Source organism: Salvia splendens, chromosome 9, assembly GCF_004379255.2.
Source record: "Salvia splendens isolate huo1 chromosome 9, SspV2, whole genome shotgun sequence".
NCBI classification, from domain to species: domain Eukaryota; kingdom Viridiplantae; phylum Streptophyta; class Magnoliopsida; order Lamiales; family Lamiaceae; genus Salvia; species Salvia splendens.
Genome location: NC_056040.1, coordinates 23,780,628 through 23,924,806, shown reverse-complemented (window position 1 = coordinate 23,924,806; position 144,179 = coordinate 23,780,628). Strand labels below are relative to the sequence as shown.

Below are 144,179 nucleotides of genomic sequence, written 5' to 3'. Positions count from 1 at the left end.
TTGATCTTATGTCAGTGGTGTTGCGCAGCTTTGCATCTTTGGTGAGTCACTGGTGGTCAACTTGGTTTAGTAGTCGTGGCATGTTGTGTAATAGTTTAATCTTTAATCTTCCGTTGGATAAATGTTAAGTTTTTAATTGTGCTTTTAAGCTAAAAAGAAAAAAGGAAAATTTCAGCACGGGTTTTCGATACTGAAACGTGACATCACTTATTCGGTGGGTTTACCTACCGGTTAAGGGGTGTTACATTTACTACTTACTCTCTCTCTCTACATCCCAAATTCTCTCTAGGTTTTCTTTTCTAACCCTAATCAAAGAAGTTTCCGCCCAAGTCTTTGTCAAAAATTTTTGCAGAATTCTCCATGGATAACAAGCAAAGTGCAGGGAACACCTCAGGATCCGCCGATTCAAGTGCGGCGGCGTTTATGGCAGACATGCTACAGAAATTTGGGGGACCAGAAAAGGCGATGGAGGCATTTGCCATGTTCGCGGCTGTAATGGGGAGATCCGTACCAACCGCCTCAACATCCTCCGCACCACCACCAGAGACCGTTCAAGAAACCACCGCTGAGCCGGAGGCCGTCGCAGAACCCACTACCGCCGTTTCAGAACCAACCGCTGCAGAAACTCGCGAAGACGAAGCAGATTTGGCGGCGGGGTTGGAGTTGTTGGCCGTGAGTGCACCCAGGTTAGGATCTGCCACTGAGGGGGAAACCCCTGTTTTAGAGGATAGAGTGGTTGGTGTTTCTGAGGAGGAAACCCTTGTTACTGATAGCCGTGTTGAGGGGGAAACCCCTGTTTTGGAGGAGTTTGTTGAGGGGGAAACCCCTGTTGATGGAGATAAAATTCCAGAGGGCAATGAAGCCCTAGATGCTGAAAGAAATGTGGAGGGGGAAACCCCAGAAGTGGTTGGGGGCGACGAAGCCCTAATTACTGAGGAAGATGTCAGAGAGGGGGAAACCCCTGAGAAGTCTGCGGGTACAGAAACCCACGTTGGAGAAGGTTCGGAGGGGATAGAGACCCCTGTTTATTTTGCAGGGGCAACCCCATTGTTGAACGAGGAAGGAGAAGCCCTCGGTGGTGAGAATGTCCAAGAACCCGTCGATGTCGGGTTGGAGTTGATAGTGGATCTGACTGATGTCCACGAAGGGACCGATTCATCGGTTAACGCAAGGGAAGCGCGGAGACAGGCTCGTCGGAGCCTGCTTGATGAGATAGATGAAACCGTCCGGCAGACGGAGGAAGAAATGCTGGGTCCAGAGGCCACAGCACCTGAACCGGCAGAATCTCCCAGACCGAGCAGAGGGGAGAGTGATGCAGAGGAACGCCGCTACGCGGCCGAGAAGAAAAGGAAGGGGAAACAAATTGTTCCTTCCAAGACCAAGAAGGCGAAAGGGAAATCCACGGAATCCCCACTTCCTCGACCTGCCAAGGTATCATACGCAGCAGAACCCGAGGATTCTGCTGGGTCTAGTGAGTCTAAAGAAGAACAAGAAGATGAGCTCAACTTTGAGCCAACTGAGATCTGGATTACAAGCAAGCTCCTGGACGAGATGAGAAAGTTTGATGACCCGAAACGCGCAACCATCCACAAGGAGAAGAGTGCCCAGGGCAAGTACGCTAAGTCTGGAAAAATGTACAGCTCATCGGAGCTCAAGCAGATCGCTTGCAATGATGAATTCCGAACTTATATCGACGCAATCGGCTTTGATTGGTTGTTCAAGCATAGCACCGCCGAAGTTCCAATCGACCTGGCAAGGGAATTCTTCTCCACCTTCCGATTTAAGTCCACCACCGATCTGGATGCTGACTCCATCAAATTCCGGCTCTTCAATGAAGAGCATGTAATGAGCACCCGTGAATGGACTCTACGGATGGGACTGCTTACGCGCACGGAGGATGATGAGGGTTTGTGGAGCGAGAGAATGATTGGTCCGCCGAAGCTGACGCCGGGATTCAAGACGCAGAACGCATGGGAGTTTGTGGCTCACCCTAGGGTAGGTCAGTTCAAAACCAGCTGGTCGAAAGCCCACCATATTGCGAACAGGGTCCTGTGATTCGCCCAGACCTTCATTAGCTACAACCTGATGGGCACAGCTAACAACGCTCTGACGACCCCCGACTTGTACTTTACTTGGTGCATGGCCAAGGGAGTACGTGTTCACTTGGGCTATTGGTTAGCCCAAGCCTGCCATCAAGTGACAGCCAACCCTTCCCGACATCTTTACACATGCCACCTTCTAGGGGCTTACCTGCAACGCAACGTTATTATGAAAATCCACTAGTCCTGCAGAGAAGTGAAGATGTGTCTACCCCCGGAGGTGTTCAACGTGGACTATTTTTTCCATAAGGGGCTGCTCATTACACAGGGAAGGGACGTGTGCTTTTATGAGGTTGGTCAGTCGGAGGCGCAGACGAAGCAGGAGCCTGAGAAGGTGGAGGCGAAGGATACTGCTGACAAGGAAGCCGGAGCCAGGATAGAAGTAGAAGAAGTAAGGAAAGAGGTTGGATGGATGAGGTCAGAGAGGAAAATGGTTTTGGAGGGGATTGTGGCCCTACGGGGTAAAGGAAGGGACCGTGCTGAGGATGCAGAAGTCAGAAAGTTAGTCGAGGAAGTGAGAAGCGACGTAGAGAATGTGAGGACGGAGGTAATCGGTGTACGAAAAGAAGTGACGGAGATACGGAGGGAAATGGGGAGAAGTAGAGAGGAGGTCGTAGCCCTGAAGGGGCCTATCACCGACTTAGTGGCAGAATCGTCAAGGCGTTCCGACAGGATGGCGGAGGCCGTCGCACTGATGATGAAGATGACGAAGTGGCTTCAAGCGAAGTTCCCCGATACACCGATGGGACTTCCTGAACCTAGCGGCGGTTCCAAGATGCCGGGTCAAGGGAGTCTAGCTGTGCAGAAGCCGCCACAAGCCCAGAGGCCTCAGACCACCCCGTCTTCCTCCAGGCCTGTACTTTTGAGGAAAACCGTACCCCGACCCACAGAAGATCAGAAGGAGATGCCGGAGTCACCGGCAAGAAAGAAAGCTAAAGTGACCCCACAGACAGTGCCACCCAAGTCTGGCTCCCGCGGGGGCCAGAACCCGAAGTGAATTTCCCCCAGAACCAAGTAACTTTTACTTTTCTGTCTTTTACTTTTCGTTTTTTTTTCGTTCGCTTGTGTTTTTATGTGCCAGCATGCATCGTTCTGTATATATGTGTTATACCGTCCTACACTTAGCCCAATTTTTGGTCTAAGTGTGAGAAGGGGTTGCTTGTTTTGGTTTTGTATGTTGCGCTTTCTCCCACTTAGCCCGACGTTCGGTCTAAGTGTGAGAAGTTTTGTTTTGTTTCTGTGCTTTGTTTGCGTTTGTGTCTGTTGTCTGCTGTTCTTACTTCCTTTTCCCCCCTTCACTAGGATAGCTTGGGGACAAGCTTGAGTGAAGTGGGAGGGGGGGAGTAAGTATGGTGTTCGTGTTCTTTCTGTCTTTAGGATGTGTGTTTCGCATGAGCTAGTGAGATAATATGGCGGGTTTCCCTTAGTGAGAACGATTGAAGAGAGAATGCATGTCAACTTTGACACCTTCTTCCTTAATAAACCAAAGGCGGTCTGAATGAAGTTGGGATGATGGAAAAAGCCCTAGATAACCCAGCTGTGCAGCCCTACTATAAGAGCGAGTTATAAGCCTAAACACTTTTTTGTGCTAACATGTAAATTGGGCTGCCACTTGATGCTTAGGGAGTAGAGTATGAAGAAAAAGGTGGTTTTGGAGGTATAAGCTGGACGAAGTCCAGGAAATGGAGGTATAAGCTGGACGAAGTCCAGGAGATGGAGGTATAAGCTGGACGAAGTCCAGGGGGAGAAATAATTTGAAATTGGAGGCATAAGCTGGACGAAGTCCAGGGGAAAAATATATATAGAAGGGGAAAGAAAAAAGAAAAAAAAAAGAAGAAAAATAATTTCTAAGGGTAGGAAGCAATAGTAACCTGACCCAGGAATTAAAAGGAAAAGAGAAGTAAGAAGGGTAAAACTCTCATAACCCAACGCATCAGTGGCATAACTTTAACTGGGGAGCGTTTTGATCCTAACATACCTGGTGAGGAATGAGTGATCGAGCGAACCTAACAGCTGAGGTGTCAATAGGCTATCTTGACGAACTGACGGACCGTTTAGGTAGAAGAGGGAAGGGGGAAGATTTGAAGACTGTAGACGATCGGATTGAACTTAAGCTTGTGGGGACGGTTGCCTAAAAGTCAAACCTAGTTCATGCTTGTTTGTGTTTTGATTCTTTGTGTTGTTTTCTTTTATAAGTCTGTTTTTTTATTTTGCCAGTTGTCTAGGTCCAGGAGTCTGTTCTTGTTTTTGTTTGTAGAGTCGTTCTTGGGGACCGTGCATTAAAATTCACCTTATTTCTTTCTCTTGTCTTTCATACTTGAGGACAAGCATGGTTTAAGTGTGAGCAGTTTGATAAGGCTAATTTCATGCATCGGTCTAGGGGTTTTATTTCGTGAAATTACTGGGTCTAACGCATGTTTTAAGCCAAGTGTGTGAAGGTTTTCGCTAGATCCAGGAAAAGAAGAGGACGCTTGCATAGTCCTAGGAAACTGGCAAAAGAGCGGACATTATGAAAGAAATTGCTTGACGGAGGAAGCCTCGGAGTTGAAGGGTAGAATAGGGATTTCTACGAAGACTCTAGAAGGCTATGTCCGCATCTATAAAAAGAAGAAGCTTGCAAGCTGGAGGGACCTTCTCGGTGGAGGCCTCACGAACAGCCTGTTGCTAAGTTCGCTTTTCACATACTTGGTTCTAATTCGCGCTGGGGTTCATATTTAGCATTCCGATAGTGTTGTGGGTTGTAACACCGTCCTTCTCTGGGGCGAAGAAACAATTTATTTCTGTTTTCTTTTCGTTTCTGCTGAATTCGCCGAGCTTCACTGTTCGAAGCTCGGTCCTCTTTTGTTTCTGGATATTTCTCTACTTTTATGCAAGTTTCATTTTCGCTTACGTAGATCGTGATGACTTTTGATGATTGATTGTGTTTACTTGAATTCTGGAGTCGGATTGTTGGAGTTGGTTGTTTTCGTAGTTATTTTCTGGATTATTGCAGGTTAATGGTGAGATCTGGAAGAATGGAGTTTGTTTGTGGATGAATCGGGGTTTTGTTTTGCTGATGTTGTGGAGTTGTTTGTGATTGTGGAATCTGGAGTTGATCGGAGCAGATCTGTGAGAATCGGAGTTATGGAGTTGATTTTGTTGGTTGTTGAGTTCAGATGGCTTGGATCCGGAGTGGATTGAGCGTCTGAAGTAATTCTGAGCAGGAGTGTTTTAATTTTATGCCTAGCTTACGTGTTTTCATTTCATTTCGCCTAGTTTACGTAGATCTGATGTATTTCCGATTCATAGCAAGTTTCCGGAGTCCAAATCTTTATATTCTGTTTGAATTTAGGAGTGTGCTCTGTTTTCTTCATCTGCGAGTTTAATTTAGTTGCGAAGGTGCATGTCGTAGTTAGCTGGAGCATGGGTTGGTTATCTGCAGCTTTTTACCGTACTTGCTATTTTTGGAAAGATGGTCCCCACTGTTAGTTGCTTACTGTTTAGCTAGATTAGGTAGTCGTTTACTCAGTCTAGGGGGTAATTGGGTCTGTCGGTATTGATGTTTGACTCCAGTAAGTTTTCTGTGTCCTAGGTCTAGCGTTTACATTTCTTGCCTAGATCTAGTGGTAGTTTAAATCTCAACCCCTTTGTGTGGCAGCAGCCGTTTGTTCCCATAGTCTCGTAGCACTAATTTGCGAATCCATCTCTGTGGGATCGACCCCACTTCCCTATACTAATTCATAGTATTCGGGTTGAGGGATTTATTTTTTGAAGAGGAGTCGAGTGTGTCCAACGACAAAAACATTGTAGTTCTCTAGAGTTCCTGGACCCAGTGATCCAGCGGATTTAAGGAGCGTTGTGTCTGGACCGAGCTTTGCATTAATTCTCATATGTGCTTACTCGCTTACTCCTGAGTCTAGTCATTCGACATTAGAGTCGAGTGATTACATTCTCTTAACTTCAAGGCTCAAGATGAAGGCGATCTTGATGCAACAAGGCCTTTGGGAAATCTTGAGCGATGGTGGCAACGAAGAGAAGAAACCAGAACAAGATGAGAAGGAGAAGTGCAAATCGAAGGAGACACTCTGATATAGGCGTTTACAAGGCCTATAACACTCTGATTTTGAATTCGAGTGACAGAGTGCTTAGGGAAGTAGCCAAGGAGGATACAGCTGCAGGTGTGTGGTCCAAGTTGGAAGGGTTATACATGACTAAATCCTTTGCCAACTAACTGCATTTGAAGCAGAAATTAATTACTTTCAAGATTGTGGATGGTAAAAGCCTACTGGAACAACTGGAAGAGTTTGGAAAGTGCATTGATGACTTAGAGAACATTGATGAGCAAATCAAGGATGATGATAAGGCCCTCATGTTGCTAAATTCCCTGCCAAAGAGCTATGAACATTTTAAGGATGCAATGCTTCTTGGAAGGGATTCGAAAATCAGCTATGAGGAAGTGCATTCAGCCTTGAAGCTCAAGGATACTCAGAGGTCTATAGTCAAGCAAGCTGAGCTAGCACCTGAAAGCCTCTACATGAAGAATGGAGACAAGAAAAACAATAAGAAAAAGTTTCAGAAGAAGCAAGAAAAGGGGAAAGCAAATGGTGAGAAGGAGACTAGAAGTTGTCACTATTGCAAGAAGCCCGACCATCTAAAGAAGGCTTGTTTTGCATGGAAAAGAAAGCAAGAGCAGGAAAAGAATGGTGGGGGAGACACTGCAGATGTGACTCAAGAAGTTGAGGCTCCAGAAGCTCTGAATGTGCATGGTGAAGCTACTGTAGAGGAGTCATGGATCATGGATTCAGGCTGCACTTACCACATCTGCTCACATAAATCTTTGTTTCAGAACTTGAAAATAAGTCAGGGGTCTGTCATATTGGGGAATGATCAAACCTGTGAAGTCAGAGCGATTAGAGATATAAAGCTCAAGGTGATGGATGGAAGCATCAAAATCATGACAGTCAGGTACATTCCTAAGATAAAAAGAAATTTGATTTCTCTTGGATTACTGGAATCAAAAGGGTACAAATCTGGGGTATTGAGAGTGACTAAGGACTGAAGGATCATTATGGAAGCTAAAAGAAGAAATAGTTTGTACTACTTGATGGCTGAAACAATCACTGGGTCAGTAAATGTTACTCAGTCTGATAGTCTGGATTCATTGGCATTCCAGATTAGGACATGTTGGAGAAAAAGGGATATGAGAGCTAGTAAAGCAAGGGTTTATCAAGTTGAGTGCATCAGAAGGTCTGGGAAGATGTGAGCCATGTATTCTTGGAAAGGCTAAAAAGCTGTCCTTTGTAACTGGGAAGCACAACTCAACAACTCCATTTGTGTATGCACACTCTGACCTATGGGGCCCTGCTCAGATTGCATCTATGAGTAGAGGTAAATATTTCATCTCTATCATAGATGATTACTCTAGGAAAGTCTGGATCTACATTTTGAAAGATAAATCACAGGCTTTTACAAAGTTTAAGGAATGGCATACTAGAAATGAAAATTAAAAGGGGTATGTATTGAAATGCTTGAGAACTGACAATTGTATGGAATTTTTATCTTCTGAGTTTGAGGAATACTGCAAGTTAAAGGGAATAAAGAGGCATAGAACGGCCCCGAGAAATCCTCAACAAAATGGGGAGGGGGGCAGAGCGCATGAATAGAACTCTGCTTGAAAGGGTTAGGTGCATGCTATTTTCTTCTGGTTTGCCTAAGAAATTCTGGGCAGATGCACTTTCTACTGCTGCAATGTTCATCAACAAATGTTCCTCATCAGCTATATCAAATGAAGTCCCAGATCAAAGATGGTATATGAGACTTGGTGATTATTCTGGGTTGAAGAGTTTTGATTGTGCTGCCTATGCTGCAGTGAAGTAGAACAAGTTAGAACCTAGAGCCACGAGGTGTGTAATGCTGGGATATCAGGAAGGTATGAAAGCTTACAGACTTTGGTGTTTGGAGCAAGAGAGTCAAGGGATTGTTGTGAGCAGGGATGTGACTTTTAATTAAATGGAAATGCCATTCAAGAAGAATCAGATCACTGAAGCTGGCAGACAGCAAGATATGCAGAATTTTGAGATTGGTAAGAGCTCAAATGGAGCTGAATCTGAGGAGGAATTGGAAGCCACAGAAATCAGAGAAGAAGGTGGAGCACAGTTAGAACAATCAGAGCCATCTCAAAGTGAAAATGATCAGCAGCCAGAGAATCTGAATCAGAGACCTAGAAGAAATACTAGACAGCCAAGTTGGTTTTCTGACTATGATATGAGTTTCTTTGCATTGTGTGTGGCTGAGGTAATTTCATATGCAGAACCAGCTACATATGAAGAAGCTATAAGGTGCAAAGAGAGACAGAAATGGATTCAGGCAATGAGGGAAGAGATAGAGTCACTACTCAAGAATGGTACTTGGATTTTAGTGAGAAATCCAGAAACTCAGAAAGTGATCAGCTGAAAATGGATTTTCAAGAAGAAAGTTGAAGTGGGGGAGATTGAATCCATCAGATTTAAAGCTAGATTGGTAGCAAGAGGCTTAGCACAAGTTGAGGGGATAGACTACACTGAGGTATTTTCTCCAGTAGTGAAGCACACTTCTATAAGGATTTTGCTTGCACTCACTGCTCATTTTGACTGGGAGTTACATCAGCTTGATGTAAAAACCGTGTTTCTACATGGAGATCTTGAATAAACAATTTACATGATGCAACCAAAAGGTTTTGAGAAACCAGGGGAAGAGCAAAAAGTATGCTTGTTGAAGAAGAGCCTTTATGGGCATAAGCAGAGTAGCAGACAATGGAATTTGAAATTCCATGAGCATATGTTGAGCATGAAGTTTGAAAGATCCAGTTTTGACAGTTGTGTCTATGTGAAGAAGGTTGGGAAAAGAATAGTTGCCTATTTGCTGCTGTATGTAGATGACATTCTGGTGGCTGGAACTTGCAAGAAGGAAATTCAAGTTATCAAAGAGGATCTGAAAATGAAATTTAATATGAAGGACATTGGAGAGGCCAAGAGAATTCTTGGCATGGACATACTCAGAAGCAGCAAAAGAGGGAAAATGGTTGCATGGTATTCTTTGTGATTTTGGTGTTGAGCAGACTGGAGTGAAGATCAAATGTGACAGTAACTCGGCCATATGCTTAGCAAAGCATCAGATGTTCCATGAACGATCTAAGCACATTGATGTGAGAAGGCATTTCATCTGTGATGAAATTCAGAATGGAAGAATAGGTGTTAAGAAAGTTCCAACTGAGCAGAATGCATCAGGTATGTTGACAAAGCCTTTGCCGGTCTCCAAGTTCAAGCACTGTTTGGATTTGGTAAAGGTTGTGATTTGCTGAAGCGAGTAACAAAATTGAGAAGGGAATTTAGATATTGGTGAATGTATTACAAGGACAAGGTGGAGATTTGTGAGTTTGTGTCCTTGCAACACAATGAACCTGACCGAGGGATAGAGCCGTTGGAGCTCAAGGGAGAGATCAAGAAAATGAGCTCGTTTTGTTGAGCTGGAACTAGCTGTTGGCTTCGGCGGTTATAACTGAATCTTGAAGATTTAGTTAGTTTTTCTTCTTCCCCATCACATATATAGCTCGGTAGTTTCAGTTGTAAAAGCATAGTGAACAATTCACAAAATACACACACGATTAGGAGATTTCTACTTGAGCTTGTGATTAGTCTTGAGTGGTTGTATTGTGACTGTATGATTCTTGCTCTTGAGATTTCTTCAGCAATAAAATTCCGGTCATCTTCTCCGTGGACGTAGGCACATTGCCGAACCACGTAATTGCTTCTGTGTGTTTTAAGATCTTGGTTGTGTGCGTGTTTCAATCGGTAGTTAGATCCTAACAGATTTGTTAAATTTTGTACTCCCTCCGTCCCCCAAAATTCGTCACCATTTGACCCGGCACGGGTTTTAAGAAATATAATAGAAAGTGGGTTGAAAAAGTTAGTGGCATGTGGGTCCTACTTTTATATATTAGTTTTATAATAAAATGTGAGTGTGAATGAGTTAGTGGAATGTAGGGTCCACTACCAAAAATGGTAAAAGTGAAAGGTGACAAATTTTTAGGGACGGACGAAAAAGGAAATAGGTGACAAATTTTCAGGGACGGAGGGAGTAAATTTTATCAAATAATCAACATTTACGCTTGTAGGGATCAGACCATTCAGGATTCACTAATTACCGGGACCTCTTTTATTGATATTGTTCTAAGATAGCTAATCTCAGAGGTACAAGCCTAAATACAAGAGAGAAACTCAAGATAACAAGATTACTTGGTACAAACTAAACAAATCAGAAACCTTAGCTACTAATCAGCCGTCAACTCAGACTGATTCTCAAGCTCCATCTGATTTAGACCTACACACTAAGTAAAGATGTTAGTCACACTAAGCACTCAATCCCGCAGGACCTAAAACAATCCAGAACGCTAAGACACGGTCAAATACAACAGGATATGGCTCAGGTCGCAACAGCGACTACACCGGGCCAAGGACCTCCCACAGCTTCAACCAATAGTCACAAGCAAAGTACCGTTGAACACAATGGCCAGAAACCTCGGTTTCACCGGCTACCACCAACGCAAGCCTACTCAACACACGGATCACCATGAATCCCTTGGAACACTGCTTCACAACACAAGAACCCTTAAGAATATCTCCAACCATATCTAGATCCAACACAGGAGTTGGACCTAACCCTAGATCTAAGAAGGACATCGAAGAAATCGCCTAACTCAAGATCTAAACCGATGAACCTCTCTAGAACTGAGAATCATCGGTGGAACTAAGAGATCGGAGAAGATGACCAACAAACAAGGCCGGAAAACCAGAGAGAGAGAGTAGAGAGAAGGCGGAGAAATATCGCAAGAGAGAGAGAGTAGAATGAACAGAATGAGTGAGATAAGGAGTCGACTCCTCACTTAACTCACACAACAAACACACTCTCCACTTTACCTATTTTTTTATAAATATCTTGTTGCAATGCAATAACTAGATTCCAATGTTTTAAAAACCGGACCGGCCGGTTCGACCGGTTGGACCGCGAACCGGTAGGTAGTCCGGTCCGGTTCACCCCTTTAAACCACCACTGCATTGAACCGCCTTGAACCGGTGGAACCGGCCGGTCGGACCGGTTGGACCGTGAACCGGAAACTGGTTTTTTATTTTTTTTTCAAAATTTTTTAAAATTTGTTGTTGGTAGAGGTTGAACTCATGACCTCTCTTCTAGTTAAGAAGACCTCTACCACTCCACCACATGGGCTCATTGAACAATTTGAACATTAAATATTTTTATACATTAACCATTAATTTTATCTACAAAAACTAATAATTCATTTTAATTTTATTTTTCTTTAATATAATTGTTAATTATAATATATATAATTATCATCCTTTATATTTTAATGATGCTCTACTTACCACCTATATTATTATTAGTACCATATAAGATTCATTATTTACTATAAATAAATTTTTTATATTACATACTTAATTTATATACCCTAGATATTGACATTAATGAATAATCTTATCTAAACTAATCAATAAGTACTTAATTCGTATTTAATTATATATTATTTTACGAAATAAATTTTCTTAAATTAATATAAACATTATCTATTTTAATACATGAAATATTAAATTTTTTATCTAGACTAACTAATATTAAATATATATATATATATATATATATGAATATATTTACTAAATTTTAATATTATTTATATTTATACATCACTAATTATCTATAAGGTTTAATGTTTTGTGATATATTATTAATTGTAAATCATTTACTAAATTTAATATATTTTATATATATTTGCAACAGTAAAACGGTTAGGCCGGTGGTTCGACCGGTTGGACCGGTTGAACCGTGAACCAGTAACGTCGCCGGTTCACTTGCCGGTCCGATTTTTAAAACATTGCTAGATTCTCTTATTCCACTAACTTATTTCACTCACATTTTTTTATAATTAAACTATTATATAAAAGTTGGACTCACATTCCACTAACTTTTTATATCCACTATCCTTTATAATTTCAAATAATTTCTTAAAACGTGAGAAGGTTTACTATGGAACATTTATTTATGGATGGAGGGACTACACTATAGGAAGAAGGCCATGGCCACATTCTGTCATGGAATCCACCTTATCATTGCAGTGATTTGATTTCCATACGAATACAATCACATGTGTGAGTGTAAATCAACCCGTGAACCATTCAAGCACTGATTCTCTTCACCTCTCTTGCCCCAATGGTCCTACAACAAGTACATTATTTTCATTCATTCCGTGACATTATATGTCATGTGGAAGTTTGGTGGATGGCCTCTTTGCTCAGATTTTGATCATCTGAGAACATAATACTAATTTGTATCAACCCCATTTAAAGTAGTTTGTAACTATTTATGAGGAAATTGAAGCATGATATGGCATAGAAGATCCAATCCAAACATATCTAAAAATACATGCATGATGCATGGCACGGCACCTACATATGTGATGTTTGGTAATGTGGAGTATTTCTTTTGTCAACTCCTTTAATTTCATAGTTTAAATTATCTGAAATAGTACAATTTTTCATACAGATCCAAACTGTAGAATCTCTGAAGAAAGATACACATTTGTTTGTGTTTTAATATTATTCCGTTTGCATCTATAAATACCTTGTGACTGAGTTGTTGTACCTATCGTATTCTACAATGAATCCAATTGATAGCGACCAAATTAAATTAATTCCCTTTCAAACATGGTGTTCTATCTTATCCATATATAAAAAAAAATAAAAAATAATATGTGAATTGTGATAATTAGATGCAACTACCTAAGTTAGACGAGAGTAATGCATTAGGGCTGGCAAATCGTGCGGATTGGGTCGTTATCGGGTCAACCTGATAATGACCCAATCCAATAAGGCCTAACCTGAACCCGACCTGTTAAGGAAACTGTAAATCCGAACACGAACCCGACCTGCTACCTTCAAATCCGAACACGACCCGCACCCGACACGAACCCGTTATCGACACGATATAATATGGGTTGACACGATACGATAACAACCCGAACCTGATATTACACGATTAAAACCTAATATTACACGATTAAACCTTAATTTTTTACCTAATTTACACAATTAAAATTCATTTTATACTATTTAAATCTAATTTATAAGAAATTAAAAAATTAAAGTAATATATATATTTTTAAATAATAATAAAAATAATAATATTATTTCTTAATGGGTTACTCGTATCCGACCCGCATCCGACCCGAACCCAACCTGAAATTTTCGGGTTCTTAATGGGTCAACCCGATAAGGACACGGATCCAATAAGACTTGACCCAAACCCAATAATTTCGTGCGGATTCGTGTCAGATTATCGTGTCGTGTCGAAAATTGCCAGCCCTATAATGCATGCATACATAAATAATTAATCACAGTTGAAGTTTATTCTGAACAAACACGTAAAAACAAGAGAAGATTCATTTCTTGGATCTGGAAACCCTTCTGATCAAAACCATCAAGCAGAGAATTCGATAAGCCACGAAGAATCCGATCATAACATACACATTCCGCCACCGCTGCCCTTCATCCAGCCCTCTCTTCTCCAAGAAATCCCCGCCGTTGATCATGCACGTCTTGCTCCCTTCGTCGTACCAGATCAAGCACGTCGACACGAGGCACGAGTACTCGTTGATCAGCAGCGCGTCCAGCGCGTACTTATACATGGACAGAAAATGCATGAACGCCCAGAATTTGGGCAGCCTGTCGCTGGAGATGAAGTAGCCGGAGAAGAGGAAGAATCCGGCCAGCAGCAGCGTCAGCAGCGACGTCCCTACGATGTAATTAGGCGCCACGGAGCTTAGGAAGAGGACGAAGGAGTTGGCCATCAGGACGATGGTCCAGATGACTAAGACGAAGAAGGCGAAAGCCTGCCAGGTAAGGCAGAGGCCGACTAGGAAGTAGACGGAGGCGGAGTAGACAATTGCGATGGCGAGGAGGTAGGGGATGAAGACGAGCGTGTTGGCGATTAGGTAGGAGGAGAGGCGGTAGACGCCGCTGGAGGCTTCTCGGAGGAGGATTGGGCGCTCGCTGATGAAGATCGGGAGGGTTTCGGTGGTGGAGGAGAGGAGGAAGGTGAGTGTGAACGCGAAGAGGCCTAATCGCTTCTCGATCCCCGATTTGTCTAATCCGATGTTGATGTAGATCGTGCTGAGCACGATTCCGACTCCTAGGGCTTGCAATGTGTTGGTGACGAGCAATTGCTTCGTTCTGTAAATGATTTTCCAGAATCGGAAGGATAGGAGTGTGATTTCGTGGATTCTCGAGCTTCCAGATCTGGTTTTGTGTTCAATTGGAAGAGGATCGGTGGAATCCAGTGGTTTTTCCGGCTCCTGCTCCGGCTGTTCTGGTGGTTGGAGGTCGGTGAGGATTTCCATGGCGAATTCGAGGGGATTGAGCTGAGGGGGGACGGTGAAGCCGTTGGAGAGGAGGAAGGCTTCGAGGGAGGAGATGTTGCCGTGGTGGACGACGGCGCCGCTGCGGAGGAGGAGGATCCGGTCGATGGTGGAGAGGATTTTGAAGCTAGGCTGGTGGATGGAGAGGACGACGGTGCGGCGGCGCGTGTCCGTCACGGATCTGAGCGTTTGCATAACGGAGAGGGCGGAGGCGCTGTCGAGGCCGGAGGTAGGCTCGTCAAGGAGTAGAACGGCGGGGTCGTGCAGCAGGCTGAGGCCGATGGAGACGCGGCGGCGCTCGCCGCCGGAGAGGCCGTGGGCGAGGCGGACGTGGGAGAGGTGGCTGAGGCGGAGGTCGCGGAGGAGGGCGGTGACGATGGAGGGGACGTCGGAGGGGGAGTCGGGGTTGAGGAGGGCGGCGGAGAAGGCGAAGGTCTCGGCGACGGTGAGGAGGGGGAGGCAGGCGTCGTGCTGGGGGACGTAGGCGGAGAGCTTGCGGAAGGAGGAGGGGATGAGGGGGAGGGAGTTGAGAAGGAGGGAGCCGGAGGTGGGGGAAGTGCGGGCGGAGAGGATGTCGAGGAGGGTGGATTTGCCGGCGCCGCTGGGGCCGACGATGGCGAGGATTTGGGAGGGGAGGGCGGAGAGGGAGACGTTGGTGAGGATGTTGGTGGAGGAGCAGGGCTTGAAGAGGAAGGTGGAGGGGGATTTGGAGTAGGAGATTGAGGTGGCGGTGAGGGTGTAGGTTGGAGGTGGTGGATCCATGGAGATGGCAATGGGAATTGTCAAGGTGACAGAGGAAGGGAAATATACAGCAAGGTGATTTTATTTGAGTCCGTGATTGCTTGTCTTCTAATGATTAATTACACTCATTTTTTGTTGTTTTTCAATTAATGATTAAAGCTGCTCAGTCACGGGTGTCTCAGCCTTGTCAACTCTCTTTCTTGCCATTTGCGACACACTACTTCTAAATTAGTCATCACATTAATTCACTCTCTATTTAGGGCATCATTAGTGGGCCCCCTAGGGCGCGCATCAGTTTTATCCTTCTGCCTCCCCACCTGTAGTGGGACGCCTTAAGGCGCGCCCATGGCGCGCCACATCATCATTTTTTTAATATTTACAAAATCCATACGAATTTAAAAAAACTTAATAAATTAAAATACGAATTTCAAAAACTTCATTTCATTTAATAAAAATTAATACATTACAATGCGAATTAAAAAAAACGCAAACTCAGCAACGGCGGTTAAGAGCCCACACTTCTTCAATCATGTCGCTCATGAGCTGCGCATGATCCTGTTGGTTGCGCATTGAGGCCTGTCTAGATAGAACCTCATTGAAGCCTAACGGTAACCCTCTATCGGGTGTCTCGGTCGACGTGCCGGACGAGCTAGATGCACGGTCATCTTCATTCCAATCGGAGATGCTTCCGCCTTCATTCCCGACTATCATGTTGTGCATGATTATGCACGCATATATGACATCGGCGATGACTTCCTTGTACCAGGAACGAGCCGGCCCTTTCACAATTGCCCACCGTGATTGGAGCACACCAAATGCCGGCTCGACATCCTTCCGCGCCAACTCCTGCTTTTGCGCAAATAAAACCCTCTTCTCACCAATTGGGCAGCTGATCGTCTTTAGGAAAACTGGCCACCGTGGGTAGATGTCATCGGCCAAGTAGTACCACATATGGTATTGGCGTCTGTTGGCAGTGAACTCGATGGCCGGGCCGTTGCCGTTACATTGCTCGGTGAAGAGGGTGGATGAGTTGAGGACGTTAATGTCGTTGTTCGACCCGGCTACGCCGAAGTAAGCATGCCAGATCTAGAGTCGATGGTCAGCGACGGCTTCTAGGATCATCGTCGGGTGGCTGCCCTTGTATCCACTTGTGAATTGGCCTCTCCACGCCGTCGGACAATTCTTCCACTGCCAGTGCATACAGTCGATGCTCCCGAGCATCCCAGGAAACCCGTGCGCCGTCTCGTGCATCTGCATCAGACCCTGGCAATCAGTGGCAGTCGGCTTGCGCAAATATGTGTCGCCATAGGCCTCTACTATCCCCCGACAAAAGCGCTTCAGACACTCGCGGCCTGTAGAATCCCCGCAGTGGAGGTACTCGTCAAAAAGGTCCGCCGTGGTGTCGTATGCCAACTGACGAATAGCAGTCGTGCACTTTTGCAATGGTGTAAGGCCGGGTTTGCCGATGTCGTCCTCCCGAAACGTGAAGTATTCATCACGTGAAGACAATGTCTGAACAATGCTGAGAAAAAGGTACCGCGACATTCTAAACCGGTGGCGGAAAACAGTTGGGCCCCATCGTGGTTGATCGGCAAAATAGTCTTCAACCAGACGTTTGTGAGCTTCCGGATGGTCGCGTCGGACATACGTCCTATGTCGAATAGGCCTATGGACTTGCTCAACCGCCGCTGCCGCCGCCTCCTCCTCGCGCTGCATTGCCGCATAGCATGCCGACATTGCCTCTTCAATGGCTGCATCTAATGCTTCTGACGTCGAACTACCGGACTCAGACGAACTAGAACTATTGGTGTCGTCGCCGAGATTCATTTTGGTTGGATGTTGAGAGAGAATATGTAAAGAGATAGTCGATATGTTCGTATGTACAAATGAATGAGAAACAAGATTTAAATAGAAAATTAAAAACGTGTGCCATCGTCCGCGACCATCATCCGCGTAGCCCACAGTGGGGCGGCCGATGGCCTATCGTCCGCGGCCATCGTCCGCGTAGGCCGCAATGGGGCGGACGATGGCGCGGACGATGGACATCGTCCGCGCTATACTCCGCGCCGTTAGTATAGGGCGCGACGATAGTCCGCGGCCTATGTCATGCACCCGCAATGGGGCGGACGATGGCGGGCGCGGACGATGAGCGTCATCGGGCGTGCCATCGTCCGCCCCATTGCGGATGGCCTTAGATAGTAGTAGTAGTAGTAGTAGTAATAATAAGGGCATCAGCAAACGCGCCCTAAACGGCGCCCTATGCACTACAACGTCATCATTTTATCCTCCTACCCTTTCACTTGTAGTAGGGCACCATAAAGGGCGCCCTATAAGTTTTACTATTATTTTGTTAATTAGTTTAAATATTTTCAAATATATAAATGCAAACTAATTAAAAAACACAACGATTAACTAAAAAACGGCAAATACTACATTGATTTTAGGGGCCGACGGGACGGCGGGAAGGGACGGCGGGGCGAGTTGGAGATGACTCCATGTCAGACAGACCATACGAATCCGTACTGAATTCGGGATCGTACTGGGTGTCGGGGTCGAACGACCGATATTCGTCAAGTTGTGTACCCAGCCAACGTGCACCACCTCCAAACATCGGACTATTGGGACTTGATTAATCACCGGAATCCATCTTCTAATGTAAATTGAGAGTGAAAATGCGAATGAAAATGTTACCAATGAAGGTGAGGTAGGGGGTATTTATATAAATTAATTTTTTTAATTTTAAAAATCTTAAAAAAAATGTGTTGCATCGTCCGCGTCGCCCACAGTGGGCGGCCGATGGCGCAGACGATGCCCTATCGTCCGCGCTTCCTCCGCGGACTATCTGTCGGGCGAGGACGACGCATCGTCCATCGTCCGCCCCACTGTGGGTGCCCTAACAATACTCCCCTACTTATTCAAAATAGTCTTATTTTATTATTATGGAATGTCCATAAAAATAGTCTTAATTCTAAAAATTAGAAGTTTTTTCTACGAGAGTGAACTACCTTAATAGTCTCTAATCTTGTCGAAAAATGCACAAATGATCATTAAAAAAACTTTATAGCCTTTTTGGTCCTTATAAATTACAGTTTTAGTCTCTGTCATTCTTTTATACCCCTCAGCATTTGAAAAATCCTCTAAACGCCATGGAGGGCATTTTTGGTCTTTGGAAATTACAGTTTTGGTACCTCTTCAGTCTTGTAATTTTTTTGGACATATATAAAAACACCTTTTCAGATAGAAAAAATTTACATTTCTAGTACTACTTAATTTATATTTTTAAAACATAAAACATTTTCTTTTGAATTATAATTCACTTAAATTTTTTAATAATTACTTGAATAACGTATAAATTGAGCTTTATGATAAAAAGTTACTTGCAAGAGTTTTACGTTAGATATAATTTCACTTAAATTTTAATTATTATACTTAAAAAATATTTTTTCACTATACTATATTTTAATTAACGTAATTAACATATTTATTTTTCACTTAAGTATAGTAGTAACATTTAAATATTTAAGTACTCATATTTTTTAAGTAATAAATTACTATAGTTCACTATAATATTTTTCCTTCTCTAATTTAAAAATTTTAATCAAAATTTTTGAGTAAAAATAAATCCCACATGCAAAAAGAATTTTCTATAATTCACTTTAATATCTTTATTAAAAAAAGTTACTATTGGATTAATATTTTTTTCGTATAGATTGAGTTTTATAATGAATAATATTTAATTTTAAAAATAAATAAAGTATAACTAAACTATTAATGTCACGACCGCCCTTCTAGGGTAGAATAACTACGGCGATCGCAACTTAAACGGACTTAAATGCAACAAGGAAAATAGGCTAGGGTTTCATCAAGAGGTTTGACCAAAGTATTTAATGAACAATTAAGTATAAGAAATAGTGACGCTTTAGCAATGAAATCCAATGAAGAATGACTAACATAATTTAGGTCAAAAGGGCATGGCTCAAAATAATCCAAAAACGTAACATGTCTCAATATCCAAAATAAGAATCCAATAGTTTCAGTATCAACCCAAAGATTAAAAAATCATGTTTTAGCGGAAGCATTCAAGAGAAAAGTGAAGTCATGTGTGAAGACACGACGACACTAGGAGTTTCAAGACACGCATATCAATTTAATTAATTTGCTCAACACTGCCAACCGCTCGTCGCCGCTCAACCTGCACATAAGGAAAACACATGCAGGGCTGAGTACTATAATAATACTCAGTGGACTTATTGCCGAAAACAGTTCATCAAAAAGAATATTTATTTATCATGTCTTTTTCAAGTATCCATCGGGTTTTATCTTTAGAAAGGCCCGAGGTACCAAAATATTTCATCGTCAAAAGTCGACTGATCAGTCATTTTCCCATAGACGTTAACCATATCCTCATTTTACATGACAAGGAATGCGGCCGCAAACCAGGTCACTAGACCGGCCAACCCGTACGCTGACACACGGTCTACCATTGGTGTACACTAATCCAAGTAGAGTTTGCGGCTCTACAAGGATCCGAATTCGATTTAAATAATAGTGGCAGAGCCACAAGTGATAGGCACGACAAAACAAATCACGACATGATAAACACAGATTTCATTCTCAACGATAAAGATTTAGGACGTTGTCCTTATTTTAAAAGAAAGCCCACCTTGTCTGTTTAGATCTCAAGTACTTTCTTCCCTTTGCTATCACGCTGAGAGCGCAAGTTATCACCTTTAAATTATGTGTAACACAAATCAGTCTCAATCATTTATTCAAAATCATGCATGTCCCCAACGTTTCCCTTTTTCCTATCGATTCGTTGTATATTTATCATTCACAATCAAGACATGCTCTTCATATCCATTTTTTCACACACAACTCCAGATCTATCATCAAATCAAGGTCACGCATGAGTGTTCCTCAACACACATCACACGTACACACACAACACGCACACACACGCACGCCGACACACACACGCACACACACATCCCATTCATCAATTGGTTTCCCCTTTTCACTCGATCTATATGCATGAGGGTTCAAGAACATCGATTAATCGATTGGATGAGGAAAGATAGATCAAACAAAAATACCTCTTCTTGATAGAAACGATCGGTAGAAACAAAGTATAATCTTGATTCTTCAAAAAATCTTGAGGCTTCAACTTAAATTCTTCTCAAAAGATGAAGAATTCATGGAGAAAAATAGAAGAAAAATTGAGAGGGAGTGGGAGAAGTGAGAGGCGTGAATTTGGGAGAGAGAGGCGTGTAGTTTTTTATTTAGGTTTAGGGTTTCTCTATTATTTATAGAGTGCAAGATATAATATTTAATTAAATAAATTAAAGATTTGAAAAGATATGGAAGAGTGGAAGTTGGCGTGAATTAGGAGAGAAAATTAGGAGGAATTCGAAATCTAGGCTATTTAATTAGCCTATGATTTAATTTGGTATTTCACGAAATAGAATAAAATAATACGGAACAGAATAAAAATAATAATACTCCCAATAATATATGGAGTAGGCGATTTTATTCCTTCTCCCACAAGAAATTAAACTCAAATCCTAATAAAAAATAGGATATGGCAAGATCTCCTTAGGTATGGTAAGATTTGCTAGAATATTTATATTTATTCATGGAAGGGAATAAATAAGGGATCAAAATATATAATAAATAATTCCTTCTTCCCTTAAATAAGGGGAATTTCGAAATCTCCCTGGGAATAAGGTAGGGGTCGAATTTCTCATGGAGAAATAAAGAATAATCGGGTTTTGGATTTAATTAGGATAATTATCCCAACAAATAATTAAATCCAGGAAAAAATAGAATTCCTCTCCAATAAATAATAGTGGTCGAAAATTTCAAATAAAAAGGGCAAGGTAATTATTGATGATCTTATTTAATGTCACTCACCCTTAGAAAATAATTCACCACAATACATTTCACCCCGCATCGATTATTCAAACAGCCGCGTCATAATTCAACAAGATTGACTATTCCACATTCTCGTCACGTCTTCAACGATATTGACCATTAATGGTCACGTCATTTCTCCAACAATGTTGACTATTTAAACCAAGTCTCAACTCCAAAGCACAATTAGGTCACATAGAAATCAATCAATTAATTCACTCGTCAATTAATCCACATACTTCACGGCATTAAAACATTTAATGCAAAAATTTAGGGTTCGAAAATTAGGGTTCAAAAAGTGGGGCGTTACAATTAAGGCTGTATTTATTCAAAAATAGTACTATACTAGTATTTAAGGTCCAAAATGCCATCAAACATTAAAATTTCACATTTTTTGTGCTTGGGGTTATTTTAGTCTTATCGCACTAAAAATGCAATAAATTTTTTAAGGACCATTTATGTATTTTTCAATAAGATTAGGGACTATTAGGGTAGTTCACTCTTTCTACTAATACTTTATCCGTTTTTTTTATCTTTCATATTTTACCCATTTTATCTTCGTATCTATCTTACTTAAAGCATCCACAATGAGGCGTCCTATAGTCCGCCACATTAGCATTTTATCCGCCTACCCATCCACCTGCAGTGGAACGCCCTATAGCCTGTCCTATACTCCGCCCTATAGTATTTTATTTATCTTTTGTATTAATTTTACTTTTTATTAGTATTTGAATATATAATAAAATTATAACACAACAAATTTTTTTAAAAAACTTCATTTTATTGAAAGTTGAAAGAGTACAATACGAAATACTTAAAAACTACAATTTCAGTGGTGGTTACGTGCCCAAATTTCTTCAACCATGTCGGACATGAGCCGAACATGGTCTTGTTGGTTGTGCATTGAGGCATGTGCCGCTAGAACCTCATTGTAGCTCATCGGTAATCCTCGAACGTGGGGCGGGGTCGCCGAGCGGGAGCTGGATCCAGCTTCATCATCGCCCCAATCGGTGACTCTTGCACCTTCATCTTCGACTATCATATTATGCAAGATGATGCACGCATACATGACATCGACGATGACTTCCTTGTACCAGAAACGCGCCGGAACTTTCACTATTACCCAACGCGCTTGTAGTACACCAAATGCACGCTCCACATCCTTCCGCGCAGCCTCCTGCCGTTGCACAGATAAAGCTCTCTTCTGATCCGTTGGGCAGCTGATCGTCTTCAAAAGGAGCGCAACCGTCACTTCTGCAATGGCGTAAGTCCGGGTCTGCCGATGCCATCTACCCAATACTGGAAGTATGTATCACGTGCCTGCAACGAGTGGAAAATGCGGAGAAAAAGAGATCGCGCATTCTAAATCGGCGGTGAAAAACCGTCAAGACCCACCGTGTTTCCTCGGCAAAATAGTCAGCGAACAGACGTTGGTGAGCTAAGTCGTGCTCGCGCGGACAAAGGTCCGACATCGAATTGGCCTCTGGACCTGCTCCGCCGCTTCACGCTCGCGCTCCATTTCGGCCAATCAATATGTCGCAGCCTTATGAACGTAATCGAATAAGGCCTTAGTTAAAGCCCGAGTAATGACCTCCGAGGTACTCCAATCGTCGTCGGGATTCATTTTTAGTATGAGAAAGATTGGTAGAGAAGTGAGAGATGGGAGAAAAAGATTGGTGTGAAAAATGGAATGAGAAATGAGGTATATGTAGATAAGAAAATATAAAAAAAATTTAAAAAAAAATAGAAAACACGTTGTATCATTCATCCGCGGTATCGTCCGCGTGTCCCACAATGGGGCAGACGATGCGTAATCCGACGCCATTGTCCGCGGACGACGCATATGGCGCGGATGAAGCATCCGCCATTGTCCGTCGTGCTACAGTGGCGAACGATGGGGCGGACGATGCATCGGGCGGGCTATCGTCCGCCCCATTGCGGATGCTCTTACCTACTTTTCCCATTCTCTATTACTTAGTACCTTCATATTCTCATTAAAACTCATGTCGTTCACAAATAAGACTATTTTTTATCGATGAGGGAGTAAAAAATTTTCCCTTATATACATCTTTCTCTTTTTATATAACCTACAGTTATTTACTTGTAAATATGGAGTATATATCTTCACTAAATTCATGAGAATAAGATATATGGGCCATCCCTCTGTCTCAACCTACTTGCATTGTATTTCATTTTGGGTCATCCCGTTATATCTGAACCCCTTCCTTAGGCAGCACCAGTTATTTAGTTTTATTTTGTGTGTTGAGTGGAGAGAATAAAGTTGAATATGGAGGATAAAGTAGAGATAAAGGTGTTTCTATTTTTAGTGATGAGTAATTTGATTGGGACAAACCAAAAAGGAAAGTGAGACGGAGTGAGTAGGATTTATAGTTGTTGGTCTTATTTGAACCTATGCTGGGCTGGTCCTGGCTTGGCCTGAGCTGTGTGTGGACATGGGCAGGGTTTCTAGTGGTCTTAGGCGTGACTGAGCTTGAATTTGAAAAATGGTTAAATTGGAGTTCATTTCAACCCATAAACTTAGTCAAGTCCGCTTTATTTTATTGATATGTTAGATCTATTCTAGCTCATATTGGGTCTAGGCCATGGTTGGGTAGTTCGGCCCAGTTGACAACTACAACCAAGAACTTAGTTAGTGGGTTGCTTTTGGCTCATATTAGAGGATATGTTAGATCTATTCTAGCTCATATTAGAGGAAAAGATTATTGAGGTAATAATGAATGAGACAAAGTGTGATTGAAGCAATACTAAAGAAAGTCAAAATGTAGTTTGATGTATTAATGGTAATTTATTTATTTTTATCATACAAAGTGTGATTGAAGCAATACTGAAGAAAGTCAAAATGTAGTTTGATGTATTAATGGTAATTTATTTATTTTTATATGAAAATGTAACATTTTTAATGAGACAAATTAACAAGGAAAATGAAATACTCCATCCGTCCCACTTTAGTATTCCCATTTAGTTTTGCGCAAGTCTTAAGAAATGTAAAGAAAAAGTTAGAGAAAAAAAATAGTGGAATGTGAATACAATTTTTATATACTATTAGTTCTATAATAAAATGTTAGTGGAATGTGAGCCATTACTATTTATGGAAAATTCTAATTTGGATTCCTAATGGGGAACGAACCAAACTTATTGGGACTGTTAAAGTAGAACGAAGGGAGTATCTTTTATGGGATAAATGGAGTAACTAAAACACATCTTCCTTAATCCTAAACCACTCAATCTCAGGCTAGCTCAATCTTAATTATACAATCTTAAATTTTCTTAACAAAGAGTAGATAGCATATCCTCGTATTGAAATATTTAATTTCATATTAAATATAAAAATAAGTATTATTTCAGTGTTAATTAATACAATAATTATTTCCTTTGTCCCATTATAACAAGTCTTAATTATTTCCTTTGTGGGACAAGTCTTATTCCTTTTATGACCGTCCTCGTCCCATTATAGTTAGTTTTTATTGTTTCTCTACTTTTTTTGTTTGTCCACATGTGTATCGAACACGCCTTCGGCGAAATCCGACTAATCCTGATCAATCGGGTTTGTGGATTGATAAGGCCTATTTCATGCATCGATTTATGGGTAAAATGTGTACTACTTGATCGGTTTATCGCGCAAAACAAGTGTTAATTGTGCAGAAATGCCGCTTGACCAAGGCAACGAAGCCAAACTGATCAAGCAAGTACAATCGGTGAAAAGGCCAATAAATCAGGGGAGTTGATCAAGGGGAGTAATCAAGCAGTTACGCAGGGACCACTGGCTTCCAAAAGAAGGGCACGTGAGGAAATGAGTTGGATGTGGCGCACCATTCTGTTATCAAGGACAACGTTCTAGAAGGGGACACGTGCTGGCATATGAGACGCAAGGACAAAGCTGAATCATGAATCTGTTACTCAAAAGCGTCGACATTCTAGAAGGAAAAGCACGTAGCAATCAATGAGTTGCTCATCCTCAGCGTAAGTGAATATTCCCTGTCAAGATCGTTATCCAGCTGGAGGGCGAGTAGAGCTTATAAATAGAGGATGTGCCATCACAAGAAAAGAATCTGATCCTTTACTTTCCATCTAGTTTAGCTTAGTTCAGTTCTCTAACTTAGTTCAGTTCTCTAGATAGCTTAGCCTAGCTTAGATAAAGTGTTGCTTAGTTAGAAATGGCGATTGAAGAAGCGCTACAGAATACTTGTTATCTGTCAGCGTATTCTGAAGTTTCCCGTCGAGATTCTTCTCGGTTTTACTTGCTTTCGTAGTTTCCCAAAGTGTTAGCTTAGTTTAAACTTCTCGCTGTACTGTTCTCAGTTTTAGTTTAATCAAAGTTATTTCATTTTCATCCTCGCATTTACTGTTACGTTTTCGCATGCAATTCACTTGACCCAGTAGTTAAATTTACCTTGATCAAGTCAACAAGTTTAATTCTGCCTAGAGTAAAATCAGTAGTTAAAAACTCCAAGTTAAAGCGTGGCAGCAGCCAACCTCCTGTTCACTACTCACACACTCGACAAACCAACTTCTCTGTGGGATCGACCCCGAACTTGCCGCTTTACTGTTAAAGTAGTGCAAAATTGGGAGTTTACAAATTACTTTGGTAGGAAACGAGCGAGAGCGAGTTTGCATCGATCAAGTGGCAACGACATTTGCTAACTGATCCAATCGGTTCGGTTATCTTCAATATAACTTGGTCCGAATTCGCTCCCCTCTCGTGGTCCTTCCACGGATTAAGGTCGAAAGTCTCTCAGCGGGTGGTGGGATTTGAACCCGTGACCTCAAAGTCACAACAGCTCCGCACTGCCGACTGCGCTACAACCCGTCGGTACTTCTCTACTTTTTATCTCTTCGCATCTCCACTTCTTTACTTCTATACTTTTGGCCTCTTTACTTCTCCTCTCTTCGCATCTCCACTTCTTTACTTCTATACTTTTGACCTCTTCACTTCTCCACTTTATTTCTATTCTGTATTTATTCCACTAAACATCATTTTTCTTCAATTTTGTGTCCAAAACAATGTCTCATTCATGATGCAATGAAGAGAATAATAAATTACACTATGTCCTATATGAAGTAATGAGTTAGAGCACAGTCACAAAAATCTAACATTTTTTCAAAAAAATATTATATTTTGGCTAAAAAATTTTAGTCATAACCTACTCCCTCCGTATTACGATAGTTGAGTAATTTCATTTTCTACACTCATTTTAGAAAAAAAATTATACTAATAAATAGTTAAAGTGGAGAGAAAATAAAGTAAAAGAGAGAATAATGAAAAAAAATCCTTCAATTATAGTAGTACTACAAAATTGCTAATGTGAGAAAAAAAGAGAATATACATGAATTTATGAGAATCAAAAAAGTAAATTAATTATTAGATAAATGAACTAATCTAGTTATAAAAAATCTATTAGTATAATAAAAATAAAAGAACACAAACAAATTAATAGCTAATGAATTAAGAATAAGACTAACCATGGGAAATCCTAACAAAATAGTACTTAATATTATTTCTCAAGGTAAGTTTTATTTTAACGTGTAATTTTCTTTTAGATTTGTTAGATTTTGTTTCATTATTAATATAATAAAGGATACACTAAATAATATTATAATAATAATCTTAACATATACGGGTGATAAACTATAAATTATATAACTCAAATAAAATATTGGTGGTTATTTATTTAATTCCTTATATTCCATATATATTTGCTTCCTTTACTTGTTATCTCCTCTTTATGAATAAGTACTCCCTATATTATTTATTCGCACCGTAATTTTGGAACCACCGCTGCCGGAATCGGTTTCCATTCCACCGTCGTACTTGTGTTCCAATTATTCCGATATCCCGCCGATTGTCGTTAAATTCTAATTCATAATTCCGATATCCCGCCGATTGTCGTTAAATTCTAATTCATAATTTCATTATGAAACCGGAATGGTGCAGTAGCTGTGGAAGGAGATTTGAAACTTTTAAGGCCAACTTCAAAGTGTAAGGTCTCTTAAAGTTAGTTCGTATATATATTGAAAAACTCTTAAATTTGTTGGTTTTTTTTGGTTCACAGTATGTAGTTAGGTTAAATAATTGTTTGACATAATCATGTGCAGATGCTGTAAATCATATGGCTGAGTTCTTTTTGAAGATATTATAGATGAGGAGAAAATTAAGGTTTGTATAACGTCTCTGATGGGGTACGAACTAAACCCTAATGGCAAGCCCAATAACAGTGACGGCCCATCAGCCCAGAGCCCAAGAAAGAGTATCTGTTCGGCACCAAAGAGTTCGGCACGACCAAAGAGTTCGGACTCAGCCTACAGCTCGGTAAAAGCCGACCAGTCAAGCTCTCCTCTCAGATCAGCAAGAGCTGATCGGTAAAGTCCAGCAGTTCGGTCTCAGCATTCGACCGAATTAGGAGTTAGTGGACTCATGAAAGGCCTCCACGACCTCCGCTATACCCACGATCTATTTAGTGGTACGAAGCAGTTATTGAGCAGTTATTGCTCACCCACGATCTTGTTAGTGGGGCTGCAAACCACGACCTTAGTTCAATGTATAAATAGAACTTAGATCAGATAGAAAAGGGTTAAGCTCTCTAGAGATAAAATCATATAGCAAGTCTGTATTGTAAGCTGTAATCCCAGATCAAGCAATACAATCTTGCCCTCCCTTCTTCCCGTGGACGTAGATTTACCTCAGTAAATCGAACCACGTAAATTCACCGTGTCGTAATTTATTTTTACGAGCATTCCTCATCATCAATAATTCGCGGATTCATCACTGGCGCCGTCTGTGGGAACCAGAGAACAAAATTTGTGATAAAGCGAATTTTTGATCCATTTTTTCCACCCAAAAAATGCATACCAGATCGCAGAATACCCGTATTCCTGCCCGTGAGAACCAGGAGGAAGCCAATCCATCCCATAGGTCGGGAAAACAGCCTAGGGATAAATCCACCACCAGTTCTCATGGCGAAGGAACAAGCCGCTCCAAAAATCGTCCCACTGAGTCTTCCCAGCAGCCCGATTTGAATGAGGCTGTCAAGCAGTTTTTGGCTGAAAAGCAGGAGGAATTCTTAACCTTCCTGCGAAAAAGCCAAAAGCAGCCGGAGACGAAAACGACGGATTCTCCTTCTCCCTCCGCACAAGAAAGTCACTACCGCAGTAGTGTCGCATCTCCCAGGAGAAAGAATCCTCAACCCCGACATATTCCTGTTCCTCCTCGGTACCGGAATCACAGGAGAACTCAATCTCCTCCATACCGACGAGATATCGGATTCGCCGTGTACGGAGCACTGAAGACTCCGTTCTCGGACGACATCACCCGAACTCCCCTACCACAGAACTACCGAACTCCGTCGATGACTTACGACGGGCTCGTGGACCCTCACGATTTCTTGGGGCGCTATCAATATAACATGGCGAACCAGGGTCTCAACGAGGTCCACATGTGCAAGCTGTTTCCCGAGCTGCTCATCGGGAACGCGAGAAGGTGGTTCGATAGCCTCCCCCAGGGCAGCATCAGATCTTACCGAGATCTAATGGATGCCTTCCACAGGAGGTTCTTTCAGAAAGCGGAAGCCCGAATCACTTCGGCTCAGCTGCTTTCCATTCGTCAAGGTCGCGACGAAAAAATCAGCGACTTTATGACAAGATTCCACAAGGAATGCCTGCAAGTAGACGATCTCAACGATCTGCTTGTCATCTCGGCATTCCAAAATGGAATCTTGCCCGGAGCTCTCTACAGGAAGCTCGTTGAGTGCGGTCCGCAGACAGCTCAGGAAATGTGGGACATTGCGGACCAGTACTCCCGGGCCGATGAGGCAGACCGTCGCAAACGGTCGTTAGACAGCTCATCGACCCGAGGAGACAGAAGGAAGCCCGATCATAGCGATCAGGGGCATCCTCGCCGGACTCCATTTGAAAGAATTCAAAGGGCTCCGGTGCAAGACAGATTGGGACCTCGTCTCAATCCCGAGAAGTCGCCCGCTCAGTTCGTACCGCTGAACAAGCCGAGAGCGGAAATTTTCGAACTGCACTCTGACCTGTTCGAAAAGCCAAAGCGGATGACGAAATCAGCCGCGCGCCGACCCCAGGATAACTACTGCTCCTACCATCAAGACCACGGTCACGATACCGAGGAGTGCAGAAACTTGGCTGCAGGTATCGATGTTCTTGTGAGGGCAGGGACATTGAAAAAATACCAAAGCAAGCAGTCAAAGAAGAATAAAAAGCAGAGTGGTGCGAACTGCGCTCCTCAGGATCCGAAAAGGCAGCCGGATCCCGAAGACGATGACGAGCCGCAATATGATGGAGTAATCCAGACTATTGATGCGCTTCCTGCCGGGAAGACCAAGTCGTCCCTAAAGTCAGAACGCAGAGGCTCCAATCGAGAGGAGCCAACGCATAAAAGGCTGAAGCAGGACGAAGTGATTACGTTCTCGGCTGCTGATCCCGTCCCGGCCATCTCTCCTCACCAAGACGCCATTGTCATCCAAGCCGGAGTGGCAAACAAACTGATCCACAGGGTGTTTGTGGATACAGGAGCGTCGGTTAGCATTCTTTTTAAAGAGTGCTTCGACAAACTAGAAGTGGACCCAGCTCGGCTCAGTCCGGCTCCGCTTCCCCTGAAGAGCTTCACCCAGGAGGACACCCGCCCTGAAGGTATTATCAGCCTTCCGATCACGGTGGGGAAAGCGCCTACTAGCTCCAGTACGATGATTGAGTTTTTCGTGGTGAAAGCTCGGTCCCCGTACAACGTCATCCTGGGAAGAGACTGGCTCAACACAGTTCGGGCCGTTTGCTCCACCTATCACCTCACCATCAAGATCCCTACTAAAGGAGGGATAGCGGTCATCCGAGGTGACCAAAAGAGAGCAAAGGAATGTCTGCAAATTGCGCTTAGAAGTGCCGAGCAGTCAGATCGGCACCACCAAGCATAGCAATCACAGCAGCCGGAGTCAGAGGCGATGACCGAAGTCATACCGGAGCCGAACTCGATGACAGTTCAGCTGTACGAAGACGATCCATCCAGAACGGTTAAGATCGGTTTCGCGGGAACGCCCCTACTTCGGGAAAAAACCATCCAGCTCCTCAAGGAGTATAAAGACGTCTTTGCATGGTCTCCGTTGGACATGACCGGAGTGCCCCCCGAGGTAATCACTCATCGGTTAAATATTGATCCTTCAGTCCGGCCGATAAAACAGAAGCAAAGACTCTTTGCGGCAGAACGAAGTCAAGTCATGCATGACGAAGTCCGTCAATTATTGAAGGCGGATGTGTTATTCGAAGTGAAGTATCCTTCGTGGGTGGCCAATCCTGTCATGATCAAGAAAAAGGAAGGAGGATGGCGGATGTGCATAGATTTCACCGATCTAAATAAGCACTATCCCAAAGATTGCTATCCCCTTCCGAACATAGATAAAAAAGTAGAAGCTTTGATAGGCTTTGAAATTTTTTGTTTTCTTGATCTGTACAAAGGATACCATCAAGTTTTAATGGATGAGATTGACGCTTCAAAAACGGCCTTCATTACTGATTTCGGCATTTTCGCTTATAAAAAGATGCCATTCGGTTTAAAGAATGCCGGAGCCACTTATCAAAGGATGGTAGACAAGCTTTTTCGGCACCTGATTGGAAAGGAGGTCGAAGTGTATGTTGACGATATAGTCGTCAAAAGCAAAAGCACTTCGGAGTACGAGCACAACCTCAAGTCCACTCTCAACGTGCTCAAGAAAGCCAACCTCAAACTTAATCCCCAAAAGTGTACCTTTTTGGTAGATTCGGGAAAGTTTCTGGGTTGTTGGGTTTCAAAGGACGGACTCAAGGCAAACCCCTCAAAAGTTCAAATCGTTCAGAACATGGCAATGCCGAAGTCCATACATGACGTGCAAAGGCTAACCGGATGTCTAGCCGCACTGAATCGATTCCTTTCCCAAGCAGCCGAAAAGCAACTGCCGTTCTTCAAGGTGTTGAAAAAGGCACCAAAGTTCGAGTGGGGAGCCGAGCAGAAAAAGGCCTTTGACGAGCTCAAAAGTTAACTAGCCGAGCTTCCTATTCTCTCTGCTCCAACCAAAGCCGAAGTAATATTCTTATACTTAGCGGCATCGGATCAAACCATCAGCGCGGTGCTTGTACGAGAAGAAGGCCTAAAGCAGCTTCCCATCTACTTTACAAGCCGAGCATTAAGAGGTCCAGAAACAAGGTATCAACCTCTGGAAAAAATTGCTCTGGCATTAGTAAATGCAGCAAGGAGACTGCGGCCATACTTCTATGCTCACAAGGTATGCGTCTTAACTGATCTGCCACTTCGGCAAGTGTTGACCAAACCAGAAGCATCAGGCAGAATCGCCAAGTGGGCTATAGAGTTGGGAGAGCACACAATTGAATACCTACCTCGGAAAGCCATCAAGGGACAAGCCTTGGCAGATTTTCTTGCAGAAGCAAAGTTCGATCAAGCAATTCCTGTTATTGCCGAACAGAAGAATTCTGCCAATGCCGAACTAGCACAGCCCTTGGAATCCGAAATAGAGCCGCCGGACTGCTGGAGCGGATTCGTAGATGGAGCTTCAAACAAGATGGGAAGTGGAGCTGGTATTTTACTTGTCGCTCCCGACGGACACGAGGTAACCTACTCACTTCGGTTCCTATTCCCCACTACTAATAATGAAGCCGAGTACGAAGCCCTCCTGGCCGGACTCCAGTTAGCGCAAAGTCTGCTCGTCAAATCTCTCAAAGTCCATTGCGATTCACAAGTCATAGTAAATCACATGTTGGGTACAAGTGAAGCCCGTGACGAGAGAATGAAGAAGTATTTGGACAAAGCGCAAAGCATCAGCCGAAGTTTCTCCTATTTTCGGATAATCCGTATTCCCAGAGCGGAAAATAGCCGAGCAGATACCTTAAGTAAGTTGGCCTCAGATCCGAGCTCAAAGGCGGAAGAATTAATGCATCGAAGCATTGATGAAGCCGAGGTACATTCAGTATCCAGCTCGCCGAACTGGATGACGCCGATCTTGCAGTATCTGGATCAAGGACAATTGCCCGAGGATAAGAGAGAAGCTCGGAAGATTACGTGCCGAGCACTTCGGTACGAACTTCATGAAGGAGTCCTCTTTAGAAAGTCTTACCTCCAGCCGTTATTGCGGTGCGTAGGACCAGAAGAGACGGACTACATCCTCAGAGAAGTTCATGAAGGATCGTGCGGTAGCCACATCGGAGCCAGAGCTTTAGCTAAAAAAGTTCTGAGATGGGGATATTATTGGCCAACCATGGTACAAGAGGCAGTGCAGCTCGTCAAGAAGTGTACGAAGTGCCAAATTCATGCAAATGTCCCAAGGATGCCGCAGACCGATCTATACACTATGCAAAGCCCTTGGCCTTTCATGCAATGGGGCATAGACATAGTGGGACCACTTCCTCAAGCTCCTCGGCAAATGAAATTCCTTATCGTTGCCGTGGACTACTTCACGAAGTGGGTGGAGGCTGAACCATTAGCTACGATAACGAGCTCAAAGGCATTGGACTTCGTCTGGAAGAACATAGTGTGCCGATTTGGCATACCCCACATCCTCATCTCGGATAATGGGACTCAGTTCACCGACAAGACGTTCAAGAATTGGTGCCAAGAGCTGAACATTCAACAGCGGTTCACTTCGGTCTCCCATCCCCAAGCAAACGGACAAACGGAAGTAACGAACCGGATTCTGGTGAAAGGGTTAAAAGCTCGGTTAGAACAAGCCAAAGGACAATGGGTAGAAAATCTCCCTCAAGTCCTATGGTCCTACCGAACTACGCCCAAAACCTCCAACGGTGAAACTCCGTATAGTCTGGTGTACGGCACTGAAGCCGTAATTCCGGTGGAGATCGGCGTACCCAGTCCCCGAACTCTAAATTTCTCCTCAGAAATGAATGACGACGGACTGAGAGCAGAACTAGATCTCGCCGAAGAAAGAAGAGAATTGGCGTGCATAAAAGCAGCCAAGTATAAGGAGCAAGTAGCCCGGTATTATAACCAAAGGGTGAAAAAGCTTCAATTTCAAGTGGGAGATCTCGTCTTGAGAAACAACGAAGTAAGCCGAGCAGAAAAGCTGGGCAAACTCGAACCCACATGGGAGGGTCCATATCGGGTGTCAGAGGTCCTCGGCAAAGGGTCTTATAAATTGACTCACATGTCAGGAGAACAAGTACCCCGAACATGGCACGTCTCCAACCTCAAGAAGTTCCACTTGTAAGAGACAAAGTCCGGTCAGTCTGTCTTGTGTCTAGTTCGGTCATAGGGGTACATGTTTTTATTTGTTTGTTTTTACTTGTACCTTTTACTTGTCGTTTTATAAAAAGTTTAAAGTTTTTTCTTTCGTCTTTTTCATTTTTTCTCTATGTGTTTTGTCTCTATGTGCTTGTCGTCTCTTACAAATGGTACCAAGGTATATCGTTCTTTAAAGACTGATCCCCTTTTTAGATCGATTATTAAAGACTATTGTGAGTCCAAGCTTCTAAGGAGGATATAAGACCACAAGTCAGCTTAACAAGCAGTCCGTCTGAAACGAACTGCAATAAGCCAACGATTGTGAGTCCAAGCTTCCAAGGAGGATACAAGACCGCAATTCAGCTTAACAAGCACTTCGTCTGAAACGAACTGCAATAAGGGAAAGTCCGATCCACGCGATAAACCTCGCCGAATTAGGACGACCAAGTTCGGTCAAAGAAGTTTACCTCATAAGACCGGGGACGACCATGTCTGGTCAAAGAGGTTTACTGCATAAGACCACTTCGGTTAACGGGGAAAGTCCGATCCACGCGATAAAACTCGCCGAATTAGGACAAGGGAAAGTTCGATCCCGGCGACAAAAATCGCCAAATTAGAACACAAACCAAGTCTGGTCAAAGATGTTTATTTCATCAGACCAAAGACAAGTCCGGTCAAAGATGTTTATTTCATCAGACCAAAGACAAGTCCGGTCAAAGATGTTTATTTCATCAGACCAAAGACGAGTCCGGTCAAAGATGTTTATTTCATCAGACCAAAGACGAGTCCGGTCAAAGATGTTTATTTCATCAGACCAAAGACGAGTCCGGTCAAAGAAGTTTACTTCATAAGACCAAGGACCAAGTTCGGTCAAAGAAGTTTACTTCATAAGACCGAGGACAAGTACGATGAAATTTTTTCGCTAAGCTGTAAAGACAGTGTTAGAAGCGAAAACAAAATTTCATTTTTCAAATCTTGTTCGGCATACAACTCAGCTACCCTACAAAATGGTGTTACGCTATTACAAAGGACTATTCTACTGTCCAGGGTTGCTGAAGTTAAGCCACCTATCTGCAAAATCCTCTGGAAGCCGAGTTCGGTTGTTCCGAGCAGATGAAGAATAAGCAGGTCGACGAGATGCTATCCTCGACCCAACGCCTCTTCCCCGAGCCCGAGAAGTCCTAACACCTCGGCGATGAAGAGTCTCTGCAATAATCATCTGCTGATCTTGCTCGCTCATAGTCACAACTCCTCGGCGAATTTCAGTCCGTCCCTGTCTTGACGATTCCGGTTGCTCCTGAGCCCGTTCTCGTCTTGACGTTTCCGGCTGTTCCGGAGTTCGTTGTTGACTGGAAGTAGGATTTTGAACAAGGGAACCAGAGGCTTGATCTGGAGTGCGAGCATCTGTTGGCACGACATGCCGAAGGAATCTTTCTATGGAGGGGCGCCGAGAAAGAACAATGTCGTACCGAGAAGCCCAGCGCCGTAATGATTTCACAACTTGTTGGCAAGCCGAGCTCTCCAGCGCATTGTTCCTCCGGAGTACATGATATTCCTCCCACAGTTCGTCAACTCGACTCTGAACATCTGATATGGTCAATCCCCCGCGCACACGGATGTAATCCTCGTACGCAGTCCTCTCAGCAACGGTCGTATTCAGCTCGGCCTCCAGATCCTTCTTATCGGACTCTAAGTCCTTATTATCGGCCTCCAGCTTCACTAAACGAGCCAGAAGCTCGTCATTCTTCGTCTGATCGGCTATAGCTCTTTTCTCAGCTTCGTCTAAAGCCGAAGAGTACAGCCGTTTCCAGTGAAGTATCTCCATCTCCTTGAGTACAAAGCAGCTATATTAGTTCGGCAGCTGTACCGAGCAGATAGTAAAATACAACAGGAATAAAGGCGAGTACGAAAAGCTATACGAAGACAAGTGTAGAGAATTTTTCATTCACAAGGAAAATTTTTACACTAGGAGGGCTTCAAGGCCATTTTACAAGGAAGAAACTAGACTAAGAGAAGGGAGACGAAATCATACTCCAACAGCTTCGTCTCCGGCTCCTTGGTCTGGTTCAGCTTCTTTCTCCTGAGCTACCTCAGCCTCGGCCTCGCCTCCTGCCGGCCTCGCCTCCGCCTCCTGATCGGCTTCCTTCTCCGGATGCCCGGCCCGCTCGACTTCGGCCTCCAGCTCCAGCGGCTCGGCCTCACCCTCTCCGTTGTAAGTCGAAGCGGGTGAAACGGGTCCCACGGAGGCAAAGATAGCCTCCAGGTTCTCGTCCCGATCAGCTCGACAACTCCGGACTCGGTCTGCAGAAAGCAGGACCGAGGATGAAGCGAGCTCCTCAAGGAGCGGCAGATTCTGAAGCCGAGCTGCTATCTCTCGGCTGTACAGGGGCAGCACGACGTCGGCCCCCTGCTCGCCCTTATCGGCAATTAGCCTTACCAGGCTACCGACAAAGGCCGAGAACTGGCTGCTCAAAAAGAGTTTCTCCGTGTAAACACGGAGAGCCTCCCCTTGGGCAACCACGGCAGCAGCATCGCTCCGCTTCGTCTGCTCTCGCTGGATGACGAGCTGGTTTTTGGCAAACTGAGCTTCATCCTGGGCCGAAATCCTAGCAGCTCTGGCCTTCTCAAAGTTAGCCTCAGCCTGTTCGGCCCGATGACAAGCAGCCGCCAACTTCCTCTGCATCTCGGCATAGTCATTGGACGCTTTGGAGAGTTCGACGGCGACGAGCTTGGAGAGCATATCGTTCCTCTGAAAATGAATAAAGAAAAAAGTCAACAAAGGGGCCACAAAAAATACAGGAAAAAAGCAAGGCCAGAAAATCAAGAAGAGAATTCACCTCGGCGAAGTCCGTGGGCCATAAAAACGGCTCACAGATATGTTCCGAAGGAGGCGCCAAGACCACGTCTTTCTCTGGCGCTCTCGGGGGCTTCTGGGCCTTCCCCCTCCCCTTTGCCGAAGTCGACTCCGGCTTCTTCGGATCCGAAGAGGTTCTTTGCCTTTTCGGAGTCCTCTCGGCATCAGACGCCGAGCTGGTGGTTTTCGGCCTCTCCGGCTCCTTGGACTCCGAAGATTTGCGGCTAGCCTTACTCAGCATGTACACTGCCAAAAGCAAGAAAGCAAAGTCAGATTTTCTTCGTTAAAGCAGTAGAGCATAAAGATAAAGAGAAATCCTCACCCTCGGCCTCTTCGTCCGAAGACGAGATGTCGAACACGACGTCGCCCTTGACGAGCTCAGACTCCGTGTATTGTTTCCTAACTATGGGAATCTTGTTGAGCTCGCCATCGAGCTCGTCCAACGGTTCAGGCTGAGGGTGACGGATAACGGACTCCGGCCCTCTCCAGGGAAAACTAGGAGCCGCGGTCCTATCATAGTAGAAGAAGCGATTTTGCCACTTCGGCCACTTCGTTTTACAAAAGGCTCTAAAGGGCTGTAAAGGGATCAAGTAAAACCAAGACCCCTTCCTCTTAAATTGAAAGAATTTAAGGATCGCCTTCAAAGACAAATCCCTTCCTAACCTACGGAGTTCGGCAGCGAAGGCCGACAAGTGCCTCCAAGAGTTCGGAGTCACTTGGCCTAAAGGAAGCTGAAAAAAATCTAGTAAATCTATAAAGGCAGAAGGGAGGGGGAAACGAAGCCCGCATTCTAAGCAGGCCTCGTACACGGTGGCGTACCCCTCCGGCGGGGAGTCAGCCCTATGATCACCGTCAGGTACCACCGCCTTCCCCCCAGGAAAAAAGTATTTTTCGGGTAGGGATATCACAGTATCCTTACTCAAAATACTAGGGAAATACTCTACGGTCTTCTCCCCGGACTCTTTCCGGCCAGAAGACCCCTTATCCCCTTTCCTACCGCTACCCGACTCCGAAGAAGAAGAAGACATTTTTCTTACTTTTTGAAGGTGAAGAAAATCTGAAGAAGCTCTTGAAAGCGGAAGAAAATTTCTCGAGAAAGAGAGAGTATAGAAGACGCAACAGCAAAGGTGTTCAAATGAGGAAAAAGGAGCATATTTATCAGATTCGGGGAAGATTTCGAGATCGTTGCGCCGTTTCGAATCCCACCTTTTCAGGATTCAACGGCCGGATTTTACTGTCGCATTTAATGCAGGCACGCGCAAGGCACGTCCCCTGACGTCAGCCTCCCCCTTACCATTATCCAGAATGCCGAAGTGACTCACCTCGCCGAAGTGATTCACTCCGCTTTTCGGGGGGGGTAGTGATGGGGTACGAACTAAACCCTAATGGCAAGCCCAATAACAGTGACGGCCCATCAGCCCAGAGCCCAAGAAAGAGTATCTGTTCGGCACCAAAGAGTTCGGCACGACCAAAGAGTTCGGACTCAGCCTACAGCTCGGTAAAAGCCGACCAGTCAAGCTCTCCTCTCAGATCAGCAAGAGCTGATCGGTAAAGTCCAGCAGTTCGGTCTCAGCATTCGACCGAACTAGGAGTTAGTGGACTCATGAAAGGCCTCCACGACCTCCGCTATACCCACGATCTATTTAGTGGTACGAAGCAGTTATTGAGCAGTTATTGCTCACCCACGATCTTGTTAGTGGGGCTGCAAACCACGACCTTAGTTCAATGTATAAATAGAACTTAGATCAGATAGAAAAGGGTTAAGCTCTCTAGAGATAAAATCATATAGCAAGTCTGTATTGTAAGCTGTAATCCCAGATCAAGCAATACAATCTTGCCCTCCCTTCTTCCCGTGGACGTAGATGATCAGCATGCTACTGACATGGCCAATTCGTCGACTAACTAGTTTTGTTCCTACCAATTCGTCTGTTGAGATCGAGCCTACATTGACCCTGAAGCAAAAATAGGTGCTGAGATCGAGTTGAATGAATTAAGAACTTGAATTTTGGATTGAGTACATTTTTTTATTTAGTACATTTATATCTCAGTTATATTTGGATTGGGAATAATTTTATTTCATTGTTTCTATGCCTTCCAAGATTTAAGAATTTATAAATCATAATTAAAAAAAAGGAGTAGTGGCAATTTTTTATCAGGCACGATAATCTGATACGAATCCGCACGAAAATAATAGATTGGGTCAAACCTTAATGACTTCGTGTCCTTATTGGGTTGACCCTTTAAGAACCCGAAAATTTCAGGTTGGGATCGGGTTGGATGCGGGTTGGATATGGATAACCCATTAAGAAGTAATATTATTATTTTTATTATTTTAAAAAAATACTGGTTTAGTTTAGTTATTTCATTTGTTGTGAATCGGGTTTAAATCATGGAAATTTGATTTTTATCATGTAAATCAAGTTTAAGTTTAGGTTTAATCGTGTAATATCAGGTTTTAATCGTGTAATATTGGGTTCAGGTTGTTATCATGCCGTGTCAACCCATATTATATCGTGTCGTTAACGGGTTCATGTCGGTTCGGGTCGTGTTCAGGTTTTAAGGTAGCAGGTCGGGTTCGTATTCGGATTTGCAGTTTCCTTAGCAGGTCGGATTCAGGTTAAGCCTTATTGGGTTGGGTCGTTATCATGTTAACCCAGTAATGACCCAATTCGCACGATTTTCCACCCCTAAGAGCATCTCCAAGGGGAAAAGGTAAATTGAGAAGGTATATTTCTCATTTACCTTCTCAAAAAGATAATTATACTTTCTCAAAAAGTAATGGACTCCAAGAGAAGAAGGTAAATGAAAAAGACAAATAAAAATAATTAACTTTTTACCTTGTGTTCCAAGAAGAGGTAAAGATATATTCTCAAAATGAAAGAATGTATAATACCTTCTTAAATACCTTTTTCCTTGGAGAATAAAATTTTATATAGAAGAGGTAAATATGATGGTTATTTCTTTTTACCTCTCTATATACCTCTTTTCTTTGGAGATGCTCGTATACTTTTTTTACAATCCTCATTTAAAGTTCCATTTAGGCCATCCACTACGCTGTCTCTATACCGTCCCTTAAATCGTCCCTTAACTACTATTTGACCACTATTTGAGGGCCCCACTGTACTTTATTCATCCATCCCTTAACTAAGGGACGGAACCTGCAACGCTCCGTCCCTTAACCGTCCCTTATTCCGTCCCTTAATTACTATTCATTCAATTTCATTTTTTATTTTTTTTCCAACCCAATTCAATTAAAACAAACACACTTCATTAAAATTAAAATAACATTACAGCATAAAATAAAAATACAACTTAAAATTTTTTAAAAAAAAACATAAATAAAATCTTAAAAAAATAAAAATGACATAATTTAAAATACAGTTTTATATGGACATCCTTGAATGTTTTATGTTTCACTTTCGATGTGGGATAAAATCATTCTTGGATGTCTCTATAAAAGAGAAACAACCAAGAATGATTTTGTCTCACATTGAAAGTGAAACATAAAACATTCAAGGATGTCTCTATAAAAGAAGAACAAGCAAGAATGACTTTGTCCCACATCGAAAGTGAAACATAAAACATTCAAGGTTGTCTCTATAAAAGAGAAACAACCAAGAATGACTTTGTCCCACATCGAAAGTGGAACATAAAACATTCAAGGTTGTCTCTATAAAAGAGAAGCAACCAAGAATGACTTTGTCCCACATCGAAAGTGAAACATAAAACATTCAAGGTTGTCTCTATAAAAGAGAAGCAACCAAGAATGACTTTGTCCCACATCGAAAGTGAAACATAAAACATTCAAGGTTGTCTCTATAAAAGAGAAGTAACCAAGAATGACTTTGTCCCACATCGAAAGTGAAACATAAAACATTCAAGGTTGTCTCTATAAAAGAGAAACAACCAAGAATGACTTTGTCCCACATCGAAAGTGGAACATAAAACATTCAAGGTTGTCTCTATAAAAGAGAAGCAACCAAGAATGACTTTGTCCCACATCGAAAGTGAAACATAAAACATTCAAGGTTGTCTCTATAAAAGAGAAGCAACCAAGAATGACTTTATCCCACATCGAAAGTGAAACATAAAACATTCAAGGTTGTCTCTATAAAAGAGAAGTAACCAAGAATGACTTTGTCCCACATCGAAAGTGAAACGTAAAACATTCAAGGTTGTGTCTATAAAAGAGAAGAAACCAAGAATGAGTTTCATAAATTCGCAAGCCCATCAAATATATGTGGGCTATTACAAATGTCTTGTATTTATTTATTTGTAAAAAATGTTTATAAATATAAAAACAATTTTTATAAATAAAAAGTATTTTTTTAAAATTTGATTTTTTTAAAAAAAATTGATTTATTGCGTCAGCACGTGATGACGCCCACTCGCGGGCCGGCGAGTGGGCGTCATGCACGACGCCGGGTCGCGCCACGTCGCCTAGGCGCGTGGCGAGACCGTCCGTCGCTTGTCTCGGCGACACGGGACGCGGGACGCGGGACGGGACGGGACGGCGAGCTGCAACGCGTCGCGCGACGGACCCGTCTCTCCAGGACGGGTCGCGGGACGCCGGCGCGACGCGTAGTGGATGCTCTTATTCTCCAGTTTCACCCCAATTAAGTCAAGTTGCTTATTTTCGAATCGATTACAAATACAATGGAGTCTAATAACTTTCTCTAAGTGAATAATATCTTGACGTCAAGTAAAAGTGAGTTATGCGAATAATTTTTTTTTACAAGTTATGCGAAGATATAAGGCTATGAAATTTCCTTCTAAAGCATACTCTTATTCTTCGGTAAAACTGAAAAGGGAGTCGACTCTTACTTTTCAAATTTCATTGGTTTAGATAATTCAAAAATCATAGTAGTAGTAATTTTGTAGACTCAGTAGCTCACCAATACCTTATTATTGATTTTATTTATATCCTCTTTTTTCTTTTCTTATGTAGTTTTGTTTGAGAAGAATCATTAAGGGCATCCATAATGGCTTTCGCCTAGCCATAGCCCAACCACAAAATCCCTCCGCCACATCATCAGCACTAAAAATTCTCCTACTACATCATCAGGACAAGCAAATAGCCTAGCAATGGCCTAGCCACATCGCCCCTAATTATATAAAACAAATAATTGACAATCACACAAAATACGGAATTAAATTTACGACTCAGGTACAGGAAAATTCAATTATATATTAATTTTAAAAAATTACATTAATTTTAAAAAAGAAGGTACATTAAAAAAATTACATAATTAAAAAAAAAACTAATGTCGTGCAATCCTCTGCGCCCACAACTCTTCAATTAAATCCTTTTGGAGTCGAATATGAGCATCCACTTGGCACATGTCGGCATGTGCTTGGAGGAGGCCGACTTCATCGTGCGGGACCCCATTTCGTACGTTGGGGGCGGCTATGCCGTGGCTTGGACCGGCTTCATTATCGTCGTTGGCCCAACTAGTCAGTCGTACACCTTCATCTTCGACAATCATACTGTGCATGATAATACAGGCGTACATTATATCAGCAATGCAGTCGATATGCCAGAAACGCGTTGGACCCCTAATTGCCGCCAATCGAGACTGGAGCACACCAAATGCGCGCTCCACGTCCTTGTGCGCCGACTCCTGGCGTTCCGCAAAGTAGGCCTTCCTCTTATCCGATGCGCATCTGATCGTCTTCACAAAGACGGGCCACCTAGGGTATATCCCATCCGCCAAGTAGTAGCCCATATCATGCTGGGTCGCGTTGGCGACAAAACTGATGGTCGGACCGACGCCCTGGCACTGCTCGTTGAAAAGGGGCGACGAGTTGAGGACGTTGTTCGACCCGGCTATCCCAAAATACGCATGCCAAATCCATAGCCGGTAGTCAGCAACGGCCTCCAGGATCATCGTGGGATTCTTTCCCTTGTAGCCGGTCGTGTAGAACCCCTTCCAGCCAGCGGGACAGTTCTTCCACTCCCAATGCATACAATCTATGCTGCCTAACATACCCGGGAACCCATGCTTCTCCCCGTGCATCTGCATCAGATACTGGCAGTCTTCGTGAGTAGGGCTTCGAAGGTACTGATCACGGAAAATTTCAATCACGTCCTGACAGAAATACTTCATACAGTCAATGGCAGTCTTTTGAATAGGTGTGGCCGGGTATGTCAGCCGCATCGTGCCTGAAGCGGAAATACAGATATCGCTGCTCCAAGGCGTTAACAATACGCATAAGCAGGGCTCTGCTCATCCTAAAACGACGTCTGAAATGGTTGTCATTGAACCGCGGCTCTTGTGCGAAGTAGTCTGCGTATAAGCGCTGATGTGCAACTACGTGATCACGTTCAATCACTGTTCGGCGGTGGACAACTGGTCGTGGTCGAGGTACCGCCGGCTGCAAGGCCCTCTGCATCAGCCAATCAATCTCACGGTTCATATAGGCCTCTAACGCTTCGTTCATTCGACGTTCGTACTCCTCAGCATCCCCACCACTACCACCACTACTACCACCAACGTTGTTAATTTCCCGTTGTTGATCTTGTACAGAAATTAAGATAGAGAGAGTACTCGTTAAAACAAGTGGTGCGAATGAAAATGACGTGCAAATCGCGTATATATAGTGTTTCAAAAATTTAAAAAAAATTAAATTGGCTCGCCGACCGCTCGCCGGTCCGCCGCCTGCAATGGCGGCGAGCGCATCGGCGAGCGCTCGCGGATCGGCCAGCACTAGCCGATTTTTTCGCCGAAATGGTGCTCGCCGGTTCCAATGGTTCGGCGAGCGGACCGGTGATCACCGGAAATCGGCTAGCCGGCAGCTCGCCACCATTGGAGATGCTCTAATACCTTTCCGGCGATCGCCGGTCCGCTCGCCGCCATTAGAGATACTCTAATACCATACGTATTGCTTATTGACGATGAACATGTTATCAATCGATGAGTTAATTAAACAATACTCTTACTACGCCCAATTGATGATATGGCAATAATGTCGCCGTTGAAAACTTTGTTCTCAAATACTAGTAGGTTATTAACCAATAAATAACAAAAATTAGTTAGACCATGATTTTCTTTTATATATTAATTATATTATAATATGTGACTGAAATAAGTTAATTGAATGTGCGATCTACGTATTATTCACTAAAGAATATACTCCCTCGTCCGCAGATAGGAGTCCCATTTTTTCATTTTAGTCCGTCCGTGAATAGGAGTCCCGATTCGTTTTTACCATAAATGGTAATAGGGTCCCACCTTCCACTAAATCATTCCACTCACATTTTATTTAAACTACTCCTTTCATCTCATTCAAGATGGCCACCTTTGTTTTTTTGTTTGTCCCAATGAAAATGATCACTTTCCAATTTCGCAAATAACCTCCTCTCTCATATCTCCTCATTAAAATATCCTCTCTCCTCATTAAAATATTCAACTACCTTTTTTCCTCTCTACTTTATTTCATCTAACAACACTTCATAAAATCTCGTGTCACTCAAGAATGTGATCATCTTGAGTGGGACGGGGGGAGTAATAAATACAAGTGGGTCTCTTATTCCACTAACTTTTTTTCACCTATTTTTCTTAACATTTCTTAAAATGCATGTAGCTCACAAATGAGATTCTTAATAGTGAACGGAGGGAGTAAATGTATTGGGACGAACGAAAATAACAAAAATAGACAATTGAACATGTAGAGTATATTATAACTATGACGCTGCTAAAATAAATGATGAAGAAAAATTAAATCAAAAGGCGACAAAGCTGTTAATAATGACTAAATTATGAAATTGAATAAAATGAATAGTCATTATTGCATTTCAGGAAAGTCAACTATGCAATGCGAACAGAAGGGTATAATGGTAAATTTATTTTATTGAAAATTTCCACGCATCGAATCTGTGGAAACTTGACGCGGTTCTGGGTAGTGGAATAAATTCTTCTAAAATTCTTTGATATTTCAGGGCAGCCCTTGTATTTTGCAGTATTCCTAATATTTACCCACTCATCTTTTAATTGATTCATTTTGACAGAAAATACGCCCTTAGTTGTTTTGATTCGGTCTCCTTAATTTTGGACCCCATGAAAAGATTTCGAAAATTCAAAAGGAATCATTACGTTACATTTAACCTCTTAATATTTATAATTATTGATGTTTATTTTTAAATTTATTCTACTTATTTAATTTTAAATTTCAAATTATTTTATCTACTATTCTTTAAAGCTTTACAATTATTATTTGAAATTTTTCATATAACTTTATTTGGTATTAGACTGAAGTAACCAAAGTTTTTTCATTGGTTATGTTTTATATATTTTACTTTAGCTAATTCTGATGCAGTTTATAGTAGTATATTTTATTTCCTATTTTTCCGATTATTCTCTATTTTCTGAATTATGCTTCAAAATATATTTTTTTCCCTTTCCTATATATCTTCTATTTCACTAACTTTTCATTCTAAACTTAGTAACACTTCTGTCTATAATAAACCAGATGCTTATTGTCATATAAGTAAGTGGTGTCTAATTTTGGCATGTCCATATTTCAATCATATAAAAGTTTTGTGGGATATTTTATTCATGAAACAACATGAAAACTGATGTGAACATGCACAAAATTAATGATTTGTGTCAAATCTTAATGGGTTTATGTCTTTATTGGGTTTACCCATTAGGAACCTAATAATTTCTAGTCGAGTTGAATTCGGATTCATAATTAACAATAATTGTGTACTAAGAAAAAGTTATAAATAAGAGTATGATATTGATATTATGTTGTTAACCGTTAGAGTAAATGAAAAGGAAAGTAGGTGAGTTTTTAATAAATTAAGCAAGGAAATGGACCGGACGTATGATTAAAGGGTTGGCACAAAATAAGAATTAAAATAAAAGGTGGCGTATAAAATAAAATTATTCCAATTAATAGCGAAGGAGGAAAATAAAAATAGTGCAGGGGTACAATAGCAAATTCTGGATCCCTAATTCTCGGTCTCTGTGAAACGAAGCGGCGTAGAAAAACCTCGGCAAAAACACTATATAAACTCCTGTTCCCCCAAAATTCTCTCAATCAAACACAAGATTTCTACATTTCATGGGCTGGGACGTGTTTTGATTCTCAAAAATCACAATCCCGTTTCCTCAATTCTTCCCCTTTTTTCCTTCTTCCAACCTTTCTCGCTGAAATTCTCGAAGAGGGGGAAAAATTTAGGGCAAACATTCAATTCTAGAGAGAGAAATGGCGAAGTACATGGAGCTATTGGACGCCGGCGTGAGGATGGCTTGCAGATTCCACTCTCACTGCCCCCAGACAGCGCGAATGTACTACCACCCTCCCGCCGGCCACGAAGATTCCGGCCACCAGCACGGGGGAGGTGCCGCCGCTACCTCTGCCAGAGATCCGGCGGCCGCGATGGGGTCTAAAGGTTTTGCGCGGATTGAAACTACTGACTTCATTCTTTATACTATTGCTTGATTGTTGAGCAATTGAATTTTATGAATTGAAAACTTGTTGGATCTTTGATTATTAATTTTGGTTTGATTTTGTTTGTTGCAATTTATTTGGTTCCTGCAATTTTGCTAGAGATATTTTTTTTCTTGAATCAATTGTCATATTTATGAATGATGAATCGGAAAAATATGAAATGATTATATTCTGAAATTAATTGTTCATACGAAATCCACACACTCTATTGCGGTTGATCTTAATTCATACTCCGCCCGTTCACTTTTGCAGAAGTAACATATTTCATCTCTTTTATTTACTTCTTAGAAGAAGGGGAATCATTGTTGATCCTATTTTATAAGAGCATCCACAATAGCGCCTAGCGCACCGTCTAGCCGAGCGCCGGCGCTAGGCGGTGCGCTAGGCGATCTATTGCAACCGCCTAGCGGATTTCGCGATAAAAAACCGCCTAGCGCTCGGTGGTTCCGCGGCGCTAGGCGATCCGCTAGGCGCTATTGCAGCGTCCGGATCGCCCAGCCCACCGCTTAGCGCGAATTTTTAATTTTTTTTTTCCGAAACACTATATATACGCGACTTGTCTGTCATTTTCATTCGCACCACTTGTATTAACGAATGCTCTCTCTATCTTAATTTCTGTACAAGATCAACACCTAGAAATGAAATTAATGTACTTTTTAAATTTTATTAATATTATTGAATTTTCTCGTTTTTGTGACGTAAATTTAATTCCGTATATTGTGTGATTGTTAATTATTTCATTTTGTATATATTTGTTAATAGTGATGTGGATAGTATTATTAATGTTTCCCGTATTATTAATGTTTCCCGTATATGTCTCGTAAATTAAATTCCGTATATTGTGTGATTGTTAATTATGTCATTTTATATAATTGTTATTAGTGATGTGGCTATTGATGTGGCTGGGCTATTTATGATATGGCTAGGCTATGGCTGGGCTATTTATGATGTGGCAGGAGGATTTTTAGTGCTGATGATCTGGCAGTGGCTAGGCTAGGCTATGGCTGGCTATTGTGCTATTCCTATTGTGGATGGCCTAAAAGGAAATAAAAAAAAAAACTTTTTTCAAATTTCTTGTTTTATTTGTTTTTATATGGAGTAACTTATCTAACACAATTTTTTTTAAATTGCGTTCTGCCTTTACCAGTGTGATTGTGGATTGGAGGGAGTATAACTGGAAGAAGATTTGTAAGAGTTGTTCACACGAAATCCATACATATTAATTGTTCATACAATTCCAGTCCAAGTCAAAATGCAATGAGAAAAACCGGAAAATTTGTTGAGACTTGGTCAGGAATCAGGATCAGAAGAAAATGGTGTAGATTTCCTTGCTGAATTGGTCACAGAAAAGAATACATATTCGGCATAACCATAAAAAATTAGCTACTCCTCCGAGGAATGTCTCAACTTTATAGTATGTAAATTTATAAGAACATAAGTGCAATGATTTAGTAAAACTATGGTCCATTGTTATGAAATGAAAACAAAAAAATTTAAATAGTAAAATTATATTCCCTTCATCTTAACTTAATGAAGCTTGTTCTTTTTTGAAATGTCTTAGACTAAATGACAATAACACATGTTCTTTTTTTGACAATAATTAATCATGCCACTTATTATATTCCCTTCAACCTAACTTAATGAGGCTTATTCTTTTTTGAAATTTCTAAGGCTAAATGACGCATTTTCCTGGAGTACTTTATTTTTCTTCTAATTTTATTTTATCTCGTTAGGACGAAGAGTACATAACAAAAAAATTCACAATATTAAATATAAAATAAAAGTATATAACCCATAAATAAATTTAAATTGAAAGAAAAAATAAAGTGAACTACGTAACTAGGATCCATAAACTTGAGTTCTCATTTTTGTGGTACCTAATGAAAACTATCGTCATGGTGATGTGAATCAAACCGTGGTAACTTTTTTTTTTTTTGAAAGAAAATTCCAAATTAATTTGACATGCGAAAAACAGAAGAACAAAAGTAAGTCGCAATGAAGCGCTACATATAATTATCCATAAACTGGTAAAAAAATTGCTTAAGTAAATAAAACACTGAATTGGAAGGGCAGAGGGGGGGATTCTGCTTGGTGAAGTTGGGCGTGATGTTTTTGCAAATTGTAGTAGCCGACGAACCCACCCTTTTTGGCCTCGTATTTCAGATCGATCTTCACTTTTTGAACGTGATTACATTCTGGGTGGCGCTGGTGCCTGTGACGTTGTTGATCAAATATGACGGGGTTGGCCGCATTGACCATGGTGAGATCGATGAAGTGGATATCCGAGACCGTGGTATTGTGGTGTTGTTGAAGCTGCACGCCTGCACCCCTCCACCTTTATCCCCTTCACGTCCTTCTCATACCAGTACTTCCCCAGGCTCCCGATGCAGATTCCGTGCCCGGGCCCGCATGCCACGTTCTTGATGACCACGTCTCTGAGGTCGTCGCCTGTCTTGATGACGGAGTCGATCACTGTTATGTTGCTGGACCGGGCGATGTGGATGCCATCCGTGTTGGGGCTGGGCGAGCACTGTGAAGCGCTGGAAGGTGACGTTGCGGCTCGAGATGCAGTTGACATGGAAGAACTTGCTGTTCTTGGTGGTGACATCTTGGATGATTGAATTGTTGATGGTGGGCTTCTCACAGGTTGCGTTTGTCTTGCAGTCATTGTTTTTCCATGCTTCTCGCCCCTGCCCGTTGAGGATGCCGCCCCCCGAGATGGTCAAGTAGTCCACTTTGCTGATTGCCGATCCACCCCTTCTTCTTCTCAGGGATTTTGGCCGGGTTCGGATACGCTTTAAGATGGCCTCGGACCTCCAGATTAATCGGGGCCTTGTTCAGCCCCGATAGCAACGCTTGGCTCAAATTCCAATCCCCTCGTGGGATCAAGACTTGAGTTGCCTTTGTTGATTTTACGGCCTCATTCCATGCTTGCTCATTGATGTCTTGTTTCTGTTTTGCTCCGAAATCAGTAATCTTGAACACTATTGTGGAATTAACAGTTAATATTAACTGCAAAATCAAAATTACTGACACTAATAATAATAATTTTCATATTGTCTAGAGTTTTGTAAACTAATAATAATTTCACTAATCTTATGCTATTTTTAAGTTTTTACATAGATTCACTTGCTGGTAGTTTTTTTAATTCACTTGCTGACAGTTTAATCTCATTGTAGCATGAAAAAATATAGAGAAGGGGACTAAGTTCAGAGGAATAAGGGCACCCGCAATGCGTTACGCGGGTGTCCCGCATTCCGTCACGGAGGGACTGGACGGCGGGGCGACGCGTTGCGGCGCCCCGTCTCGTCCCCAGCCCGTCTAGTGACGAGCCGTCTCGCCTCGCGCCGAGGCGACGTGGCGCGCCCAGGCACCATGCGTGACGCCCACTCGCCGGCCCGCGAGTAGGCATCGTTACGCTGACGCAATAAATTATTTTTTTAAATTCGAATTTTAAAAAAAATAAAAATAAATAAAAATTGTAAACGGTAATATTACCGTTTAATTAGCCGTTTTTATTTTTTTATTTTATTTATTTTTAAATTTTTTTACTCTATAAATACTCCTAATTCATCCTCATTTCACACACAACTACACATCTTCTCTCCCCAAATCATCTCCATTTCCTCTGCAATTTTCATCTAACATCTCATCACAAAATGGCCAGCGACGGAAACTCCGGCGGTGGCAGCACAACTTGGTCTTCCGCCTCCTACCGGCTTTAGTGCACCTCCACCGCCTTCGGGAGATGATTCGCTGGTGGAGTATTTTTTTTATTTTCTATAAAATTGTATTTTAAATTATGCCACGTTTATTTTTTTTAGGATTTTAATTTTGTGTTTTTTAAATTTTTTAACTTTTAAGTTGTATTTTTATTTTATGCTGTAATTTTATTTTATTGTTAATGAAGTGTGTTTTTTATTAATTGAATTTGTTGGAAAAAAAATAAAAAAATGAAATTGAATGAATAGTAATTTAAGGGACGGTTAAGGAACGGAGGGTTGCAGGTTCCGTCCCTTAGTTAAGGGATGGGGTAAAAAAGTACAGTGGGGCCCGCAAATAGTGTTTAAAGGGACGGTATAGTGACAGCGTTGTGGATGACCTAAAGAACGCCAAATCATGTCAAGACCATGTCACTCGACTGAGTGGAATGTTGACAATAAGTCACTCGGTCAAGTGAAAGTTGGTGTTTGCAGTGCATCCCACTAGAGGTGCCCACAGTTCCGGAACCGGCGATTACGGTTCGGAACCGTCGTTTCCAGTTTTGAAAATTGCCGAACTGGAACCGAACCGCGAGGGTGTTTTGCGGTTACGATTCCGGTTCCAAAACCACTGGTTTCGGTTCCGAACCGACGGTTTTTCGACGGTTTTTTCCAGTTTTTCACGGTTCTAAACCGCCGGTTTTTTGCGGTTCCGACTTCGTTTCACGGTTTTTTCACGGTTCCGGCACGGTTTCGGTTCAAAAATTTTTGAACCTGAACTGAACTACGGTTCAAAAATCGACGGTTTCGGTTAAGATAAATTCTCACGGTTACGGTTTCAGTTTTAACCGCCGGTTCGGTAAACCTTGGGCAGGTCTACATCCCACTAACCCGAGTGTGATGTCAATGATAAGCCACTCGGGTGAGTGGGAGTCGACATCCCCAATGCACATCACTTAAGTGAGTGGTGTATTGACGACATGCCACTCAGCCGAGTGAGGTGACTCACGATTTATGGGTCAAAATTAGGTATTTTCGAATCCTAATTCAACTTTATCTGCTCCACAGTATTAAAGGACTCAGTGGACTCACAATAGTATTTGTCTTTCTTGAGAGATGGAACTAATAGAGAATTCTAAGAATCCACACTAAGTGTAAGAGCTACACATGACCGAAATGATCAACTATCCAACTTATCCATCGAGAAATTTGTCCCTTCAACATAAATAGAATATCTAAACTATTAAAAATAATTAACACAACTTTTTTTTATTCTCTATTTACTTGAAAATATAATATTTCATCTGTCCCTTAAAATTAGAAACTCTTTCCTTTTTGGTCAATCCCTTAAAAATAAAATCTTTCTATTTAAGAAAATTTCTCTCTCTAAGAGCATCTGCAATGTGGCGGATTATACCTCGTACTATGCACCGTCCGGACTATAGTCCGTCACTGCGGATGGCTGCCTTAAGCCTCGCCCCATACACTCGCCCAATGTGTAGTCCGCCATTGCGGGCACCCGGAAAATAGCTCAGACTATGGTTTCCTAATTTATTTTATTTTTTGTTTTATTTTCCACTCTATAAATACAACATAGTTTATTTTCATTTCTCACGCCTTCCGGTTTCTTTTCCCAATTCACTTCTCATTGAAGATATTTGGTCACGCCGTAAATATTTATAGTTTTTTTAGTATTTCACGTTTGTACTTTTTCGGCTTTTTAATAAAATGAAGATTTTCATAATGATTTATGAATATTTCGCTATTATATTTTATTCGAAAATAAAAATTAAAAAGAAACACGAAATAATTGTTAAAAAAGATAGGACGGGCTATAGAGCGCCCTATTGTAGGTGAATGAGTATGACTATAAATACTGACGTACATTGCTATAAATTGGTTTAGGGCGGGATATGGTGCGGACTATATCTCATTGTGGATGCTCTAATGGGATGAGATCTATTTTCCACTAACATATTTTTCTTAATCTCTTTTACTTTATTAATTTTACATTAAAATTCACACCATTTTAAAAGTTTCAATTTTTTAGAACGAAGTACTACATACTACATAAAAGTCTAATAGTACTACCAAATACGGAGTAAGAAATAATGATTAAGGAAATACTTATAAAAATCAATGCTTAATTTTATACTAAGAGTGAACTGCCTCAAAAGTCCCTAACTTTTCGGGTTGTGACACTGCAGGTCTCCCTAACAAAAAAATAGTCCTAGAGGACCCTAACGTTAAATATAATCACAAATTATGCTTTTTCTGACTAAAACACCTTAGGGCATCATTAACCCCGTCCCCATTTCCTGCCCCAAGTCCCCTCCACGTCATCATTCTTCTACAGTTGCGGCCCAGGCCCCAACTGCTGTAACCCTGCAGGTTGCGGCCCGGGCCGCAACTAATAAATGACACTATTCACAACTCCAACCTATTTTGAACATAAAATAAAAAACTCTGGAAATTTATAACACGGAAAATTTAATTTCATCGAATACTGCAAAATTACAACATAGAAATTTTAAAACTGAAAATAAAATACATAAAAACATAACGTCAATGCTGGAAAACGTTGGTGCGAGTCCAAATTTCTTCGATTAGATCGGCTTGGAGGCGAGTGTGTTGTTCCTCTTGGCGCATCGCAGCTGAACGGGCCATGACATTGCAGATGTCGTGAGGAAGGCCCTGCACGGGCGGCTCGGTGACAACGTAGTTGCTCCCGGTGCTGGCGAGCGGATCGTCGCTCCACAAAGTGACGTTATCTTGCTCGTCCTCAACGATCATGTTATGCATTATGATACATGCATAACGACCGGGACATTATGATACGTGATACCCGGGTTTGTTGTTCGTTCCAAGCTTGAATAACAGCTTGGTAGCGTTCAACTTCGTTGTTGATTTCTTCTTGGATTGCCGGTAGCGCCTCTGCTAATGACCGGGACATTTGATCTTCGAAGATTCTTTGACGTGAAGGCATTTTTTCGAATTAAAAAAAAAAATTGGTTGCGGCCGGGCCCGAGGAGCGTGTAACGCTAGGCCGGGACTCTACAGTTGCGGCCCGTCACCGTGCAACGCCGTCCCAGGCCGAGACGCGGGACGCGCGACAGGCCGGGAACGCTGCCCCGGGACCGGCCTGGGCCGTGACTCTCCTCTGTGCAACGCTCGGGACGGGCCGGGACTCGCGAGATGCGGCACGGCCCCTTGCGTTACAGATGCTCTTAGGCTCTAAAAGGACATTTTGGTCAAAAACCCTTAATGATGACAATGCCGGCCTGCATGCTGCTCTGCAGCTGCTGTACCTTATTGTGTCTGACATAAATAGTAGAGACTGAGTTGTGAAAGTTCTTTTTCTTTTTCTTTTTCTTTTTCCAACAACCCTTCACCTTTTTTTCTTTCTCCAACGACCCTTCACCTTCAACACACAACATACAATCATACATAAGATTATTTATAAAATTTCAAACATTCCACTCCACCATTCAAATAAGCTTCACCAACTAGCTACTCTCTTTCGTCCATCTAATTTGTAATGATTTTTTTTTTCAATTTGAGTTCACGGTTCATATTCATGTTCCGTACCACATATAAATATCATACCCCACCCACCCACGAGAATATTATAGAATAAGAACAGACGGTTTTAGTTCTAATTAAGGTAAATAAACTGACCAATTCAGACAAAATTAAAATTAAAGTGCAGAGACAGAGTACAAAATAAATCCGAAATGGAGATAATTAAAATAAACACAATTAGCAAGTCTGAAGTCACTAAAATGTTTGTTTCTATTCTTATTTTATAACCGTTATGAATATTCCATTGTAACAACCGTGAAAAAGAAATTCAAAATCTCTCGATAGTCTTTTTTGTGTTCACAACTAAGTCGCTCCGGTCAAGTTTATTTCCATAATGAGGTGCCCGCTCATCAAAATCATGGACACTATTGATGGAGGACAAGACATATGTGCCGTCGAAAAACGGCGTGAATATAGATCGTCAAAGATGAAGGTGAAGCACACTAAAAAAACCAGAGAAAATGAGAACAAAAACTCTCTCAAACTGAGAGAAATGAATTGAAGAGAGAGATAAATTGACCTTGAAATGTGCATCATAGGAAATAAGTCTGCAGGTATGCACATAGTAGGTGTGCAGGTTGGTGGTCATCTGACTAAATTGCCCTTTAAGCCATTTGGGCATTTTGGTCCGATAAATTGCTACAAATACACAATATGTGATTATATTTAAGGTTATGATCTTTCAGTGATATTTTTTTTGTTAGAGACCTGTAGTGTGACAATCCGAAAAATTAGGGACTTTTGAGGCAGTTCATTGTTATACTAAAATTATAGTACCAACACATGTGTAAATATGCATAAGGGCACCCACAATGGGGCGCCCCTCGTCCTCGGGCGCGGACGATGCCTCCATTGTGGGTGCCCTCCATCGTCTGCGCCCTACGCCCACGCCCGATGCATCGTCCGCGAAAGAAGCGCGGACGATGGCCTATCGTCCGTACCATCGGGCGCCCCATTGTGGGCTCGGCGGACGATGGCACGCGTTTTGATTTTTTTGTATAAATACCCATACCCCACCTTCATTTGTAACATTTCATTTCACGATTCCACTCTCGAAACTCACATTTACTACGAAATGGATTCAAGTCCCAATAGTCCGATGTTTGGTGAGGCGCGTTGGCCGGGCACAGAACCCGACGAATATCGGTCGTTCGACGCCAACACGCAGTACGATCCCGAATTCAGTACGGAATCGTACGGTTTGGATGACATAGAGCCGTCTCCAAACCGACCCGTCGCCCCCTCCCGCCGCGCCGCCGCCGAGGCCACTGCCGCAGTCCCCATCCGCCGCCGCTTCCGCCCCCGCCAAAAAGAAGCGGATCCGGCACCGCGCGGAAAAGTTGCCACCTCCGGGCAATTGTGAAGAGTACACCCCCGGCCGTACGAACTACCAGCAGGATGAAACCCTCGTATTGGCGAGGTGTTGGGTGGATATATCGGAGGACCCGATATTCGCGAACAACCAGAGGCAGGTGGCGTACTGGGAGCGCATCGCCAAGCGCTACAATGCGGCAAAGCCGCCGAGCGCGTACAAGCGCCAACGGGAGCAGCTCCGCAAGCGCTGGGATCAGGTGAAGAAGCAAGTCAACCTGTTCGCGGCGAAGCACGAGAAGTGCTCGAGGGAGCATGGGAGCGGTGAGAGCTTGAGCGACGTGCGCGCTAAAGCGCTGTTGTCGTACCAGTCCCTGTACGACGACTTCAAGCATGAGGCCATCTGTGCGCTCTTGAGGGACAAGCAAAAGTTCCAAGGCGGGATTATGCACACCGGTGCGACAAAGAGGACGAAGACCACTGAAGCTGGTGGTTACACGAGCAGCGAAAGCGGAACTCGTCCGGTGGACCTCAACCGGACGTACGAGGACATTGAGAGTTCCGGCACACCGATGTCCTCCCTGCGTCCCATAGGCGTCAAGGCTGCGAAGGCCAAGGGGAAGGCGGCGGCGACATCATCCTCGACCGTCGCCGCCCCATCGCCGATCCCGACCTCGAGCCGAACGACCGCCGCGTATGAGTTGTTGGCAACAACCTCGATGGCGAAGACGTTGTTACAGACGCACAAGGCCCTCAAGAAGTGTACGGACCCCACCGAAGCCGAATACCTCCGGGGGTTGATCGATGAGCTATGCTGGAAGTTGGGAATTGCGTAGATTAGCCAACTTGAATCGTGTAACTTTTGTGTAATTAATGCAATCTTCGCTGATTTTTATTTACTCGTTCTGTTTTGTAATTAGTTTTCATTATATATTTGAAAACATTTAAATTAATTAACAAAACAATAGTAAAACATATAGGGCGCACCATAGGGCGCGCCTTAGGGCGCCCCATTGCAGGTGAGGGGTAGGAGGATAAAACTGATGACGTGGCGTGCCATAGGGCGCGCCTTAGGGCGCCCCATTGTGGATGGCCTAACAAAAAATGGTATTAGAGCATCCAGAATGGTAATAGGCCAGTCATAGCCTAGCCACAAACTCTTCCTGCCACATCATTAGCACTAAAAACTCCTCCTGTCACATCATCAGGACAAGCAACTAGACAAGCAATAGGCTAGCAATAGGCTAGCCACAATAAACAAAATTATAAAAAACAAATAATTAACAACCACACAAAATACGGAATTAAATTTACGACACAGATACGGGAAAATTCAATAATAATAGTAAAATTAAAAAAAATACATTAATTAAAAAAAATATATTAATTTTTAAAAAAAAACCCTCTTCCACACACGAGCCCTCGCCTCTGCCTCACTCCTCGTGGCCGTCGCCGTCGTCGCCGCCGTTGTCACCGCTATCTGGGACCCCCAAATCTGCGGCATCTGTGCCCGCGTCTGAGCTCCCCAACTGTGCCGAGGCGGTATCCAAATCGACCTACATACTCTCGAGCATTGAGTGAAGAAACCTCTTCTCCACGGGGTCAGTTGCCGCCCTCCATTCAGCTATGATCTTGTGCATCTGAGCCCGCGTTTGTTGACGCGCGAAGAAGGCGAGCTCTGTTGGCGACTTGCCAACAGGGGGGGATGCCGACTGGACCTCCTGGGACCCCTGGGCGACCCCCCTCGCTACCCGTTGCGCCAGCCTTTGACCAACCGGTCGAGTGCGGCGAGTAAACGATGGAGGAGACGGGAACTCCTGAACATCCTCGGGGAGGTCGTAGGAACCGCCGCTGCTGCCGCTGTAATCACCGGCATAGTTCAGTCACTGCTTCTTCGGCCAGCCAGCATCGACACCTGCCCGAAACTTCTCGGAGTCCATCAGCACCTCATAGCAGATCCAGTAGGTGAACTCCTTATAAAGCTCGGGCACGGGGAAGGCTTTCTCCGCTATCCTCCTGCAGTCCTCGTTAGTTTGACCACTGGTCTGCATGCGGAGGGCGTTGGTGTACAAGCCCGAAAATTGAGAGACCGCAGCCCTGATTCGGTCCCACCCCTTCCGGCACTCTTCCCCGCTGTGTGGCCTCCCCTCCGGGCAAAATGCCTTGTAGGCTGTTGATATTTTAGCCCACAAGTTGACGATCCTCTGATTATTCGAATGGAGGGGATCATCGCAAACACTCACCCAAGACTTGGACAGCGCGACGTTCTCCGCATCCGTCCATTTCCTCCGTGCCGGGCTGTCGTCATCAGCCGGCTGCGATGACTCGCCGACCACCCTTTTGCCCTTCCCTTGCCCTTCTTCTTCTTTGGTGCGCCCCGACCCCACCCTACTCCCCCCGTTTAAACGGGAGTGTCCGCATCCTCGAGATCTATCCCCAACTCCTCTAAGGAGAAAGTCTCACACCCAGTGAACCGCGTCTCCGATGGAGTCGATGTGTGCGAAGAAGCAGTCAAAAAATCAAGACTGGGGCGATAGACATTGTCCCCCCGGCGTCCCCTGCATCCCCGGCTACCACCCCGGCATCATCTGCATCCCGGCTGCCCACCCCGGCATCATCTGCATCCAAGGGTACATGTTGTAGTACCTGACCATCGGACCCCATCCACCTCCCACGGGTACCGTGGGAGTTTGAGACCCACTCGTCACTGGAGTAGACTCGTTGTTGTTCTCCATTTTGCTTTATTGCTCTTGTACAGAAATTAAGTGAGAGAGAAAACTCGTTAAAACAAGCGGTGCGAATGAAAATGACGTGCAAATCGCGTATATATAGTCTTTCGAAAATTAAAAAAAAAGTGTGGCCGATCGCCCGCCTACAATGGTGGCTAGCCGATCAGCGAGCGCATCGGCCAGCTCTAAAAAATCGGCGTGCGCTGGCCGAAATTCTCGCCGTTTTTCCGCTCGTCGCCTACAATAGTTCGGCTAGCAGACCGGCCAGCGCCGAGAATCGGCTAGCCGGTCCGCTAGCCTCCATTGGAGATGCTCTTAGCCGTCTAGGACATTCAAAATTGTAAACAGCAAAATATAAAATGAATAAACATACCGAATATCGAGCACCAAAAGAGAATTTTCAATTTTCCCCATCAAAGACCAAAAATTCAACCCACTGCAAAGATCGTCTTCAACAAGACTACGCCTTCTCTCTGCGCCTCCACACCCTCTGATTCTGTGTGCTTTTCTGAATGTGAGTTTTAATTTTTTCTGTTTGCTTTCTTTCGTGCTGGATAAATTATTCTCCGTATTTACGAAAAATATTAACACAAAGATATACATTCTTAGAGGAGGAGTAATAGTTGAATACTAGGGTTGTAGATAAGTATAATTGGGGACGGAATCTCTTCACCATGTGAGGAGTTCGCAATTTGCTGCTGGGGATTCGTTATTGCGTAGGTTCAATAGTTACCTAATTCACTGTGATTGAATCTTTGTGCAGAGGCATCTTACATCGGGAAAATGGCTGATGATGATGATTTCACCTTTTGTCCTGTAAGCGCTACTTAATTCGTTTGTTCAATAATTTTGACGGTTCAGTTCCGAAATCTGCGAATTTCATGCGTTGTTTATGTGTTTTGGTCATACCTATGATTCCTGTTTCTGAGAATTTTAACACTGGATGTTGTTAGGCTGGGCCACCTCTAGATGGTTTTGCAACTGAGAAAGCTTCTGATGCTGTTAGTCAGATTCGTATAGATGATAGTGAGAATACGGCGGATAGGAGTAGTAAGGAGAATAGTGGTAGCATATGGAAAGTGAATGCTTCGTCACGGAAGCAGGAAGCTGTTGGTTCTCTCTCCTTTAATGTAATTGATGCGTCATCTCGTGGGGCAGTGCAGCAAAGCTCCAAACAGCCTATACAAGAGGGTGCTGGAAGTTCATCTAAGGCTTCAGTGGAATTAAAGGCTCCTTCCAGGAAGCCTGCAACTCGTACTAAGGTTCCTTTTGAGAAGGGATATAGTCAAATGGACTGGCTTAAACTTACCAGAACACACCCTGACCTAGCAGGTTGTTACCATTGTGACGAGTTTTCTGTGTTTTAAATAATTTCCTTTGCACCAAAAGCAAAAATGTTGATTATTTTTAGTGACTTTTTTTACTCTGGTGAAGTCTCATCTGAGTAGGTCAATAATCACTAGCGACTGAATTAATGATATAACACATATATGACGTGCTTTGTGCTCGACCACTTGTGGCCTGTGGGCTTAGCATTGTCAAAGTCTTGCTTTCATATGTTAATTATATTGCCAAATAAAGTGTCATCGGGGAATATGTTTGTTTTCATTGGTACAGTTTGTTTATGAATATGCACTCAACATGACATGTTTAACTCCAAAGCACTGTAGTGCTATGCAGTAGTATCGATTCTACTTCATCTAACTCGGAATGAGTTCTTCTGTGTTGATTTTTTTTTGTCTCAGGATTGAAGGGACAGTCAAATAAGAGACTCATATCACTAAATGAAGTTAAACAACATCAGTCCGAAGGCTCCATGTGGACTGTTCTAAAAGGTCGTGTCTACAATATTGCACCATATATGAAGTTCCATCCTGGAGGTAGGCATTAAATTCCTGACTTAGTTGCATCAGCTCTGGAGTTTATCTTCTTTGCATTACCTTGTTATTCGTGGTTGCTATTATTGCTTCTTTAGATTTCTCTAATACTTTTAGAAGTTTGTTGTCTATTTCAGTCCATGGGAAAAAAAATAAATTGTATTCTCTTATGCTCTTGCATTATGCATTAGAATTAATTGATTTTAGTATCCATATCTATTCTTTACACGCTTATCATTTGATTTGGTTCCCATTGGCCTCATAATTTGTCTTGCCTCTAAATAAGGCATGCTAATCAGTGTTGTTAGGGTCGCGGGGCGCACCGGGTCGATGAGGTGAAAATTCGGGTCGCGGGTCGACGAGTCGACGGGGTCGAGAGACCCACAAAGCTAGGTTAATTTTTTTGCCTTTTAATATTAAATAAAATAAATATATTGCTCTAATGTTTATAATACATCAAATAATATAAATGTAGACGCAATTCATGTGAATAGAGATAAAATGGAAAATAGAAATGATCAAAATATCAAAACAATTCATAAGTCATAACACAATAAATAATTGAAACCATTGTCTGAAAATATCAAAACAAAGGAATATATGGAGGGTGGCAGCAAAAGATCTTTGAATTGTTTATTTGTTTAGGAGTGAAGAGACCGAATTCTAAAGTGTAGAAAGTAGGTTTGAAAAGTTTGATGTGGTGCATGCATATATATAGAGAATTGTGATTGAGAGAGACAGAAAACATGTGAGAGATTTGAGAAAATCAGAGATAACATGTGTTTAGGGCGACCCAGGCGACTCACTCGACACAGGCGACCCACTCGACCCAGGCGACCCAGCGGCGACCCTTTATCTCGATCAACCCACCCATGTTGGGGCGGTGATGGTCTCGACCCAGGCGACCCGGGCGACCCGAGCGACCCGAACGACATTTTGACAAAGGCAGAGCTATATGAAATCAAACACTCAAACTCAAATTAGAGGTTTTAGGCTCTGACACAAGAAAATAGGTGGAGGGTAGTCCCCAGTTACCTAATAATGCATAACAACACTAGCAGATTCTCACAAGGTAATGAAGTGAGGAAGATATGTGATGTTCAAGTCAGGCATAAAGGATATGATAACCTCAGGTAGAAACAGAGATCTCCAAATGGGGAAACATTAACCACGAGCTCACATACTAACAATTGATCAAGGGCAGATTAATACATAAGAGTTGTAAGATAGTATTTAGAATGATTCTAAGGACATAATCATGTCTGAGATACTTCTACTTAAAGTGAATGCATAAAAGGGCTGAGAGGCAAGAGATTCGGAAGCAATCCAGATGTGTTTTTATAAACACTAGTACAAAAGTATGTGAAAGAGAATGACTGAGCAAGATGCAGATACATGTTTCTTGATTACCTTTTATTTTCTTTACTATCTCTCACCACAAAGTAATGCCTACGCGTGCAGTTTAAACTGTTACTGGGATTTTTGCTACATTTAACCTATTAAATGGACAATGAGAACAAGATGGCCAAAGTCCAATATAGAACAATATGAACCCTCCAACCAATAATAACACTTGCAATGGTAATTAGCACCAGTGTTGTCAAAATGTCGTTCGGGTCGCTCGGGTCGCCTGGGTCGAGACCATCACCGCCCCAACATGGGTGGGTTGATCGAGATAAAAGGTCGCCGCTGGGTCGCCTGGGTCGAGTGGGTCGCCTGGGTCGAGTGAGTCGCCTGGGTCGCCCTAAACACATGTTATCTCTGATTTTCTCAAATCTCTCACATGTTTTCTGTCTCTCTCAATCACAATTCTCTATATATATGCATGCACCACATCAAACTTTTCAAACCTACTTTCTACACTTTAGAATTCGGCCTCTTCACTCCTAAACAAATAAACAATTCAAAGATCTTTTGCTGCCACCCTTCATATATTCCTTTGTTTTGATATTTTCAGACAATGGTTTCAATTATTTATTGTGTTATGACTTATGAATTGTTTTGATATTTTGATCATTTCTATTTTTCATTTTATCTCTATTCACATGAATTGCGTCTACATTTATATTATTTGATGTATTATAAACATTAGAGCAATATATTTATTTTATTTAATATTAAAAGGCAAAAAAATTAACCTAGCTTTGTGGGTCTCTCGACCCCGTCGACTCGTCGACCCGCGACCCGAATTTTCACCTCATCGACCCGGTGCGCCCCGCGACCCTAACAACACTGTTTATATCTGGTGACTACAGTTTTTACTCTTGAAATCATTTGATTTTGCCTAGCTCTCTCTACTATGTTGAGAATGTTAGCATTTGAAGTGATTCTATCGAGTTCATTTTGCACTAACTCTCCCATGCATCTTCTACTTCCAGGTGTGGATTTCCTGATGAAGGCTGTTGGAAAAGATTGCACATCTTTATTCAGTATCCTCTTTTGTCAAATGTGCTAACTTTTTAATTTTAGCAATTCTAGTACTACATAATTTATATGACAAGGAGCTGGTGATGTTTGTTATCCTGACGCATTTATTCAGACAAATACCATGCTTGGGTTAATGCAGAGTTCTTGATTGAGAAATGCCTAGTTGGTATTTTGGACGAAGGAAAATGAAGATGCTCACATTTTCACAAAAAGAAGTTTCAATTCTCTGTAACCATTCCGATCTTGACATCTCATGCTTATCACCTGGAAGTTTCACTTCTCTGAAGGCCTATGTATTTCGTTATGTTCCAACGGAGCAATAGATAATATATAAACAGAAAGAAAAAAATGAAATAAAGGAGGAAAATGTATCAGCCCCTCCTGCCAAGCTGTAGAATAAATTCTTGATGGTGACTGAGTTCAATTTGTTTGTTAGTCCATTACCTATTTTCTTCCTAACATTCCAATATCAACCGGGTTGATTTGTATTTGTAGGTGATTTTTGTGTATTCGACAATGTCCTGGCAGTGATTATATTCTTTTCTCATGAGGTTCTCCACCTAAGTTTTAAGTGGATGGTTTTTGATCTATATGTGATTTTCGGAAAGCCTCATAAGCATAGGCTGCCAAGGACTTGGATCCTGTTGGTAATAGGGCCTCTTGTATCAAGCGGGATAACGTCTCTCTCTCAACTTGTGAGTCAAGAAGTAGGTGTGTATGATGACTATGAAGTATGAAGGATCTAGTGCTTCATACATAAAATTAAGAGTTTGCAATAAGATTAATGTTGATGAAAAAGATTCTATAATTTTTTCGATTCACAAGTTAGGTTAACAGCTACACATTAATATAAAGAGTATTGACGCTTGATATTACAAAACTTTTCAAAATTTTATTTTTTCCACAACCTTAAGCTTGACATATAATACTATCAGTCTATCACATTAAACATGATTTATCACTTAAAAATGACAGTGATGTGATTATTAAGTCTCTAGAAGATAGATATGATTATCCATCTCATTTTAATGTACCCGGATTCCGTCGCCAATGGAAAAATTCAACAACTATTTGAGTTCATGATAGTACGTTAGATTTAAAGTACATGGGAAAAAAAATAAATTTTTGAAAAGTTTCGTGATATTAGGTGTCACTACCCCCTTATATGTGTGTATCTACAAAACTAGTTTTGAAACTCATGTTATGCACGAGATACTAATCTTTATTACTACCCTCGTTTTGCTCTATTCTAAGAGCATCCACTACGATGTCCCTCCACCGTCCCTTAACCGTCCCTTAAACTACTATTTGAGGGTCTCAATGTACTTTATTCCTCCATCTCTTAACTAAGGGACGGAACCTGCAACGCCCACTCCCTTAACCGTCCCTTATTCTGTCCCTTAAATTACTATTCATTCAATTTCATTTTTTATTTTTTTTCCAACACAATTCAATTAAAACAAACATACTTCATTAAAATTAAAATAACATTACAGCATAAAATAAAAATACAACATAAAATTAAAAAAAAACATAATTAAAATCTTAAAAAAATAAAAATGACATAATACAATTTTATATGGACATCATTGAATGTTTTATGTTTCACTTTCGATGTGGGACAAAATCATTCTTGATGTCTCTATAAAAGAGAAACAACCAAGAATGATTTTGTCCCACATCGAAAGTGAAACATAAAACATTCAAGGATGTCTCTATAAAAGAAGAACAACCAAGAATGATTTTATCCCACATCGAAAGTGAAACATAAAGCATTCAAGGTTGTCTCTATAAAAGAGAAGCAACCAAGAATGACTTTGTCCCACATCGAAAGTGGAACATAAAATATTCAAGGTTGTCTCTATAAAAGAGAAGCAACCAAGAATGACTTTGTCCCACATCGAAAGTGAAACATAAAACTTTCAAGGTTGTCTCTATAAAAGAGAAGCAACCAAGAATGACTTTGTCTAACATCGAAAGTGAAACGTAAAACATTCAAGGTTGTCTCTATAAAGGAGAAGAAACCAAGAATGACATTGTCCCACATCGAAAGTGGAATATAAAACATTCAAGGTTGTCTCTATAAAAGAGAAGCAACCAAGAATGAGTTTCATAAATTCGCAAGCCCATCAAATATATGTGAGCTATTACGAATTTCTTGTATTTATTTATTTGTAAAAATTATTTTTAAATATAAAAATAATATTTATAAATAAAAAGTATTTTTTTTAAAATTCAATTTTTTTTAAAAAAATTGATTTATTGCGTCAGCGTGACGACGCCCACTCGCGGGCCGGCGAGTGGGCGTCACGCACGACGCCGGGTCACGCCACGTCGCCTAGGCGCGTGGCGAGACGACCCGTCGCTTGTCTCGGCGACACGGGACGCGGGACGGGGCTGGACGGGACGGCGAGCTGCAACGCGTCGCGCGACGGACCCGTCTCTCCGGGACGGATCGCGGGACACCGGCGCGACGCGTAGTGGATGCTCTAACAAAGATGATTAATTTCTAAAAATGAAAATGCTAGTATTATTTTTACTCTTATCTTTTTTTTATTTAACTCTTTCTCTTCTTAATACACGGAACAAGAATTTCATTTACAAATGGGACATCTTGGAGAGTATTATATAGTGAAATCAGAAACTATCGCATTAGGTGATATATATATATATATATATATATATATATATACATGTAATAACAACCAAAGAAAACTTTTAATTTATACTATGTGGATTATTTAAGACTACTTGTTTTAGAAGACATGGGCCCAATCATAAACCTCTACGGTGAAACCCAGCAGCCCAAAACCCGAAGAAGAAAATGAGATCATACCAATACTAAACCCTTACAAAAGATATCCCCCTTACCGACGAATCCACCGCACCTGCCTCACACGCCGAAACCCACCGTCCAGCCTCGCCGCATTGCCGCCAGCTCTCCTTCCGCACTGCCTCGCCGGTGTGTTGCAGCATTTATTGATTTCATTCAATTCCAGAATTTATGATGTTTCGGCATTTCTGAAAATTGTCCCAAAACTTTTTCTTTATATTAGTATAGATATAAATACAGATATATATTAGAAAATATGGAGTACTGATGAAATTCCAATTCTAGCTTCTCAAGCTCATTCATCTTTGTCACCTGTAATTGTAAAACGCTAAACCCTATTGGGCAAAACTATATGTTTTCCTTTTTATTGGTCTCTGGTGGAAATCCTTATATAGTTTATCTGTAAGCTATGATTTTTCCCAATTTAGCATATTAATAATAATGTAGTGATTGAAATGTAGTACTATATGATTTTTTGTTCTTGTATCGTGTTTAGTTCTTTGGTTGACTTAGAATATTGATCTTTTCTATGTGGTCAGGTATTTCTTCAGTAATGGGGAAGAAGAAAGCTAGAAAGACAATGGAGAGTGATAGTGATATGGGATCGGACGAAGAAATGAATGACACTATTATGCATGTTAGAAGACCACTCCTTAATTTTGTGACTTTTATTAAATTTATCAGTGAAGCATTTGTTTTTCCATCTACTTATTGTGAATCTTTTATCTCTTTTTTTACCTCTTATACGTAGATGGACAGTGATGATGGCAACAATGATGATTTTCATGATGAAGATCAAGATGACTATATTGACGACGATGATAGTGAAGATGAAGATCAGGGTGAGGATGATGAAGAGGATGAGGGGGAGGAAGGCTCAGGAGAGGACAATGAGGAAGGAGAACATGGCGATGAAGATGTCCAGAAAGGCGAGGAGCTGGATGAACTGGAGAAAGAATATAGAGAACTTCAAAGCCAGGAGCAGTAAGTAATTGGACTGCTGCATTATTTGATGTTCTGCAAATTAGCTTTCTTATGAGAGAATTAAACTATAGTGGTATTTTATGTTCCATATCTTTTTTCTACTTTGTTGGCTTCTGTTATATGTGCACTTCAGTGATAAGCTGTTGCTAAATATTTGTTGGTGAAATGCTTCGTTATACGATTAAGTTGGACTTTAAAAAACTTATAGCTAAAATTTGGAAACCTTCTGAATTCCTAAGATGATACAAGAAAAACTATGTTCTTGAAGTTCAAATCAGTGTTTTGCTTCACATGTGAGAAGTGTGCAACATTTAATCTTCTCCTCTTGGAGTTCTGCTATCTCATCTCTCCATGACTGAGTATAGTATTAGTATCTAAAAACTAATAATAAATCTCAATCTCAGAATTCTTCTTAATATAGGTCAGTAAAGGAGATTGTGAGGAAGAGATACAGTATGTTGCTTGTCATGAATGCATCCTATTATCTTATCCCAATAATTGTTTTTTCTGTATCATTATCTTCTACCTACCAGCCCTCTTAGACCATTCTAGAGGAATTTCCATTTACACTTCTGTTACTTGCTAATTTACTCGGTATCATATCCAGAGACATTTGGAGGAATCTAAAGCATCGTACGGATGAGGACATTCAAAAAGGTCAAGCTGTAAAAAATCAAAGGGTACGATGTTACTGGCCCATTATATCTAGTTTATTTTTTCACTCAATGTCTAATTTTGAATTTGCTCTGAATAATGTGCATACGTTGATTTCCAACAAAGTCATTTGTACTCTCTAGCTCAACTTTTAGATCTTTTAGCAACTTTATTTTTGAGAAGATACTTTATGCTGCTTCTTGGTTTCACTGCCTTTTAAACCAGCAAGACTAGAGATGCCTTTGCTTTTATCTGTTTGCCAATCTATTTATATACTGCTCCCCTTGCTGAGTTCTACTTTTTGTTTGTTGGTAATTATACTATTATTGTGATCTTGAGTTGATATAATCCGTCTCCTCCTGTGATTAGGCTCTCTGGGATAAGACACTTGAGCTCAGATTCTTGCTGCAGAAACCATTTTCGAGTTGTAATAGACTTCCAGAGGTTGTTGCCCATTTTTCGCAAGTTATTTCATAGTAGAAAGCATGCAGTGAAACAGTATACTGACAAAAAACCTTTTGTCAACAGGAGCAGGTTAAGTCCTTATATTGTGAAGCTGATAATGAAGTTAGTGAAGCATATTCAGATCTAATTGCTTCATCAAAGAAGACATTGGATTCAATACTCGAGTTGCAGCAGGTATACTTGGTTATTTGATCATCTATCTCCTTTAGTTCATTTCGGTGCCCTATACTTTTTAATTACTTCAGTAATTTATTTTTGTGTTATAAATGTGCCTAGCCCTTCTAAAGGTTTTTTAGTGCATAACTGATGTTAATTTTCTCAGGCTCTGATGACAAACAATCCGTCTATCACTCGATTTGAAGAAGGTGTGCATGTTACATTACTAGCCTTTCTTTGTTCTTAGAAGTTCCCCATCTTGGCTATTGAAAAACCCTACCTCTAGATTATGCTTACTTGATCTGAAAGTAGTACTTATAAAATTGTAGTACGTGAAATTCTTCTTTTTCATTTTCATGTTTTTAGCCTTTGGACCATAATACTATTTGTTTCTCTAACATAGCAAATATGACCTACAAGCTTTGCAAAATGAAACTTTCACTTTATTATAAATTAATAATGCAAAAACCTCCAAATTAATATTATAAAATCATTAAATCAATTCTAGAAAGAACATGAATGTCACATAGTGAAGGATGAGTAATAGAATATGAAGTTGTAATCAACGGTTCTTATTTCGAATCCTAAAGATATTGAATTTGTCAGTGTATTTTTTGTTTAATACATAAACATGTCTTCTTTATTGAATGTTGATGTGAAATGTGGTTGGGTATTTTCTCCCAATTAGGTAATCCTGTGGGAGATTCCAAGCAATTAGATGTGCCAGGCGTCTCAGATGGGAATATTGATGAAGAATGGATTCAGATTTCCAAAATACAATCAAGGTACTTTTGTTATCTAGCAGATTTTAGCTCTTCATATTTATTTGATGAGCCACTGTTTCTCAATATCAGCTTCAGTTAAATAGTTCCTGTGCCTATGGACCATGTGTCTATAATCTTATTTGATGCGCATGTGCATCTAACCTGCTACTACATATAAAATGGAAAGTGTTAGTAAAGTGGCCTTTTTCCTTCTAAATGGAGCATACAGTCAGTCACCTTGCCTGCCACCAGCACGTGGTAGGTTGGGACAATCTGCGAGTATCCTATGTCCATCCTTCTACATGCATTGCACATGTATTATTCTAGTATTTTGATGTAATATTACAATTAACATCATGTTCTTGGCTTTTCTGGAAACATAGTGATTTTGTAATGATGTTAAGTAACTGTTCTGTCTTGCAGAATGAATTTGTTTAGAAACAAGTCAGTTGACAAATGGCATAGGAAGACCCAGGTGACAACTGGTGCAGCTGCTATTAAGGACAAATTGCATGCCTTCAATCAGGTTTCTAACAAGACCACTGAGATTTCCTCACTGCATGAGGTCTGCAACTATCTGCTTCTAACATCTTTCTCTCCTTCAGAGTATAAGTGAACAAGTGGCTGCTTACATGAGGGATCCAAGTAAAATGATTAAGGGGATGCAGCAGAATAGATCGGCTGTTACTGTATTTGGAAATGTAGGTTTTCAGTAAAGTCTTAAACCAATTTGGGTTTGGATCAACACTTTAAGTCATTTGATGATTGTGCATATGTTATTCTGCACTTTACATGAGTGCTGTGTTTTTAATCTGTTTTGACATTCTGCAGGTGCCATGCTATGCAGAGAATGTTAAGCAAGAGGTATTATTTTAATTATTTTGGGTTACTAGCAGAGATTTTGTGTGTAATTATATATTCATTTATGTAGCTATAAGGTCATATGTAACTGCATATTCCTTCTGCCCATTAAGATCATCAATCTGTCAACATCAGTGCCTCACTGAAGATTTTGTTTTCTCTGAGGTGGTCTAAATTAATGATATGTTGCATGATGTATGACTCTGGTAAATCTGTTAAGGATTAAATCTACATGCAGAATGTTACTTATACAACACGTACATTAGCAGTTTAATGAGTATTCAAATTCAATGAGTAGTTTATTGGTTCAATGCACACATCTTACGTTTATATAAGGTTAGTGATTCTCCATGGGAACAACCTATTTGCTAAAATTGTAATATAGGGGATGGGGCAAGATTTCTTATCTAAGTTTCAAGAATAAATGCAATTGAGAAGTGAAAACTTTGTAGCCTTCTTTGTAACCTGTTTGAGAACTTCTTGTAGCATTCCTTAGAAGTTATGAACATCTCGTATTGTTTGATGCCTGAATTTCTTTTATACAACTGACCAGGAGACTTCCACAAATGGTGATCCTGAACTTCTGGATGACTCAGAATTTTACCAGCAACTGTTGAAAGAGTTCTTTGAGACAGTTGACCCATCATCATCTGGTAAATTTTTATAGTTCAGCCTATTAATTGTGGTAGGAATACATTATATGGACATCTCACTACATGTTGCATCACTTGATATGTAACATCCCTAAAATAGGCCTACACGAAATTTGTTGATTTAAAAATAAAAATATAGCAATTTAGGAGTATTTGGTTTTATCATAAAATAAAAATAATAACTAAATGAAAGAATTTTTTTTCCAACTAAAAATAATATTATATAATTGAAGTGTTCAAATTATTGTTTGAATTTTATTGACAAGAGTATAATTATTTATGTGCATTAGTATGTACGATTAATTAAGAGTGTCCAATTAGTACATCACCAATGAATTAAGCTGATTCTAACATATGTGAAAGATTTAAATGTTTCCGAAAACCAATGTTGTGATAATTGAGGTAATTAAAGTAGCAGATGGATCTAGAAATAAATAAGACACATGCTTAAATATAAATCAAAGGTATTTGAATAAAATGATAATTAAATAAATTATTGTTGTAGGCAAAAAATTTTTTAAAAAAAATGCCGATTGGTCTTCTATTTAATTGGAATGTAGTGGAGAAATCTAGAGACATTGGGAATTTGTGTATGAAACTAAAAGGTGACATTTGTCCACATGAAAAACCATAAAATTTAATAATAACTGGGAGAATACTTCATATATACATATATGTAAGGAAGATACTTTAGAGGGGGGATCGGCAATTACCTCTTCCGCCACACCAAATTATTTTCTCAATACTATGCAATGTTGGATGTTAAGTCAAGGAGGGATGTGAGCTTCGACAGATAAGGTAAACTCTAATCTTAACTAAATTTTCATAGCAAAAGAAATGATGAAATTTGAGGTTTGAGGATTTAGGTTGTTGGGTATCCTTTTATATTCAAATGACCATGTGAATTATTCTTGAGTTAACAACGAAAATAAACTCAAAGAATGTGTGACGAAACATGTTTTGTTTATTGGTTAACTAATTGCTAAATTTATTTGATAAATTTGATAATGATTAAGTAATCACAGTTATTTTAGTGCTATGTTATGATTTTATTGGAATTGGGGTGTTACATGATAACTACTGTCAATTTCTCCATTTTTTGGCAAGGCTTTGTCTGGCTCTTTTAGTGTTCCTGTAGCTTCCTTTTATTTATTGGCAAGCATGGTAAAATTATTTATAGATTGTGAAATGGCGTTTTTGTTGACAGAAGTGGCTTTCTATGCCCTCAAAAGATTGCAAACAAAGAAGAGAAAAATTGTTGACCGCCGTGCTTCAAAGAGTCGCAAGATTCGGTAAGTTTAGCTTTTGTTGGCAGGAGATATGTTTAAATACTTTTCTGGGTTGGTTTGACTCTTGAAACGTTTCTCCAGGTATCATGTTCATGAAAAGATTGTAAATTTCATGGCTCCTCGGCCCGCAGATATCCATCCTACGGCCACAAAATTATTTGAAAACTTATTTGGCCTTAAATCTCAGAAATCTGCCTCTGTATCATAACAAGCTTTTACACACACACCACTAAGATGGCTCCTTAACTTGAATTTCCGTAAAACAACACTTACCGTGTCGGCCTGAAAGGAAAGGTAATGCTGAAAGCTTATGTGAGAGTCTCCGAGGATCGATATGGCGGAATTTGCAAATTGTACTAGTTACATGTTTGTTCATCAAATTTTTGTGTTTTAGTTTCAATATCATGTTTAAGAATTACTAGACTCCCATCTCTTTTGTTCAAAGAGATCTAAAGTTTTGTTTCAGTTAGATACTATCTTATTTTACTTTCAACTTTACTGTTGCTTGTCAGGTTGAATATGTTTACTATTTTACTCTTCATTTAAGATTTCTTATGAAAAAGTAGTAAGTGCAATGCACTCACAGCGCCTAAGGCCTGGGAAATGCCGGTGCGTTCTCGGCTGCAGGCCGAGGCTGCAGCCGAGGATGAGGTGTAAGACGCGGCCTGTGCTACACGGTCTTTGGCTATAACCACAAGCTGTGCCACACTGCCATGTGTTTGTTCTGTGGAAATAAAAAATAAATGTTTTTTTTTTCTCATTGATCAGCATTCTTTTATTCAATTTTTGTTCTGTTTCTCCATCGTAAAATACCTCTTCTACTCATATTTCATTTTATTCCAATTCATTTTCATCCCTTATTCTCTTTCTTTATTTTCCATCTATTCATGAAACAAAATTAGATCCAAAAAATCTATTTAATCTTTAACCATCCAAATAATACAAGTGCGTTTGCGGTTAATAATATTCGGTGTCCTTTTGAAAATATAGTACTACTAAGTAATTTTCAAAGTTTTTAAGACTCCCTAATACTGTACGAGTGACACATTTTTTTAGGAAATAAACACTCCATCTGTTCCTCATTTACGGTCATTCTTTTTCGAGACGTTCCAAAATAATTAAATTATTTCTATTTATAACAAAACGGTAATGTATTACTCTTTTTTAATTTCTCTTCTACTTTATTATTTTCACTTAACATATTAAACATTTAATGAAGTATTTCTCAACTTTTATGCCGAAAAGAAGCACCTCTATTAGAACGACACGGAATTGAGGATCTACCAGCATGTCAAAGTTAGAATTCAACTTTCTACCAGTTATAACTTCCAAGTCTAGGAAGAATATACAAAACTATATACGAAAAAAACTGTACTGTAAATAACACTAAATATACAAAATACCCTAAACAGCAAATGAAAGAGGAACAGGCTGCTCAGAAATAGTTTCTACAATGTTTCATTTTCCTTTTTTGGTTATGTAAACATGTCCATCACTTAACAGCTTCAGGAGCTGAGTTGCAGTACGGTGTGTGCAAACACACGAGCTTCGTGCACGCAAGACACACGCTAGCAAACACAATGCCAACGATGACCCCGAAAACGCTCTTCCATTTATCCAACTTAACCGCCCTTCTCACTGTGCTCCCGAAGCATGGAAATAGTCCTCCGCAAGCAAACACCAACACATGGTCCAGCCCACTGTAGTCAATCCCGGCAAGTATCGCCCCAATGGCAGATAAAGGCCCCGCCAACCCGATTAGGGCAGCAGATAAGAGGGATGCATGCCAACTGTCGGTGGCTCCAAAGATGCAACTAGCCACAGCTGTGCCACGAGGGAACCCGTGGAGGGAGACGGGGAGGACCATGTGCCTCCCGAGCCCGTAAGCTTTGGGTGCAGCTACACCTAACGCAAGCCCCTCAGAGAAAGCGTGAAGGGCGACTGCTGCACAAGCTAGGATTGACTGGAGTGTGAGCGCACTTACATTGAAACCGGTGACAGAAGATAATGTGTTAGCTGAAGTCTTCCTGTGTAGTCGAGAATTTGTGAGAATGGATGTAGGTACATGGACGAAAGCTGCTCCGAGTCCAAGAAGAAACAGGAGTGGAAGAAGCCCCATCTTAGAAGACGCAAATAGTTGGAAGGGTCGCCAGGCACCGAGGACAAAGGCAATGCCAGAGGCCATACCGGTAAGAAATGCATGTCTGAGCCTGAAAGCAAGAGCAAATGCAACGAGCGCTACACCACCGAGCAAAGGACCTAGACCGAATAGTAGAGAAACAAAGAAACCGGAAGCATCTTCTTGACTGCAAAAAAAATATAACAATGTTATGGACAAGTCTGACGAATGATGCTAAATTAATGCAATTTTGTCCGTTCCCCATTCTCTCATAAGAGAAAGATGAAGTGAATGGAAGAAAATAACTGATATCATCATGCAAATTAACACATTACAGCAAACATGTGGCTACAAACAAGGTATCTCACCTATAGTTTTGGCTCAAATGCTCAAACAGAGCACTGAGTGCCTCCATAAATGCCACAGATAGTGTAGCTGCCGATGCAACTTGAGATGGGGAAGACTCCTGCAAATAAGGGGAGTGTTAAAAAACATCTAAAGTGGAAGCCATCAGATAGGATTTGATCATGTTTGAGGGAATAACATTTCAGATTGTAAAAGAATTGAGAATCAACAGAGACATCATAGAAGGATGCTTTTCGTTTCATTACTCAATAAAACAAATATTCTATTTCTACACAATCATATTCCATGAAAAGACTCAATCAGGAAGGCATGAATTACTTTGATTTGATATTCACAAGCACATCTAGCTTTTGATGCCACACATAACTCAATAGTAATTGAAAATGGATATACTAAGGTCATCAATTCTGGCCTTAAGAGAACTTTCACTTCATTAGCCTTAATGCATTCAATATATGTTCTATATTTACCTTGAAACCATCTGGCAAGACCTCAGCCATAACCATCCAAATCATACAACCAGCAGCAAATCCAGTAGCAAATGGCAAGAACTTGTTGAATGCATCAGCACATATGAATGAAGGAACCGCTACAAGAGGCTGCATTAACAAACTACATGAGCTACTAATCTCCAACTTTACAAACAAAGATTTAACAACCTCTTCCGCCACCCCCTCGCACACACACAAAAGAAGAAAGAGCCTCTACATGCGCACCCATACACAAAAAAAAACTCAATTTTGAGTCCACAGGTTTCCAATATACACAAATAGCATCTGAGAAGTCAAGCAGTCGCAAGTCATAATTCAAAAACTAGCCAAAGATATTTATCCTTACATTACCCCAATAAGATCCAGCCCCACAGAATCAACAATAAGTGGTTCCAAAATATATTGATTATTTCTCACCTGTTCCAAATGGAATATATTATTGATACCGCGAAAAATATAAGTACATCCTCCCTGTTTAATCTCTTACATCTATTTCATTTTGTATTTTGAGGTTAGTAAATTATGCATAATTCTTCCATGATCAGGATTAACTACCTGTGGTAGTGACGTAATCACACTCCATATCATGGCATTCTGTGGAGACACTCCTCTTGACGCAAGAACCATGCTAACAGCCAGGCCCTCAGGTATATTGTGCACAGCAATAGCCAACGTCACCAATATCCCTTGTGATAAGCCCTTAGAGCCAGCAAATGACACTCCCACACCAGATCCCTCCCCAAAAGAATGGAGAGTCATGATTCCAACAACAAGAATGATTTTAGTAGCATCTGCTCCCTTTATGTCCAGCATGCTCATTTCACCATATTGCTCAAGAAACTGAGATAAAAAACACACACACACACACAATAGAATGTTTTTAGCAGTCTAATAAAGGAAAGCCCTAGAAATCCAAAGTGCAAATAATGGCATGAAGTTTCAGTAAGCTTCTCTAAAATGAACAAAAAATGTGGATTAGAAGATAAAAAAACCTTTGTCCTAGAGCTACTTGGGACAATAAAATTTCAGAGTAACAGCAACGGGCAACCCAATTATTCTTAAAGTGATTAAAAAGAGAGCAGGACGCTAATAAAATTTGTTATCTGTTACATAGTTCAAAAGAAGGCCTTCTCATTGGATATAATGTTCTTTATTATGCTAATGTTATAGTAATAAACAAAATCTAGATACACTTCTATTGACATGGATGCCATAGCACAAACCTCATTAAGTGATGGAAAGGGGTCTGGGTCACTTGTGATAGGATCAATTTATCATCATTTTTCCTAAAGTAATTTCATTCATGTTATGAAAATAGAGACTATTATTGAGCATGTATATCCTCTAGCATTTCAATAAACAACACAAGTCTGTTAGGTATGAGTGTGCATTGGATAACCACGTCACCACATTCAACAACATAGAGAAATTTTGCAACATAAAATCATAGAATCATATCATGAAAGCCAGTTTGACTTTAAAGATGACATAATATTACCGTCAAAAAGATTTACCTTCTTGCATAGCAAGATGAAAACACCACCAGACAAAATACCCATCACAACCCAACTGCCACTTCCATGGCCCTGCCCTTCTTGTATAAGATCAAAGCTTGCAGCGAGCATTACTCCAGCTGCCATTCCGTTGCATATCCCAGCCAATTTGGGATCAAGTTCCATAAAAAAGAATGGGAGAGCTCCCAAACCAGTAGCTGCAGCCATTGCCAGTGTGCAAATTGCAACAGTTAACACCGACACTCTTCCATTTCCGTCCTGCCACCCACCCGTTTCGTCATTGATATGCTCTGTACCAGATCCATCTATCACACCACCACCTTCTGCATTCCTCCGCGGAGCAGTTATTATTCTGTGTAAAGTCTGATGATCTTGTTCCGCTGTTATACTATGACTAAATGTTACAGCAAAGAGGCATACCAAAAGAAGCTGGTTCACTCTAATACCCATCATTTTTTGCTTCACACAATGGAATCACTCGATCATCAAATGCATGTATTAGTGTGTTCCTTACCAAGCCCAATGAAAAGGGCAAAAAAATAATTCCTGGCCTACGGCACTTCACAGTTATAGCTTAGTGATTGCCAATTACTGCTCTCCACGCACGAATGTTGAATTAGGTAATACCGTCCCTGATGCTGCTAAAAGCAAAAGATTCAGCAAGGAAAAACCATCATAAACAAAGAACAAGAGGACTCAAAATGCAGCAATAATATTCACAAGCAAGATAATGCGACAACATACGATGAAATCATTAAAACATTAAGAACTAGCTCTTTTAGTGTCTCAGTCAAGTGGCACAAGTCCATCACAACAGGATCTGTGAATTTTCTTCGTATAACTCTATAGCTGGCCTAATTCAAATCACAATTTTTGGCTAGTACAACAACATCAACAAAACAAATCGCCTAGTTTCAACTTTCTAAAAGTTATCAAGCACGACAAACTTTGATTAGACACAGTGTGATCAAGAATCATAAATCCCCAAAGCCCCACACAATTTCAGATAAGTAAACACATAAAATCCAACCGTCTCCAACCCCATCAAAACAAATAAGAGCATAAAATTAATAGCTTGATTAATTCCAGAAACAAAAGAATTATTGACTCAATCATCAAGAAATGAACTCAAAAGGTGAGTACAACCCATTTACATACAAATGGGAAGGCACAAAATCTCAATCTCCAAGGGATTTTGCTATGTTGCCTGAAGAAAAAAAACAAAATTGTAACCCAAATTTGACACCAATTTTGAGCCGATCAACGGAAACGCACCTTTCCAAATCCGTACAACCAATGAACGGATGATGTTGACGATGATGGTGATAGGTTGCAAATGCACTATCTCACCACCACCATCATAAATTTATTTGTAATTCACAATCTGATTTCTGATTATGAATGCCAAAACCGTGGACCGCCGCCCCTTGTTTATACGTTATTCTTTAACAATATGAATTTATGATGATTTCCAACTTTAAAGAAACAAAATTTGGGGGTTTTGTTTCTTCTTCTCTTTATTGATTTTTTGTAATCAAAATGTTGACTTTATTCAAGAAAAAGCAAAAGATGGTGGGACAAAACAAATTAACTTGTTTTTAGGGTTTTTATGAAAATGTTTAAAATTTGTGGTAGTAATATTATCTAATAATGTCTTTTTTAATAATGCAAGCTACACATTTAATTAATTAATTAATTACTCCTACTTAAGTGCAAGTCAAAGGTAATTAGGCAATTGTGTGTCTAATTTCAACACGCATTTGTTGATATTGTCCTTCTTTCACTCGGGCAAAATTCTTGAAATAATTCCAAATGGGAACTAGATTTCCAAAATGAGCTGCTACATTTTTTTCCTACGTAAGGACGTTACGCATTTTACATTAAAATGTTGCACAATCTTGATATTCATAACTCTATAAGCACGTTGTTATGTGTCAATAAGCACACATTCAAATTAAGTGTGAGCATGCTAAGACCGTCTCATCCCTTAACTATTCATGGGCCTCACTGTACTTTTCACTTCATCTTTTAACTAAGAGACGGAACCTGCAACCCTCCATCTCTTATCTCATCCCTTAACTATTCATTCAATTTCATTTTTTTATTTTTATTTACAATAAATTCAATAAATAAAAACACAATTCATTAAAAATAAAATTACAACTTAAAATTCTTAAAAAATTAAAAAAAACATAATTAAAAATCCTAAAAATTTAAAAATACATAATTTAATTTCTTCTGCTCACTCTCTAAATTCAAAATCTCAAAGCGCAAAGAAGCAGAAGAAAGATCATGTGCGTCTACCGGTTGCCAAATTTTGCCCAAATGTACTCCATTAGATCATCTTGGAGTTGGGCGTGGGCGGTAGAATCACGTGTCCTTGCCCGAATAGACAACCGATATTACAAAGACGGATGCACTCCGCTGCGAGGCGGACTACTTGCGGTAGAGCTTCCGGGGGTTTCTGGGTCGAACCAATTTCCTGCCTCGGGTCCTTCGTCGGTGACAATCATGTTGTGCAAGATTATGCATTTATACATGATGTCGACCATACTCTCCATGGACCACGTACGAGCCGGGGCTTTGATAATGTTGAAACGCGCTTGGAGAACCCCGAACGCCCTCTCTATATCCTTGCGAGCAGCCTCCTGCTTCTTCGCAAAAAGAGCCTATTTTTCATTCACCGGCCTGTTGAACGTCTTCACGAAGGTTGGCCACTTCGGGTAGATGCCGTCGGTAAGATAGTACCCCATTTTATACTGCCGGTTGTTAGTGATGAAGTTGATGGCCGGCGCTTTACCATCCAAAACTTCGGCGAAGAGGTCGGATTGGTTGAGCACGTTGATGTCGTTGTTCGATCCGGGGACCCTGAAGTACGCATGCCAAATCCATAGCCGGTAGTCGGCAACGGCCTCGAGTATAACGGTGGGGTGGGTGCCTTTGTGGCCGCTCGTGTATGACCCCCTCCACGCCATAGGACAATTCTTCCATTGCCAATGCATGCAATCGACGCTGCCAAGCATCCCTGGGAATCCGTGCACTTCTTCTGAAGATGGAGTAGAAACTGACAATCTGTCGCGCTTGGCTTCCGGAGAAATTCGTCGGTGAAGGTTGCCCAGAAGCCTTTGCAGAATTGCATCAAGCACATTCTCCAAGTGCTTTCTCCAATGTGGAGGTATTCGTCGAACAAATCCGCCGTTTGTCCAGTCGCAAGCTGACGGATTGCTGCAGTACATTTCTGCAGTGTCGTGTGACTGGGACGGCCGACGGCGTCTAACCCTTCTTGGAAGAACTCTTCTCGGGCTGCCAATGTATTTGCGATGTGGAGAAATAGCGGTCGCCGCATGCAGAAATGGCGACGGAAGTAGGTATCTCTTCATACCGGGTTATCACAGAAGTAGTCGCGTACTAACCTTGCGGCGGCTTCCTCCCGGTTACGATGAATGTAATCCGGGATCGTCTTTGGGACGGCGCGGCTTCCTCCGCCTCCCTACGTCGATCTTCTTTAACGGTGGGACGGGCGTCTCAACGGGCTGGGGACGAGACAGGACGCTGCAACGCGTCCCGCGGCCGTCTCATCTCGGAGAGACGAGATAAGGGACAACCGCGAGACGCGTTGCGGGTGCCCTAAGTATGCGAATTGGTTAGCCAATGACAGATTGCCACATTGTTTTTCTAATTTTGAATTTTGAATTTTGTTCTTTTTTATAGTTTGTATAAATTGAATATTGTTTACATGGACTATAATTATATAATTTTCACTTTAGATGCCATTTTATTTTTTTAAATTATGTCCATTTATTTTTTATTTTAATAATATAATATTTTTAATTGTGTAAATTTTAGTTATTTAATAAAATTATTTTTTTATTTTTAAATTTTTATTGTAATGTATAAATAATTTTTTTGTTTATTGTTTTTAGCGAATTAAAGTTTAGTGATAGTGTTGACAATGTTTATCTTATGTTTCGTTCGTGTTATTTTTTTTGGCCTGTCTCAAGCCACGCAATTTCCACTGTTTGAGCTTGATATCAATCCTATGCCCTACCCGCTCCGCTCTCCTCTCTTCTCCTTTTACTTCATGACTTTGTCCGCTCTCATCTCTCAAAATCAACCTCCTCTTTGGAGGTTGTCAAGATTTGATACGAGACATTAATGTCATATCTTTCATATCTTTTATTTAGTTATCTTTTGATTCATAGTATCTTTTCATATATTGTTTTCTTGTTCCATAAGCTAGTATTCTAGTATTATAAATATGGATAGGTTGTTATCATTTTATTCATTCAACCAATTAATGAAATCAGTATTTCGCCCAACTTGGCTTGAATCACAAAACTCTAATTCTCTATCCCTGCAGACGAGAACCTCTCTCGCGCCCAGCACCCCCTCTGCCGGACGTCTTCGCTGACCCAAACCTCTTGGGCGCTCGACGACCACGGCTTCGGTTTCTTGATTGTGTGGAATTCGAACGTTACGGAAGGTTACCCTTAACAACTGGTGCTTTCATCGTGAGCGCACCCTCCACAACACCGATCGAACCATAGCTACGTCGCTGCCCGACGAGAAACCACCACACAACAACTAGCCACATCTACGCCGCTGCCCGACGAGAATCCACCCACGCACACCAACTAGCCACGCCGTTGCCCGACGGATTCATTCCGTGCATCCATTCATCCCAATTCAAGGTCGATTTCTACGGCTAAGAAATCTCACCCACAACATCATTTTCGTTTATATTAGTTCTTCACCCTCGTCACCATTGCCACCCTCTGGCATCCGAAGAAGACCTTGAGATGCCAAATTTGGAAGACTCTTATACAACTAAGTTGTTTGATCGCATACACGCTGCGATTACCAAACTGGAGACCCGGTTGGACACAACAGATCGGCGCATTGACAACCTCCGTCCACCCACTCAGCCAGAGCCAAAACCACCCTACGTCTCACGCCGCTTGGATCCACCTAATCGTCGCCCACGAACGGGATACCCGCCCATCGGGTACCGCGATCGCACGCAGGATGCGCGGGCTCGACCCCGCAGCGGCTACGCCGAGAGAAGCCACCTATTTGATCGCGGAGATCAACGAATCCAACTAGGGGGGGATCGCCACCCGATTCGCGCAACACAGCCGCACCGCCCGACTTGCTGGGACCCACCGACGCAGCAGCAGGACCGCGGCTACCCGACCTTAGATCACCAGTCCCGACACGCGGGGATGTGCTGGGACTGACCTCATCATCAGGAGGAAGTGCGAGTGCCGCGAGGCCAGTCCTCCTGCCACCAGCCCTGCCACACCGCCGACCGGCCACCGCGCTTGATCCTCCCACCGCGGGACCTGTACGGTCAGCCCGCGCGTGTGACTAATCAAACCCCGTACCAGCCTCCGCGCTTGCCTAACTGTTAGGATACACTCAGGCGGCAAACCGATCACTTCCGGCAGCAGCGCAGCCCACGCCCGGGCACACAACCTTGCCAACACTCACCCTCAGGTTACTGGCCCGCACAGCAGCGTCGGCACGCCTACGGGAAGCAGCAGCAGACACACGCCTATAGGCAGCAACACCAACCTGTTGCTGCACATATGGAGCCACTCAATCGGTTTGGCGATTCCTGACCTCGACATCAATCAAACCCAACACTGGTCTTTGAGCATTTGCCGTACACCTGCACGCTTTCAGACGCGGCGCTGCAAAATCCCGATGCCGAATACCAGCCACATGAGCCACCGGTGCGTATGGAGCCGTCGGACTGTATTTTCCAACCCCTGTCGCAGCCACCACAACCACATTGCTGTCAGAATGCAGCTGATGAGGAAAGATGCATTGGAGAAGTCATTACTCATACACATTCACCAAACCTTGACGAGTGTTTGGATAGTTATGTGTGTGGATATGCATATGAATTGAGAGACCAAGACGAAGACCATTATTCTTCATCGAGTTTCGTTGCGCCGATTGAGTATTCATGTGAGGTTACAAGAGATTTTGACTATTATTCGAAGCGCAGGACGGTGGAAGAGGAGCATTGTGAAACTTGGGCAGTATGCTTTTAATGGACTCTAAATCCGAGACAAAAGTGGAAGATGTATGTGGCGATGATGCTTCTAATTCGGATGCTACTGGTGTATCAATTTCGTCTATTGCCTTGCTTGGTGAAAAGCATGGAGTTGAGGAGGATAGAGCTGTAAGTCCTGCAGACCACCAAGTTTCAGCTTCTAAAGAAATATATTGGTCGTGCAGCTCCGATGTGAATAACATCCTCTCAACAGCGCATCTGCCAGCTGCTGCATTGTCGGATGTCGACGGGGATTTCAAGTGTTTGTTGCAGGGACATACACACAACGAGTGGGACATCTGCTTGGTAAGCAATCATTCCGTGCAAGAATATATAGGGAGACGTTCAGTTGTTCGATATGCATTTGATCCAGGAGGAGACGCCTCGCAATAGCTTTTGCTGTCAACTCTCGTCACTGGTTCATGGTTTCCACCTTGAGGACAAGATGGATTTTAATCGTGGGGGAGTTGATACGAGACATTAATGCCATATCTTCCATATCTTTTATTTAGTTATCTTTTGATTCATATTATCTTTTCATATATTGTTTTCTTGTTCCATAAGCTAGTATTCTAGTATTATAAATAGGGATAGGTTGTTATCATTTTATTCATTCCACCAATTAATGAAATCAGTATTTCGCTCAACTTGGCTTGAATCACAAAACTCTAATTCTCTATCGCTGCCGACGAGAACCTCTCTCGCGCCCAGCACACCCTCTGACGGACGTCTTCGCCGACCCAAACCTCTTGGGCGCTCGACGACCACTGCTTCGGTTTCTTGATTGTGTGGAATTCGAACGTTAAGGAAGGTTACCCTTAACATGATTCCAGTCGGATCTAAGTCTTTTTTCCTCCAAAGCTCTTTGTTCTTGCGAGATAATTGGACATTTGGACTGTTAGGGTTTCGTTAATTTTTGCCACAAATTTTGGATCTAAGACAATTTTTTCTTTCAAAGATCTCCGTTGTTGTGGCTGTGATATTTACTAGTCAGTTCTGAGCCATTAATTTTCTAAATCTCCATGTTATTCTTGATTGTTGGGTTGTTTGTGTTTTGCTCAGTTTTGCTATAAAATTTGTTGTTTGGGATTTCATTGTTCTTCATTATTCTTGTTATTGGGTCAGGGAAAAATTTATTATTTTAATCACAATAGAAGTTGCAAACTACTATGATAATTGTATTGTGATCATTAACTTATACAGTATGTTCGATTTGTAAGATTGTATCTCAAGATTAAATTTGTATTGTGTTTGGTTAATGAGATAATTAGTTTTAGTTAATCTCTTATGACTAAAATAATCTCACAACTCAATCATAGATTATATCTTGGTGTATTTTATCTAGGAAACCGAACATTGCCTTGAAATATTTTAACAATAAGGCATGCTCACTTTTTGATAAATACCAAGAAATGATGTCAAATCGTATATTCCTACGGTTGAGTGTTGTCGAATTAATTCATTGGAGTCTGAAAAATAAGCAACCCTTGCTTCCCACCTCATCATCCATCTACAGTCTTTTGAATATGCTTTTGAATAAATATTTGAAATAATGAGGCAAAATCGACTAACCTTCCGCAAAATTTAAATATGCACACGTAATATAACACATGCTGTAGCGTTATGTGTCAACGCTATATCTAGACGTGCACAAACCGAACCGGCCCCGCGGTTAACCGCAGGTTCATGAACCGGAACCGGCGGTTTGAACTGTCCGGCGGGTTACCGGTTAACACGGGCCGGTTCAGGGTCGGCAAAATCATAAACCGTGAACAGGCGGTTCGGCGGTTTGAACCGCCGGTTCAACGGTTCAAACGGCTAACTCCGGGGTAGGTTCGTAGGGTTTCAGAGTAGGGAGCAGATAAACCGGCGGTTTCTGACGAAAACCGCCGGTTTATGACGAAAAACGGCGGTTCAAACCAGTTTCCGCCGGTTCCGGGAACTTTTCAGGGATAGGGCCAGGTTGCGGCGCATAGGCATGCTAAACGGTCAGAAACCGGCGGTTTTGTGTCAGAAAACCGTGGACTAAACCGCCGGTTTTGTGGTTGAACCGCCGGTTCAGGCGGTAAACCGCCGGTTCGGCCGAAATTTGAAATTTTTTCTTTTTTTTTATTTCTTCCAATTTTACTCCTATAAATACCCCACTTCCCCTTCATTTCTCCTCACCCCATTCTTGTGTTAATAAGAATTTCTCTTCTCAATCTCAATTTCTCTATTCTCTCCTCATTCTGTTGAATTGCTCAAGTTGTTTACTAGTTTCTACTTACTACTATATTTGTTATTGTGCTCGTAATTCATCACTTATACTCCATACTTATTCCATCCATACTACTTTCATTTATCACTATGTCTTCTTCTCGTGGTGATCGGGGCAAGGGAATTGCCCAAGATCAAAGTACTAGTCGTCCCTCAAAATCAAGGCGACCTAGTCGTCGAGAAATTATGGAAGAGGTTTCCCGAGTGTAGGCTGAACACATGCAAGTAAGTAATGAAAAATTATTTTTCCAATTCATATTTCCTAATTTCATAAAATTGAGTTCATAATTTTTTTGCGTTCATACTTATAAGTTATAACTTCAACTTATATAATATTTGTAGATAGAAAAAGATCATAGGACCGCCATGCTACTCGCTGAAATGCAACAAGGTGGGGGTAGGGGAGGTGGTTCCCAACAAGCTGACGAGTTCGACGTTGCTATATCGTCGGACTCGGACACCAACGAGGATAGATCTCATTCTCGTATTCCGTCTAGCACCAGCGGAAATGAGGAGATGCCTCCTCCCCCTCCACCCACTAACACGGCAAAAGCTTTGAAATCTGACATTTTTGTCAAACACTACAAGAAGGTCCCGGTGGTGATTCCAAGTCCTCATGATCCGACCTCTCAAGAAGAGACATCGGCGTTTCATGCTTACTGCAACTATTGCGATAAATTGTACAAATTTGCGAGTGGTGGAGGATATGACACCCTCCGGCGCCATTTGGTGACGAAGCATCCGGTAGAATGCGGCACTACCTCTACCCAAACCCAACTCAACTTCCAACCCGATGGATCGGGTTCGTCAGGTACGCCTCTGTTTAAATATGATCAATTTTTTTTTCTGATGTTATGACTCGATGGGCGGCAATGAAGCACTTTCCTTTTAACGTTTATGATGACAAAAAATTTGAGGTTAATATGCAAAGTGGTTTGGTGTTAGGGTTTTGTATACTAGAAATCACCTTTCGAGTGATTGGATACTGTAAAACTCTAATGGTTATTTTCCAATAAATGCAACAGATTATTTTTGTCATAATGTTGTTATGTTTTACATTTAATGGTTGTTTATTACATATTTAAATGTATGAGCAAACGTAACAAAGTCTAAGTCTTTGTTTTAGTAGACCGGTTGTGGGCGTCGTCCAATTTAAGGTAACACGGTCAGTTCTAAACAAAGAAAAATAAGAATTTCACAACCTAGATAGGCCTAGACTACCTATCGCGAAAGGTTGCAATGTCAGTCCGATTATTTCTAAACCTTATTGAAATAAGATGACTTTGGTGTGGTATAGCACTGAATGGATCTAACAGCAAGACGAGTCTTTATGCTATCTACTGAAAGACGAGTTCTTGAAAATTAATTTCTTAATCAATGTATGTTAGCATTGAGCATACGATATTGAGGATATACTACTTTGACCTACCAAAGGTGCGGGTTTTTCGTAACCCAACGATCCAGGTATATTGGGTAGTGGTGATCATTATCTAGATGTGCTAGGATTGCTATTATGTTGAAACGTGCGCGAGGAGAGTCTCGTTTGATAACATCCACAAGAGGAGCTCGAAACGAGGTTTTATTATTCGGAACCTAGCTAGTTGGAGTTTGATTACTCTATGAATAATAAATAAGAGTTTCTTGCTAAGTCCACTCTTGGAATTCGAAATATGTTAATTAATTAAGTCTATAGCAGACATTAATTGATTAATGGATGTTTCCATCTTAAGCACGAGAAATGAATCAAATGCAATTAAAGGAAACCCGGAATACTTGTAATTTCGGATTTGGAAGGCAGTGCAATATTACTTCTGTAGTGGCTGCTTGTAATATTCCAATATAAGCTTATATTAAATTGTGGGTTCAATTTAATTAGTAAAAAGCTAATTGGGTGAGGCATGTTCCAAATTCTTCCTTAGATCCCTGACTGGGCCCAATATGTGACTTATATAAATAGGAGAATAAAGGATACAGAAAACATAACAATTTATTATCAAAATTTTCGTCCCCCTCTAAAGAGAGAGCTCGAAATTTGTGCCTCCTCCGTGAGCTGAGTTCTGTCTTCCATTATTCGAGTCCTAGTACGTTGGTGAGATTTGCCCACACAAATATTAGCGTATAGTCCGGGACACCAGTCAGAAGATCCGAGGTCTTGTATTGAAGATCTTCACGTTGAGACGGAGCAAGCCATCATCGATTCTTGATTGAATCAACAAGGTAAATTGGCTAATTCCGTAGTAAGCATATTTTAGGGATTTTATGTGCTAAAGCATGTTTTAATTCAAGTTATGAGCATGATACATGTGATAATTACGCGAATAGATTTTGTCTAAATAATCTGCTAAATAGATCAAATTCATGTGATCCGTTTTGAACTCACGCTTCCGCTGCCAGCCCCTTCAGTTGGTATCAGAGCCAGTCTTTGGCTCTGATTATTTGGATTTAAATTTCGCGAAATTCATGTATGCATGTGTTATTTGATTGCGAAGCATGTTCTTGGTGTTTTTGTTTAATTTTATGCATGATGAACTCAAGAACTATCGAATCAAAGAACTTGAATTGCTCGAACGCACCACGTGCGATCGAGGTAGGGATGTCGAGACAGTGGGAGCCGGGAGCCATAATCACGGGGCGACGCGCAGACGAGTAGGGCTCGTGCGCGCCGCCGGCTGAGACCACACGCACCAGACGGAACTCGGGTCGAGGTCGACGCGGCTGATGGAGTGGCACGGCAGTTCAACCGAGAACGTGCCGAGGTGCCGAGACGCCAGGCCGAACCCTAGACGGAAGGTTGGAGCTGGCCGAGAGCGGGCGCGCCACCGTGCGCGCCGCTGGCCGAGAGCTCGCGCCACCCGACGGCTCGGATGTCCGAGACGGGCGCCGAGACGATGGCAAAGAGGCGCACGCCGCCGCGTGCGCGCCTGGCCGAGAAGTGTCGGCACCCGACGAGCCGAGACGCCGTGACGGGTGCTCGCCGCTGGCCGAGAGGAGCCGCGCCTCCGCGCACGCCCTTGGCCGAGACGCTGGCGACACCCGACGAGCCGCTGGCCGAGACGCTGGCGCGCCATCTGCGCTGGTGGCCGAGATGCTTCGTGCGTCGTGGTCCGTCGAAGAACTCGTCGGATTTTCATCGTTCATCGTTCGTGCGAACCTCGTACGATGAGATAACGATGAAAGATTATTTTAATGATTATTTAATTATTTTATTAAAAGATATCATTAAAATATTTTTATTTAATGGAAATAAAATCTTTTTGGAAGATTTACCTAGATTTTAGGAATATTTTTATTATTATCTATATTTATGGAAATAAATAATATTATTTTATTCCTAGATGATATAGATGAGAATAATTTAATAGTTTCCTAATATTTATCTAGATTTAAGGAATAATTTTATTATTTTCTATATCTATGGAAATAAATAATAATATTTTGATTCCTAGATATATGGATAAGAATAATTTAATAGTTTCCTAATATTTATATATCTAAGATCCTAAAATGGATAGATATGTATGAATACAATAAATAATGAAATATCTCTTCCTAATCTTGAACATGGAATTAATTTGAATTTAATTTTTCATGTCTTATTAAGAATTAAATAATTCATTTATTTTAGTCAAATCTTATAGTAGACATGAATAAGAATTATATTCTAGAATAATTATTCCCTAAAGGAAGATACCAATTAATAAAAGATTTAATTATCCAGTAGATCAAATACCAACAGAATTTAACCAAGTCTTTCTCTGCCCTAAGACTAAGGATAATTAAAGAAAAACCATAACCGAAATATCTAAGCTATAATTACGAACTCAACGTTTGTATATGGTCTCCATCAATTGGTCTGCAATTTATGAAGCCTTTTTCTAATATTATCGCCACCTGCTCTGTGGGGACAATAATCCTAAGAAAATAGCAAGTTCATGAGGGCGGACTTCTCAAATATAAATAGTATGAACTAGAATGTGGTTTCCAATATTATCGCCACCTGCTCTGTGGGGACAATAATCCTAAGAAACTACGAGATTCAGAAGTTCACACAGAATTTATGAGATAGCTTGATCTTGTTAGCAGCACATAAGCATTGTTATGGAAGTGTGTTGTAGAAACAAGACTCTGTAATGCTAAAGAGATGGTTTTGCTTAGGCAACATTTGGCGGCCATGCCACTCTGTGGTCTCTGGACTATTCGTCGGTGTTGTGACCAGTAAAACTGTAAGATTTTAATGCTATTGTCTTCCTCTGGAGGGTACAAAATCAAATTTTAATTTTACAGTTGTAAGATTTTGAAAAATTTTATGGTTAATCTAATCAAACTTCTTACATAAGTTTATGACAATAGTAAAATACTCTGTTTTGCAGTGCAATCCAAATTGTCAATATGTCGTTCAATCCTCTTTCTGCAATTCTCAAAGAAAATAAACTCGAGGGCCAAAATTACATAGAATGGAAACAAAATTTGGACATCGTTCTCACAGCAGATGAGTACATCTTTGTGCTCACCACCCCGCGACCTCCAGTACCGGCGGCTAACGCTGCGGCAGGAGTCAGAGATGCACATAGACGGTGGCATAAGGCGAATGAGATGGCTAAGTGCTACATGTTGGCATCTATGTCATCAGTACTCAAGCATCAGCATTCTGCTATGGAAACTGCCGCCGAGATTATGCGGAATCTCAAGAATCTTTTTGGTACTCAGAATCGAACGGCTAAGTCTCAAGCCTTTCGGAGTATCATGTCGAAGACAATGAAGGAAGGCTCGTCTGTGAGGGACCACGTCCTCGAGATGATGGGCCACCTCAACCAAATTGAGGTCTTGGGAGGGACGATCGATCCCGAGTCCCAGGTGACTATCATCCTTCAAAGTCTTCCCCCTAGCTTCCAACAGTTCAAGCTCAACTTCGAGATGAACAAAAGGAATTACACCTTGGCAGGGCTGTTGACTGAACTTCAGTCGGTAGAGGACCTTATGGTCCAGGCTAAGGCGGCCATGATGATTTCGGCGCCTCGTTCCTCTGGCTTAAAGCCTAGCAAAGGAAAAAGGCAGGCACCGAACTCAGGACCGGCCAAATTAGCTAAGGGAAAGAAGAAGAAGAGGGCTAACAAGAAGCCCACGGAGAAGTGTTTCAAGTGTGGAGAGAAGGGGCATTGGAAGCCAGACTGTCCTAAACGGAGCAAGGCTACAGGTATGCACCAGGCTCTAGTTGTCGAGTCTTGTTTGACTTCGACATCAATTTGCACTTGGGTTATTGACACAGGTGCCACTGATCATATTTGTTTTGATCCTGACTTAATGCAGGTGACAAGACGACTACATGATCGTGAGATCGAAGTCCAGCTGGGTGACGCTACCAAAGTGGCAGCCGTTGCAGTGGGAGACATTTATTTGCGTTTTAATAGTGATAGATTTTTTATTTTGAAGAATGTTTTGTTGATACCTTCTTTTAGAAGAAATTTAATTTCAGTTTCTAAATTGGTTTATGATATATATTCGATTTCTTTTAATGACAACCGCGTTATTAAGAAAGATGGTTCTTATATCTGTCGTGGTATCATGGAAAATAGTCTGTACACAATCACTTCTACACAGTTTAAAAATCGCAAATCAGAACTCAATACAACATCGAAAATTTCAAAGAAACGAAAGGAACCTTCAAGTTCAATGAACGAAATGTACTTGTGGCACCTTAGACTTGGTCATGCCAATGAAAGGAGGATCCATTCTCTTTTTCATCAAAGGTCTAGAGGATGAACCTTTTCATAAGGGGAATGTGGTGTTCTTAGTTTTATATATAGATGACATTCTTCTAATTGGAAACAATAAAAAGATGTTGTCATCAGTTCGAATATGGTTATCAAACCAGTTCGAGATGAAGGATATGGGAGACGCGGGACACATCCTCGGGATCAAGGTTCTTCGGAATCGAGAGAAGAAGATGTTGTGCTTATCTCAAGAATCTTACATCGAAACAGTACTTAGTCGTTTTAGTATGCAGGACGCCAAGAAAGGTTTCTTACCTTTTAGACATGGCATCCATTTATCTCAAGAGATGTGCCCTAAAACGCCGTCTGAGATACAAGCAATGAGAAGGATTCCATATGCTTCGACAGTTGGAAGTCTCATGTATGCTATGCTTTGTACTAGACCAGATATTTGCTTTGCTGTTGGCATGGTGGCAAGATATCAGTCGAATCCGGGCCAAGGACATTGGACTGCCGTAAAGAACATACTCAAGTACCTTAAACGGACTAAGGACTATGCTCTAGTTTACAATGCAGCCGAGCTCTGTCCTTTGGGATATACTGACTCAGACTTTCAAGCTGATCAGGACTCGAGAAAATCTACTTCAGGATATGTGTTCACCTTAGGAGGTAGAGCCGTAATTTGGAAGAGTGTGAAGCAGAAATGCATCGCGGACTCGACCATGGAAGCCGAGTATGTGGCCGTAATTTAGGTGTGGTTTCGAATCTGCCCAAGAGCATCACTATTTATTGTGACAATTCTGGTGTTGTGGCAAACTCGAAAGAACCAAGAGCTCACAAAGCGAGCAAACACATAGAGCGGAAGTATCATATCATTAGAGATATAATGCAGAGAGGAGACATAAAAGTGGTCAAGATTGCGTCAGAGAACTACCTGGCAGATCCTTTTACAAAGGCTTTGGCGGTAAAACCGTTCGAGTGCCACGTTGAAGGGATGGGAGTTCGACTCATTCAAGACCTCAACTGGCTTTCAGTATAAGTGGGAGAAATTTAGACGTGTGCACTACTATTTTGTATACTCGAAAGCTGTTTTGAGTATAAGTGGGAGATTGTTAGGGTTTTGTATACTAGAAATCACCTTTCGATTGATTGGATACTGTAAAACTTCAATGGTTATTTTCCAATAAATGCAACAGATTATTTTTGTCATAATGTTGTTATATTTTACATTTAATGGTTGATTATTACATATTTAAATGTATGAGCAAACGTAACAAAGTCTAACTCTTTGTTTTAGTAGACCGGTTGTGGGCGTCGTCCAATTTAAGGTAACACGGTCAGTTCTAAACAAAGAAAAATAGAATTTCACAACCTAGATAGGCCTAGACTACCTATCGCGAAAGGTTGCAATGTCAGTCCGATTATTTTTAAACCTTATTGAAATAAGATGACGTTGGTGTGGTATAGCACTGAATGGATCTAACAGCAAGACGAGTCTTTATGCTATCTACTAAAAGACGAGGTCTTGAAAATTAATTTCTTAATCAATGTACGTTAGCATTGAGCATACGATATTGAGGATCCACTACTTTGACTTACCAAAGGTGCGGGTTTTTCGTAACCCAACGATCCAGGTATATTGGGTAGTGGTGATCATTATCTAGAGGTGCTAGGATTGCTATTATGTTGAAACGTGCGCGAGGAGAGTCTCGTTTGATAACATCCACAAGAGGAGCTCGAAACGAGGTTTTATTATTCGGAACCTAGCTAGTTGGAGTTTGATTACTCTATGAATAATAAATAAGAGTTTCTTGCTAAGTCCACTCTTGGAATTCGAAATATGTTAATTAATTAAGTCTATAGCAGACATTAATTGATTAATGGATGTTTCCATCTTAAGCACGGAAAATGAATCAAATGCAATTAAAGGAAACCCGGAATATTTGTAATTTCGGATTTGGAAGGCAGTGCAATATTACTTCTGTAGTGGCTGCTTGTAATATTCCAATATAAGCTTATATTAAATTGTGGGTTCAATTTAATTAGTAAAAAGCTAATTGGGTGAGGCATGTTCCAAATTCTTCCTTAGATCCCTGACTGGGCCCAATATGTGACTTATATAAATAGGAGAATAAAGGAGACAGAAAACATAACAATTTATTATCAAAATTTTCATCCCCCTCTAAAGAGAGAGCTCGAAATTTGTGCCTCCTCCGTGAGCTGAGTTTTGTCTTCCATTATTCGAGTCATAGTACGTTGGTGAGATTTGCCCACACAAATATCAGCGTATAGTCTGGGACACCAGTCAGAAGATCTGAGGTCTTGTATTGAAGATATTCACGTGGAGACGGAGCAAGCCATCATCGATTCTTGATTGAATCAACAAGGTAAATTGGCTAATTCCGTAGTAAGTATGTTTTAGGGATTTTATGTGCTAAAGCATGTTTTAATTAAAGTTATGAGCATGATACATGTGATAATTACGCGAATAGATTTTGTCTAAATAATCTGCTAAATAGATCAAATTCATGTGATCCGTTTTGAACGCACGCTTCCGCTGCCAGCCCCTTCAGTTTGAACGTAGCAAATCAAGAGAATTGGTAGAATGACCATGCAACGATCTACCGTTCGACAATGTTTGGAGAAAAAGGTAGAATTATCACATTATTTAGTCAACTTGGGCCATAGAGTGAACATTTGCTCCGATGTGTGGACGGATTGTTTTAACCGTCATTCATACATGGGTATTACAGTTCACTTTGTGGACAATAGTTGGACTTTATACAAGTTTTAAATGAGTTTCAATTATGCAACAAGATATTTTCTATCGGTTTTGATAATGCAACTGCCAACACCGCAAGTATTGGCGATTTGATTGCGGCTTGTACACCGGTAATTGGAGGTAAGTATTTTCATCAACGATGTATTTGTCATATTTTAAATTTATGTGTACAAGATGCGCTTGAATTATGGCAAAAGCATGTTTCTCCTATTAGAACTGCAGTTAGATTAATCCATCAAAAGCCACCTATTGGCAAATCATGGAAGAAATATTGTCATCAAAAGAATGTCAGGTATACGAATTTTACTATGGATGTGTCTCATAGATGGAATTCGACATATGATTGTCTGAATTCTACTTTGACACATAAAGATGCTTTATGTGATTTTTATAGAACCTATCCCGTTCATGATTTATATCTTTCGCATAGTTGTTGGGAACACAGTGTGGCTTTATTTAAATTGTTTAAAAATTTTAAAAATGCCACTGTTGAATTGTCGGGTGTTTATTACTGCACTGCTGTTCGTGTTTTAGAGCATTGCATGTACATATCCCTTGGTTTTAAAACTGCAATGAAAAATGCTTTCTCTTCCCCTGAGCTAATGTGTGTCTTATATTACATGATTGAAAAATGGCTCAAGTATTTCAGTGAGATTCCAACCGTGTTTTTGATTGCAAAGTATTAGATCCAAAATGGAAATTAGCTGGTACCTCTAGGATTTTGGAGTTTTATTATAACAATTTGAATTCAATTGATCTTGGCCCCCTTCAAGCAATCCAATCCGATACCAGTGACGAATTTGGAGTAGACCTCTCAGAAACCTTTCAAATAACCCTCCCGGACCGGTCCATTGTCCAACAAACCTTCGAGTATAACTTGCGCGCTCTCTACACCGAATATGAAACCAAGTATAACAACATTCACCAAGTCAAAAGACCTCCCCTCCTCCACAACATAACTATGGCTTTGCATTTCAAGCCGATTATGATGACCCCGACGCCGCGTCCCAACTAGCCGACCTATACAGCTACAGCACCGGCGGAAGGACCTCAGGCATGGTAAGTGAATTGGATTTATATTTCGATTCACTCTTTTCATTTGGTGATGAAGGTCCTACTCCTCCAGCCCAAATCGACGTCCTCGATTGGTGGGGAACCCACGAGAAAGATTTTCCCATCCTTGCGTCAATGGCCAAGGAGATTTTCTCTGTTCCGGCTTCCACTGTCGCCGTCGAGTCCGCTTTTAGTGCTGGCTCGCGTGTGTTGGATGAATCAAGAAGTAAGCTCTCGACGAAAAATATGGAAGCCGTGATGTTACTTGATGATTGGGCCAAAGCCGACGTCAGAGAACAAGAAAATGATTGGGATGATCGTCAGGAGGGATCACAAGATGAATTCACCGGGGATGAATCGTAGGCCAACCGTCAACCGCCGCCGGCCAAGCCAAATAGGTAAGTAAGGTAAGAGAACTACGTGGGCTTTGATTCCCTAATGCAAATGAGCATTGGGGTTACGTAGGCAACTCAACTTAAATTTTAAATTTCAGTTGAGTTCAAGTCATTTTTCCTTTATTTCTTTTTTTCTCTTTTGTTCCTACTTTAAAAATATGCAAATACAATTAAATAATTGTATTTGTATATACTCTAGTCGATGAAGTAGATTTCTCTATACGGCTAAATCAGGGAAACTTTTGACAATTCTACTATAATTGTTGATTGTTAGACTAAAGTCAACATTTAAAGTTGAATTGCTAAAGGTGTCCTTAATTTAGTTATGTAGAAAGATCTCCTTCGCCGATTAAGAGTATATATATACTTAAAAGTTTTTTTTATATGAACTTCTACGTCTTTTTATCATCTGTAATTAGCTTCGTTGTTGACTAGTAGTCTCGTTTGTATTTAAATTTTTGTTCAAGACTTCAAGACTTCAAGGTTTTTTCGATTTGTAATTGTTGTAAATGTGTAATTTCAATAAAATTGCAACTTTCATCGTATTTTTTTAAATTTTATTTACGCACATTTTATACATAAACAAATCAAATTAATGCAAAAAAAATGCCGAACTGCCGAACCGGCCCGGAACCGCCGGTTCATGCCGAAAACCGGTGGTTTTGAACCGCCGCTTGAACCGCCTGTTTTTTGAACCGGAACCGGAACCGGAACCGCCGGGACCCTTGGCGGGCTGGTTCCGGTTCATGCCTATCTTGAACCGTGAACCGCCGGTTCATGAACCGGAACATGCGGTTCCAAACCGTTGTGCATGCTATATCCACACTTTTATGCGGTATGTCATCGTTACAAAAGAGAGAATTAATTGTAGATGGAATTAAATAATCTAAATTTTAAAAAAAATGACAATTTTATATGAAATTATACACAGGTCCTCTTCTAATGCTTATAACACCAAAACTAAGACTAAATCTACACTCTTCAATTTTGAAATGAGTGTATGAGATTAAAGCTCACAAATTTCAATAAATAGTAGACAAAATATCAACAAAAGAGTAATATCGTCATTATGTTATCATATGATAATTTTCGTGGGTGTTTTTTTTATATCAACATAATGTATTACAAATATCAACATTATGACATGACAATATCAACACAAAAACAAGAAAATATCAACACAGTTTTATTGATATTTTACCTACATTATATTGAGATTTTGCATACACTATATTGAGATTTTTTTGCATTTGTTGATAAAATCCATTTTTCAACATGTACGAAAATTGAAATATAATTTATCAAATTTCATCACCTGAACATCGTCGGAACATATGCAATTGAGATCTCGTTGGAATCCTTATAAAAATTATCTTTAATTTGATATATTTTTTGCAAAAAAATAATTTAAACCGAGAGAGTTACGTAAATTTAAAGTTTTAAGATGATTTTGATGAAAAGGAATTGACATTAATACCCTTTAAATTTATTTAATAATTTTTAAAATTTAAAATATAATTAATATGACATTATTTCAACCGTTAGATCTACTAATCTAATGATTAAGATTTGATCTTAATTTGTGATTGCTAATTAGTTAGCAATTGATCACACGCTATACACACAAACTGAAAAAAAACTGAAAAAGTCGAAAGATAAAATGGTAATAATGTTTACATTCCAATTTTACAATAAAGTCCAAATATGAGATAAAAAAACGTTATCTATAGTTGACAACAAGATTATACCCTCGTAAATGGGCCAATTCGAAAACCTTAGTTCTGATTTACTCGGCGCAATTGAAACAAAGCCCAAACCCAGCTGCCCCCAATTTTACACCAACCTCACGTCTCTCTCTATCTCTCTCTCTTCCCCAAATTTCTTTTCCAATTTCTGATTACTTTTTCCCAATCAATTAAAACTTAATTTTTGCTGCATAACACCGTTCGCTTAAACACTCAAAATAAATAAAATTTCCCCCCATTTTTCCTAGTGTAATTATGGCCTTTCATGTTGCTTGCCCAATTACCTGGTAACCGCTGCTCTAATCTTGTCACTGACTCCAATTATTTGCGGTGCACACGCTCACTCACTTGTGTATTCGCATCTCTTCTCCCCATTTCATTTTTATTAGCACTCAGGAGGTGTTTCTGTGTTGAGTTATGAGTTAAATCTTGGATCTTTTGTGTGATTGCAGCCGGAAAATATGTTTCTGCGCGCTGGGATTTGCTGGGCCGCTGCGGGGCGACAAGGGGAAGGGGGATTTTTTGCAGGAGGTTGCTAGGGTTGAGCAATTCCTCAAGGACCCGTGGCTGATCAAGGCCAGGGAGAATGCGACCGTTCAGGTTAAAGTCCCCAAAGTTCCTGTTTCTCCCGCGCTGCCGCCTCCGCCGCCTCTATTGGCGGCGGATGTGTCGGCGGTGGGGGTCGGCGAGGAGGCGTCGGCGCAGGTGAAGAGGGCTGCGTTGCAGAAACAAGCTGCTGCTGCCTCATTGGTGGCTGAGGATTATGCTAGGAGGTTTGAGTCTGGTGATTTGGAGGTGAATGGCTTTTTTTTATACTACATATGATTTGTGGGGTTTCTGAATTGTTTGTTTCATGTGGGTTTTTTTGTGTTTGTAGAATGCAGGATCCGTAAAGGTTGGATTTTTCGTAATTGTTAATTGGTTTCTGTGTGTTGAATTTGTCTTCCTAATTTGAAATACTGGCTTATATAGGAAGAACTAAGTCTAATTGACAAGTATTTCAGCTGTATTGTTTAAGGCAGTAGTTTATGTTATATCCAGAGTTTGATATGCGCCTTTTATTATATGTAGAGTCGAGTGAAGTTACTCTTATGGCAGGTTTTGTGTATTTCTCATATGTTAAAGACACAATTTTTTCTTAGTAGTTCAAATCTGTTTAGAGCCGAGTGAAGCTAATCTTATGTCAGTTTTTGTGTATTTCTCATATGTTAAAGACACAATTTTTTTATTAATAGTTAATAGAAAGAAATAGTTGCTATATAATTCCAGTTGATTGCTAGGTGCTGTTTTTATTTTTAAAAGTGGTGTTGGAAACACCCCACAGGAAAAAGGAAATACATCAAGGGGGATGGAAAGAAATGGCACAATGTAGTCTTTCCATGACCTTATATACGAATAGTTTTTTATTTGAATTTATATGGTGTTTGAATGGTTTGATTCATGTTGATAATACACTTGTCTTCTGCTCCTAGTTATTGGTTATTTGTCTGTAGTATGTGTGATGTATGAAGGTTTAAACCTTCCTAGTTAATTTGCATGGTTTTGGTTTCCATTAGTTGGCTGGCTTATTTTCTTAATTTTAAATGCTGGTGTTTTGAAGAACTAAGTATAAATGCCAAGTACCTCATTTGCGATTGTCTATTATAGTAGTATTATCTTGATTCTTGTCTGACAGTCTGAGACAGATGTTTCTGTTATATCCTGAAATTAGACATTTGCTTTCCCATTTTTATCAGTTACTCTATCACATGAGATGTGTTCCACATGTTGCATTAGATAAGGTTTGTGTAAAGGTGACATAATCTGTAACTCTTGGTCTCTTCATGTGCTTCTTTTGTATCATAATTGTTTCTTTAGTATATCATCTTCAAATACGATCTCTAGTTTCTGCAAGTATTGCAGTGTTTCATTAAATCTCCTTGAAACTAAAGTTGGAAGCTTTATAGATATAACCCTTTATTTTGGTCAGTTAACACTTCCACACTTTGTCAATGGCTACGAGTTAATGACTACTAAAAACATTACAATTTCTGGTAGTTATTCAATTATTTTTTAACTACATTTTGTTTAAATATCATGATTCTGTGAAAAGAAAGTTAGCATCATGCAAACTAACATAAGGAACTAGTGAGGATGCAAATTTAGATAGTTATTTCTTATTTTTTTTCATGATCTCTATAATCGAACCTTCTTATGCAGCTATATTTTTGCTGATTAATTGTAAATCTGTAAAGTAAATAAACTGGTTAAGAACTGTTAGACATGAATCAATGATGACCGTAATTGGTTTTATGTTCTTTGAAATAAAACACTTTTGGGGATGATATACAATGGAGTATTGCTAAAAGAAATAGTTTTTCGGAACTTGATAATGACATTTCATCATGCCTAGTATTGTGACTATTTTAGATGATATGTAGTTATTTATTTGTGGTTTCATGCTGTTTTTTTTATTATATAGCAGCGCTTGGCATGCCGTATTCATTTCAGAGGCTTGTAATCTTGTGTGTAATATTTAGGTTCTTCAATGATCATGTACATAAGAACGTTAAACATCAGTTTCTTGATAATATTTATGCTACACTGAATACCTGAGAATACCTATCTATTCATGCCAAGTCATCCGGTGGCCCTTATAATTAATTCTTCTAGCAGGCTTCAGCTGGGGATGCTGCTGGAGAAGAGCAAGGCCTATCAACCACCAAAGTGATGTGCCGAATATGCTTTTCTGGTGAAAATGACCGAAGTGAAAGGGCAAGGAAGATGCTCTCTTGCAATAGTTGTGGCAAGAAGTATCACCGAAGCTGTCTTAAAGCTTGGTCCCAGAACAGAGGTAGTTCTCAGAGCTGTACTGAAGTAATTAATGGCTTTTGCTTTGTTTTATTTATTTGTTTATTTTCTGACAAAATGTTTGAAATAGATCTTTTCCACTGGAGTTCTTGGACTTGCCCTTCTTGCCGTTTATGTGAGGTTGATATCTCACTCCTTATACATTTATGGTGAATTATATAGACGCATGGTTATTTTTCCTTGCTTTGGAGATACATTTAATTTTTATTAATAAGAAATTAAGAATGCTGATAATGATGGTTTTAAATAAGGGATGATTATGTAGTATCATGGGATTTTGTTATTTAAATTGAGAAATTACTGTCCCATTGAGAAATTTGACTTTTGAAGAATATCTTAAGATGGGAAGATGTATTGTTGGGTGACAGTTTTTTTTTTTACAAAATTAATTGATTAATACTTGTGTGGTAAGGCTGGTGATAGATATTGGAATCCCTAACTGGAGATCCCATAATTATTAAACTGCTTTTCATATATATTTTTGTTACTTAGGTGTGTCGGAGAACTGGAGATCCAAATAAGTTCATGTTCTGTAAAAGGTGTGATGGTGCATACCATTGTTACTGTCAGCAACCACCACATAAGGTGTGATATAATTTTTTTTCCCTGAAAAATTACCATTGATCAATTAACTTATGCATTTTAATTTGAGGCATGCAGAATGTTAGCCATGGACCTTATCTGTGTCCCAAGCACACCAAATGCCATAGCTGTGATTCTACAGTACCTGGAAATGGCTTAAGCGTAAGGTTAGTATTTCTATCTCAATTTTGAGTCATTATTTCCTTGATTGCAAGCTTCTTTGCTATTCTCGTTTTCGAACAAATTCCGTCAGCTGATGGGTTTTGGGTTATAGTGCGTTTGGTTACTTTGCTTGGATCCTAACTCTATTACGAGCTTGTATCTATTGTTTATTATGTGCTGTTATGCATGTCTAAAAGCTGTACTTCAGAAGCATCTGTATATATATAATTTCCAACTGAACTCCCATCTTCATTACCAATGAATGTATTATGGCATATCTCTGATGAAAACTTCTTGTATGTTTTATAATTCTATCAACTAAGATCTAGTTTCAGGATGATTGATGAAGTGACTTTACTCTTGACTCTGACTCTGACCTGAGTGTATGCTTGAATATTTTGTAGGTGGCTGTTGGGCTATACATGTTGTGATGCTTGCGGAAGATTGTTTGGCAAAGGGAATTACTGCCCAGTCTGTCTGAAGGTATTGCATTATACTCAGTCCCTGTTGACAAATTTACTAGTCCTCCTCTGCTCATAAGGCTCAAAAACACTTTGTCTTAAGCAGCAAAAGTTGATTGCTTAATTTTTTACTCACAACTGCAGGTGTATAGAGACTCTGAATCAACTCCTATGGTGTGTTGTGATATCTGTCAACGTTGGGTGCATTGTCCTTGTGATGGAATCAGGTATTTCTTGCTCCTTTTCCTTCACTTCTCTCATTGATATATTTTCTTTTGGTTATACCTTTTCAGTTATAAGATTGGACATTGAATTGGTAATTTTGATGAATTGGTAATTTTGATGATAGATTATTGGAATTGTGGGTGTGAAATGTGAACCGCATGAGAACTAGGAATGTTGTTTGGTTGTTCCTTAGTCTTGAAAATTTGTTAACTTGTGAAGAAGCTAGGACGACAAACTTGATTAAGGTTTAGGATCCATACAAGGGAATTTTAGTTCAGGCTTATGCCTTCTTGTGCTTTGCTCGTACTTCAATTTATTACGTAACCAGCTGACTGTTCAACTTAAATATGCTCTTTTAATGTTCTAGATATAAATTTAGGTTACAAAAATGGGAAGATTTAAAATTGTGATTTCATGTTTACAGTATAAAGGAAGTAAAATGCTAAGAATTGATATACAAGTGCTTCTGCATTGGCATATGGTGATTGGTGAATTTAAGCAGGAGCATGGTTTTCTCAGTCTTCTCTCCATCCCAGAAAATAGTGCACACTTTGCCAATTTTTGTGTGACCCAAGCACATTTCCCTAATTTACCCTCTTTTTGCACACCTATTCATAAAAAAGCCATCACAGTCCATAGTCCACCATTATCCATACATTAAAAACAACAAAGTGGGCCCTTTCTACACACAAAACACACTACCTCACTTTTATTAAAACCCATGCCACACCTAGTAGTGCATTCTTTTGAGGGATGTAGGGTGTATAACTTTGGTTTATCTTAAGCTGCAGAGGGGTTTACTTTTCAGTTTTCATTTGCTCCTCCAACAACAGTTAAGGACGGGTTGTAAACTTATAAGCATATTTTTTTAATAGTAGGTATCTATAGCCTAGTTTTTCAAGAGAATGCATTTTCCCCTGACATTGTACTCTTGTTTGCTGAAGTGATAAAAGGGATTGATATAGAAAGAGAAAAAAATTAGGAGCAAGAATTAGCCAATCCTTGTAGAAGTTGTGTAGATGGATGGGCTAAAAGATAGCAAGACAAAATGAACCTGGGTCTTTTATAATTTGTGCATCTTGCAATACTTTTTATACCCTCCGCCATTCATGTAAATATTTCCATAATTCTGAAAGTGGATCTAGAACCAAGTGATTTTTTAGCTAATCTAAGGATAAGACAACAATTTCTTATAATATGTCTAGCCAAAGAGGCATAAGAACACCGGTTAATTAAACAAGTGCCTATAAAGTTCAATTTGTTAGCTTCTAGGAATGGATGGCTAGGTTTGGAGAGGTTTATGTCAAGATTTAACCTTGTTGGCTTGCAGTTCTTCTGTTTTGTGTCACCAAGAAATTTATCTCCTTCCTTTCTGATCCTTAAACTCACCTTCACTACTCAAGAGTGGGGCACTAACAGTATGGGCAGTATATACGCATGCTCATTTTTATATGAATATGCAAACTTTAATTCCTCGTGTATTAGTTTAATTACACAACCTTCTCCTGCACTCATTTATGACCGGCCTTGCATGGGAAATTGTTATGCTTTGGTTTCTTCTTTTTTTTGGTGCATCTTCAGACTTTGCCAGTTCTGATTGTTTTGGGCACCTCTGTTGACTGGATTTTGACTTAAATTCTACTGACATCAAACTCAAATTTCAGTGATGCAAAATACATGCAATTTCAAGTTGATGGAAATCTCCAATATGTTTGCCCAACATGCCGTGGAGAATGCCCCCTGGTGATTTTTCGTACACGTTGGTCAATAGGATATATACCATGTGAATGATGCAATTTCTTTTACTGATTCTATTAGTTTGGCTTCAATGGTTTCTCCTGCCAGGTTACAAATCTTGAGGAGGCTGTTCAGGAGCTCTGGAAGCGAAGAGATGAGGCTGATAAGGATTTGATAGCAAGCTTGAGGGCAGCTGCTGGTTTGCCAACTCAAGAAGAAATATTTGACATTTCACCCTTTTCTGATGATGAAGAGAGCGGTCCTATATCAGTAAAGAATGAACATGGCCGTTCGTTGAAGTTTTCTTTTAAAGGGTTAGGTAATAAATCACCAAGAAAGAGCAAAGAGCATGGCAAAAAATCTTCACATAAGAAGTATGGCAAGAAAAGGGGGAAGGAAACATCTTTGATTGGTGGAGTTGATACAAATCGGAGTTTAGATGGGTATGCCAATGATCCATCTGGACAGAACACCGTCAGTAATAAAAATGATGAAATGCACCTTTCCCATGAACCTGCTTCTGCTTTCTATCCTGTTGCTGGAAGCTTGATGGAAGACACATGTATGGTAAATGAAGCAGCAGCCTCGAAACACAAGTATATTGATGAGGTTTCAGCAACCAATGTAACAAAGGCATCTAGAACTATCAGAATAAAGAGTAATAAATCTCGTGCCGTCACTAATGGGGAGGAAATAGGAAGTAACAGTGGGGCACCCAAGAATGCTCAGGGGCCGAAGCTTGTTATACATTTGGGAGGCCGAAGTAAAAATACTAGTCCCCTGATTGTGCAAGGCAAGGCTGCATCAAAAGGTATGCATTTCCTATGTCATCTTTGTGCTATAGATGCATGCTGCTTTTGGCTTTTTTATAGCGTGGAATTGCAAATGATATTAAGAAACAAAAAGGATTGTTTTCTGCTGGTTGTTGCTTACATGAATTTTGTCATTTAGTGATAAAGATGTAAAAAAGTATTTGGATTCAACGTGAAAATAAGTATCCTTGAAAACAAAAGTAAAGGCAACTTTTTGGTCAAAATTCTTGAATTTAATCCCAAACTTCATTTACCTAATGATGAGTATTAGATCTATTGATGCATTCCGTTGTTGAGCTTCACGATGTAGTAAACTAATGCTCTGTACTTGTATGCTGTAGGAACTGAAGATACAGGACAACTGAAACAACATCAAGAACACATCGATAGACCCAATTCTGCAGTTAAAGTTGGGGAGCAAAAAGGTAATGCACTCTAGGTAAAAGAAATCATGTTCTCTGTCATGCATCTTCATTTCGCATCCCTCTCGTAGTATGCTTTGATGTGTGCTCTTCGTATAGTGACAAAAAACCGTCTTGTTTGTTGTAGGGGAGGTGAAAGGTATTAAGCTGCATGTTAAAGAAGGCCCATTGATAAAGCTCAAGAATGCTTCTAATTTAGGTTTGTCTAACTCTAACATTACCTCGAAACATACCGGAGGAGGATTCAGCGATGGCCATGAATCGGTTTCTCCTAGGAATACGTACTCAGTGCTTGGCAAAAGAAGTGCCGAAGAAAGTGCATCTGCAAGGAGTGGCTCCGAAGCCCCTGCGAGCCGAAGGATCAAGTACTCGTCAAAAGGGCATGGTGATGATGCGTCTGTTTCTGGTGACTATATTGATGACAGCAGTGCTCCAACAAAGGAGCGGAAGCCTTACTTGAAGTTTAAAATTCCCAAGAATTCTAACAATGGAAATCAAACCGTATCCAGTAATTTGACCATCGGAAATCAGGATTCGTTGCCTCCTTCTGGGAAGGATGAGATCACTTACACAAGGGGCCAGAGGTCGAAACGAAGGAGACCAGCACCGGGTGATGAAGATTCCTCCCAATGGCGTGAAGACAGTACCGTAAAGGACTTCACAGATGCCAATTGGATACTGCAGAAATTGGGGAAAGATGCTGCCGGGAAAAGAGTAGAAGTTCATCAGCCTTCGAGCAACTCCTGGTGAGTTTTTGTCGCTAGAGAACAATGCTACATCTTTAATTCACTATCTTTTTAAAAATCCCCGGGTTCTAAATGGCGAGTTTCTCTGTTTCTTGTTTGGCAGGCATAGGGGTACAGTGGTGGAAGTTTTCGAGGGAACGCCTGTTGTTTCTATCGCACTTGATGATGGGAAGTCCAAGTGTTTCGAGCTTGGGAAGCAGGGGATTCGTTTCATTTCTCAGAAGCAAAAGCATTGAGTTAGATCTTTTATTTTCTTGTTTGGGAGTAGACGACAGGGCGTTCTTAAAAAATGGGGAAAGATTTACTGTAACAATGGAGGAATATTGTCCAGTTTCTGCTGCTCTGTATAAGTCAGTCTGTCTGTAATGTTTTTAATGTAAATGCTTAGAAACTGTTTTGTATCTATAGCTTTGCTCCCTTCCCCTCCCTCCCTAGACCTAGACAAACCATTCATAATTGTAAGAAATCTTTGTACCTTTGTATCACTTGCTCTATTCATTTTAAATTCCAATTTAATTGAGAATGCTCAATATTCTTGATTGCATATTATCTTAAATTCATGAATAGTTTTTTCACTATTTAGACTGAAGATTGGATGATAATAGCATTTACAGTGGGAGCAAAACATGAAAATCAAGAAGAATATGTAGATGCAATAAGAATCAATATTAGTATCTCCCAAGCCTCAAAGCAGCGGCATCTGATTATATAATCTGAGATGAAGAAGATACATTCAAAGTGGGAAGCAAGACAACAGTAATCATACTGGCGGAGGTGGGAGGTCCAACAAGAGCCAGAAGCCGACACAGTCGTCCGAGTCCAAGTCCTCTTGAATGGCAAGAAAGTGCAACCCTCCACAGGCCTTCTTGGCTGCTTCCCAAGCTTCAGCTTCACTTGTAGTCACTGGTGTCTTCTTGTATGTGGCATACACGTACCGCGTTGAGATCCCAACGGACAGGACCACAGAAGCTCGACTCGTGTCAGCTTCAACCGAGCACACCTCTAACCCGTTCATCCATGCTGCAACATTGCCATTTCAAGACTCAATTTGAAACTTGCACACACTATTTATTTCAAAGAAGGGAACAAATGAGCAGAATCGCATATAAGAACACTGCAACTACATAATACCTGCTAATGGTTTAGCTCGAGATGATGCAACCGCGAGTCCAGGAATTAGTGTTTCCTCACCAACTTCAATCCCCAGAAGATCCAAATCTAAGGTAGCACCAAAAGCAAATCTTGTCTCCAAAGATGAGGCCTCTTCTTGGACAGCTGTGCACAGAATAGTAATCAAAATCAGCAGTTTTCTAACAGTTGAGCATATCAAGTCGAATCAGCTAAGGATGTTCCAACATCTGATTTTGTCTTTCTACATTGTAAGAATCAGTGTCAAGAACTCTTTCAAAATAAACAGGGGAGTCGAGGGCTACTCAAGAGCCAGCAGGAGGTGGTATTTAACCTCGAGTTTAATGACTGAACATGCAGAGAGAATAAGAGAGATCCTGTAGAACACTCGACTATGATTCTAGTGACAAACCGAATGTCTTGTGCCATTTTAGACCCACACAAGTAAGTACCTGAAAAGGGCAACTGAACAAATGCCCATTTTTCTCCATATAAATTTTCTGGAAGTTCTGTAGGGAAAGGATTATCGAGTGCAAGAAGTGGCGTTGATCCCTTCTGGAAACCAGGATGTCGTGTGTATACAGTTTCGTAACGCTCTTCGAGCCACAGAACCAGAGACAAACACTGAAGCGAAGAGCATGTGAAAAATTAAAAAAATAGGATTATCACACATCAGTCTAACATTTTCTAGTCATTTTCCACACACAAGGCATAAATTTTGCAAATGAACACAACCATATTGTAAATCCAACACAGAAAACTGTAGCTATATTAACATAAATCCAGATATCATCATCATCGTATAAATGAAGAACGGATGAGTTGTTCATCCTAAAAAGTTCGAAAAGAGACAACTTCCTCAATCTTTCAACTCAAAATCCTCTAAAATAGCTCCTTCCAGATTGTTTATTTCTAAAAAGTTTTGCTACTCCAACACTAACACAAACTTTGAAATCCTAGCTACGCCTCCCTTGCTTAAGGGGGCGTTTACTATCCGGGATTGACAAACGATTGAGTAATATAATGTTCATCACAAGGATTCTCCAATGCTAATATTTTCAACAAGATACTACTATGAAATAAGCAAGTAATCTCAAGTTGTAGAAATAACCAAGGGCTTTAAGTCATCTCAGTATCACCAAGTGATGTTGCTAATGCTCACCCGTTTACTCGGAATAGGTTTTATACCAAGCTCACTGCAAGCTCTTGTAATAATTGTCTGCATCTGTGACCTGAAAAAACACAAAATTCATGATATTAAATGAAATTGGGGAAAACAACAAGCAAACCTCAAAGAAACAACAAAACCCTCACCTAAAAAATTTAATTTTTTCTGGCAAAGGCAAGCCCAATTCATCACAGATGGAGACGATAGCATTCTTAAGAGTGACACTGTTGATAACATTGTTGGGAAAATACTTGGTATACTGCAGCGAAAGCGACACATCGCAAACAACAAGCTCCCAAGTCTTTTTCCCCCTAATATCGAGGATCGGCCTAGAGCAGAAATCCACCTCCCACTCTGTGATGCTCTCCGGATCCGTCTCCGGGTCGAGGTAGCTGAGCTCCGAGGTGGGGTCTTCGTTAAGCTCTTCCTCTTCGAAGGCGGAATTCCCAGTTTCAGGCTGCAATGGCGTGGAAGAAACTGAACTTCCCGACACTGAAAAGCAAATTGGGAAATTCCTGAGATTTAGGGTTTTTATTTGGGGTGGGTGAATTTGCACTTTAGAGAGGGGGATTTTGGTGGTTTTGATTGTAGTGGAATTGAAGCTTAGACTCGCCATTGATGATGAATTGAAGGGATAAGAGAAGAGTGAAGAGTGAGAGGGGGAAATGATTTCAAGGGTTGTTAAATTAGTTAGTTATCCGCCACAACATTCCTTTCCAAAAACTATTAATAGGAGTATAAAATTAATCTTCATAATTATTAATAGTATTCGAGGTCATTCCTTTGGTTTTTTTTTTCACAAAACCAAAATTCAGAATTGATTCGGCAAATTAAAAAATGTATGGGGCAATCAAAACGACATAATTTTAATTTAAATAAGTTCTAAAACTAAAATATAAAAAATGAAACTCCACATCATCATCTTTCTCACCTATTTCTTCACTTTCTCTTCCTGGTCATAGAGGCTAGTGTCATCAGCCCACGACGTCTCCGCTCAAGCGCGTGGATCCACTCGCCATAGGTAGGGAGGAGTGGGTCATGTTGCATCAGACCCTGCGCTTGTATGTCGTCTCGAAGTGTAGTCACATATCAAATGTCATAGCAAACCTCCACCTTATAAAGTGAAATGATAGAACCAAAAATAAAGAGCGATAAATACAAAACTCCATCGTTTTGATTGCCACACTAGTTTTGATTTTCGTTTTGGATCAAAACTAGAAAAGTCCAAAGTTCATGTATTTATATTAAAGAAATAAAGTTCAGAAAAATAGAAAAATGTTGAAAGTTTGTGTATTAACGGGAAAATAAGTCTTTTTTTACATGTTATGTTTTTCAAGCAAATAGTGGCTTGTAAAATTAATTATACCTTGCGTCCAGAGCCTTTGTCCTAGCGGCAAGGAGCTTACACATTATTGGATGAAGTGCCGAGTTCAAGTCCTCTTGACATCAGTTGTATTTCCTCCTTTCTATAGGAGTTTATTTGTAAAAAAAATTAATTATACCTTACCATAATATAAACACAAATACTATAATTTAATGTGCCAAGCTTATTGTTAAGTTATCTTGTGCACTTGCCTTATCTTATATATCAAATCTCGAAGTTTAACTGTAACCGATTATTTTCCAAAATGTAGCGCAAAAGTTGATTTATTACAACAGTTAGCAAAATTATGGACAACACTTAAAAAAGGTAGTGAAAAAAACGTAAGAAAAATGATGGAAAAAACTTAAAATTATATTCCGTTGCCGGGACTTGAACCCGGGTCTCTCGGGTGAGAGCCGAGTATCCTAACCAACTAGACTACAACGGATTTGATGATTAAGTTGATATGATATAATATATACATGGCACACACGAGATCTTAATTGGAATGAGTTATACCTTCCTAAATACTCCCTCCATCTCATAGAAATAGGCCATTTGAGACCGGCACAGGTTTTAATGTGTACTTGGTAAACTAAGAGAAAAGGAAAAAAACTAGTTGAAATTGTGTAGTGGATTGTTGGCCCATAAATGATAAAGGAAAAAGGAAAAAAAAAGTTTCCATAAATGGATATGGACTATTTATATGTGACGGACGAAAAAAGAAATATGGTCTATTTTCATGGGACATAGGGAGTATTGAAAAATAAAGCTACTTCTTAAAAATTTGACATACGCAGTCCTATCACCGTCCTTTAAAAATAGAATTATTTTGAACTTTCTATTTTAGGATGTGAATTCCATAATCCACTAACATTATTTCCAATATTTTTTTTTTATCTTTCTCTCTTACTGTACTTGTTTTTCTTTTCCTCATTTTTACTTTACTAATTATTCTATCTTACTTTACCAATTGTGCATTAAAATTAACACTATTTTAAAAGTTTCTACTATTTTTTAGGAGGGAGTGGTATTTAACATCCATGCTGCTGTTAGTAGAAAATAAGTCTATTTTATAAGTTATAACACGTGATTAAAATAAAAAATTAGTGAAATATATAATCTATTATATAAATAATGAAAAGTAAAAAAATAATCACAGATAGACTAAGATAGCAAATTAAAACATTACAAACGGATGAAATATATTAAGAGATGCAATAGTTTTTTAGTAGTATCAAACAAAACTCTCATGAAATTAGAACAGCAAAAATATTTTTTCAATAATCGGCCAAACATTAATAAAGTGAGATTCTAATAATTCATAATTCATAATTCATAATTCATAATTCATAATTCATAATTCATAATTCATAATTCATAATTCATAATTCATAATTCATAATTCAAAAACTAAATGTACGGAAAATTTGCTTTCATATTATGCACTTGAATCTATATATAGGGTTCTGTTAGGTTGAGATTATTTAGCTAAATTGAGAAATGAGATGCAATATCAGCCACTAATCCACAAGATTAACTAAATGTCAACATCTATCACATTATGTCAACACGAGGGTATAAGTGTCGTTTCATTAATCAAATGGTTGAAAAAATAAAATTAGATTTGAAATCATTTTCTAAAATCCTCTCTAAAACTCTCGGTGAAATATCTTCTGTGCAAATACAAATTTGCTGATCTTCAAAATTCAAATCGAAAACCTTCATCAGCGCTTCAAAGTCGACTTCATAAATTTCTACAATGACGATTCAAAGAGAATCGGTTGAAGCGTCGATTGTAGCTGAATCGGTTGAAGCGCCGATTGTAGCTGAATCGGTTGAAGCGCCGATTGTAGCTGAATCAGCGTTCCACATCAACGGTGGTTCCGACTTCTTCAGCGGTGGTTCCGACTTCTTCAGGTTCAGCAATTGATTCAAATTTTAAGTATATTGCTTCGATTTTAGTGTATTAAATCAAATCTGGATTTGTTTTCTTATGAATTCGATTTTTGCTGAATTTTTTTGTTGATTAGCCATGGTAAAATTGTAATTGGAAGCATCACCTTCCAGTTAAGGATTTGTTTAAATTTTTAAGATTATTGACATTTCATACAATAGCTATTGACATAGCTATAATAACAGTATATGCTTGTTTGAATAGCTGTTAGGATGACTGTAGATTGAACCAGAAAGAGTTATTGATATAGATTTATTGTGTTTCATTTCATACAATAGCTATTGACATAGCTATAAAACAAAGTATATGCTTGTTTGAACAGAGTATATGATTTGTTTGACATGGCTATTGACATAGATTTATTAACAGAGTATACTTAATGCCCGAACTTATTATTGATATAGATTTATTGTGTTTCATTTTAAACCAGAAAAAAAATATCAAAGAGAAAAAGGAGTACCTTGGTATCTCAGAAAGAGTTAATGATTGATGAGAAAAAACAAAAGAAAAGTGTAGAGGATGAAAAACAGAGTGAGATTGCTGAAAATGTATCTCAAAGGCTTCCAGTGAAAATGAAGCCTTTGTTTTTTGTTGATGCAATAAGCCAATTGAATGAGGCACAGATTAATTCTGTGAAGGAGTTGGGTTTTGAGAGTGTATTGCATTACAGAATTGAGTACATTCCTAGTAGATTAGCATTTTCTTTGTTGAAGAGATTTGATGAAGAAAAGTGTAAGATAAAGCTTTATAATGGGAAAAAAATTCATATCACGGAAGATGATGTGGAGCTTGTATATGGATTTCCAAGAGGTGACATTACTTACTGTAGAGAGAAGTGGAAAAGTAATGCACCTTTCATGAGGGAGTTGGCAGAACAATGTGATACGAAACCAGGAAACGTGAACCATAAAGATGTTGAACAGCTTATGTTAGCAGATTAGAAAGGAGGACCACAGTTCAAGATATTGTTCTTGGTCCTATTAGAATCCGCATTGATTGAGCCTTCAACATGTGGAATGATAAAATCTAAGATTGGAGAGATAATTGATGATTTGGATAACGTGAGAAATATCAACTGGTGTTCATATACAATCTATGTGCTCAAGTTTGCTATGGGAAATTGGTCGAAGACAGAGAAGAACGCTTTTGCAGGACCACTTCCCTTCTTCATGGCGGCCTACTATCATAAGCACGTTGTTTCACCGGCCTCGGCGGCGGGGGCGCCATCTGGTTCTCGTGTGCCGGCGGGAAATATGTTGGGGCTTCAGGAGAGGGCGGAGAGGAGAGAGCAGCGCGTGAAAAAGGTGATGGATCTGAGTTGTTGGTGTCCGACCACCGTCAGATTCTGATCGGTGGTTGCAACGACGAGGGTCTAGCGATTTTTGGCTTCGTTTAGAGTTGTTTAGCATTATTGATTGAAATTTAAATTAGAAGGCGGAGACCATAGAAATCCGAGTCAAATGCAGCTCAAGGTGGAGGAGGAAGGCGACGGCGGCGGAGGCAGAGCGGCAGAGAAAAAACAAGCGTCGAAGGATTGGGAATCGATGAGCTTGAGTGAGAAGGCGGTGGGGTTGTATGTCGGCGAGAAAGGACTGCTATTTTGGCTCACAAATTCGCCTACGCTTCCAACTTCATCGTGATTGGGGGATGGATTCTCTTCTGGTTTGTGGGTCCCGCTTTGAACTTGTAGATGAATTTGTGAAATATGTAGATGAATTTGTGAAATATGTAGATGAATTTGTGAAATATATGGATGCCGTTGTTAATTCGATTGTGTTGCTGGAATTTGTGAATTGTGTAGATAAGGTGTTTGTGATATTGCCTAAAATATTATTATTGACATAAATTATATAAGTTGTTGACATGAAAATGTTTGTTGTTGAGTACGAATACAATGTCAACTATATATATAATCCATGTCAACTACATATAAAATTTATATCAACTACACACATGTAATGTCAACTATATGTACAATCCATGTCAACTACATATATACAATGTCAATTATATGTAAAATGTTGTTATTGACATAATTTATACGTAAAATGTTGCTGTTGACATTAATTATATAGGTCGTTGACATGAATTATATAGCTCGTTGGTGGAGGTTGACATTAATCAAACGGATTCGATTCGAACACTTGTATAAAGTGTCAACAACTCAAAAACAATTCTTGTAATTAAAAAATAACAACTATTTTATCTTAATTTTTTTAATTGACACAAGTTCTGGCATCATGTTCATACAATATATGTCAATAGCATACATATCAAATGTCAACAACTTATAGCAAAATGTCAACAACATGTTAATAGCCTGTACATAAAATGTCAACAGCTTGTCAACGACTTGTATAAAGTGTCAACAACTCAAAAACAATATCAATAGCGAGAATATCAAATGTCAACAACTCTATTAAAATGTCAACAACTAAAAAATAACACTTATAATTCACATATCAATAGCGAGAATATCAAATGTCAACAACTCTATTAAAATATCAACAACTAAAAAATAACGCTTATAATTCACATATCAATAGCCAGAATATCAAATGTCAACAACTCTATTAAAATGTAAACAACTAAAAAATAACACTTGTAATTCACATATCAATAGCAAGAATATCAAATGTCAACAACTCGTATTAAAATGTCAACAACAAAAAAATAACACGTCGATTCCTTCTCTCTCATGATTTTCTTCGTGAATTCACGAACCTCATCGATTTTCTCCCTGTCAAAACACAAAAACAACAAACTGTGCCAAAATTTCATTATTGCATTACTCCAGTTGCGATCGATATATCGGAGGAATTCGACAGTTCGTCTTTGCTCTCCAAGCATAAGAATAACAAAACTAAGCAAAATATTGTTCAGAGTCACGTTTGCAGCAACCAAAAAAGTACTCTGTATAGAAGAAGCAACACGCACAAATCTCACCGGAAAAAATATCATGTGTGAACGGCTTCGGTGAAAAGCTGATGAATGACAATTGATTCCAACCAAATATTCAATTAACTCCAACAAGTTATTATCCAAAAAATAAAGTAGCAATATTTGAAGATTTTAAAACAAATTGAACCTCTCGGCAACGAATTTGCTGAATTGAAGATTTGATGAACTCCAACAAATTGAAGATTTGATGAATTGAACCTCTCGCTGATCAAATTGAGAGCGGAATCGAACACATCCGCGAATTCAACCTCCGGCAACGAATTCGTTGAAGTTAACAATGCAGATTCCGACGAGATCGCAAATCTCCATAAAAAAATCAGCAATCTCGAGGAAGAGAATCGCAATATCATTCAAGGAAGGCTGCGAAGAAGGAGAAGAGGAAGAACAACAGAAAATAATTGGCGGAGATCGCGCGCTGAGAGGATGAGGTTCGCCTCAATGATCCCGAGGAGCAGCGGCGTATTCAAGCCAAGGAGGAGCAGGAGAGATTGCGAGTCGAAGAGGATGTTTGACGGCGATCAGCAGCAGCGATATGGCGGCGGCAATCGCCATTGTCGTCGACGAAATTGGAGGGATGAAGATGAAGATGGAGGGTCGATTAGCGGTAGTGATTTGGGAAAAAAGGATTTTTGGGAAGAAGAGAGGGGGATGTGAATTACCATTCTGGCCTTTCATAATAAATTAATCTAAAAATATTTTTTGTGTGGCAAAATCTGGACCATTCATTTAATAAAAATGAATGACTGATGTTGCATCTCATTTCTCAATTAGCCTAAAAAATCTCAATTGAGCATGGACCTCTATACATATATAAAAGATGAGTTTTGAAAGCTTTTGAATAATCTTTTTATGCTAGGGATATAAATACAATAAAAAAATTATTAAATTACCTTAATTCCACTTTATTTGTAACTGTAATAATTGTATTAGTACTAATATTCAATGCATTGTTATATGGAGTACTAATTACCATGTAATAAGCATTACAATTTTAATCTCATAATTCTCGAATTATTCTTAATATATACATTTAGAGTCAATTAAGAGAGCGTTTTTATTTTCTTTGAATGGCTACTCTCACAAATTTAATGCTACTGGAATTTCAAGCCTTAACATTAAAATTTCACCCTATAAAACGCATGGACACACTACACTCTTCATCAGGTTAACCCAGAGAAGATAATTGTCCGGTTAGCTTTGTTGTGATGATAACATCTGGATTAAGTGCCGGAGCCCAGGGTTGCCGGCGGTGGTGGTGTTTCAAACTGCAATGCAAACTGTTCATCATCAAACTTTGGCTTCTGTAGTTTCACTCGAATCTGACATTGGAATTTAATGATAATCCTCTTGGTGGAAAAAGGGTCGGGAGAAAGTGATGGAGATATTACAGAATAGAAGGGCTCATAGCTTTCAATTGGATGTATTTGACAATGCTTCATACGATCCAAATCTGGCACGGACTACCATGAACAACAAACATGAGGTCGAGAATGGCGGCCGCTCTCAGCTTGGAGTCATCCAAATCGTACTTGGTCGATGCCGCTCACCACATCCAGCAGCTTGTGGCTGCCCTCCGGGATGAAGGCAAAGAAGAGATCCAGCGGGAGAGGAGGAAGGCGAAGAGCAAGGCAGCGGACTGGAGGGAGGTGAAGAGGTGGACGGCGGTGCGGCCGGCGTCGGAGGAGCTGATGGATGATTGCGATGAGGTAGAGCTGGAGATGCCGCCAATTGAAGGGTTTGGCGACGTAATCGGCGGGGAATTTGAGGCTTTACTTATTTCATTGTATTTTGACCATCATCGATATTCTTCTAATTAACTATACATGTCTCTCAATCTATTCTTAGATGATAGTATCAATTACAAATCAATTCCCTTTACAATTGATAAATTTCCGTAAATGTGTTCTTCCTACATCAATTTGCATTCTAATGAAATTAATTAATGGATGAATTCTTTCACATTTATCGGCAACTCTGCTTTTTGTCAAATTTTTTTAGTAATATTTGAAGATGCGAATGTCAACTACTTTCGTTTGTACCACATGAAAATACGTTATACATCATTCATGTTTATGTATAACATATTTATAGAAAAGAAATCAAGAATTAAACTTTCACTACGCCACTTCACATTAAGGCAAAACTATATTTGCTTTATAAAAAACAATACTTCATCCGTTTCATAAAAATATGAACATTTAGACGGTATAAGAATTAATTAAAGTAAGAGAGAGATAGAAAGAAAATTTAATTATGGTATTGTTAGAAGAAAATGCGATTAACATTATTTGAGAGGAAGTTACAAAAAATAGAAGGAGATAAGATTATTGGACATTCCAAAATAAAAAAAAAATGTTCTATTTTTATGGGACGGAAAGAGTATAAAATAAAAAATAATTGTTAACATTGACAAATTTATAAAAATGGCAGATAAAAAGTTATAACTCATTTATTATTAATTTATGCATCTATACATTTATACATCAATAATCTATCTATATCTATTATAACTATATAATAGATGAATTTTGAATCTCTGAATAATTATTTTTAAAATTTTATTTTTAATTTTAGTGACTGTTAAAATCGTCAATTATCGATGTTTAATGAGACTATGAGAATGGTTGAGTTTATTAAATTTAGTTCAAAATAAAGGTATATAACTTTTTAATAGAGTTGATTTTACATATTGAATTTTATAATTTGTAATCTATCTAAACCCTATATAATTTTGTCTGTGATGTATATATAAACTTTGTATACTTTTATTATTTTATTTATTTAATTGATACTTTTTTATATCGTACGAAGAAAATTCCCTGATATTTGCCCTTTTTGGCGGGAAAATTCAAAGCTATTTGGTTTACCCTTTTGGTCATTTAAAAAATGGCAACATTGGACAGAAAAGAGACAGATATTATTGGACAAAAAATTGGTCTAATGAAACACTAGCTTCTCAAACAAGATAAAACACCTATACATACACGCACCTTTAATTGAATCTGCATTATTATTGATTGATTTACTGAAAATTTTATTTTTGATTGCAGCGTAGCATGAATCTTGGAAGCCGGCGACAGCTTCGAAGATGGGTGACGAAGGCGGCAAGGCTGATGGAGGCGGGGTAGTGGCGGCAACTGGCTACGAGAAAGTGAGCCGCCACTTCGAAGATCCGATCTTTACCGGCAATGGCAGCAGCAAGGCAGCGGAGGCGTGAAACGAGCGACAGGGAAGCCGGGTGGACAGCGTGACAGAGGGAGGAAGCAGAGCAGAGCAGCGCCGCGAGGAAGGGAGGCGTGACAGAGGAAGGAGAGAGCTCCGAAAAAGAGTGAGAGGGAAAGGAGGAGGAGTCCGGAGGAAGGGAGAGGGGGGCGCTGAGAGAAAGAGAAAGGGAGGGGGCGCCACATTTTTCTGTAGGGTTTGTAGGGAATATTAATTTATGGAGTATACTGTTATTTAAGTTTATTTGTGTTGAAATTTTAGTCTAAGGAATGTATTATTTGGGCTTTATTTGTATTGGATTTTATGATTTTGAAAAAATTTATAAAAATATAGTTTTAAATTGGGTGTTATGTATATATCATTATATTTATGTTTTAAAAATTAGGTTTTAATTTTGAACTATTAATTTTTTGGACTTTGTATAAATATTTTTTAATTTAAATTCATCTTTGTAATTAAGTTTATGTATTGTTATTTTGCCTTTTATTTGAGTTAAAATTGGAATTGTGCTAAAGAGTTTAAAATTGGAATTGTGCTAAAGAGTTTAATTTGCCTTCTATTTAAGTTAAAATTAAAATTTTATTCATCAACAACCTCTAAAGTAGGAGCAAGTATGACACGATCATGCAAACAATTACTCAACTCTTCATGATTCATATAGGACAGATATATCGTTGAAACAATTGTTCTAAGAGGATCCCCGGAATTAGACAAAACAATTGTAATAATTTCTTCTCTGAATTAATCTATAAACTAAATGGCAACACAAATATATAATTTAATTTTCATGCTATATTTATTTAATTAAAATATTTAAAATTTCATCCTCATAAAAATAAAGACATTTTTTTATATTCGATTCAATCGAATGACCGAAAGTTTTAATTATTCTTGAGTTTAACTGAATATTTAAATAATATTACTATTTTTATACGAAGTTGTAGTATGTCATTGAAGTGTGATTGCTCTATATGTATTATATATTTTAAATTGTTTTAGTTAATATTTATTTTAAAATTTATAGTTAATTAATTAAAATATTTTTTGAATTATCTAATATGAGTATACTGTTATTGTACGTTTCTTATTCCAATTTCTACTCTTTGATCTTTACTCACGCATATTTTCTTTATTTGTATATTTATTCTAATTAACTTATATTCTTTGATCCTTAGTTACACATATTCTTTTTGTAATTAGTTTTATTGTTTTTACTCCACATGGATCATAAATTAAAATTGTATATAAATAATACATTCATTACAGAGTAGTACATTTTTTTATATCTTCACATTGCTTTGAGTTCTTCTTTTCTATATTTTTATTATGTTTTGTATTCATTATTTGAAATTCTTATGTCCCGTGCATAGTACGGAGGTTAATACTAGTGTAGATAACACACAACGGAACTCAGAGAGACGACGCTCTCTCTATGTTTAATGAGACTATGAGGATGGTTGAGTTTATTAAATTTAGTTCAAAATAAAGGTATATAACTTTTTAATAGAGTTGATTTTACATATTGAATTTTATAATTTGTAATCTATCTAAACCCTATATAATTTTGTCTGTGATGTATATATAAACTGTGTATACTTTTATTATTTTATTTATTTAATTGATACTTTTTTATATCGTACGAAGAAAATTCCCTGATACTAGTGTAGATAACACGCAACGGAACTCTTAGAGACGACGCTCTCTTGCTTTTTTCATCAACATTCACTTTAAACCCTAACGCATAATCGGTAGAGAGAGATGGAATCAGACGAATCCACTGCAATTCCAATTCAATGGAGTCATGAAGCCAATTGGATCATCGCTCACGGCTCTCTCCAATCTACTGTCACCGTCGAGTCCTCCGACCACCCGATCGCAGAGCCTTACTCGGAAAACATAGCCACTAAAATTCCACTGATTCTCAAGCCTCCTAGCCCCGATTTCGGTCACTGTGAAATTAAGAGTATGTTTTCTCCTCCTGTTTGCTTGTTTATTTTTTTAATTTTCAAATATGCCATCGCTGCTAGCGCGTTGTTTTGATTTACATCGCATCGCCTTTTATCGTCGATTTATATATTTTGTTGTGACTGTAGGTTTAAATCATTATCTGATTCGTTGTTTTTGAAAATTTTGGAGTATCGGGGTGGAGTAAGCTTAGATCATGAATTTATGCTATCGATTGTCCCCTCCTGATTTACGTGTTCAGTGTACTATTAGAATTTATTTTTCTTTTTTGCAATTTGATTGATTGGTGCATTTTCATTGAGTTCGTGTTTTCTATAAGGAGAAGAAATTTGGTGTTTCGCTTCAACTGGTACTTTATGCTTGATAATACTGGCAAACTGTATTAGTGGTTCTGCATCGAAGGTTTTGTTTTCTTCATTTGCTGTATTGCATACTATCATCTTCATGTAATGCAATAAATCCAGAAAAAGAGTTGGATAATTTAGCTTCTGTTTAGGAGGATATAGTGTTCGGGAAATGAATATACTTATGTTCATAGATCTTATATAAATTTTCATTTAATTCTGGTTCCATTTGGTCCTTGTAAACTTATAGAAATGTCTTATGATGAATTGGAACATCATTTTTTGCAGTATGTTTTAAGCAAAAGTATGAGGTTCGCCAAATATATGTTCGGAGCACTGCACGCGCATATGAGATCTATTATGCAACTTCTCCTAATAGTATAAATGAGTATCTCTCTACTGTTCGGTGTGGTGTTGCTGAACGCGATGACAAAGTTCTCCAAACCAGTTGTGTTGAAGCAGAGGAGCATGGGAACTCTTTATCAGGAGACGTAGCTGCAGAAACTGCTTCAAGTGGAGGAAGTACTGCCACAAGTGAGGATGAGTGGGTTAACATAAAAGTCCCTGGGACTGGGAGCAGCCCTGCTTCAGATAAGACCAGTACCATTGGAGTGAACAATGTACAGGTATACGTGAAATCTTCAACTCTTTGCATCAAAGTGGTGCATTTTGTACACTGAAAAATGGTTCAATTACTCTACCAAACTAATGCCCATTCCAACTTTCAATCTGTGAATTTTGCACACCTGCATGTATTCCCAATATATTTTCTTGTTATCTTGTGAACAATAATATTTCGAAAAGCTTTTACTTGTAGTTTTCTATTATTTATATTAAGCCTATAGTTTTAGTAGTCTATGCATTTAAGTTATATAATTAGTGGTGATTCTTACTACCCTCGTCCACAAAAAATAGACAAAGTTGTAGATGGCACGGGTTTTAGTGCACAATTAGTAAAGTAAGAGAGTGAGGGAAAAGGTAATGAGAGTAGTGCTAGTGGATTGTGAGGTCCATATTTTTAGTAGTGTTGGTAATGTTTAAAACTTTCCATTTTTAGAATTGGTCTAATTTTGGTGGACGGCCCAAAATGGTAAAACAAGTCTTTTTTGGTGGACGGAGGTAGTATTTGATAATATGCAGGTATATATTGAGAGTTTTCATTTATTCACTATTTGGGGATGTGAAATGTTTTAGTAATAGAAAAACTACTTCTGCCTCTTATACTCTGCATTTGATCATTGCTAGATGAATGCTGTTTTTTCTGCTCTAAAGAAGATTACTGAATAAATTGATCACTTTTCTCCCTATGCTCCCTCTGCAATTACCTTCCCATGAAGGATTTTCTTACTGGTTATTACTTGATGAATTACCACATTAGCCACTAGGATACGTTTGGAGGGGATCCATAGTGCATTCGGAATTTCTATAAGCCTTTCATGCATTCATTACTGTACCGGTAACATGTAGTAGTTTTCTATTTTGCATACAACAGAGCCCAAAAATTTCATGTTGTGTATTTGTTATTTTTATAATTTTTCTTCAACCTCTTAACTTGAGTTACTATGGTGAATCCACATGTTGACTGTACTTTGTTCATGAAGTGTCAATCTCTGTACAAGAAACTGATTATAGTGCTTCATTTTAACTTCTGTGCAGGACTTCTATGAGGCTACAGCACAAATAAGTGATTCAGAGCCTTGTTTGTCGCTTACAATTCGATTATTATCACTTCATGACAAAGGACATGTATATGTGGATGAAGTATATGTGTTTGTGGACCCTGTGGAGTCAACTGATTCTGGAAATGGGGCTGCGCTGGCAGGAGGCTCGGCACAAAATTCTCTTATGGCCATGTTCATGCCAACCCTTCTGCAGTTATCCAAATCAGGTGTAAGCCGAGCTCAAGAAAAATCTGATGAAGTGCTTAAGAATAGTAACTTGGAATCGGTACCAACAACAACCGACAGAATTGATTCTCCTCAACAAGTTCTGAAGCCAAAGGAAGTTTGTAAGGATAATACTGAGTCAGCTGAACATCAGCAACACACTTCTGCAAAGAAATATTGTATGGCGGCAAATGGAAATAATTTTCAGCCAAGTCATCTTGAAACAGCTATGGAACAGCTCGTCTCTCGACTGAGCAGAGTGGAAGATATATGTTTGAGGTTTGAAGAGAAAATGTTGAAGCCAATAGAGAGGATAGAGGAAAGGCTTCAACAAGTTGAGAATCAACTTGAGAAACTTGCCAAGAGTTCTCATGAGTTTGGTTTGCCACATTGCACAAGAATCTCTGCCCCTGCATTTTCTTGCAGTGGATCAGACACAAGCTCTTTCTACAATAATGAACTTGAAAAGAAGGATTTTACAAGTGATGACCTGCCTGACTCCCTTGAGGCAAATTTTAATCCTGGCCTTATCATAACAGCTCCTGAATTTTCATATAGTGAAGAGGATGAAGATAATGATGATTTGAAACCATTGGAGGATTCTCCTCGTGTGGAACCGAAGAAAACATTGTCGATCGATGATGCTTTGGCAGCAGCACTTAACGGATTTATGTCTAGTGCAGTTTCTGAACCTATACAAATACCTATCAGTCTCCTTGGTGATGAAAATGAGGAAATTCAGTATCAGGGGCATGCTAAATTTTGTCAGACAGAGACTAGAGAATTCCCTGCTGCAGAGAGTGGCTGTACAGAGTCATCACAAAATGTTCAAGTCTTTACAATCGAGGCTCCTGATTTTACTTTGGAAGAAACTGGCGATGAGGAGCAATTAAATTCTGTCCAGTCCTTGTTCGATGTGGATTCTGTTACTGAAAAGGAGAAAGTGGACTTTGGTAATGAGATGGTCTCTCTTAGCAATAATTCTGCTGACACGTCTGATTTTGGTATAAAAGAAAGCACAGATGAGTTAGGTTCACCATCTAATAGTAACTCCCCTGCTGCTTCTAATGGATGCTTGAATACGAGCTCCAAAGTAAATGTGATAGAGACTTACTTTGAAGGGAATACTACCAGGGGTCGTGATGAAATCACTAGCAGTTCTGCACCTAGTCCAGCCAAAGACTCAACGGATACCAGCATGCATCAGATTTCTGATGAGAGTAACCTAGGAAAATTAAGTAGTAAGCCCGATGATCAGGATGCTGCTTCAGAAGAGATCATAGGACAGGAGGCCGAGATTGTCTCTGAATCTGAGCAGCAACACGTTGCAGTAGAAAGCAGTGAAGATGATACAGAGCATGTATCTGGCCCTTCTCACGTTGCTTCTTTTTTAGACTTCGAGTTACCTATTTTAGAGGTGAAGTTCACTTCTGAGTTGCGCATGAGTGCCAAGTCTGCCCTTGAAGCTCTTCTAGATGATGAAGCATCAGAATCGAATATTGAAGCTCCTCTCGATGGTGTTTGCATTGATGGGCATGAAACAATAGATGTTTTGTCAAAAAATTGCCTTCTGGTAGATCTTGAAGTTTCTGCTGAAGACACGACAGTCACTTCACATTTGGAGGGTGCACCATCTCACAGTCTATCTCCTACAAGCAGCTCGGAAATGGCTGTAAGTCTCATTTAATACTTTTGAGAATATTGAGTCGTCGCATGTATATATGATAATATGGATAAAATCGCATGTGCTGCAACCTTTCTTTGTATGAGACTATTTCAAAATTCGTGTATCCAATTTATAGATAAGGTTCAAATAATCGGAATTACAGAAATAAAACTATGACTAATCGTATCCTAAGATAAGGGAAGTATAATGAACAAAACTATCTAGGCAAGAAAACTACAACTCTCCGTATAGCCTTCTAAGGCTCGGGGTTGGTGATGACGTAGGCTGATGAAATGAAATACGAGATGAGATAATAGAGCGCCGTAGATGAATTTAGTTGTTGAGGGAGCAACTTGGGAGTGAATTGAGCTTGGTGGTTTGCGTAGCAAGATGGTTGCAAGAAGCTTCAACTTTTTCTCCTTTTTGTTGAGCAGTTAACATCACATTTTGTAGCACAACGTTTTTGCATGGAACTGATTCACTGCAGTTCAAATTTATGGCCACCTTTGAAGCACTTGTTCCTCTGATGTTCCTGTATACTACATTCTCTACTTGCACTGCCGATTTCTGCATTTCATTTTCATAAATATCAAAGAATTTAAATAAACATTATGGTAATGGAAAATGGTGGTGATAATGTAATTAATAAAATGTACTGTACCTTTTTATCACATTTTTTATTTTTATCACAGTAGTACTGATTTATGATTATTGGGTTGTGCACATTCCTCATCAGTAAGTCTTCAAACACTATATTCCTTGCAATTCCGCTGCCTCCCTGCAAATAAATAATAGTATTAACATTAATTGCACTCCATATTTTTTTACAAGTTAATTCACTTAAATTAATAGTTCTCAGTCAATAAATTGAATTTCAAGAATTTAATGTTTGACAGAAAATATACTATGTTTTAAAGTTTGTTCAGCTACAGCTAGCTATAATACTGCCATCTAAAATTATGAGAAATTATTAATTTCCATGCAATATTTAGGGTTAGGGAATTTAATTAACCTGCCAAGTCTTTATTCTGGCACCATTTGTCGTTCCTGTAAACGTAGCTCCTTTCACAAATACATTTGAAACATAATTTTCTGTGTTGTCTTCACCTAAGCTTCCAATGCTGCAAAATCAATAGTTTTGGCCTTTTTAGCTATGGAAATAATTCTTGAGTTACAAATAATGGTTTGTGAATGGCAAAAATATTAATTAATTACCTGATGCCATGGCCTGGTCCACAAGCTATGTTTCTAATGTCAACATTTCTTGATCCATTCACTATGGAAACACAATCATCACCTAATTGAAACCAATAAAAAGCAGTAATTAATCAGTACCTTTTTACATTATTTAAGAAAATATATAGTCACAACCATAATCTAACTGATGTGCAAATCACCTGTTCTGATCTGAGAATCTAAAATTTTAATGTTGGAAGTTCTTGTGATATGAATTCCATCTGTGTTGGGGCTGTGCTCTGGTGCTTCCACTACAAGTTTCGAAGCTTCGACGTCGTTGCAGTCCTGGAAAATCACATGCATCTGCTGTGCATTGAGAAGCCTCAAGTTGCTTAGTGTTAGATTTGAGCAGTTTCTGAAGGTTAAAGCCTGCATCACAAACAAAACATCAATTGGATTTTCATTTTTCAACTCCAAATTTTGAGAAATTGGAAAAGATTTTCAAGAAACTTACTGTTGGTGCACTTTGGCTTTGACAAGGCTACAAATGTGACAAACAACACAAATATATGGTCAATAAAATAACACAACAAAAGAAACCTTATAGGAGTAATATATAAAGGAAATACTATTGTGTATAATTATTTATTATTGCATACCTTAGTCTTCTTGATTTTGCAAGAATTCTTCCACCATACTTCACCACTACCATCAATTGTTCCACCACCAAAAACTTCCATGTTTCTTACATCTTCAAACTTAATCCAAAGTCTTTTAGGGGTATCATACATCTTAGCAAAAGACTTGATTGTTCCTTGGATCTACAAAAATAAAATCTTAATTATTTGTAAAAAAATGTTTAATTATCCTTATTTATTCAAAGTAGTGCAAGTTTACAAACGTACCTCCATCGAAATACCAGAGTAACATGGACCAGTAAAATCTACGTGTTTAACATAGTAAACTTTGCCTTTCGGCACCAAAATTTTTATTGATTCCAAAGAATTACAAGCTTTGTCCCAAGCTTTCTTGAATGCCTTCAAAAACAATATAAACCATATCAATATTATAATGTATAATTTATAATGTATGTATGCATATAAATACCTGAGAATTGTCTGATTTTCCATCTGCTTTAGCTCCATAATCTTCAACATCCAAGACTTGTTTTCGAGCAGTTGGAGGTGCCGGTTTCTTATCATGTTTCGTTTTGTGGTGATGGGAATGTTTTTTGGCAAGACATGAGGATGAGGAACAAATCAAAATTATTAAAAATGTTGTAACAACATAACTAGTTGTTGGCCTCATCTCCTCCTAAAAAAGGAGACAATTTTGAAGTGTGTATGTATGATATATGTGTGTGTGTAGCTTCTCAACAAAGTAGAGAACAATGCATCTATTTCATGAGCATCATAGATATTGGTATATATAATGTTCACGTTTGCATATTCTGGTTTTAGAGATAGATTTGACCACTCTTCAGTCTTCAGTAGGTATATTTCAACTATGGAAAATTAGGAATATATTGTGTTTCCTTACCAATTTTTCTATATATTAGTATGTTGTTTGTGAAAATGTAGCAATTAGGAATATTATAATTGGCAAAAGCCCACTTAAGTGAAAAGTTGGTGCAAGAAAAATTGCTAACAATAATGAAGCGTATAATTTAGTTTACAATAGGTAATATTTTAATTAAGGTGGAAGCTAAATTCTGGCGTGACAATCTCGACTAGGGGTAAGTTCAGATTTGGTAAAATGGAATCTAAGTAGGTGGTATAATTAAAAGATTTCACAATTGGACCTGTCCTTTTAGAATTAACATTTATTTGTAGAAATAGTGGTAATACTTAATTTAATCTATTTTACCAATAATGTTTAATTAATAGTATCTGATATTTTCGAGAACAAAAAAAATCTTCTAATTACAATATTCAATCTAACTTTGGTAGCTTATTTCTTTCTAATGACATAAACTCCATTTTCCACTAAAATACTCCAATAATTTTTCTTTCTATCTCACTTTTACTTTACCAATTATGCATTAAAACTCGTGTCGTCTCTATTTTTATGCGGCGAATGAAGTACATTATTAAGGATGTCAGTGTAGCCAGAATCATGTGGACCGACCCGAATAGCCCTCTGAATTTAGAAGGACATGATTGAAAATTGATAGCCTGATAATTTTACAACCTGGTTAGCCCGCACCTAATTATATCACAACTTGAGTAGGACTGACCCGGAACCCGGTGGGTTGGACCTAGTTGAAACTGTCGTCTATTCTTCTGGTCCTGTTAGACAACTAATTCGACAATTCATTGAGGATATTTATAATATAATTATACATAAAATTATTTTCTATTTTCTATTTAATATACATATATATATATTTTATTGATATAAAAATAGATAAATGAATTCGAAAAATCAAATTTACTATAAGAAAATTTTGAATTCTTAAACATAATTTTAAATTTCTCAAAATATATTTATATTTATATTTTATTTTATTTTATTTTATTTTATTTTATTTTATTTATATACTCCATCCGTTCCACAACATGAGTCACATTTGGTGTGGGCACGAGTTTTAAGAAATGTAAATAATAGTGGGTTGAAAAAGTTAGTGAAATATGAGGTCAATATACAACTTTGTCAATTTTTGGGGGACGAAGGGAGTATTTTATCATGTTTTAGTTTAAACATATAGTATCTCAAAATTATCATAATAATGTTTTACTCCATATTCTATAAATATAATTAATTTTCATCATTATATATTGGATTGATCGTATGTTAGTCCCAAGAGCTAACCCAAAATCCAATCATTTAAGGCCGGTGTTGAAAATTTCTAACCCTATAAAATCATAACCTGATTAGCCTAACCCCGATTAATTCACAATCCCAATAAGATTGATCTAAATTTACTTAAATGGCCCAATTAACATTCCTATATATAATTATATTGAGACTTGGCCGTCCATATTTTATTGTTGACAAAACATCAAATTCCTCATTGACTTCAATAAATAAAATTTGAATAAAACCTAATTCGTGTGACCGTATACACGATTAAAAAGAGGTTTGAAGTTATTGGAAGTCAACATTCTTTTCAAGTCAAAGAAGTGGATACTTGAGTAAATGCACTTTCTATATTAAATTTTGGATCTTTTCAACGTGACATATTTTTTTTTCTCAGAACTGTTTATTAGATGAATACTAATTTTACTTCCCATTGCTTTTTCAATTAAAAAAAACGATTTTTGTTAAAATATTTGTACGAGTTTTGTTTGGGGGCTAGGTTAAGGTTCGCTTTTTAAATTTTCTTACAATTAATTATTTATTTATTACTTCATATATCGTTAAACTGATGTGAACAAAGTGGGTTAGGGGTTGTTTGGCAGGGAGTGTTTGGAGATGTGGCATTAATCATTATGATTAAACTAGGATGGTACAAGTGGTCGAGTTTCCGGTATTTGCGTATAACTGCCAAACGGTCCACAATTAACGACCATGTTTAGTCAATAATTTTTTTAGAATTACATGTAAATTGTAATATGACATAATTCTCCACACAATGTGGAAAAATAACTACTACTCCATATGGAAATTTGAACCCAAGCTGAGGTCAAGAAATAAGAGTCTTACAAGTTATGACATCTTTAGTCAATAATTAATGCACCATTTAATTATATATTTGGGCTTGGGCGAAAACGCATATTGATACTTCAAGTTTGGCAAATCGAGATATATCAGAAATAAAAAAGTCTGATATAATGGCACGTGCCCTTAGACCATACTTCCTAAGTCCGCGAATAAAAGTTCCATTTTTTCATTTTAGTCTATCCACAAATAAGAGTGTCGGTTCATTTTCACTATAAATAGTAATAGGTCTCCCACATTCCAGTGACTCATTTCACTAACATTTTATTTAAAACTAATATATACAAATGAAACTCATGTTCCACTAACTTTTTTCCAATCACTTTTCTTAATATTTCTTAAAGACCGCCAAGAAATGAGACTCCTAATGGCGGATGGAGGGGATCAAACAAATCACCCATCACATTTTTTTAATATTTAATTAATTATTCTATCTTTTACATTTTCAATATTCTTTTCATGAACCCATATTTTTTTATGATTTATAAATAACCATAGAACTCACCATTATATTTTTATTAATATTACTTGTATTAAAATATTTCGTCATTGCTAAATTTATAAAAAACACATAAGAATAACCAACTAAAAAAATTAAACAAACAAATAAAAAACATAAATGGCAACAATTGAAATTATCAAGATGGGAAATAATCTTAGAAATGATTGTAATTTTAGATTGACTTGAAATTATCAGAGTTGAAGAATATATTATTATATTGTCCGTTGTGAAAAGAGACTAAAATACTTGCTGTGATTTCTACGGTATAATTTAGATTCACCAAACAAGTGATAAGTCCTTAAAAATATTCCCTTCGTCCAACAAAAGATGTTTCATTTTTCCTTTTAGTTTGTCACGTTAAAACTGCCACATTTCCATTTTTAAAAAAGTCCGGTCTTAATTAAATAAAAATTATATTTTCTCTCTCTACTTAACACACAAAACAAAACATCATAAAATTTCATGGCAATCCACAAGTGTGATATATTTTGTGGACAGAGAGAGTAGTACTTTTGCAAGTATACAAATGTGCAATGTAGTACAAAAGGTATCGATCGCACATGTAAGGGTTTAATTGCTAAAACTACTAAAAAATGATTAAAAAAATTGTTTGATTTTGGATTTTGGATTTTAACGACTGCAAGGCGAATTGAGAAGGCGAAATGCAAGGAAATCACAACAAAGACAGTAGACCACTCCTAGCTTGTTTCGGGTCGCTTATTCATATGAATAATTTTTAATTCCTTTCCATTATTTATCGGTCATGTTGTTTTTATGCTCACACACAACTGATTATTGCTCGTGGAATTTTACGCCTTGAATAAGCTGATCACGTCTCTTAGACTTTATTCACCAACCTCACTCCTACAAGACACATAGTAAGCTTGAGGTTGGCTTCTATGAACATTCAACATACAATCTCCACGCTGGACTACCCCAAACTAGTTTAGTCGTAGAGTTTCTAATGTATGTTAGCTCCCCACTCCAAATTAAAGAGACATTGAAGTTAAGGGCAAAAATAATAAACATAGAAATCATTCAAAACAATTCAAAGATTCATATTTACAAGTTTTCTGAGTAGGGGATAAATTTCTAAAATTTTATTTAAACATAAATTTTCAATTACTATAGATTTTAGGACGGGCTTTTATATTATAGTATGTACTCCATAAGATATGAACAAATTTTGAAACTTTATAGTAGAATTTTTTAAAAAAATTAGATTCATTAGGGGCTAAAGCCCTTCCCCTTGACATGTTGTTCCGCCACTGTTCCTAACTAATCTAGGAGTAATCTCTAAAATCTAGCTACTCATAGTACTAGTAGACAACTGATGGATCCGCGAATTTCTGATGTTAGTAAATGCTGGTAGAGAATGAAGATTACGACACAAAGAATTTACGTGGTTCGATTTACTGAAGTAAATCTACGTCCACGGGAAGAAGGGAGGGCAAGATTGTATTGCTTGATCTGGGATTACAGCTTACAACACAGACTTGCTATATGATTTTATCTCTAGAGAGCTTAACCTTTTTCTATCTGATCTAAGTTCTATTTATACATTGAACTAAGATCGTGGTTTGCAGCCCCACTAACAAGATCGTGGGTGAGCAATAACTGCTCAATAACTGCTTCGTACCACTAAATAGATCGTGGGTATAGCGGAGGTCGTGGAGGCCTTTCATGAGTCCACTAACTCCTAGTTCGGTCGAATGCTGAGACCGAACTGCTGGACTTTACCGATCAGCTCTTGCCGATCTGAGAGGGGAGCTTGACTGGTCGGCTTTTACCGAGCTGTAGGCTGAGTCCGAACTCTTTGGTCGTGCCGAACTCTTTGGTGCCGAACAGATACTCTTTCTTGGGCTCTGGGCTGATGGGCCGTCACTGTTATTGGGCTTGCCATTAGGGTTTAGTTCGTACCCCATCACTACCCCCCCCGAAAAGCGAAGTGAATCACTTCGGCGAGGTGAGTCACTTCGGCATTCTGGATAATGGTAAGGGGGAGGCTGACGTCAGGGGACGTGCCTTGCGCGTGCCTGCATTAAATGCGACAGTAAAATCCGGCCGTTGAATCCTGAAAAGGTGGGATTCGAAACAGCGCAACGATCTCGAAATCTTTCCCGAATCTGATAAATATGCTCTTTCTTCCTCATTTGAACACCTTTGCTGTTGCGTCTTCTATACTCTCTCTTTCTCGAGAAATTTTCTTCCGCTTTCAAGAGCTTCTTCAGACTTTCTTCACCTTCAAAAAGTAAGAAAAATGTCTTCTTCTTCTTCTTCGGAGTCGGGTAGCGGTAGGAGAGGCGGTAAGGGGTCTTCTGGCCGGAAAGAGTCCGGGGAGAAGACCGTAGAGTATTTCCATAGTATTTTGAGTAAGGATACTGTGGTATCCCTACCCGAAAAATACTTTTTTCCTGGGGGGAGGGCGGTGGTACCTGACGGTGATCATAGGGCTGACTCCCCGCCGGAGGGTTACGCCACCGTGTACGAGGCCTGCTTAGAATGCGGGCTTCGTTTCCCCCTCCCTTCTGCCTTTATAGATTTACTAGATTTTTTTCAGCTTCCTTTAGGCCAGGTGACTCCGAACTCTTGGAGGCACTTGTCGGCCTTCGCTGCCGAACTCCGTAGGTTAGGAAGGGATTTGTCTTTGAAGGCGATCCTTAAATTCTTTCAATTTAAGAGGAAGGGGTCTTGGTTTTACTTGATCCCTGTACAGCCCTTTAGGGCCTTTTGTAAAACGAAGTGGCCGAAGTGGCAAAACCGCTTCTTCTATTATGATAGGACCGCGGCTCCTAGTTTTCCTTGGAGAGGGCCGAAGTCTGTTATCCGTCATCCTCGGCCTGAACCGTTGGACGAGCTCGATGGCGAGCTCAACAAGATTCCCATAGTTAGGAAACAATACACGGAGTCTGAGCTCGTCAAGGGCGACGTTGTGTTCGACATCTCGTCTTCGGACGAAGAGGCCGAGGGTGAGGATTTCTCTTTATCTTTATGCTCTACTGCTTTAACGAAGAAAATCTGACTTTGCTTTCTTGCTGTTTGGCAGTGTACATGCTGAATAAGGCTATCCGAAAGTCCTCCGAGCTTGTGGAGCCGGAGAGGCAGAGAGCCCCTCGCTCGGCATCTGAAGCCGAGGAGAATCCGAAGAGGCAAAAAACCTCTTCTTCGGATCCGAAAGTGCCGGAGTCGTGTTCGGCTAAAGGGAAGGGGAAATTTCATGAGTCCCCAAGAGTGCCGGGGAAAGACCTGGTCATCTCCGAGGTGGTTGCAGACATCCCGGAACACGTCCCTGAGCCTTTTCAATGGCCGACAAATTTTGTGGAGGTAAGCTTTCTGACTTGGCTTGTTTTCCACATTTTTTGATGGCCATTCTGTTGAGTTTTTTCCTTGTTCATCTTCAGAGAGCCAAGCTCGTCTCCGTGGAGCTCTCCAAAGCATCCCAAGACTACGAGGAGATGCAGAAGGAGTTGCATCTTGCTCGTAGTTTGGCCGAACAGGCTGAGGCCAAATTTGAGAGGGCCCGAGCTGCTAGGATCTCGGCTCAGGATGAAGCCCGGTCAGCCAAAAACCAGCTCATCATCCTGCAAGAGCAGACGAAGCACCGGGAGGCTCAGAAGGAGGCTGCCGCCGTGGCTGCCCAGGGGGAGGCTCTCCGTGTTTACACGGAGAAACTCTTTTTGAGCAGCCAGTTCTCGGCCTTTGTCGGTAGTCTGGTAAGGCTAATTACCGATAAGGGCGAGCAGGGGGCCGACGTCGTGCTGCCTCTGTACAGCCGTGAGATAGCAGCTTGGCTTCAGAATCTGCCGCTCCTTGAGGAGCTCGCTTCATCCTCGGTCCTGCTTTCTGCAGACCGAGTCCGGAGTTGTCGAGCTGATCGGGACGAGAACCTGGAGGCTATCTTTGCCTCCGTGGGACCCGTTTCACCCGCTTTGACTTACAACGGAGAGGGTGAGGCCGAGTCGCTGGAGCTGGAGGCCGAAGTCGAGCGGGCCGGGCATCCGGAGAAGGAAGCCGATCAGGAGGCGGAGGCGAGGCCGGCAGGATGCGAGGCCGAGGCTGAGGTAGCTCAGGAGAAAGGAGCTGAACCAGACCAAGGAGCCGGAGACGAAGCTGGCGGAGTATGATTTCGTCTCCCTTCTCTTAGTCTAGTTTCTTCCTTGTAAAATGGCCTTGAAGCCCTCCTAGTGTAAAAATTTTCCTTGTGAATGAAAAATTCTCTACACTTGTCTTCGTATAGCTTTTCGTACTCGCCTTTATTCCTGTTGTATTTTACTATCTGCTCGGTACAGCTGCCGAACTAATATAGCTGCTTTGTACTCAAGGAGATGGAGATACTTCACTGGAAACGGCTGTACTCTTCGGCTTTAGACGAAGCTGAGAAAAGAGCTATAGCCGATCAGACGAAGAATGACGAGCTTCTGGCTCGTTTAGTGAAGCTGGAGGCCGATAATAAGGACTTAGAGTCCGATAAGAAGGATCTGGAGGCCGAGCTGAATACGACCATTGCTGAGAGGACTGCGTACGAGGATTACATCCGTGTGCGCGGGGGAGTGACCATATCAGATGTTCAGAGTCGAGTTGACGAACTGTGGGAGGAATATCATGTACTCCGGAGGAACAATGCGCTGGAGAGCTCGGCTTGCCAACAAGTTGTGAAATCATTGCGGCGCTGGGCTTCTCGGTACAACATTGTTCTTTCTCGGCGCCCCTCCATAGAAAGATTCCTTCGGCATATCGTGCCAACAGATGCTCGCACTCCAGATCAAACCTCTGGTTCCCTTGTTCAAAATCCTACTCCCAGTCAACAACGAACTCCGGAACAGCCGGAAACGTCAAGACGAGAACGGGCTCAGGAGCAACCGGAATCGTCAAGACAGGGACGGACTGAAATTCGCCGAGGAGTTGTGACTATGAGCGAGCAAGATCAGCAGATGCTTATTGCAGAGACTCTTCATCGCCGAGGTGTTAGGACTTCTCGGGCTCGGGGAAGAGGCGTTGGGTCGAGGATAGCATCTCGTCGACCTGCTTATTCTTCATCTGCTCGGAACAACCGAACTCGGCTTCCAGAGGATTTTGCAGATAGGTGGCTTAACTTCAGCAACCCTGGACAGTAGAATAGTCCTTTGTAATAGCGTAACGCCATTTTGTAGGGTAGCGGAGTTGTATGCCGAACAAGATTTGAAGAATGAAATTTTGTTTTCGCTTCTAACACTGTATTTACAGCTTAGCGAAAAAATTTCATCGTACTTGTCCTCGGTCTTATGAAGTAAACCTCTTTGACCGGACTTGGTCCTTGGTCTTATGAAGTAAACTTCTTTGACCGGACTCGTCTTTGGTCTGATGAAGTAAACATCTTTGACCGGACTCGTCTTTGGTCTGATGAAATAAACATCTTTGACCGGACTCGTCTTTGGTCTGATGAAATAAACATCTTTGACCGGACTCGTCTTTGGTCTGATGAAATAAACATCTTTGACCGGACTCGTCTTTGGTCTGATGAAATAAACATCTTTGACCGGACTCGTCTTTGGTCTGATGAAATAAACATCTTTGACCGGACTTGGTTTGTGTTCTAATTTGGCGATTTTTGTCGCCGGGATCGAACTTTCCCTTGTCCTAATTCGGCGAGTTTTATCGCGTGGATCGGACTTTCCCAGTTAACCGAAGTGGTCTTATGCAGTAAACCTCTTTGACTAGACATGGTCGTCCCCGGTCTTATGAGGTAAACTTCTTTGACCGAACTTGGTCGTCCTAATTCGGCGAGGTTTATCGCGTGGATCGGACTTTCCCTTATTGCAGTTCGTTTCAGACGAAGTGCTTATTTCTTAAGCCGAATTGTGGTCTTGTATCTTCCTGAGAAGCTTGGACTCACAATCGTTGGCTTATTGCAGTTCGTTTCAGACGAAGTGCTTGTTAAGCTGAATTGCGGTCTTGTATCCTCCTTGGAAGCTTGGACTCACAATCGTTGGCTTATTGCAGTTCGTTTCAGACGGACTGCTTGTTAAGCTGAATTGTGGTCTTATATCCTCCTTAGAAGCTTGGACTCACAATAGTCTTTAATAATCGATCTAAAAAGGGGATCAGTCTTTAAAGAACGATATACCTTGGTACCATTTGTAAGAGACGACAAGCACATAGAGACAAAACACATAGAGAAAAAATGAAAAAGATGAAAGAAAAAAACTTTAAACCTTTTATAAAACGACAAGTAAAAGGTACAAGTAAAAAACAAACAAATAAAAACATATACCCCTATGACCGAACTAGACACGAGACGGACTGACCGGACCTTTGTCTCTTACAAGTGGAACTTCTTGAGGTTGGAGACGTGCCATGTTCGGGGTACTTGTTCTCCTGACATGTGAGTCAATTTATAAGACCCTTTGCCGAGGACTTCTGACACCCGATATGGACCCTCCCATGTGGGTTCGAGTTTGCCCAGCTTTTCTGCTCGGCTTACTTCGTTGTTTCTCAAGACGAGATCTCCCACTTGAAATTGAAGCTTTTTCACCCTTTGGTTATAATACCGGGCTACTTGCTCCTTATACTTGGCTGCTTTTATGCACGCCAATTCTCTTCTTTCTTCGGCGAGATCTAGTTCTGCTCTCAGTCCGTCGTCATTCATTTCTGAGGAGAAATTTAGAGTTCGGGGACTGGGTACGCCGATCTCCACCGGAATTACGGCTTCAGTGCCATACACCAGACTATACGGAGTTTCACCGTTGGAGGTTTTGGGTGTAGTTCGGTAGGACCATAGGACTTGAGGGAGATTTTCTACCCATTGTCCTTTGGCTTGTTCTAACCGAGCTTTTAACCCTTTCACCAGAATCCGGTTCGTTACTTCCGTTTGTCCGTTTGCTTGGGGATGGGAGACCGAAGTGAACCGCTGTTGAATGTTCAGCTCTTGGCACCAATTCTTGAACGTCTTGTCGGTGAACTGAGTCCCATTATCCGAGATGAGGATGTGGGGTATGCCAAATCGGCACACTATGTTCTTCCAGACGAAGTCCAATGCCTTTGAGCTCGTTATCGTAGCTAATGGTTCCGCCTCCACCCACTTCGTGAAGTAGTCCACGGCAACGATAAGGAATTTCATTTGCCGAGGAGCTTGAGGAAGTGGTCCCACTATGTCTATGCCCCATTGCATGAAAGGCCAAGGGCTTTGCATAGTGTATAGATCGGTCTGCGGCATCCTTGGGACATTTGCATGAATTTGGCACTTCGTACACTTCTTGACGAGCTGCACTGCCTCTTGTACCATGGTTGGCCAATAATATCCCCATCTCAGAACTTTTTTAGCTAAAGCTCTGGCTCCGATGTGGCTACCGCACGACCCTTCATGAACTTCTCTGAGGATGTAGTCCGTCTCTTCTGGTCCTACGCACCGCAATAACGGCTGGAGGTAAGACTTTCTAAAGAGGACTCCTTCATGAAGTTCGTACCGAAGTGCTCGGCACGTGATCTTCCGAGCCTCTCTCTTATCCTCGGGCAATTGTCCTTGATCCAGATACTGCAAGATCGGCGTCATCCAGTTCGGCGAGCTGGATACTGAATGTACCTCGGCTTCATCAATGCTTCGATGCATTAATTCTTCCGCCTTTGAGCTCGGATCTGAGGCCAACTTACTTAAGGTATCAGCTCGGCTATTTTCCGCTCTAGGAATGCGGATTATCCGAAAATAGGAGAAACTTCGGCTGATGCTTCGCGCTTTGTCCAAATACTTCTTCATTCTCTCGTCACGAGCTTCACTTGTACCCAACATGTGATTTACTATGACTTGTGAATCACAATGGACTTTGAGAGATTTGACGAGCAGACTTTGCGCTAACTGGAGTCCGGCCAGGAGGGCTTCGTACTCGGCTTCATTATTAGTAGTGGGGAATAGGAACCGAAGTGAGTAGGTTACCTCGTGTCCGTCGGGAGCGACAAGTAGAATACCAGCTCCACTTCCCATCTTGTTTGAAGCTCCATCTACGAATCCGCTCCAGCAGTCCGGCGGCTCTACTTCGGATTCCAAGGGCTGTGCTAGTTCGGCATTGGCAGAATTCTTCTGTTCGGCAATAACAGGAATTGCTTGATCGAACTTTGCTTCCGCAAGAAAATCTGCCAAGGCTTGTCCCTTGATGGCTTTCCGAGGTAGATATTCAATTGTGTGCTCTCCCAACTCTATAGCCCACTTGGCGATTCTGCCTGATGCTTCTGGTTTGGTCAACACTTGCCGAAATGGCAGATCAGTTAAGACGCATACCTTGTGAGCATAGAAGTATGGCCGCAGTCTCCTTGCTGCATTTACTAATGCCAGAGCAATCTTTTCCAGTGGTTGATACCTGGTTTCTGGACCTCTTAATGCTCGGCTTGTAAAATAGATGGGAAGCTGCTTTAGGCCTTCTTCTCGTACAAGCACCGCGCTGATGGTTTGATCCGATGCCGCTAAGTATAAGAATATTACTTCGGCTTCGGTTGGAGCAGAGAGAATAAGAAGCTCGGCTAGATAACTTTTGAGCTCGTCAAAGGCCTTTTTCTGCTCGGCTCCCCACTCGAACTTTGGTGCCTTTTTCAACACCTTGAAGAACGGCAGTTGCTTTTCGGCTGCTTGGGAAAGGAATCGATTCAGTGCGGCTAGACATCCGGTTAGCCTTTGCACGTCATGTATGGACTTCGGCATTGCCATGTTCTGAACGATTTGAACTTTTGAGGGGTTTGCCTTGAGTCCGTCCTTTGAAACCCAACAACCCAGAAACTTTCCCGAATCTACCAAAAAGGTACACTTTTGGGGATTAAGTTTGAGGTTGGCTTTCTTGAGCACGTTGAGAGTGGACTTGAGGTTGTGCTCGTACTCCGAAGTGCTTTTGCTTTTGACGACTATATCGTCAACATACACTTCGACCTCCTTTCCAATCAGGTGCCGAAAAAGCTTGTCTACCATCCTTTGATAAGTGGCTCCGGCATTCTTTAAACCGAATGGCATCTTTTTATAAGCGAAAATGCCGAAATCAGTAATGAAGGCCGTTTTTGAAGCGTCAATCTCATCCATTAAAACTTGATGGTATCCTTTGTACAGATCAAGAAAACAAAAAATTTCAAAGCCTATCAAAGCTTCTACTTTTTTATCTATGTTCGGAAGGGGATAGCAATCTTTGGGACAGTGCTTATTTAGATCGGTGAAATCTATGCACATCCGCCATCCTCCTTCCTTTTTCTTGATCATGACAGGATTGGCCACCCACGAAGGATACTTCACTTCGAATAACACATCCGCCTTCAATAATTGACGGACTTCGTCATGGATGACTTGACTTCGTTCTGCCGCAAAGAGTCTTTGCTTCTGTTTTATCGGCCGGACTGAAGGATCAATATTTAACCGATGAGTGATTACCTCGGGGGGCACTCCGGTCATGTCCAACGGAGACCATGCAAAGACGTCTTTATACTCCTTGAGGAGCTGGATGGTTTTTTTCCCGAAGTAGGGGCGTTCCCGCGAAGCCGATCTTAACCGTTCTGGATGGATCGTCTTCGTACAGCTGAACTGTCATCGAGTTCGGCTCCGGTATGACTTCGGTCATCGCCTCTGACTCCGGCTGCTGTGATTGCTATGCTTGGTGGTGCCGATCTGACTGCTCGGCACTTCTAAGCGCAATTTGCAGACATTCCTTTGCTCTCTTTTGGTCACCTCGGATGACCGCTATCCCTCCTTTAGTAGGGATCTTGATGGTGAGGTGATAGGTGGAGCAAACGGCCCGAACTGTGTTGAGCCAGTCTCTTCCCAGGATGACGTTGTACGGGGACCGAGCTTTCACCACGAAAAACTCAATCATCGTACTGGAGCTAGTAGGCGCTTTCCCCACCGTGATCGGAAGGCTGATAATACCTTCAGGGCGGGTGTCCTCCTGGGTGAAGCTCTTCAGGGGAAGCGGAGCCGGACTGAGCCGAGCTGGGTCCACTTCTAGTTTGTCGAAGCACTCCTTAAAAAGAATGCTAACCGACGCTCCTGTATCCACAAACACCCTGTGGATCAGTTTGTTTGCCACTCCGGCTTGGATGACAATGGCGTCTTGGTGAGGAGAGATGGCCGGGACGGGATCAGCAGCCGAGAACGTAATCACTTCGTCCTGCTTCAGCCTTTTATGCGTTGGCTCCTCTCGATTGGAGCCTCTGCGTTCTGACTTTAGGGACGACTTGGTCTTCCCGGCAGGGAGCGCGTCAATAGTCTGGATTACTCCATCATATTGCGGCTCGTCATCGTCTTCGGGATCCGGCTGCCTTTTCGGATCCTGAGGAGCGCAGTTCGCACCACTCTGCTTTTTATTCTTCTTTGGCTGCTTGCTTCGGTATTTTTTCAATGTCCCTGCCTTCACAAGAACATCGATACCTGCAGCCAAGTTTCTGCACTCCTCAGTATCGTGACCGTGGTCTTGATGGTAGGAGCAGTAGCTATCCTGTGGTCGGCGCGCGGCTGATTTCGTCATCCGCTTTGGCTTTTCGAATAGGTCAGAGTGCAGTTCGAAAATTTCCGCTCTCGGCTTGTTCAGCGGTACGAACTGAGCGGGCGACTTCTCGGGATTGAGACGAGGTCCCAATCTGTCTTGCACCGGAGCCCTTTGAATTCTTTCAAATGGAGTCCGGCGAGGATGCCCCTGATCGCTATGATCGGGCTTCCTTCTGTCTCCTCGGGTCGATGAGCTGTCTAACGACCGTTTGCGACGGTCTGCCTCATCGGCCCGGGAGTACTGGTCCGCAATGTCCCACATTTCCTGAGCTGTCTGCGGACCGCACTCAACGAGCTTCCTGTAGAGAGCTCCGGGCAGGATTCCATTTTGGAATGCCGAGATGACAAGCAGATCGTTGAGATCGTCTACTTGCAGGCATTCCTTGTGGAATCTTGTCATAAAGTCGCTGATTTTTTCGTCGCGACCTTGACGAATGGAAAGCAGCTGAGCCGAAGTGATTCGGGCTTCCGCTTTCTGAAAGAACCTCCTGTGGAAGGCATCCATTAGATCTCGGTAAGATCTGATGCTGCCCTGGGGGAGGCTATCGAACCACCTTCTCGCGTTCCCGATGAGCAGCTCGGGAAACAGCTTGCACATGTGGACCTCGTTGAGACCCTGGTTCGCCATGTTATATTGATAGCGCCCCAAGAAATCGTGAGGGTCCACGAGCCCGTCGTAAGTCATCGACGGAGTTCGGTAGTTCTGTGGTAGGGGAGTTCGGGTGATGTCGTCCGAGAACGGAGTCTTCAGTGCTCCGTACACGGCGAATCCGATATCTCGTCGGTATGGAGGAGATTGAGTTCTCCTGTGATTCCGGTACCGAGGAGGAACTGGAACATGTTGGGGACGGGGATTCTTTCTCCTGGGAGATGCGACACTACTGCGGTAGTGACTTTCTTGTGCGGAGGGAGAAGGAGAATCCGTCGTTTTCGTCTCCGGCTGCTTTTGGCTTTTTCGCAGGAAGGTTAAGAATTCCTCCTGCTTCGCCGCCAAAAACTGCTTGACAGCCTCATTCAAATCGGGCTGCTGGGAAGACTCAGTGGGACGATTTTTGGAGCGGCTTGTTCCTTCGCCATGAGAACTGGTGGTGGATTTATCCCTAGGCTGTTTTCCAGATCTATGGGATGGATTGGCTTCCTCCTGGTTCTCACGGGCAGGAATACGGGTACTCTGCGATCTGGTATGCATTTTTTGGGTGGAAAAAATGGATCAAAAATTCGCTTTATCACAAATTTTGTTCTCTGTTTCCCACAGACGGCGCCAGTGATGGATCCGCGAATTTCTGATGTTAGTAAATGCTGGTAGAGAATGAAGATTACGACACAAAGAATTTACGTGGTTCGATTTACTGAAGTAAATCTACGTCCACGGGAAGAAGGGAGGGCAAGATTGTATTGCTTGATCTGGGATTACAGCTTACAACACAGACTTGCTATATGATTTTATCTCTAGAGAGCTTAACCTTTTTCTATCTGATCTAAGTTCTATTTATACATTGAACTAAGATCGTGGTTTGCAGCCCCACTAACAAGATCGTGGGTGAGCAATAACTGCTCAATAACTGCTTCGTACCACTAAATAGATCGTGGGTATAGCGGAGGTCGTGGAGGCCTTTCATGAGTCCACTAACTCCTAGTTCGGTCGAATGCTGAGACCGAACTGCTGGACTTTACCGATCAGCTCTTGCCGATCTGAGAGGGGAGCTTGACTGGTCGGCTTTTACCGAGCTGTAGGCTGAGTCCGAACTCTTTGGTCGTGCCGAACTCTTTGGTGCCGAACAGATACTCTTTCTTGGGCTCTGGGCTGATGGGCCGTCACTGTTATTGGGCTTGCCATTAGGGTTTAGTTCGTACCCCATCAACAACAATACAAGAAAACTATAGTAAATGCTACTACTAAGGTGGACAAGATTGGGGATGGAAGAGCTTCAAGCTCATTCTTCTTCCTCCAAAAATGGGTGCCCAAGACTCTTTCTCTCTCTAAAATTGCCTTCCAGTCACCTAAAGTTCCATAGAGATGCGTGCGCTAGCACTTTAAATAGTCGGGGATAAGTTTGGGTTGAATCCGGTTGTTTCTGGCATGCACACTCCAAGCTATTCACTGGTTTTGCATTGCTCTGCACAGTTTTATAAAATAGTCTTAACTTTCTTTTCCATATTCCGATTGATGTATGCGAGGTACCCACTCGAGGCTCTTTCGTAGATGAACTCAATTAGGGTCTTTGAGAATGTTTGGAAATCATCTTTATAGGCTGATTACTGTTTACATTATGATATTTGATGAGACTCGTTTCATGCATGTGTTCTATCATAAAACTACATCAAATTCTGTAAACTAACAGCCAATTTTGAGCCAGATGTGTGAAGTCCGCCATTTTCAAAAAATGAGTTGATCAGCTGGGCGGACGAATGGATCAGGAGAAGGAGTCAAATTTGTTGCGCAAATGGATCAAGTCGGGTAAAATGACATGCAGCGGGAGCACCCAATGAGAAGACTGATGCGTCGCACAAGAAAGGATCCTCAAGGGCAAGGGGTAAAACAGACTTTTCAGAGAACAAATGCCCTAGGGATTAAAACCTCACGCCTTCCTATAAATGGACATAGAGAAGGAGGTGTTAGAGTTTGTATACTAGAAATCACCTTTCGGGTGATTGAATACTGTAAAAACTCTTATTTTATTTTCCAAGGAACAAAACAGATTATTTTTTGTCATAATATTGTTATGTTTTACATTTAATGGATGTTTATTGCATGTTTAAATGTATAAGTAACTTAACAAAGTCTAAGTCTTTGTTTTAGCAACCGGTTGTGGGCGTCGTCCACTTTAAGGTAACACGGTCAGTTCTGAACAAAGAAAAATAAGAATTTCATATCCCAGATAGGCTTAGACTACCCATCGTGAAATGTTGTAATGTCAGTCCGCATATTTCTAAGCCTTACTGAAATAAGATGACATTGGTGTGGTAGAACACTGAATTGGATCTAACAGCGAGACAAGTCTTTATGCTATCTAGTGAAAGACTAGGTCTTGATAATTATTTGTTTCTTAATAAATGTACGTTAGCATTGAGCATACGGTATTGATTATGCACTACTTTGGCATACCAAATGGTGCGGGTTTTTCGCAATCCAATAATCTTAGTATATTGGGTAGTGGTGATTAATATCTAGCGGTGCTAGGATTGTTATTATGTTGAATCATGCGCGAGGTGAGTCTCATTTGATAACGTCCTCAAGAGGAGCTCGAAATAAGGCCCAAAAGGAGACTTAATATAATAATCCTAACTAGTTGGAGTTTGATTACACTTTATATGAATAATAAATAAGCGTTTCTTGTTGAGTCCACTCTTGGAATTAATAAGATTTTAATTAATTAACTCTGTAGCAGACAATAATTAATTAATAGATATTTATATCTTAAGCGCGAGATTTGAACAACAACACGGAAACCCGAATTACTTATAATTTCGGATTTGGTTAGGCAGTGCAATATTACTTCTGTAGTGGCTGCTCGTAATATTCCAATATAAGCTTATACTCCCTCCGTCCCAAGATAAGAAACTCACATTCCTTTTTGGGACGTCCTAAGATAAGTGAGTCATTTCCTTTTTTGGTATTCTCTCTCTTACTTTTTCTCTCTACTTTATTAACTCTCTTACTTTATTCACTTTCCACTTTACTAACAAAACCCCATTTCCTTAAATCTCGTGCCAAAAAGTTTGTGCTCACTTATCTTGGGACGGATGGAGTATTAAATTGGGGTTCAATTTAATTAGTAAAAAGCTAATTGGGGGAAGCCATATTCAAAACTTCCATAGATCCCTGTCTGGGCCCAAAAGGAACTTAATATAAATAGGAGAATAAATGAGACAAAAAATACACTTTATTTTCTACTAAAATTTTCGTCCCCCTCTCCACATAGAAGATGATGGTTTTTCTCTTCAACTCTCCTCCATGAGATCAATTTTTCTGTCCTATTTATTCAAGTCCTAGTATCCCAGTGAGATCAACCCACACTGATATCGGAATACAGTTCGGGAACTAGCCAGAAGATCCGTTGTTTAGTACTCGACATCTTCACGAGGAGAAGTAGCGAGCCATCGTCGATTCTTTGAAGAATCATCAAGGTATTATTCCTACTCCGTAGAAAAGCATGTTTTAGGTTTCAATTATACTTAAAGCATGTTTAATTCAAGTAATGAGCATGATACATGTGATGATTACGCGCATAGATTTTATCTAAATAATCTGTTAAATAGATCGCTTTTATTATCTGATTTATATGATGCACGCTTCCGCTGCCAACCCCTTCAAGAACTCTATAGACTAGAGACGTTTTGGAGTGCATTTTCATTTCCTCTCTTCGTTCGAGCTCAATTATCAACAGACTTGATCTGTTGCTAATTAGTTACACCCTAAACTATTAGTAGCATAATTTAATTCTTCATCCATCGCACTCTAAGTGGAGCATTTCTAGTTTGGCACAAAATTTTATATAGTACTCCCTCTGTCCTCCAATACAAGACCAATTTGATCGGGCACGGGTTATAAGAAATGTAGTAGAAAGTGACTAGAAAATGTTAGTGGAAGGTGGGTGCTACTTTTATATATTAGTTTTATAGTGAAATGTGAGTGAAATAATGTTAGTAGAATGTGGGGTCCATTACCAAAAGTAGTAAAAAAAATGAAACATTTATTTGTGGATAGACGAAAATGACAGAATGGGACATTTAATGGTGGACAGAGGCAGTATTGTTTTGTGAGAGAGGTGGATTTATGTAAGAGAGAAGGAAAAAGTAGAGAAAGTGATGTTTCTATATTTAGAAATATATCATTTAGAATAGACATCCTAAAAGGGAAAATATGGCACTTAAAATGTGACGAAGGGAGTATGTTGCTAAAATTTAACAACGACCAAATGAACAATTGTATAAATCTTTTGCTAATCCGTTGCTAACCATTTTTACTAGAAATTATGACAATTAGTAGCGAAATTGGTTGTTGGTAAATGTAGTATTTTTTGGAGTGTTTGTTAAGGATCTATCTATGCTAATAAAATTCATTACGGAGAATGATCTACATGCAAATCATATTGTCAAATATTATTTTTGTAGTTCATTCAAAGTATTAAATAATTAACTCATTGCTATATAATCTTTTCGTCCCACTCTAAGCGAATTACTTTCCTTTTTGGGATGTTTCACCTAAAATGAGTCATTTCCTTTTTAGCAAAAAATAATACTTATCGGCACAAGATTTAAGAAAATGATGTTTGGTGAGTTAAGTGGAGTAAGAATAAAGTAGGAGTGAGAATAATGTAGAGATATGAAAAAGAATAAAATAAGGGAGAGGGAATAAAGTATGAGAGTGGAAATATAGTAAGAGGAAGTAAATGTGTTATTTTTTGCTAAAAGGGAAACCACTAACTTATAGTGGACGGAGAGAGTAACTTTATTCTCCCACCTACTTTATTCTCTCTTTACTCCTCTACTTTTAACTCTCTCATTATTTATCCTCCCTCTACTTAACTATTTAAATATCAATTTCTTAAACTCTGTGTTTAAGGAAAGCATATCAATTATGACGGGAGGAAGAAAATAAGTTTTTGAGAATTAAGGGTTGGCACTAGGGAAACTATCACTCACATACAATAATCTATGTGATCAAGAGTTGTGTAGTTTGGTAACAATTCTCACTTTTAAATAATTAGGATGCTTTTGCTTTGAAATATAAAAAATTATATTCCCTCCGTCTCCAAAGATTATGAACTTTGGGTTCGGCTCAAGTTTTAATAAATAAGGGGAAAAGTAAGAGAGGGGGAGAGAAATGGTAGTGGAAATAATGTTAGTGGAGAGTGGGGTCCACATTATTATAATGATATAAGTGTTAATGGTAATGATATAAGTTGTAAATAAAATGACGTGTACGGATAGTAGTTGTTGGAATTTTTCAAATTTAGAAAGTTCATACTCTTTAGGGACGGACGAAAAAAAATAGTTCATACTCTTTAGGAACGGAGAAAGTAATAAAAATTAAATATAATAAAATTGAGGGATAAAGAAAATTTTCTTTATATAAAATATAAATATTTCTCTCTTCTTTTCCATCTCCCTATCTATAAAAAGAATGTCATCACTTCTCATTCATCATTTTCCGTTTAAAATGGGATACTTTTTTCACATGCCATTTTTATCACTTTAATATCTCATGTTAATACAATATACTCACTTCGTCTAATAAAAATAGAAACATGTAAGATGATAAGAATTTTAATGCGTAATTAGTACATTAAAAGAATGACAAAGAATAAGTTATTGAAGTACTATGTTAGTGGAGAATGAGTCCAACCTCATATCAAAAATAGAAGTGGACTATTTTATACGACAGAAATGATGAAATCTGTTTTAATAAAGATTCGCTAGAGATAGATGGAAAATGGACAGTCAACATAAATGGACACACACACACACACACATATATATATATATATATATATATATATATATATAATATATATAGGATTGTGTTCAAATCCTTTTCACCTATTAAATCCAATCTCCTTCTTAATCTCCACCCTTTATTTGAGCCGATCCAATGGACTAAATAATTGATTCTAATTATCAGATTGCATGCATTATTTACGTGAGAAGGGTATAATTGAAATTCTGTGTTGTAGTTAGTTATGGAAAGTGGCGTGAATACCTCCCTCAATACTTATTGCAGTTTTGCAGCAAATCTTTTCCAGATTTAGTCCACTGCGTGCTCCATATTCCAGCGTTTAGCCGAGTGCTTACTGCTAATCGACGATCAATCTTTGTTGAATCGATTTTTTGAATCCAAATCTTACGAATACGGTTCATCCCCGGTATTTCAAGTATCAATGGAAGAAGGTAATATTGTAATTTTTGCCCATGTGAACTGAATTGGTTGCTGTCAATTGTTATAATCTGGGAAAAAATTGTTGGACCATGATTTGGTTGCTGATTTGTTGTTTAATATTGCAGTTTCTAACAACTGTTATGTGTAATTCAGCCGCACGACCCAATATGTTTAACTCAGCGAATTATTGTTTCATGTTTGTGTGCTTGGGTGTTGGTTTATTGAATAAATTTAGACGTTTAACGGTTTTGTTGTTGCTACGGTTTATTCAAGTTTATAGTTTTTGTTATTTCACGTGACATTGGCTTTCAATCTTCCCCGTAGGGTTGCCGATTTCTGGGCCCAGGTTGTGGTATAATATGCGATTCAAAACATATACGTTGGTTTAACATCGAATGATTAGTTATGAAAAATTATACATGTAATGTATAATTATGCTTATGTAATGCACTGTTTTATGTTATATAATGTATAGTATATTTCATATAATGCATCTATAGCTTAACATGTATACTGTTTCGTGTTTGTAAACAGGACGCATTGTGCCTGCATGTTCTGAGCAGATAAAGCATGTAGTTGGTCAGAGGTTCGAATCATTAGAGTTTGCTCTCGCGTTTTATGATGTGTATGCTAGGGCCGTTGGGTTTGACACGCGCAAACAAGGTGTGAGGAAGGTGGACGAAGTTTCATTGTTGCATTGCTGGAGTAATTTACCTCTGATTGTTGCATTGTTGGATTGTCTGTGCATTATGTGGTTGTTTATGATTCAGATTTGGTGTATTGGAGCATATGGATGCTGTCTATGTTTGGTTCCCGAATTTGTTTGCACGCCAGTTATTCTCTTTCCTTAATTACTTCTCATTGCATACGAGTAATGGGTATAATTTACCATATAATGCACAATATGTGAAATGCAATACATACGAACAAGATGTACCGTGTTACGATGTTTGGCTCACGTTTCTTGTTTCCCCTAAGGGTTTAATAAGTCTAGGGGCTAGGGTATAGTACGTACACATTAATAACAACGTTTAAACTGATACGAATAATGCACCGAATGGTAACGAATAATGGATAGTATTGACTATATAATGCACCATATGTGAACTGCAATGTATACGAGTAACATGTGTCGTGTTTCGATGATTGATACACATTTCTTGTTTCCCCTAAGGGTTTAATAAGCCTAGGGGCTAGGGTATAGTACGTACTCATTAATAACAATGTTCAAACTGATACGAATAATGCACCGAATGGTAACGAATAATGGATAGTATTGACTATATAATG

The 144,179-nt window shown here is 40.2% G+C and overlaps 8 protein-coding genes and 1 non-coding gene across 11 annotated transcripts; 4 read left to right on the top strand and 5 right to left on the bottom strand.

Moving 5' to 3' along the window:
* Positions 1–13,511: 13,511 nt before the first annotated feature.
* On the bottom strand, positions 13,512–15,406 carry LOC121748786 (ABC transporter G family member 4-like). Its single transcript, XM_042143307.1, has one exon. The coding sequence runs from the start codon at positions 15,298–15,300 to the stop codon at positions 13,564–13,566; it is 1,737 nt and encodes a 578-aa protein (XP_041999241.1). The 5' UTR covers positions 15,301–15,406; the 3' UTR covers positions 13,512–13,563.
* Positions 15,407–57,431: 42,025 nt separating this feature from the next.
* Positions 57,432–61,923, top strand: LOC121747985 (cytochrome b5 domain-containing protein RLF-like). Its single transcript, XM_042142181.1, has 6 exons — positions 57,432–57,586; positions 57,836–57,888; positions 58,026–58,404; positions 58,818–58,952; positions 61,328–61,378; positions 61,489–61,923. The coding sequence occupies exons 2-6, from the start codon at positions 57,856–57,858 to the stop codon at positions 61,563–61,565; spliced, it is 675 nt and encodes a 224-aa protein (XP_041998115.1). The 5' UTR covers positions 57,432–57,586; positions 57,836–57,855; the 3' UTR covers positions 61,566–61,923.
* A 2,247-nt stretch (positions 61,924–64,170) lies between these two features.
* On the top strand, positions 64,171–70,528 carry LOC121747984 (putative uncharacterized protein DDB_G0270496). The gene is made up of 14 exons (XM_042142180.1): positions 64,171–64,338; positions 64,749–64,846; positions 64,961–65,193; positions 65,801–65,873; positions 66,217–66,291; positions 66,376–66,486; positions 66,635–66,677; positions 67,157–67,253; positions 67,656–67,758; positions 67,838–67,933; positions 68,064–68,096; positions 68,647–68,746; positions 69,954–70,038; positions 70,117–70,528. Exons 2-14 carry the CDS (start codon positions 64,763–64,765, stop codon positions 70,241–70,243), a joined length of 1,260 nt encoding a protein of 419 aa, XP_041998114.1. The 5' UTR covers positions 64,171–64,338; positions 64,749–64,762; the 3' UTR covers positions 70,244–70,528.
* Positions 70,529–71,307: 779 nt separating this feature from the next.
* On the bottom strand, positions 71,308–76,048 carry LOC121748850 (putative zinc transporter At3g08650). Of its 3 annotated transcripts, none has more exons than XM_042143394.1 (6): positions 75,801–76,048; positions 74,526–75,166; positions 73,567–73,851; positions 72,991–73,119; positions 72,523–72,620; positions 71,308–72,341 (listed from the first exon to the last, which is right to left on the bottom strand). In XM_042143394.1, exons 2-6 carry the CDS (start codon positions 74,976–74,978, stop codon positions 71,528–71,530), a joined length of 1,779 nt encoding a protein of 592 aa, XP_041999328.1. In that variant the 5' UTR covers positions 74,979–75,166; positions 75,801–76,048; the 3' UTR covers positions 71,308–71,527. The 3 variants fall into 3 exon arrangements, with proteins under 3 accessions (XP_041999328.1, XP_041999327.1, XP_041999329.1); XM_042143393.1 differs by having other exon boundaries at positions 74,526–75,163; XM_042143395.1 differs by lacking the exon at positions 75,801–76,048 and adding an exon at positions 75,684–75,732 and having other exon boundaries at positions 74,526–75,163.
* An 18,618-nt stretch (positions 76,049–94,666) lies between these two features.
* Positions 94,667–103,057, top strand: LOC121748305. Its single transcript, XM_042142567.1, has 13 exons — positions 94,667–94,815; positions 94,981–95,323; positions 97,184–97,361; positions 97,449–97,498; positions 97,871–97,963; positions 98,039–98,127; positions 98,527–98,605; positions 98,728–98,810; positions 100,473–100,551; positions 100,654–101,356; positions 101,699–101,782; positions 101,907–102,525; positions 102,629–103,057. Exons 1-13 carry the CDS (start codon positions 94,784–94,786, stop codon positions 102,759–102,761), a joined length of 2,565 nt encoding a protein of 854 aa, XP_041998501.1. The 5' UTR covers positions 94,667–94,783; the 3' UTR covers positions 102,762–103,057.
* A 115-nt stretch (positions 103,058–103,172) lies between these two features.
* LOC121748306 (protein TAB2 homolog, chloroplastic-like) lies at positions 103,173–105,502 on the bottom strand. Its single transcript, XM_042142568.1, has 5 exons — positions 104,968–105,502; positions 104,816–104,885; positions 104,106–104,277; positions 103,657–103,800; positions 103,173–103,545 (listed from the first exon to the last, which is right to left on the bottom strand). The coding sequence occupies exons 1-5, from the start codon at positions 105,435–105,437 to the stop codon at positions 103,286–103,288; spliced, it is 1,116 nt and encodes a 371-aa protein (XP_041998502.1). The 5' UTR covers positions 105,438–105,502; the 3' UTR covers positions 103,173–103,285.
* A 1,057-nt stretch (positions 105,503–106,559) lies between these two features.
* TRNAE-CUC lies at positions 106,560–106,632 on the bottom strand. Its single transcript has one exon. It is a non-coding gene; the product is annotated as a tRNA-Glu (tRNA).
* A 9,341-nt stretch (positions 106,633–115,973) lies between these two features.
* LOC121748436 lies at positions 115,974–120,336 on the top strand. The gene is made up of 3 exons (XM_042142796.1): positions 115,974–116,287; positions 116,922–117,259; positions 118,290–120,336. The coding sequence occupies exons 1-3, from the start codon at positions 116,083–116,085 to the stop codon at positions 120,204–120,206; spliced, it is 2,460 nt and encodes an 819-aa protein (XP_041998730.1). The 5' UTR covers positions 115,974–116,082; the 3' UTR covers positions 120,207–120,336.
* On the bottom strand, positions 120,284–122,728 carry LOC121748437 (polygalacturonase QRT2-like). The gene is made up of 9 exons (XM_042142797.1): positions 122,469–122,728; positions 122,267–122,398; positions 122,021–122,182; positions 121,876–121,902; positions 121,583–121,790; positions 121,401–121,482; positions 121,198–121,306; positions 120,847–120,963; positions 120,284–120,752 (listed from the first exon to the last, which is right to left on the bottom strand). The coding sequence occupies exons 1-9, from the start codon at positions 122,667–122,669 to the stop codon at positions 120,519–120,521; spliced, it is 1,272 nt and encodes a 423-aa protein (XP_041998731.1). The 5' UTR covers positions 122,670–122,728; the 3' UTR covers positions 120,284–120,518.
* Positions 122,729–144,179: the final 21,451 nt, after the last annotated feature.

Bases quoted from the DNA above. Each gene is read 5' to 3' on its own strand.
- LOC121748786 (XM_042143307.1), bottom strand. From the start codon at position 15,300: ATGGATCCACCACCTCCAACCTACACCCTCACCGCCACCTCAATCTCC.
- LOC121747985 (XM_042142181.1), top strand. From the start codon at position 57,856: ATGGCTGATGATGATGATTTCACCTTTTGTCCT. The intron at 57,889-58,025 runs GTAAGCGCTACT...GGATGTTGTTAG, and splicing joins ATGATTTCACCTTTTGTCCT to GCTGGGCCACCTCTAGATGG. The intron at 58,405-58,817 runs GTTGTTACCATT...TTTTTGTCTCAG, and splicing joins AACACACCCTGACCTAGCAG to GATTGAAGGGACAGTCAAAT.
- LOC121747984 (XM_042142180.1), top strand. From the start codon at position 64,763: ATGGGGAAGAAGAAAGCTAGAAAGACAATGGAGAGTGATAGTGATATG. The intron at 64,847-64,960 runs GTTAGAAGACCA...TCTTATACGTAG, and splicing joins TGAATGACACTATTATGCAT to ATGGACAGTGATGATGGCAA. The intron at 67,759-67,837 runs GTTTCTAACAAG...TCTCTCCTTCAG, and splicing joins AATTGCATGCCTTCAATCAG to AGTATAAGTGAACAAGTGGC.
- LOC121748850 (XM_042143394.1), bottom strand. From the start codon at position 74,978: ATGATGGGTATTAGAGTGAACCAGCTTCTTTTGGTATGCCTCTTTGCT. The intron at 72,621-72,990 runs GTAAATATAGAA...CCTTATTTGCAG, and splicing joins TCTTGCCAGATGGTTTCAAG to GAGTCTTCCCCATCTCAAGT. The intron at 72,342-72,522 runs GTGAGATACCTT...TTTTTTTTGCAG, and splicing joins CATTTGAGCCAAAACTATAG to TCAAGAAGATGCTTCCGGTT.
- LOC121748305 (XM_042142567.1), top strand. From the start codon at position 94,784: ATGGCCTTTCATGTTGCTTGCCCAATTACCTG. The intron at 97,362-97,448 runs GTAGTTCTCAGA...TGTTTGAAATAG, and splicing joins AGCTTGGTCCCAGAACAGAG to ATCTTTTCCACTGGAGTTCT. The intron at 101,357-101,698 runs GTATGCATTTCC...TGTATGCTGTAG, and splicing joins AGGCAAGGCTGCATCAAAAG to GAACTGAAGATACAGGACAA.
- LOC121748306 (XM_042142568.1), bottom strand. From the start codon at position 105,437: ATGGCGAGTCTAAGCTTCAATTCCACTACAATCAAAACCACCAAAATC. The intron at 103,801-104,105 runs GTACTTACTTGT...TTCTGTGCACAG, and splicing joins TGTTCAGTTGCCCTTTTCAG to CTGTCCAAGAAGAGGCCTCA. The intron at 103,546-103,656 runs GTATTATGTAGT...GCAATGTTGCAG, and splicing joins TCGAGCTAAACCATTAGCAG to CATGGATGAACGGGTTAGAG.
- LOC121748436 (XM_042142796.1), top strand. From the start codon at position 116,083: ATGGAATCAGACGAATCCACTGCAATTCCAATTCAATGGAGTCATGAA. The intron at 116,288-116,921 runs GTATGTTTTCTC...CATTTTTTGCAG, and splicing joins CGGTCACTGTGAAATTAAGA to TATGTTTTAAGCAAAAGTAT. The intron at 117,260-118,289 runs GTATACGTGAAA...ACTTCTGTGCAG, and splicing joins TTGGAGTGAACAATGTACAG to GACTTCTATGAGGCTACAGC.
- LOC121748437 (XM_042142797.1), bottom strand. From the start codon at position 122,669: ATGAGGCCAACAACTAGTTATGTTGTTACAACATTTTTAATAATTTTG. The intron at 121,791-121,875 runs GTAAGTTTCTTG...TTTGTGATGCAG, and splicing joins AAAGCCAAAGTGCACCAACA to GCTTTAACCTTCAGAAACTG. The intron at 121,483-121,582 runs GTGATTTGCACA...GGTTTCAATTAG, and splicing joins AGATTCTCAGATCAGAACAG to GTGATGATTGTGTTTCCATA.